At 36.4% G+C, this 112,354-nt stretch overlaps 2 protein-coding genes and 1 long non-coding RNA gene across 21 annotated transcripts; all 3 read left to right on the forward strand.

The window, feature by feature from the left end:
- Positions 1-6,013: 6,013 nt before the first annotated feature.
- Positions 6,014-10,647, forward strand: LOC113099684 (E3 ubiquitin-protein ligase TRIM39-like). 5 transcript variants are annotated; one of them, XM_026264604.1, is made up of 9 exons: positions 6,024-6,146; positions 6,584-6,606; positions 6,710-6,793; positions 7,165-7,718; positions 7,831-7,926; positions 9,312-9,545; positions 9,625-9,763; positions 9,856-9,891; positions 10,028-10,647. In XM_026264604.1, exons 3-9 carry the CDS (start codon positions 6,730-6,732, stop codon positions 10,573-10,575), a joined length of 1,671 nt encoding a protein of 556 aa, XP_026120389.1. In that variant the 5' UTR covers positions 6,024-6,146; positions 6,584-6,606; positions 6,710-6,729; the 3' UTR covers positions 10,576-10,647. The 5 variants fall into 5 exon arrangements, with proteins under 5 accessions (XP_026120390.1, XP_026120387.1, XP_026120391.1 ...); XM_026264605.1 differs by lacking the exon at positions 6,584-6,606 and having other exon boundaries at positions 6,014-6,146; positions 6,718-6,793; XM_026264602.1 differs by lacking the exon at positions 6,584-6,606 and having other exon boundaries at positions 6,019-6,146.
- Positions 10,648-40,674: 30,027 nt separating this feature from the next.
- LOC113099681 (E3 ubiquitin-protein ligase TRIM39-like) lies at positions 40,675-109,719 on the forward strand. Of its 15 annotated transcripts, none has more exons than XM_026264590.1 (9): positions 40,675-40,808; positions 41,250-41,272; positions 41,376-41,459; positions 107,037-107,590; positions 107,703-107,798; positions 108,129-108,356; positions 108,436-108,574; positions 108,667-108,702; positions 108,839-109,719. In XM_026264590.1, the coding sequence occupies exons 3-9, from the start codon at positions 41,396-41,398 to the stop codon at positions 109,384-109,386; spliced, it is 1,665 nt and encodes a 554-aa protein (XP_026120375.1). In that variant the 5' UTR covers positions 40,675-40,808; positions 41,250-41,272; positions 41,376-41,395; the 3' UTR covers positions 109,387-109,719. The 15 variants fall into 15 exon arrangements, with proteins under 15 accessions (XP_026120375.1, XP_026120373.1, XP_026120366.1 ...); XM_026264582.1 differs by lacking the exons at positions 107,037-107,590; positions 107,703-107,798; positions 108,129-108,356; ... (1 more) ...; positions 108,667-108,702; positions 108,839-109,719 and adding exons at positions 41,802-42,355; positions 42,468-42,563; positions 44,130-44,363; ... (1 more) ...; positions 44,674-44,709; positions 44,846-45,458 and having other exon boundaries at positions 40,689-40,808; XM_026264580.1 differs by lacking the exons at positions 40,675-40,808; positions 41,250-41,272; positions 41,376-41,459; ... (4 more) ...; positions 108,667-108,702; positions 108,839-109,719 and adding exons at positions 66,467-66,589; positions 67,065-67,087; positions 67,191-67,274; ... (4 more) ...; positions 69,287-69,322; positions 69,459-70,108.
- Positions 77,711-78,660, forward strand: LOC113099682 (uncharacterized). The gene is made up of 5 exons (XR_003289500.1): positions 77,711-77,804; positions 77,908-77,955; positions 78,194-78,267; positions 78,346-78,394; positions 78,523-78,660. It is a non-coding gene; the product is annotated as an uncharacterized LOC113099682 (long non-coding RNA).
- Positions 109,720-112,354: the final 2,635 nt, after the last annotated feature.

Here is a 112,354-nt window from a genome sequence, read left to right on the forward strand (position 1 = left end):
TACTTTTAATGAACTGACCTCAGCAGTAATGGATCTCTCATCAGGACGGGCACCAGGGATTGATGGACTTCCTGCCGAATTTTATAAATGTTTTTGGACTATTATTGGTCCTGATTTTTTTGAAGTTGCTCAGAAATGTATAAGTGAAGGATGTTTAACAAGAAGTTGTCAGCGTGCTATTTTTACATTGCTTCCAAAGAAGGGAGATTTGACGCTACTAAAAAATTGGAGACCTGTAGCTATCCTATGTTCAGAATATAAAAATCTCTCTAAGTGTGTTGCTAAAAGGTTAAATGATGTACTGCATGAAATGATTCACAAGGATCAGTCATATTGTGTAAGGGGCAGATCTATTGCAGATCATTTACATTTGATGCGGGATCTGTATGACTATGCTTTTTACAACAATGTTGATGTTGGGTTTTTGTCAATGGACCAAGAAAAAGCCTTTGACAGAGTTGATCATATTTTTCTTTTTGAGACTCTGAAGGCTTTTGGATTTGGAGAAAAAATTATTTCATGTATAAAATTGCTTTATAATGAGGCAACTTGCTTGATAAAAATCGGTGGCGGTCTCAGTGTCCCCATAAAGGTTCAGAGGGGTATTAGACAAGGTTGCCCTATCTCAGGGCAGCTTTATAGCATTGCTTTTGAACCGTTACTCTGTAAATTAAGAAGAGAATTAAAGGGGCTGCAAATCAGAGAAATAGATTTTTCCCAGTGTATTAAAACGTCTGCATATGCGGATGATCTTACAGTCTTAATAAGAGGCAATCAAGATGTTGATGTTGTCAAAATCGTTTAAAAACATATGAAAAAGCATCCTCTGCAAAAGTCAATTGGGGCAAAAGTGTGGCAGTGTGGTGTGGACAATAATGGTCCCATCCTTCCTGGAGAGCTGAAATGGGGAAGAGAAGGTTTTAAATATTTAGGGGTGTTTTTAGGATCTGAAGATTATAGAAAACAGAATTGGGAGGGACTAGTGGAGAAAACATGTGCTCGGTTGTCTCGATGGAAATGGTTGCTCCTTCAGTTATCCTATAGGGGTAGAGTTTTGGTCTGTAATAATCTCATTGCTGCTACTTTATGGCATAAAATTATGATTTTAGAACCTCCAGAAGAAGAACTGATAATGGACATTCAGAAAAAACGAGTTGATTTTTTTTGGTCTGGGTATCAGTGGCTAAAAGCACCAGTACTTTATCTCCCCAGGACGGAGGGAGGTCAAGGACTCATTGACATCAGATCTAGAATCGAAGCTTTCAGACTTCAGACAGCACAAAGACTCTTGTATGGTGAAGAAGTGAGCTGGCGTGTGGTAGCCCATGGCCTCCTGAGAAGAGCAGGTAAAATGGGTTCTGATCATCAACTGTTCTTAATGGACATCAATAAGCTGGATTTAACTGGTTTGTCTTCATTCTACAAGTCAATGTTGAGAGGGTGGACTCTTTTAAACGTTTGCAGAGATCTAAACGGTGAACAGAGTCAGTGGTTATTGGAAGAACCCTTGATCTTTAACCCAAAAATCAATGTGGATGTTCTAAAATCAACGTCTGTAAGGAATGCTTTATGGTCTGCAAATATTGTAAAAATTAGAGACTTAATGACTGATGATGGATGGATCTCTGCAGATACTCTGGCTACCAAGCTTGGAATAAGATCAGTCCGAGTTGTGCAAAGGCTGTTGAACCATCTCTATGAGAGCATGCCGTGGACTACAGAGACTCTTTATTTTTACACAAAGAAGAAAATGCTGGCTCTTCTTTCGCAGAACTGGATATTACAGCTGTGACTGGTTTGTGGCAAGAAAGTGAAGGTGGTATTCTATCCTTTAAGACACCTAAACTTGGACGTTTCAGAGATATTGGGAAAAAAGCTACTTATATTTGTTATGCGTAAAAGTTCTTCATTGTTGTGCACTTGAGACTGTAAAAGAGACCAAATGGACAGAATTTTTTGGATAAGACTCTTCCCCGAAAGGTAGCTGGAGGACCATGTATAAGCCCCCCATTGAAGAAAGGTCTGGAGACCTGCAGTGGCGTGTTGTACATGGTATTATAGCTACAAACAGACACGGAGCACATTTTGATCCACTAGCGGGGATAGGGTGTCCTTTCTGTGAACAGCAGGAGACAGTTTTTCATTTGTTTGCTGACTGTAGCAGGTTATTGCCTCTCTTTCAAATTCCTGGAGGTGGTGTCAGACATTAGGAGAAGTTTTCACACTTGAGTTTTATATCTATGGACCTAAATACAAACGTAGCAAGAGGGAGATTTATCATTTACTCAATTTTATTTCCGGACAAGCAAAGTTAGCTGTTTGGCTCTCTCGTGAAAGTAAAATAGTTGGTGTGGGACAAACTGATGTGGTACTGATTTATGAGGGTTTGATGAAGTCAAGGTTAAGAATAGAATCTGAATATTATCGACTGAATGAGAATATTGAAGATTTTAAGTTTAAGTGGGCTATAAATAACTGTATTTGTGATGTTGACTGCAATGGCAATTTACAAATTCATGTATAAATATATATGATGACAATGGTAGGAAAAAGGGTTATGGGTATTTGATATTTGTTTTTCTTTGTTGGTTAAATAATTGATTGAAGATTGTTTTAAAATTTGTGTAATAAAAGCTGTTCAAAGGTCTCTCTCTCTCTTTCTCTCTCTCTTTCTCTCTCTCTCTCTCCCTACCGTTTTGTGCATGGTTTTATTTACTTGTTTTTGACATACCTGACCGAGCTACAATCTTTCCAGTGATTAACTGTATATTCACTCGTGCTTTATCAGCTCGCGCACCTCAGCTGTACATTGTCCTTGTACCTTCGTATAATTCGTTTTTTTAATTTAATATTAAAATCTGAAAAATGAAAAACAGTAACGCCCCTCTCCGCTGATTGGTCAACCGAACATTACAACATAATAATAGTCCTAAAAACATAATGAGAGTCCTACCTTCTACGGATTCTTAACGTGTTTATTTCTTTACATTTTCTCTTTCTCTTCATTGAACAGCCAGGCCCGGGTTTCCCAAAAGCTTCGTAAGTCTAAGAAGTTCGTAAAAACGATCGTACGACTGATCTTAATATTACGGTCTTTTTCCCAAAAGCTTCTTAACTTAAGTAGCACTTGAAAATCATCGTAGATCTACGAGTGCTCTGGAGTAATCTTGAAGCCCTAAGTGCATCGAAGACAGATTTATGTGATCACAGGACAATCTGCAGATTACAACTTTAACTTGATTCAAGTGCAATGTGATTATAATCAGGGCTTGAAAACGAAAAAAAATTAAATTGGTTCACTCCGAGCAGAATCGATATTTTAACGTTTCTGTTCTGCGTTCCTCTGATATTATTACCGTTCCGAAACCGGTTCGGGAGGAAGAAATACCGGTTAATAACCTTATTTAAAAAAAAAACAATATTATTTGCCTAATAATAATTGAATAATAATAATAAAGTATAGAGTTTTCCTTACTCAAAAAAAGGAAAAAATAGAGATCTTACGCTTACAGTTTACAGCTTGCATCAGATTTTGTCCAAATGTAAGCTAGGCCTAGCTACTTAAAAAAAAAAAAAAAAAAATCTATCAACCCTTTCTATCAAGTATTTTAAGACATTCAGCATCAAATGTTTCCATGTTCCCGATGTATCTGGATGCTAAAATGTTATTTAATATAAAGAATATAGAATAATAGTAAATAATAAGTAACGCTGTATATGCGTCAGACAGTTGGACTCCAAATTTCATTCAATAATTATTTTGAGGTTAATAGCAAATGAAAACTGTTCAGCTTCTGGGAAATTTGTGAAGCTTCGCTAGGCTAATTTTAGTTATTTTAGAAAAGAACAATAATTACAAATATAAGAAGCTATAGCAATATTAACGACAAACCAAAACTGATTAATTTAGACTAAAACGAAACTGAAACCAACATTGGGTTTCTCATTCGACACCAAATCAAAGTTTCAGTAGGCCTATTCCCGATGTATTTGAATAACAAATGATTATTAAAAAAAAAAAAAAAATAGCCTAATGTTTGTAAACCTTTTGTGTCTGCATTAGGCCTATGTCTATTTTCTCTAAAAAACTTATATAGGGACTACTACAAATTTCTCTTTCTCTCTAGGCTATATATATATATATAAACCACGCAGGAAAACCTTTTAAAATATTTTATACATATTTTAAATACAGAAAATAGTAAGAAATGTGTATATATATATATATATATATATATATATATATATATATATATATATATATATATATTAGTGCTGTCAAAATTAGCGCGTTAACGCATTCGATTAATTTGAAATATTTAACGCGTTAAAAAAAAAACGCAATTAACGGGGTTGCAGTTTTTTTTTTATTTCCAGTTGTGGCCTATGTGTGTTCAACGTGCAAAGAAATATGAATAAGACCAAGGAAGGACTTTTAGACGGAAAGTTTCAGTATAAAACTCTGCCGGATTACTCTTCAGTCTGCCACAAGAAACATTATGACTGTATGACTGTAACAGTGCGTAAATCAGACCTTTCTGTAACGCTAAGGTTAATAAGCTTAAACGAAATTAACGAAATAATTGTGTAGCGGAGTATTTTTTGTACACAGTGCCTCGAACTTTCAATCACTCCTGTACGCGTGCATCACTGTCCTCCTCAGCTGCAGCAACTTGCGCTCTCTCTCTTCATCAAGCTTTAAAACAAAAAGGGGACAAAAAGATCATATTGTCTTTGTGCATAGGCTATAGATTAATTAGATAAATGAATATCTAAATTTGTGCCTTGCCGTCTACGGTATTTTTTTAGAACTTAGAAAAAAGATGCTGCAGCCAATGAGCAGCCAGCGGGGGCTGCAGGACGACTCAACCTCCGCGGACAGTTTTTAATGTTTATCAGACAATAAATACTCAAGATTTTGCTTTAGTATAACTCACAACGAGTTTCACACACCTTCTCTGGCCACGTTGAGTTGTTGACACTTAACAGTGGGAAAAGCGACACATGCGCTATTCACTTGTATAACTTAAGGGTGAATGGGTAATGGAGTTTCTGCTCTGGGTGGGATGAATTAGGAAGCTTGCATTGTGAAGGGCGCTCTGAAAATCGGCAGTGCAGGTAAAAGATTAAAACCTCTATTAAAACAGATGTCCAAATGAGCGTACCGGTACGCTACAAGCACGTTCTGGGCGCATGGAGAGGTGGCGGTACGCTCAAGAGCTATATTTGGAAGTGGCGGTACTGAGTACCTGTGCGTACCGGCCCACTTAAAGCACTGGCAATGACTATACTTTGGAATTTTTTTGCAGTCCACTTAGAATTCAACATGGAAATCATTTTTGTTTTTGGCATTGATTGTTTTGAAATTCAAATGGTACTTACATGCCTGTGTTTTTATTTCTGTAATAAATATGGCTTTCAAGCCAACAGTTAATTTGGAGGATATTGATGGTTTATTGCAGGTATGTTGTTTACATGAGAAAATCTGTGTTACAAGTTAAAAAAAATTCCAATAAACAATCATATTTTGAATTTAAATAGTTTCTTTGTCTTGAGTTTACATTAATTATTTACATTTTACATTTACATATCCAAAAAGTTTCAGTCTTTTAATCGCGATTAATCGTAAATAATAAATATAATAAATATGCACCTGTATATCCTGCACACCCAGACTATGCCACTGAGGAGACAGATGTGTACTTTAGATACTGTTATCATGATCATTACCACCTTAAAGCTTTCCTTGCAGAAGAATAGCATAATCCTAATGATTATTAATGTACTTATTCATACGTACGCTTATCCATGCATACGTTATCCAGCCATTTATCCACATGTATGTTATCCAGACACAAAGTAAAAAAATGCAAAAAGTTCACCTCTTCTGGCATAACTTATTGCCTAACAGTGCTTATTTAAATGCTGTTTAAATATTGAATGTGGAAAGCATGCGAATTCTGACCCATTTGGCTTTCCATAGAACACACCCTGAGCAGCTCTGACATCACTGTAGTTCAGTGAGAGATTCAGAGAAAGTGAAACTAACTTGATCAACAACATGGACGCCAGAAACCATCGAACTCTTTAAACAACAGAATATTGAGTCGTTCAGAGACCCTTGTGAACACATCTGATACTCACAGGTAAGTGATAGAAATATAAGAGAGATTGTCCTGAACAGGTTTCTAATGACAGTGGTCTGGTTTAGTAGGGTTTATGTCAGACTGGAATGAGTTGAACAGAAGCAGGGTTAAGCGTGTCAAATACTCAGATACTTTAGATGTTTACTGCACTGAAATGATATCAGAATTGTATTAACAGTATGTCATTAGATTGAACAAAGTTTGGTGTTTCTGTCATTTTGACACGCGACATAAAGACAAACAGATAAAACAGGAAGTAAATGACCAGCAGACAAACTGAACACAAACCTGCTTCACTGCAGCTGAAAATCACTTTAACATTACACAAGAACTTATGATCATTTAATATATTTTGTGGAAAGATTCATCTAATTTTGGATAAGGAGATATATATGTTTGTTGGAAAATATAAAGCTTGTACTTTGTACTTTGTACAGCAGGTCATAGTTCAGATTGCTCAGTAAGTTTACGAGTCTCTCACTTTGTTTCAAACGAATGATTGTGTTTCCATCACTATCAGTTCTCACATTTTAACCAGTTAAACTATCATTTTACTTTAAAAGGCTTTAAGAGGGAAAGAACAATGGCAGAATCTTCACTAACAGCAAGAAAAACCAGGAGACAGAGTTTTGAACATGATCGTCCATGTAAGTCAATAACCCAGAAAAACACTTTGACTTTGACTTTTCTTTTATAATATTGAAAATGTACAGTTCAGGAATGTAAAGCAGATTAAATATTTTCAGCTTAACAAGAATAATTATTGTACATATATTTATGTAATTAGGTAAGTGGTTATGTAATGAGCTTCACATTTAGGTTCTGATCAGCTTGTCTGGGTTCATTTTACAATAATAACCAGCTGACTGTACATGATCTCTTTATATCTGAGTTTCTTCAGCACTCTTTGTCTCTAAACACTCTTTACATTCAACCAGCTTCATGAGGTGCATCATGGGATTCTTCATAAACAGTATTGAAGGAGTTCACACTAATCCTAAATAATGTCTCTTTCCAGCAATGTCATCCTCCATGAGTTCACTGTCTGAGGAGATTCAGTGCTCTGTATGTCTGGATGTGTTCACTGATCCAGTCTCGACTCCATGTGGACACAACTTCTGCAAGATCTGTCTGAATAAGTGCTGGGACAACAGCCAGACCTGCAGCTGTCCATACTGTAAAGAAACATTCAAGCAAAGACCTGATCTCAAGATTAATACCACACTCCGAGAGCTCGTAGATCACTGTAAGAAGAAAAGTCCTGAGAAAACAACTGAAGTTCTGTGTGACATCTGTGAGGAAAGAAAGCTGAAAGCGCTGAAGTCGTGTCTGGTGTGTCAGAGCTCTTACTGTGAAACTCACCTGGAGCCTCATTTGAGAGTGACACGTTTGAAGAAACACAAACTGATGGATCCTGTGAGTAATCTGGAGGACTATATATGTCAAAAACACGAGAGACCTCTGGATCTGTTCTGTAGAGATGATCAGACATGTGTGTGTTCAATCTGCTCTGTGAAAGACCACAAGAACCACAACACTGTTCCTATAGAAGAGGAGAGTCAAGAGAAGAAGGTAGACGTTATTATTCTTTTAAAGGACTGATATCATGAGGAATCAGATTTTATTTCATATTGTGAGTTTAATCTGTGTTATGATAAATGTGTCTGTGTTGTTCTCTCTATAGACTGAACTGATGAAGACACAGAAAGACGTGCAGCTGATGATCCAGAACAGAATCAAGAAGATTCAAGACATCAAACACTCAGCAGAAGTCAGAAAAGTGAGTTTAAAATAATAGAATAAAAGTAGATAGTTAAGTTTGTGGGAAGACTTTTAGGTTTGAAAAGGCCTAGCCAGAATGTTTAAGTAGTTTTAAGAAACTTAAAATTTGAGATCTTTCAGTTTAAAGTAGTTTGAAAGGGAAGTCGTGGCCTAATGGTTAGAGAGTCAGACTCCCAATCGAAAGGTTGTGAGTTCGAGTCCTGGGCCGGCAGGAATTGTGGGTGGGGGGAGTGCATGTACAGTTCTCTCTCCACCTTCAATACCACGACTGAGGTGCCCTTGAGCAAGGCATCGAACCCTGAACTGCTCCCCGGGCAATCAAAAAAATAAATAGATAATAGACATATAAATAATGATTACTAATGAAGTTACTATCATTTCGTTAACATGTTTCCAGCATTATTATCATGTCACTAGCATGTCATTAGCATGATTAGCACGTTGTTAGCATGTCACTAGCATGTTTCAAGCATGATAAGAAAGTGACTAGCATGTCATTAGCAAATTTCCAGCATGATTAGCAAGCAACTAGCATGTTGTTAGCATGTCATTAGCATGATTAGCAAGTGATTAAGATGTATGTAGCATGTTGTTAGCATGTTTAATAAGTGACTAGCATGTTATTAGCATGATTAGCAAAGTTACTAACATATTTTTAGTATGATTAGCAAGTGACTAGCTTGTCATTAGCATTATTAACAAGTGATTAGCATGTTATAAACATGTTGTTAACATGACTAGCAAGTGACTAGCATTTCATTGGCATGATTAACAAGTGACTAGAATGTAATTAGCATGATAAGCAAGTGAATAGCATGTTGTTAGCATGATTGTCAAGTGACTAACATGTTGATAGCATGACTAGCAAAGTGATTAGCATAATGTTAACATGACTAACAACTGACTAGCATGCATTCTCAGTAGAGAGTTTTTAAGCTTTGCTATGGCAGTAGACAGCTAAAATACACCTTAAGTTTTATTGTATAAAATTTTCACCCCCTCAATGAAAGTCTATGGGATTTTAGGTAGTTTTAATAGTCTGGTTTATGAAATCCATAAACCATCCATAAGACCAGTCTGAAGCTCTGACCCGAGTTTGCCGGTTTTAGCTTGAAAGCTCTAGGAGGAGATACATTTTAAAATTTAGTCTCAGAAGAAGAAGAGGATTTCAGTAAGATCAACTTACTTTTTCAATAAATAATAAATTTCCAGGGCTTGTTCTGCTCTCGTCCAGGGTGCAGAGTGAAGTTTAATTCTTCATTTGAGGGATTCTGAAAACACATGTAGCCTATGTATGTGAACAAAAATGTATGAGCAATAGTTACACAGATTCTTCTGTTAGCAAACACTGCTAATAATGTGTTGCCTGTCCTGGTTGAGCAGAGAAACACAGAGAAGGAGAAAGCAGTCCGTGTGGAGCTCTTGACTGATCTCATCCGCTCCATTGAGAGACATCAGACTGAACTGCTGGAGATGATGGAGGAGCAGCAGAAAGCAGCAGAGAAACAGGAGCAAGAGCTGATTGAAGAGCTGGAGCAGGAGATCACTGAGCTAAAGATGAGAAACACTGAGCTGGAGCAGCTCTCACACACTGAAGATCACCTCCACCTCCTACAGGTCAGTCAACATGATCTCTCTGATCAATCATAATGCAGGATATGACATGCTGAAGGATTTCTCCTCTCTCCTGCTGTAGATTCACTCATCCCTGTGCAGCTCTAGAAACACCAGGAACTGGCCTGAGATCAGTATGAAGACTCATGAGAGTCTGGAGACTCTGAGGAGAGCTCTGACTCAACTGAAGGACACTATAGATGAGAAACTCACACTAACTGGTACATCAATACACACTGATCAGATAGAAACATGATAGTGTACTCTGTTCTTTAAATATAAGCTTCAGATCTGATTGTTTTCTTGTCATGTGTCTCTACAGAGCTGAAGTGGATGCAGCAGTATGCAGGTACAGTGTGCTGTCTGCACTACACTAGTTTACATTCATACACTCACTGCTTCATTACTGCACTACAATCTGATTCAACACGGGGTTAACTAAAAACATCAGCATCACAGAATATCTGTATTCTCTGTTTTCTCAGTGGATGTGACTCTGGATCCTGATACAGCTCATCCTAATCTCATTCTGTCTGATGATGGAAAACAAGTGAGATGTGGAGACATTAGACAGAAACTCCCAGACAAACCAGAGAGATTTGATTACTGTGTCTATGTCTTGGGAAAGGAGGGATTCTCATCTGGGAGATTTTATTTTGAGGTGCAGGTGAAGGGAAAGACTGATTGGGATTTAGGAGTGGCCAGAGAATCCATTAACAGGAAGGGACAGATCACACTGAGTCCCAGTGATGGATACTGGACTGTGATTCTGAGGAATGGAGATGAATATGAAGCCTGTGAGGATCGTCCTGTCTCTCTGTCTCTGAGAGTGAAGCCGCAGCGGATCGGTGTGTTTGTGGATTATGAGGAGGGTCTGGTCTCCTTTTATGATGTGGAGTCCAGCTCTCATATCTACTCTTTCACTGCTCAGTCTTTCACTGAAAAACTCTATCCATTATTTAGCCCATTCCTTAATGATGGAGGTAAAAACTCAAGTCCACTGATCATCACACCTGTCAGTTATAATAAATGAATTTACTCAGTTATCAGATGAAAATGAAAGATTAAAATAATACATTTTGTAATAAAAAACCTGGAAACATTATGTGCTGCTATTTCTTATCATTTGCTTTTCAGTTTTTAAAATCTAAATGATCTTATCACATATTTTTTATGTATATATAATTCTTGTTCAGTAAATGATATTTTGTTCAACTTTTCATAAATATTCCTGCTATTTTTCTTCCTGATAATGTGAAATTGCCATCTGTGCAAAGTTGGTGCAATAAAATAATGTAATAGTTAACAATCACTTGTTTACATAGATAGAAAGATAGATAGATAGATAGATAGATAGATAGATAGATAGATAGATAGATAGATAGATAGATAGATAGAAAGAAAGAAAGATAGATAGATTGATAGATAGATACATAGATAGATAGATAGATAGATACATAGATAGATAGATAGATAGAAAGATAGATAGATAGATAGATCTATGTACCATAATTCTTAACTGTAGCATTTGTTATAATAAGACTAGTCTCTAAATCATTACCAGGACAGTAATATATACTTTTATATATATAGCTACACATAATATTCAAATAAAACAAGCACTGCTTTATTTTGAGAATAGTTGTATTTAGCAGAGCATTCAAAAAAAGTAAAGGTGGTCATGAGTAGTTTAAAGGGGGGGTGAAATGCTCGTTTTCACTCAATATCCTGTTAATCTTGAGTACCTATAGAGTAGTACTGCATCCTTCATAACTCCAAAAAGTCTTTAGTTTTATTATATTTATAAGAGAAAGATAGTCTGTACCGATTTTTCCCGAAAAAACACGAGCGCCTAGAGGCGTGACGTGTGGGCGGAGCTAAAGAATCACGAGCGCCAGTAGGCTTTTGGGTTGAGAGCGTTTGGAAGCTGTGACACAGATCCAGAGGCTGAAATTTAACAAGAGCAGCATCAGCAAGGACGTCTCTATGTGGTATGTACTGAAACTGTATATATTTGCTCAGCGGTTTTGAAAAATGACTAAGTTCCACTTTGTCGTCTTTTTTTTTTTTTTTTTTTTTAAGGTGTACATGTGGAAAGTGCAGTTTGATAACAACATCGCATGTTGTTTACTTGATGTGCTTACACGCCGATAGCTAAGTTAATAACACAGAGATATTTGAAGCAGTTTTACTCACCGCCTGCGGTTCCAACACACGATCGTGACCCTTTTTCGTTGGGACTGCATTATCCTTAAGAAATAAACGATGTGCAAATCCAGCGTCAAACTGGGCCTTGTTTGTAAAACAAGCATCTTCGAAATGCAGGGAACAAACACAAACACTTGCACAACTCCGTTGATGCTCTGTAAAAATAAACTCCATCCACTGGTCCCTTAATGCTGTTTTTTTTTTTTTTTTTTGGTAATCTGTGCAGGGTTGTCTTGCCCTGGCAACCAAAAACACACTCCTTTTGTGACATTTGGCGACGCTCTCGCTCTGATCAGTGAAGTCTGTTGTGCTCTCATTGCTCTGCTATACGGGAGCGCGCTCTTCCAGCAGAAGTGCCTCAGGACCCATATAAGGAAATTCCGCTCCATCTAACGTCACACAGAGCCATACTCGAAAAAAACTTTCCGAAACTTGTGACAAACCTGAAGCTTCAAACGTACAACTTAATTTTTGAAACTTTGTCCATGTTTAGCATGGGAATCCAACTCTTTAACAGTGTAAAAACTCAGTATGCATGAAATAGTATTTCACCCTCCCTTTAAAAAGATTTTAATAAATGTGCTGATTCAAGACCGTTTTCTCCTCTTTTTTAGATACTGTTCGACTTTCTCCATCACATTTTAAAGAGTCTGTCACATATTTGACCATCAGCTTCACGATAGGAATGGCTCTGGTAATCTTATCACACTTCTGGAGGGTTGTACTTGCTAGTTTTGGTTATTGGGGGTTATATCCCCGACAGGGCAGGACTTTCAGTCCCCTAAATGACTTTAACCCTGAGCACCAGTTCAAAATATTACTCTGAGGTATTTAGAGGACAAAAATGTCAGTGTGAATAAAACTTTCATTAAAAATTGGAAGTTTTGGAGCACAGAAATAAGTTTGGACTCATTTTAACGAAGAACCTTAGGAAAAAAAAGTTAAAGTGAAACAGAAATGTTATAGAGGTTTTAGCTTATGAAAACATTTTTATACCAAAAACATTTTATAAAACATGTTAAACTAATATCTTAAACTGATATCTTTAAAAAATGAGCTTTCAGGATTTGTTTAGGTGCAGTTCCTAACTTTGTCCATTAGATGTCAGCAAAGCTCAAGACTATTTTTTGTCATATTAGTGAATTGATTAATGGTTGTGGAGTAATTAAATGCACAATGTCTATTACAATAACACACACAGTGTATGTAATGTGTGTGTGTACGCTATATATATGTATATCATAACAAACCATACATCAATGGAAATGTGATTTATTCAGCTTTCAGATGATGTATAGATCTCAATTTGGACTGGTTTTGTGCTCCAGGGTCACATTTGCATTTATTTTTTCAGCCTGAGAGAACTCTGAAAAGACAAATGACAATAATGATTGTAACATGGAGTCAGAGACGTTTGGATCCATTTGCAGTATTTTATTCGAATGGTCAGACAGGCAGTAATCAGCAAACAGTGTCAAGTATGTGATGGGATCTCCAGAAACAGAAACAATATCAGACAGAGAATCACGGGCGGTATACACAATCCACGGTAATACACGGAAAGAACAGACACAGGGAAACCGCTTGGAAATGTCAGACGAGGCTAAACAAGACTTCACAATGTGTGAGAATCCAAACACAGTATATAAAGAGGAGAGGTAATGGGGAACACCTGGTGGTGATTAACCTAAAGCATAGGAATATGGGGAATGGGGTTCAAGGGCAGTCCAGCTGACAACCGTGACTTTGTGTCCATGATAAGGCAGGTAGAAAGTTCACACATGGCCTTCATAGCCGTCACAGGACAGACAGTGAGTTCACAGACGGGTACAACTGACACCTCTGGAGGTTCTTGTGCAGTTTCAGCTGACACCTCTGGAAACACAGTAGGTGCCGCTGTCTCAGGAGTCTCTGTCGTGGTATATGCAGCACAAACACTTCATAAAGCCATCCCCAATGTGGGAAGCACTACAGACAGGGGAAAAAAGTTCAGGAACAGGAGGGCTAGAGTCAATCAGTTTCGGGATAGTGACGAGACTCTGGACGGTCAGCTGGGACACCTCTAGTCTGATGTTCAGAAGGAGGTGGACATCATCAGTCAGGTGCTGCATCAGTATCAGTTGTATTCACCGGATGCTCCACATTTTATTATGGGTGATTTTAACAAATGTTCTCTGGAGGGAGTTTTAAATTTCCACCAATTTCCAGAGACTGTCCTACACACCATCAAAAAATACTTGACTTATGTTATGGGTCGATACCAGATGCATATAGATCCTTTTCCAGAGCCCAAATGGTTGTGCAGACCATAATGTAGTCTCTTTGCAACCATTATCCAGTGTTGTTTGTTTGTATTTTTTTTTTTTTTTTTTTAAATATAAGTAATGTAATGTTGTTGTTTTTTAGAAAAATATGGGTTTTGAACAACTTTGTAAACCAGCGAGCACTTGTAATCGCCTTCGGACACCGTTACGATCGCAGCTCCATATGTTTCGCTGTGGTTATATTTAAGATGCTGTAGATCAGGACCAGTTTAATAGTTTAAGAGGAAAGAATAAAAAAGATGCAGCAGTTTAATAGATATCATCAGCTGAAGGACAACAGAAACGTCAAAGAGCTCATTTGTGGTCTGATGTGCACATGTCTGTGAGCTACTTTCAGTCTGAAAAATAGTCCAACAGTGAACTGACTGATGGAATTAAAGAACAGAATCATATTTCACTTCACTGTTCATAATAAAGGCAATCAAAGTTATTTTAACTAAACATTGCAGAAATAGTAGGCTACTTGTTTGCACAGTGTGTATCTGACTCTTAACCAATCATCTTCCTTTGCAGGTTTGGTCATATCTTCCTTTCTATAACCTTCAATGCATCAGAACCAACTGAAGCCACACTGACATGTTTCTAGCACTGACTAACAATAATGAAGATTAATAAGTAGAGTGGTGTGAAGAAGTGTTCCTGATTTCTTAATTTTTTGCATGTTTGCCACACTTTAATGTTTCAGATCATCAAACAAATTTAAATAAAAGTCAAAGACAACACGAGTAAAAACACCATGCAATTTTTAATTGAAGGTTTTTATTATTAAGCGGAAAAAAATCCAAAACTACATGGTCCTGTGTGAAGAAGTGTTTGCTCCTCTGTTAAAACTGTGGTTTATCACACCTGAGTTCAGTTTCTCTGGCCACACTCAGACCTGATTACTGTCACACCTGTTCACAATCAACAAATCTCTGAAATAGGATCTGCCTGACAAAGTGAAGTACACCAAAAGATGCTCAAAAGCTAGAAATCATGCCTAGAGCCAAAGAAATTCAGAAACAAATGAGAAAGAAAGTTATTGAGATCTATCAGTATGTAAAAGGTTATAAAGCCATTTCTAAAGATTTGGGACTCCAGCGAACCACAGTGAGAGCAGTTATTCACAAATGGAGCTGCTCCACTGCAGCGACTTAAACTGTAATGATGCGCTTTGCTGTAATAATGCAATGCCACTCAAATAATGCAGAAACACTCAAGCAAGAAAACATGTGCAAAGAGTGCGTGTGTTTGTACTGTTGCAGAATGAGAGGAACAGTAGTAATGTACTGCTAGATTCACTTTCGCCAGAGAGTCATGTATGCTTAAGGCTGAAAATATATGATGCTTATAATGAATGACCCATAATTTTTTTTTTTTTTTTTTTTACGATTTAGTTTTAATCCAAATGCGTGTGCTAAGTTATTGAACATCAAAGATCACACAACAGAAGGGCGCGAGACTCTTTTCCTTGTTTGTTTTTTTCTTTGAATTTAGAAGGGTTTTCTGGTGTCTTTTTTGAAGTTGTTGATTCCATGTGTGTAGATTTCTTTTCATGCACTGGGAAAGTTCTGTATAAATGTTGTGTAATTAATTTTAACAAAAAAATGTTAAATGAGAGAACTGATACTCCATGGCGTGCTTTGTTTAAGCTGAATATGGATAAGAAGCCTGAGTAGAGAGCACTATATAAACCACCGTTGACCAAAAAAACAGGTGATTTGCAGTGGAGAATTCTTCACGGTGCTGTCGCTGTCAATGCTTTTACTTCAATTATAAATCCTGAGATTGATGTGGGTTGTCCTTTTTGCACGGAGAGAGAGACCATCTTTCATACATTTGTGAATTGTGCTAGATTGGAATCTTTATTTTTGTGTTTAGGCAGTATTTTTAAGAATTGTAATGAATCTTTTTCTATGGTGCTATTTATTTTTGGTTGTAAATATGTAAGGAAGAAAAGGGTTATTTGTCAATTGCTGAATTTTATTTTAGGCCAGGCAAAACTGGCCATCTATGTAAGTAGAAAGAAAAAGATGGAACAAAATTTGGAACCGAATGTGGTTACATTGTTTTCAAACATGGTACAAGCAAGAATACTGATAGATTTTAGATACTATAAACATATGGATGATCTTGCTGCTTTTGAGGAAATTTGGTGTTACAATGAAGCTCTGTTTTCGAAGGTGATTTGGTTTTTACACGTTTGTGAGTTTTATTTTTTTATTATTTTATTTTTATATATAAATGAATATTGTAATTTAATTGTGTGGTAAATTATATTTGTAATAAAGGATGTTAAAATTCTCTCTCTCTCTTCCGGTGAGGGTGATGTCCATCGTGTGTGGTGGATAGTATTCTTTCCTTTCCTTTCTTTTTTACCCTTCTTTTTCTTTGATTTAGTTTCTCTTTATTGTTTCTTTCCCCCTACGTTAATTGTTAAAAAAAAAAAAAAAAAAAAAAAAAAAAAAAATCGCACCGAGTGTCGGTATGGTGTCTGTTCCGGTGCAAGGAACGGCCTTCTTCGTGATGGCTGCAGGTGTGTGCCGGAAGCAGGTGTAACGGTTGAAGGTTTGTTGGTGGCGGTAGGACAAAAGATTGGGTTTGATAACATCATCTCTGGCTCGCGAATGAACAAAGCGGTCGTAGTATTTTTGAAAGCTGAAGCGTTGTGGATGGGTTGTGGATGAAGGAAGCTTTTGTTCCGGTTTCACCGCTGTCTGGCCCAGCTACTAAAATAAATCACCATTTCAAATGATCCGCCGTTTGTTTCAAACGATGTAATAATAAAATAAGTTATGCGATTTGGGAAAATTGCAAGCCCCATGAGATCGATTCCATTGGGGTGCAAAAATTAGGCGCTAAAGCATGTATTGTCTTTTCGACGTAAATTTTTATGTTCTTAAGCGCCCAAGATCGATCCTTAGAAGTTTCTTTTCGAGTCAAACACGAAGATAATTCGTACATGGAGTACGCGAGCACAGAGAGCTTGAAATGTTACGATTGTGGAGTTGTCGGACATAAACGCGACTCGTGTCCGCATAAAGTGCGCGATGAACATCTGCCTTTAACTATTGCATCTAGAGCTGAAGAATCAAATGGAGAACTTCAAGCGACTGAAAGGAATAAAGACACTGCGCAGATTGATAGAGTGGCGGAGGAGGTGAAGGAACAAGATGAGGTGAGTGGATTTGTTTCTAAAACTGTGAGTGATGACCAGCCTGGATGCAGTTATACTGTTGGAAAGCGCTAGTGCTCGTGGTGCTACGGATAAGATGGTGAATGAATGCAGTGTAGAGGATGTGATACAACACTCTCTAGTGACTCAAAATGTTCAGAGGAGGATGTAGGAGATGAAATGGATGATTTATCTCAGAGCACTGAAGATAGTGAGAGAGAGGAACAGTGGTCTGAGATGGAAAGAGAAAGTGATTTGTACACTGTTGAACAAATTTATAGTTTTTCGATGAAACAAAAGGGAAAGCAGGAGTAGAAATTGGTGACTTTTTTCCTGATCTTGAGAAAAATGAGTAATTGTACTGAGCTCTCTCAACAGAAAAGGTTTCGGCTTAAGAATCACATCACATCTGCTAGACAAAAAATTAAAACGTTTGGAAAGGAGCAATTAACGAAGAGGAAAGTTAAAGACTCATGATGGGTTTTAATTTTTCTTTATTGCTTTCTTTCCTCTCTCTTTCTGATGGAGATCTTACGAGTAGGATCACTAAATGTGGGATATGAAAAAACGTGTATTTCTTTCTGAGATCATTAATTTGAAAGAGTTAAATGTTATCTTCTTGCAAGAAACTCCCAGTAACTTAGACAATGAAGTTGAAGGGAGAACACTTTCTTAGTCATGGGAATAATCTAAGTGCAGGGCTGGGAATTTATTTTGCTCCTTCTCTCAATTTCAATATTTTGTGGAAAAATGAATTGGGACCTGGAAGACTCTTGATTGTTAGAGCTGAAATACATAATATGAATTTTACTTTTGTGAACATTTATGCTCCAAATTTAGTCATTGAGAGAATAAGGCTCTTTTCTAAGTTAGAACAGTTTTTAAGACGACAACATGATGGAGATTTTGTTGTTTTCGGTGGAGACTGGAACTGCACTTTAGATTTCGTTTTCGATAGGAATGGGGAAGAACCACATCAAGTGTCTGACACTTGTCTTGCTAGATTGGTAAATAATTTTCACTTATCAGATGTATGGAGAGAAAACAATCCTTTAGTTAAACAGTACTCTTGGGTGAGTTTTAGTAATGACACACTTTCTGCTCGTTTAGACAGGTTTTATCTCATAATATGAGGAACAGGAGCCTGAATTCAACGATTACTCCTGTCTCTTCTTCAGAACACAAACTAATCACAGGTGAATGTAGTCTCATAACAAAAACCTATAAGAGTTCTTATTGGCATTTTAATGTTAAATTGTTAGAAGACACATTCTTTTGTGAAAATTGTAAGAATTTTTGGGAAGTTTGGAAGACTGAGAAAGGAAGATATGATAATATTATTCAGTGGTGGGAGATTGGGGAAGTGTTTATTAAGGAGTATTGCCAACAATATTCTTCTCACTCTACCCTGTTTTTGAAGAAATTATTAAAGAGTTTGGAGAAAGAACTTAAGATTATTGAAGGGAATATGATTGTAAACGCTTCTCCTAAATTGACTGAAAAGAAAAACTGTTTGAATTCAATCCTTGATGAAAAAGTCAAAGGAGAACTTATAAAAATATAGTTTTTTAACAAAAAGAGACATAGATGCTCCTACATCCTTCTTTTTTGATTTAGAACGGAAGACTAAACATGGAAAAAAGAAGTTGTTTTTAAAAGATAAGGATGGACACCTTGTTTCAGACACGGAAAGGATGCGTAGGCACTAGGCATGCAGTGGATTTTTATACTGAATTATATTCTGCTGAGTCCTTAAATGAACAATGTAGACATCAACTTTTACAAGATCTTCCTGAGCTATCTATAGAAAAAAAAACAACTTTTGGAAGCACAACTTACTTTTAATGAACTGACCTCAGCACGGATCTCTCATCAGGACGGGCACCAGGGATTGATGGACTTCCTGCCGAATTTTATGAATGTTTTGGACTATTATTGGTCCTGATTTTTTTGAAGTTGCTCAGAAATGTATAAGTGAAGGATGTTTAACAAGAAGTTGTCAGCGTGCTATTTTTACATTGCTTCCAAAGAAGGGAGATTTGACGCTACTAAAAAATTGGAGACCTGTAGCTATCCTATGTTCAGAATATAAAAATCTCTCTAAGTGTGTTGCTAAAAGGTTAAATGATGTACTGCATGAAATGATTCACAAGGATCAGTCATATTGTGTAAGGGGCAGATCTATTGCAGATCATTTACATTTGATGCGGGATCTGTATGACTATGCTTTTTACAACAATGTTGATGTTGGGTTTTTGTCAATGGACCAAGAAAAAGCCTTTGACAGAGTTGATCATATTTTTCTTTTTGAGACTCTGAAGGCTTTTGGATTTGGAGAAAAAATTATTTCATGTTTAAAACTGCTTTATAATGAGGCAACTTGATAAAAATCGGTGGCGGTCTCAGTGTCCCCATAAAGGTTCAGAGGGGTATTAGACAAGGTTGGCCTATCTCAGGGCAGCTTTATAGCATTGCTTTTGAACCGTTACTCTGTAAATTAAGAAGAGAATTAAAGGGACTGCAAATCAGAGAAATAGATTTTTCCCAGTGTATTAAAATATCTGCATATGCGGATGATCTTACAGTCTTAATAAGAGGCAATCAAGATGTTGATGTTGTCAAAAATCGTTTAAAAACATATGAAAAAGCATCCTCTGCAAAAGTCAATTGGGGCAAAAGTGTGGCAGTATGGTGTGGACAATAATGGTCCCATCCTTCCTGGAGAGCTGAAATGGGGAAGAGAAGGTTTTAAATATTTAGGGGTGTTTTTAGGATCTGAAGATTATAGAAAACAGAATTGGGAGGGACTAGTGGAGAAAACATGTGCTCGGTTGTCTCGATGGAAATGGTTGCTCCTTCAGTTATCCTATAGGGGTAGAGTTTTGGTCTGTAATAATCTCATTGCTGCTACTTTATGGCATAAAATGATGATTTTAGAACCTCCAGAAGAAGAACTGATAATGGACATTCAGAAAAAACGAGTTGATTTTGTTTGGTCTGGGTATCACTGGCTAAAAGCACCAGTACTTTATCTCCCCAGGACGGAGGGAGGTCAAGGACTCATTGACATCAGATCTAGAATCAAAGCTTTCAGACTTCAGACAGCACAAAGACTCTTGTATGGTGAAGAAGTGAAATGGCGTGTGGTAGCCCATGGCCTCCTGAGAAGAGCAGGTAAAATGGGTTATGACCATCAACTGTTCTTAATGGACATCAATAAGCTGGATTTAACTGGTTTGTCTTCATTCTACAAGTCAATGTTGAGAGGGTGGACTCTTTTAAACGTTTGCAGAGATCTAAAATGCTGGTGGACTACAGAGACTCTTTTTTTTTTACACAAAGAAGAAAATGCTGGCTCTTCTTTCCCAGAACTGGATATTACAGCTGTGACTGGTTTGTGGCAAGAAAGTGAAGGTGGTATTCTATCCTTTAAGACACCTCAACTTGGACGTTTCAGAGACATTGGGGAAAACGCTACTTATATTTGTTATGCGTAAAAGTTCTTCATTGTTGTGCACCTGAGACTGTAAAAGAGACTAAATGGACAGATTTATTTTGGATAAGACTCTTCCCCGAAAGGTAGCTGGAGGACCATGTACAAGCCCCCCATTGAAGAAAGGTCTGGAGACCTGCAGTGGCGTGTTGTACATGGTATTATAGCTACAAACAGACACGGAGCACATTTTGATCCACTAGCGGGGATAGGGTGTCCTTTCTGTGAACAGCAGGAGACAGTTTTTCATTTGTTTGCTGACTGTAGCAGGTTATTGCCTCTCTTTCAAATTCCTGGAGGTGGTGTCAGACATTAGGAGAAGTTTTCACACTTGAGTTTTATATCTATGGACCTAAATACAAACGTAGCAACAAGGAGATTTATCATTTTCTCAATTTTATTTTCGGACAAGCAAAGTTAGCTGTTTGGCTCTCTCGTGAAAGTAAAATAGTTGGTGTGGGACAAACTGATGTGGTACTGATTTATGAGGGTTTGATGAAGTCAAGGTTAAGAATAGAATCTGAATATTATCGACTGAATGAGAATATTGAAGATTTTAAGTTTAAGTGGGCTATAAATAACTGTATTTGTGATGTTGACTGCAATGGCAATTTACAAATTCATGTATAATTATATATGATGATAATGGTTGGAAAAAGGGTTATGGGTATTTGATATTTGTTTTTCTTTGTTGGTTAAATAATTGATTGAAGATTGTTTTAAAATTTGTGTAATAAAAGCTGTTCATAGGTCTCTCTCTCTCTCTCTCTTTCTTTCTCTCTCTCTCCCTACCGTTTTGTGCATGGTTTTATTTACTTGTTTTTCCTGACCGAACTACAATCTTTCCAGTGATTAACTGTATATTCACTCGTGCTTTATCAGCTCGCGCACCTCAGCTGTACATTGTCCTTGTACCTTCATATAATTCGTTTTTTTAATTTAATATTAAAATCTGAAAAATGAAAAACAGTAACGCCCCTCTCCGCTGATTGGTCAACCGAACATTACAACATAATAATAGTCCTAAAAACATAATGAGAGTCCTACCTTCTACGGATTCTTAACGTGTTTATTTCTTTACATTTTCTCTTTCTCTTCATTGAACAGCCAGGCCCGGGTTTCCCAAAAGTTTCGTAAGTCTAAGAAGTTCGTAAAAACGATCGTACGACTGATCTTAATATTACGGTCTTTTTCCCAAAAGCTTCTTAACTGAAGTAGCACTTAACATCGTAGATCTACGAGTGCTCTGGAGTAATCATAAAGCCCTAAGTGCATCGAAGACAGATTTCTGTGATCACAGGACAATCTGCAGATTACACCTTTGACTTGATTCAAGTGCAATGTGATTATAATTAGGGCTTGAAAACTTTTTGAAAAAAAATTAAATTGGTTCACTCCGAGCAGAATCGATATTTTAACGTTTCTGTTCTGCGTTCCTCTGATATTATTACCGTTCCGAAACCGGTTCGGGAGGAAGAAATACCGGTTAATAACCTTATTTTAAAAAAACAATATTATTTGCCTATACTTTGCCTAATAATAATTTAATAATAATAATAAAGTATAGAGTTTTCCTTACTCAAAAAAAAAAAGGAAAAAATAGAGATCTAACGCTTACAGTTTACAGCTTGCATCAGATTTTGTCTAAATGTAAGCTAGGCCTAGCTACTTAAAAAAAAAAAAAAAATCTATCAACACTCTGTCTATCAAGTATTTTAAGACATTCAGCATCAAATGTTTCCATGTTCCCGATGTATCTGGATGCTAAAATGTTATTTAATATAAAGAATATAGAATAATAGTAAATAATAAGTAACGCTGTATATGCGTCTGACAGTTGGACTCCAAATTTCATTCAATTATTATTTTGAGGTTAATAGCAAATGAAAACTGTTCAGCTTCTGGGAAATTTGTTAGGCTAATTTTAGTTTTTTTTAGAAAAGAACAAGAATTACAAATATAAGAAGCTATAGCAATATTAACGACAAACCAAAACTGATTAATTTAGACTAAAAAGAAACTGAAACCAACATTGGGTTTCTCATTCGACACAAAATCAAAGTTTCCGTATTCCCGATGTATTTGAATAACAAATGATTATTAAAAGAAAAATAGCCTAATGTTTGTAAACCTTTTGTGTCTGCATTAGGCCTATGTCTATTTTCTCTAAAAAACTTATATAGGGACTACTACAAATTTCTCTTTCTCTCTAGGCTATATATATATATATAAACCATGCAGGAAAACATTTTAAAATATTTATACATATTTTAAATACAGAAAATAGTAAGAAATGTAAATATATACATATTAGGCTATAGTATAGCCTAATGAATTATATAATAATAATAAACCTGGATTTATTTAATGTTCAAAGGAAAATTAGCATAAACTGCTTAAGAATGCCTTCTTCAAACATTAAACGAAAAAAATAAAAGATAAAAATCCTCTAACAAAATAGACCTATTTTAAATATTTAGCAAAATAAATAATTAAAAATAAACGGAATTAAAAAATATATATATTGTAGAATAGTCTGAGCAGGAATAGCATGTCGTTCATTGATGAGGGCTTCAGATGAATTCATCTCTGCGCATTTATGCGACCGTAATTACTGAAAGCCCTCTCCAATGGTGCGCTGGGAGCTGGAATGGAGAGTAACCTACATGGCGTGTTACTTTGCTTCATCTCGGAAACTCTTGATATCGCCTTTTCCACCTCTGGATCTCTCGCTATCTCGGAATGGAATTACACGTCGCTGTCCATGGTTTCATCAGCATCCTCTCATTCCGCAAAGTCTATTTTATTTTATTTTAGTCTATTATAAATAAAGGTTTATTTGTTTTTAGTAATCTTATTTTGCTAGATATTTCCACTTTGCGGGAGTCCCGCAAATAACTTTATTTCCCCGCAACCCGCACACAATAATATCCCGCGTCCGCATTCACCGATCAAATATTGTCCCGCGACGCACTCGGTTGCGCTGGGTCCCGCAGGAATGCAGGTCTCTGAGTGTTGAATGCACATGCACCAATGGCTGGAAAAAAAAGGCCCTTTTTGCGCTGCGTCATCAGGCCCAATTTGGTCTTAATCCGGCCCTGAAGGTGGTGCATTGCCATTGAGACTTGACTGTTCACAGCTGAGCAGACATTTCACTCGCTGCTTCAGAGTCACATTTGCGTATGATGTAGGCTACTGCTGGAATTCGTGATTGGTTGACAGCAAATGTCAAATATTAAACGGAACGATAAAATAACGTTATTAACCGGTTTATGTCCATTTCAAATTTTCGATTCTGTTCGGAACTAAAAAAAAATAATTTCGTTCGTTTACGGTTTTCGTTCCTTGAACCGGTTCAGAGCCCTGATTATAATATAAGGATTTGATTGTGTTTTATTGCACACTTTATAACTCGTTTTCTTTGCTTTTTTAATTACTGTATAAATTACTTAATTAAAAAAGGAAGGTAAATTAGAAATACACATTTAAATTAAATGACTGAAAAAAAAAGACTATATAACTCAACAATAACTTGTTGAAGTGCACGAATCCCAGCTATGTATTGGACCCAGAAATAACGTATCACTCTCTCTCTCTCTCTCTCTCTCTCTCTCTCTATACTGTATATAAATGAATAAATGTAAGTAAATTTATGCATATAGCAGATGCTTTTATCCAAAGCGACTTACAGTGCATTAGGGCTAACATTTTTCCCTAACATAATATATAAGTATGCAAAGTATATTGTATATTATTATGCAAATTATAATATTGTACACTATAATATAATATTGTTTTATGGTTATTATATCCAAGTTGTCTGTCTGGAACAGAGCATTAGGTTAACGTCAATAAATAATTGTATTCTACAATAAAGAGTCAATCTATAATGTGACATTTCAGCACTTGACAAACGGACAGCGACTCCTGAGCAGCACTTAAAGCACAGCTACGTGCGACTGTGTTAAGTGCATTGTTAGGAAACACACGTGAAACAATAACGAACGATTATAAAATTACTCGTAGAAAAGGCTCTTCAGATCTAAAATCAATAGTTATTGAGAAACGCAGCCCAGATTAAAGAATGGCTTGACAGAAACCGCACTGAGGCAGAGACTGAAAAGCTTTCTTTTGTGTAAGCATACATTTTGCAACCTACCAGTGAAACATTTAGTTTATCTCGTAAATATTAATTTAATTTGCACCTGAACTCACAACTACCTACTAACCAGCCTAGGCCGGGTTTCTCGATAACGATTGATCTCAGCGATTAAGAGCGTTTTCTCGAATAACCCCAATAACGCTCATTCTTAACGCGCTAAGAAGACTCGAAAGAAATATCTTACCAAAGTTGTTAATGTTCCTAAGTGTGTTCCCCGAAGTGTCCCTTAGGAGGCTTCTTAACACGCTGTCTCTTACGCCCGACGTCACAAGAGCGCTGTCCCGAGTGAAGGTGCTGAATTAGTTGGCATCGATTGCTCATGAATCAATTTTCCACTTCACGCGATGGTGCAATACAGCGTTAAGAAAGACAACACGTTCTATGCAAATGATACATTCCTCAAATTATAACAGTAACATTTATTTTAACATCGTTTAAGTTATCAGTAGAATATAGACTTTACATTTAATGATCAAATGGTCAGTAATGTTCACACGATATGTTGTGACGGTTAGACGAACCGGGGATCCCTCGCTAATCATCCACCCTCATTATCCCGTTGTGCCACTTGTGCCGCTTCTTGACATGGGTTTAACGACTTATAAAATTATATAATACACTTTTATATTAATGTATTGATTGCAATTTGTTTATGCCATTAACTTAATGCTGCGTTCCAGACAGACAATGGGATATGATACAATATTATATTATAGTATTATAGTGTACAATATTGTACTTTATATAATAATATATAATACACTTTAAATACTTTATATACTTGTACATTATGTCAGGTAAAAATGTTAGCCTGAATGCACTGTAAGTCGCTTTGAAAAAAAAAAAAAAAAAAAAAAAAAAAAAACTATTCACTGACCAATTATTATAGACAGCCACTTGATTTTATTCCTGAATTAATGAATCAAGCACTTTGAACGAACAGATTGAATAAACACCTTTATTAACACAATGAAATACCGCCACCTAGTGGTGATATTACTTTCATAATTCAAGTTCCATTTTCATTTAATTTCAAAATTTAATTTTGTTCACATTTCTATATTAAAATATTAATTTATATATATATATATATATATATATATATATATATATATATATATATATATATATATATATATATTCATGTTGTTTAAAACATTAATATTATTTCATTATACATTTGTAATTGCTATGTAAATCCACGTATAGCCGTCTGATCGGCATTAAACTGTAAATACATATATAAAAGCATCTTCAGACGCAGGTTCCATATCTCTGAATACTGATTTAATTGGTAACAGCCCATTTTCATATTATTCTAATGTTTTTGATGTAAGAATGTAACATTAAAGATGGTAAAAAAAAAAAAAAGGTAAAAAACAACAACTGAAAATCAAGTGCCCTTTATGGGAAAGTTAACTTCTGACACTGATCTATGGTTTATTGTTCGAAGTGATATTTCAGGCTTTGGATATGTTCTAATAACTCAAAGGAGCTTAACTTTAAATCATGACTTCGAATTCACATTTCACTAAATTCAATCACAGAAACGAGCACTCTGACGAACCATTAGTCCTGTGCTAGTATAATAACAACATATGTTATCCCACTACAACAAGTGCTCTATGAATAAAACCCAAAATAGAAAAATAATAAATAATAGATGTGCTAACTTTTCATATCTGTATTTTTATTTAATTTCCTCCATAGTTCAAAATGCATCATATTGTCTAAAACAAAAGTTATGACTACATGTTCACATAAATTTATAGCTGCTGCTACATTCTCCCCGCGGTGCACTCGTGCAGCTTTGCCAGACAGATTTTGATTTATAATAAAACAGGCGTGTGCCAAAAGACCAAAAGGCTATGTCTCTCCTTCTTTAATCTGGCTGTTTGATTAAGAGGATTAAAGAGATTAATATAGTAGAAATAAACACGTTAAGTAGAAGCGTAGGACTCTTATGTTTTTAGTACTTTTATTATGTTGTAATGTTCGGTTGACCAATTCATTCCCGCTCACGTGTAGAGATCGAATATTCAAGTTGTTTATTTGTTTTCTTTCCCTGAACGTAAAAAAGAAAAAAAAAATGAAGCCCAAGTCTTTTGTTTTGTTTGGACGAATGAAAAACGAAAAATGTGCACGAAGGTACACGGTCCGGTAGAAAAATAGAAATACACATCTAAATTAAATGACTGAAGTAGGCCCGGTTCCCCAATAACGCTCACTCTTAGCGCGCTAAGAAGACCTCGAAAGATATATCTTACCAAAGTTGTTTATGTTCCTGTGTTCCCCGTAGTGTCCCTTAGGAAGCTTCTTAACACGCTGCCTCTTACGTCATACGTCACAAGAGCGCTGTCCAAAGTGAAGGTGCTGAATTAGTTGGCATCGATTGCTCATGAATCGATTTTCCACTTCACGCGAAGGTGCAATACAGTGTTAAGAAAGACAACACGTTCTATGCAAATGAAACATTCCTCAAATTATTACAGTAACATTTATTTAACATAGTTTCAGTTATCAGTAGAATATAGACTATAAATTAAATTATAAAATGGTCAGTAATATTTTCACACCACATATATTTTAGCTAGCTAATCCACTGCAATGTATTTAGCTATAACTATCAGTATAACAAGTTACCAAAGCAGCTGTCTGTTTTGCTAGTTTATTTTTCAATAGTGTCTGTAATTATCAAAAACAAAAGTATTCACATCAGTGTTTGTTTTCTTCCTAAATTAATCTGACTTTTGAACGAATTGGATGAATGAACGCTAGAAGTGTCTAACTCATTAAAACAGTGAAACGCATACTGGCGGTTTCAATACTTCATTTCTTTCTTTTGATAATCTCTACTATGTTAGAATTTTATGAATGATGATTATACACAAATGTCATAATGTTATGAGGTGTATAATCTCTTAACATGTTTTTATAACAGATTCGAGGTAGAAAAGTCAGCAGAGAGAGAGAATGAGCAGGTGATCAGGTAAAGAAGATGCCATTAATCAATAAAATTAAATAGGAAACAGTATAGAAAAACAGAAGCTTTGTAAAGTTAGGTTTTACATTCCTGCCTTTCTCCATCACAGTGAGGAACAGGGAGAAGACAACAGACAGCAGATCTTTCAGACAAACGGGTGAGAAAACAGAGAAATGTTCAAAAATGTTTGATCATCAGATTATTATACATCTTTAAAACTATGCTGTGATTTTTCTGTGAGTTTTATTAAATGAGGATTACTTGGTCAATTAAAATATAATTTTAAATAGAGAATTTTAAATAGATATTAAGAACAGATTGTATACAGTGTGGTTTAATAATTTGTTCGTTTTTGGTGTTTTAGTTGTATGTCTTAGTGGTTTTGTTCTTATATGAGATGATTCAGATCCAATGTGAAAGTAGCAGCAGATGAAACCAATCAAAAGAAGGACGGGAGAACATCTGATCAGGTAACGACACACAAACACTAATGAAAAGTTCATTCAGTCAATAAAACTGGCTAAAACTGTAATATGTGTACATCACAGTGAGGGACAGGGTGAGGACAATAGTCAAACAGCAGTTTCAGATGAGCAGGTAAGAATAAAACATTTCTGATAGGGAACAGTTTTTGATATGACAAACTAAATGTACAATTTTCTTTACTGTACACAATATACTATGGAGCTATTTGGTGTGTAACAGTGTTGTAACGTCCGTTTCAGAATGAGCCTAATGTTAGAGACAAACTGAGCACAGAAAACAGAGACAGAGAAGATTCAGAAATCATCTCTTGCTTAAATCCTGCACATCCTGATCCCAAGTTTATAAAAGTACAGACGAGAGCAAACTATGTGCTACACTTTCAGAAAAAATGGTTTCAGATATTCCTATGCATGCATTACTGTACCACATTAAAAGGGGTTTTATGCTTTTATTGTGCAAAAGTCCTCTCAAAGAAGACAATGCTTGTCTCTAAGATGGATCCTGTCTTTGTGAGTACTGGTTTTAGAAACTGGAAAAAGGCAGTTGAAAAGTTTACAGCCCATGCTAAAAGCCAATCCCACTGCCATGCAACAACTGTGTATGCTCAGGAAACAAACAGCATTGCATCACAGCTTTCCTCAGTTGTTTCTAAATGTCAAACAGTAATGCTCCTAGTGCTCCACCGCCGATGGCTTGCACCAACAATTTCTCAAAGGCCAGATCTTACTGGGTCTTGTGTTGGCAGGAGCTGTGACTGGAGAATTGAAGTGTTTGAATGCTTCTCTCCAAAGAAAGACACGGACTATCTCTGGCATGAAAGCTGTCATTTCTTGTGTTCAGTCTGTCTTGAAAGACAAAAGAGATGGAGATGCCTTTCAAAGTCTTTTTGAGCAAGCAAATGTGATTGTGGATTCTCTAAATCTAGAGTCTATCAAAGTCCCAAAACCAAGGTGACTTCCTAAGCGTTTTAGCACAGATGCAAGCACATACAAGCCAAAAACTGCAACAGAGTATTACAGAGTTGAGTTTTATCAGGTGCTTGATGTGGTTTTCATCAGGAAGATCTGCTGACCTTACAGAAACTAGAGGACACTCTGCTCACTGGACAAACTGATTCAGTGTGTTGTGAGTATCCTGAGATCAGTTCAGTTACCAATGTTTAGGCATAACTACCAATTTGGATCCAGTTTGGAGGCAGCAAACATTCTTAAAGGTTTGTCAGTGGAAGTCCGTGGCCTTTTCAGTGAAGTGGAAACTCTGGTCAGGTTGCTTCTGGTTGTGTGTCAGGAATCAGGACAGCATTTAGTAAAATTGAAAATCAATTGGGAAATCTTTAGGATAAGCAATGCACACGGATTATATAAAACTATACTGTCAGTACATCATAGTGAAATGAAATTGTTAATGAAAAGTCTATTCAGTGACTAACATGGAGTGTCCAAATATATTCACAGTTACAATTTAAATAAAATAATACAGTGATAATATATGCTAATTTTAATCTGAGCACATATGAATTTACTGGTAATAGTTAATCAACACATCTCTAAAGAAGAAGAATCACTAGATTAGACCTCATTTCTGAAAACTAGATACTTGTATGATCAGCAGATGTCTATTATTTCAGAGTTCAGGTTTTGTTTTGTTCATGTCATACAGCTGCTTATTACAAGAGCAGTGTCTTGTAGGCTACGCTACATGTTCAGATTAATAGTCTATATATTGATAAATAATTAATACGTTTATACATATGATTAGGTCTGGTCTACCCAGACACATTTTAATGTTCAAGTGTTATGTCTATTAAAATAAGTCTGTAACTATATAGTAGTCTACTTTTCATGTGTTGATATCTACAGAACTGAAGCCTTATGATCACAGTCGTAGAAGCTAATGCTTGGAAATTATGTTTAAAGTTTTCAAGTCCATCATTATTAGTAGCACGCAAACACCCAATAATCACCTTCGTGCTTTGTTACAAAGTTTTAGCCTTCTGTCAATTTTATGATAAAATACAAACAATAAACGTCTATTTTACGATTTTTAATTTGTAGTGAGATAATTCGTTCAGTAGCTGCATATGAATCAGTGATATTGTCCTCTTTAATATTTGCATCACGAAATAAACATGAATATTTTAATGTATGTTGAAAAAAAATCTGAACAATTTAATACAAATTTCTCATGAATCGATCAAAGTTAGTTCAAAAAAGCAGTGGTGGACGAAGTACACAAGTCAAGTACTTGAGTAAAAGTACAGATACGTATAATAAAATATTACTCCAGTAAAAGTAAAAGTACTCCTTTTTCAATTTTACTCAAGTGAAAGAACAAAAGTACTCAATTTTGTATGTACTTAAGTAAAAAAGTACTGAAAGATAGATGTTTGCAATTTTATATAGGCTAATTTAATTTTATATTAACACATTTTTTTTTATAATCCTACTGTTCAAAATACCTGGGATTTTTTCCAAAATAACCACTATATGGAGTCAAGATATATTTTTGTTGTTGATATGGACTACACTGATGAGAGTAATGTTCACTGTGAAGCTTACACTGTGATGAACCTGAGAGAAAACAGAGATGACCATCTGATCTTCACCAGTAACAACAAAGTATTTTAAAGTTTGTTGTTTTACAGAACATCACAGTTATATATGACATGATAATAAGGCCTGAAGTTAGGAAGAACATCTTAAGGAAAATATAATTATATTTTCTTAATGATTTTTTTCCTTCTCAAACCTTGTCTGTGGTGTAAAAACACCCCTGGCCAAACGATAATTCTTTGATAAGAATCTTTTTTTCAGTATTCATGGGTGACTTTTTTGTGTGAATTACATTTTTACATTTTAGGGTATTGATGTTTGTCAATTATATGAAATATGTAATCCGGAAAGGACAAAAGAAATAATCATGAATGAACCCCTAAAAGTTTGGTTACAAAAAACCCTAAAGGGTTCTTTTGATTGATAGAACCTTTTAGGGGTTCCAAATACATAGCGCCTGATTGAACCTTTTAAGGTTGTGTATATAGAACCTGTTCTTCTAAGAGTGTTCCTGCAGACTGAGCTCGTGCGTCATCTTCACGCCAGTTATTCAGCCAATAAAGTGTAGCCTATGTATTTCAAACAATACCTATGGCTTATGTACATCAACAAACAGGGGTAGTTTATGGGGGCATGGGGAGAGGTAAGCCCCCAATATTCAAATCCATCAGTTATCCAATATTTCAACATGAAAATCACAGTAGATCAAATGAAAAATATGCAGATTACATTTATTTTGTAACAATCATTTTGTTCCTTATCAAATATGAGTTTGTCATAATAAATCAGACAAAAATACTCCCCCTCCATTGAACCGATTGGTAACGCCCAACCAATGAGTAACACTGGTAGCACTTTCCTAAAAACAAGGCGAGTGGTGTTTGAATGAGAGGGGTAACATTAGTGCCAAAAATGAAGAGAAACGCTGCACAGTGGTCTATATTTATCTGCTGGTCAGAGAGGGAATCAAAAAATAAATAAAGCATGAACTGAGAATGAGGTATGAGAATATTGTGTAATAGCTAAGTACACACCACATATATTTTAGCTAGCTAATCCATTGCAATGTATTTAGCTGTAACTATCAGTATAACAAGTTACCAAAGCAGCTGTCTGTTTTAGTTTATTTTTCAATAGTGTCTGTAATTATCAATGACTAAAGTATTCACATCAGTGTTTGTTTTCTTCCTAAATTAATCTGACTTTTGAACGAATTGCATGAATGAATGATATAAGTGTTTAACTCATTAAAACAGTGAAACGCTGTCGTATACTGGGAATTCAATACTTCATTTCTTCTTTTGATAATCAGATTATTATACATCTTTAAAAGTATGCTGTGATTTTTATGAGTTTTATTTAATGAGGATTACTTGGTCAATTAAAATAGATTTTTAAATAGAGAATTTTAAATAGATATTAAGAACAGATTGTATACAGTGCGGTTTAATAATTTGTTAGTTTTTGGTGTTTTAGTTGTATGTCTTAGTGGTTTTGTTCTTATATGAGATGATTCAGATCCAATGTGAAAGTAGCAGCAGATGAAACCAATCAAAAGAAGGACGGGAGAACATCTGATCAGGTAACGACACACAAACACTAATGAAAAGTTCATTCAGTCAATAAAACTGGCTAAAACTGTAATATGTGTACATCACAGTGAGGGACAGGGTGAGGACAATAGTCAAACAGCAGTTTCAGATGAGCAGGTAAGAATAAAACATTTCTGATAGGGAACAGTTTTTGATATGACAAACTAAATGTACAATTTTCTTTACTGTACACAATATACTAGGGAGCTATTTGGTGTGTAACAGTGTTGTAACGTCCGTTTCAGAATGAGCCTAATGTTAGAGACAAACTGAGCTCAGAAAACAGAGACAGAGAAGATTCAGAAATCATCACTTGCTTAAATCCTGCACATCCTGATCCCAAGTTTATAAAAGTACAGACGAGAGCAAACTATGTGCTACACTTTCAGCAAAAATGGTTTCAGATGTTCCTATGAATGCATTACAGTACCACATTAAAAGGGGTTTTATGCTTTTATTGTGCAAAAATCCTCTCAAAGAAGACAATGCTTGTCTCTAAGATGGATCCTGTCTTTGTGAGTACTGGTTTTAGAAACTGGAAAAAGGCAGTTGAAAAGTTTACAGCCCATGCTAAAAGCCAATCCCACTGCCATGCAACAACTGTGTATGCTCAGGAAACTGCCATTCCTTGTGTTCAGTCTGTCTTGAAAGACAAAAGAGATGAAGATGCCTTTCAAAGTGTTTTTGAGCAAGCAAATGTGATTGTGGATTCTCTAAATCTAGAGTCTATCAAAGTCCCAGAACCAAGGCGACTTCCTAAGCGTTTTAGCACAGATGCAAGCACATACAAGCCAAAAACTGCAACAGAGTATTACAGAGTTGAGTTTTATCAGGTGCTTGATGTGGTTTTCATCAGGAAGATCTGCTGACCTTACAGAAACTAGAGGACACTCTGCTCACTGGACAAACTGATTCAGTGTGTTGTGAGTATCCTGAGATCAGTTCAGTTACCAATGTTTAGGCATAACTACCAATTTGGATCCAGTTTGGAGGCAGCAAACATTCTTAAAGGTTTGTCAGTGGAAGTCCGTGTTCTGTGCCTTTGAGTAAGTGGTGTATCTAAATTTCATCTTTACACGGATTATATAAAACTATACTGTCAGTACATCATAGTGAAATTAAATTGTTATATGTTTCTTTTCAAAACTGTGGAAATAGATTTTTAAAAATAAGCTTTAAATAGGTATTTTCCTTATAATGTGGCTCTCTCTAGTGGACAACATTAATATCACAGCTTTTAGCCTCATGTCATCAGATAGGGTCTAGGCTTTGATAATAAAATAAACTGCATAAATATAAAATATAATAATACAGTGATAATATATGCTAATATTAATCTGAACTTACTGGTAATAGTTAATCAACACATATCTAAAGAAGAAAAAAAATCACTAGACTTCATTTCTGAAAACGAGATAATTGTATGATCAGCAGATGTCTATTATTTCAGAGTTCAGGTTTTTTTTTGTTCATGTCATACAGCTGTTTATTACAAGAGCAGTTTCTTGTAGGCTACGCTACATGTTCAGATTAATAGTCTATATATTGATAAATAATTAATATGTTTATACATATGATTAGGTCTGGTCTACCCAGACACATTTTAATGTTCAAGTGTTATGTCTATTAAAATAAGTCTGTAACTATATAGTAGTCTACTTTTCATGTGTTGATATCTACAGAACTGAAGCCTTATGATCACAGTCGTAGAAGCTAATGCTTAGAAATTATGTTTAAAGTTTTCAAGTCCATCATTATTAGTAGCACGCAAGCCACCCAATAATCACCTTCGTGCTTTGTTACAAAGTTTTAACCTTCTGTCAATTTTATGATAAAATACAAACAATAAACGTCTATTTTACGATTTTTAATTTGTAGTGAGATAATTCGTTCAGTAGCTGCATATGAATCAGTGATATTGTCCTCTTTAATATTTGCATCACGAAATAAACATGAATATTTTAATGTATGTTGAAAAAAATCTGAACAATTTAATACAAATTTCTCATGAATCGATCAAAGTTAGTTCAAAAAAGCAGTGGTGGACGAAGTACACAAGTCAAGTACTTGAGTAAAAGTACAGATACGTATAATAAAATATTACTCCAGTAAAAGTAAAAGTACTCCTTTTTCAATTTTACTCAAGTGAAAGAACAAAAGTACTCAATTTTGTATGTACTTAAGTAAAAAAGTACTGAAAGATAGATGTTTGCAATTTTATATAGGCTAATTTAATTTTATATTAACACATTTTTTTTTATAATCCTACTGTTCAAAATACCTGGGATTTTTTCCAAAATAACCACTATATGGAGTCAAGATATATTTTTGTTGTTGATATGGACTACGCTGATGAGAGTAATGTTCACTGTGAAGCTTACACTGTGATGAACCTGAGAGAAAACAGAGATGACCATCTGATCTTCACCAGTAACAACAAAGTATTTTAAAGTTTGTTGTTTTACAGAACATCACAGTTATATATGACATGATAATAAGGCCTGAAGTTAGGAAGAACATCTTAAGGAAAATATAATTATATTTTCTTAATGATTTTTTTCCTTCTCAAACCTTGTCTGTGGTGTAAAAACACCCCTGGCCAAACGATAATTCTTTGATAATTATTGTAGTTACCATGTTCTGAACATCACATCCTTTCTTTTCTCCCCAGATGTAATCTATATATCTATATATCTTCTATATATCTATATCTATCTATCTATCTATCTATCTATCTATATATATATATATATATATATATATATATATATAGGTGGTTGAATAAAAATATTTGGACATTATTTATAAAAATTACCTCAAGTTAGCACCAGCAAGCTTGTTAGCTAGACATTTAGAATCAGCTACAATATTTACTTATTTTCAGTACCATTCTGAATAAACATTCATGTCTGTCTAACGTTACTCGTCTAAAAAAAAAAGCCTCAAGTCCAAATATTCATTTATCACCAATTAACTGTTTGACAAACACTTCCTGCTTCGAGATCTGAATTTAAAAAAAAATCTCAAACATGCTCAGTAGTCCCAATGTTAATCAACCGAATCGCGAACAGGCTCCGAAGTCCTGATCTGAATCAACCGAGTCGCGAACAGGCTCCGAAGTCCTGATCTGAATCAACCGAATCGCGAACAGGCTCCGAAGTCCTGATCTGAATCAACCGAGTTGCGAACAGGCTCCGAAGTCCTGATCTGAATCAACCGAGTCGCGAACAGGCTCCGAAGTGCCGATCTGAATCAACCGAGTCACGAACAGGCTCCGAAGTCCTGATCTGAATCAACCGAGTCGCGAACAGGCTCCGAAGTGCCGATCGGAATCAACCGAGTCGCGAACAGGCTCCGAAGTGCCGATCGGAATCAACCGAGTCGCGAACAGGCTCCGAAGTGCCGATCTGAATCAACCGAGTCACGAACAGGCTCCGAAGTGCCGATCGGAATCAACAGAGTCGCGAACAGGCTCCGAAGTGCCGATCTGAATCAACCGAGTCACGAACAGGCTCCGAAGTCCTGATCTGAATCAACCGAGTCGCGAACAGGCTCCGAAGTGCCGATCGGAATCAACCGAGTCGCGAACAGGCTCCGAAGTGCCGATCTGAATCAACCGAGTCACGAACAGGCTCCGAAGTCCTGATCTGAATCAACCGAGTCGCGAACATGCTCCGAAGTGCCGATCGGAATCAACCGAGTCGCGAACAGGCTCCGAAGTCCAGAAGTCCCGATCTGAATCAACCGAGTCGCGAACATGCTCCGAAGTGCCGATCTGAATCAACGGAGTCGCGAACAGGCTCCGAATTGCCGATCTGAAAACTTCGACCAAAGAATGTAAAAAATAATTCTATTACTCTAATAACTCTAACTATACAACTCTATGAAAGACTCAGATCACGTATCTAAAAATAAATCGCTATAGTAAAAGAGAAATAATAAGAGGAGTGAAGTTTCCTACGGCTCTGCTGTGTTTGGTCCTCACGCGCGTCTGACGCTCCGCGGCGCGTCTCCGCCCCTCACACACGGGTTTACAGCGCTAAATTAATCATCTTTGCTAATTATTATACATTTACTTCATTGTCAGCTTCAGGTACTTCATTTATTATTGTTCAATGAACTGTTTCAAACAAAAAAAGGTTGTATTTCAGTAATAATTTTAAATCAAAATAAAATATATAAAATAAATAATAAAAAATATGATTTTCAGTTAGTACAATAATTAATCCTAAATTCCGACATTAATAACTTACTTTTAGCAACATCAGACGCACGCACTCATAAGATCTCCCGGTTCTTCTGTAGACTCACACTAAACGGTTGATTTGAATCAGTGAGTGGTCGACTCCAGAACAGCTGCAATCGGATCATTGCGATTCGCGATCCGATTTAAAAGTTTATTTTGAAAAGACTCAGTTCGTTCATGAATCAGACACCGCTTCTGCGTGTCGGAGCACGTGATATATTATAGGGAGTAACGATATGTTTTATGAAATGTAGTGAAGTTAAAAGTACGATCTTATGCTTTGGAATGTAGTGAAGTAAAAGTAAAAGTTACTCAAAATAAAACTACTCCAGTAAAGTACAGATACTTGAAAAATGTACTTAAGTACAGTAACGAAGTAAAGCTACTCCGTTACTGTCCACCACTGCAAAAAAGTTAAAAGAATTATGGATGCCACAGACTTTTTTTTAAACTTCAGAATATAACTTAATTTTATTATCGTAATTACAACTTTATTCTTAAAATATTATGACGTTAATCTTATTTACTCGGTTATTTTTCGGCGTGGCACAAAAATGCTGCCTTATATGCTATTGAATGCAAACTCAATTATAGCACAGCAGCCAAAGAACAAACTAAAAAAAAAAAAAAAAAAAAAAAAAAAAACACAAACAAAAAGGAAAAATAGAGGCTGGATATTTGTCTTCTGAGTCAATGTTGCTAAAATGAATTTGAGGGACTTGCCATCTCCTCATTGTACGTGCCTTTAGAGAGAAATGCATCTTTAGGATTACATAATGAAAGTGTTTTTGTTTGTTGAGTTATTTCGTTTTAAAATAGTAATAGTAAAAAATTAAAAAAAATTAAAACACAAAAGGCATTCTATAGATATATTTATCATTTCGGTGAAGCGCTTCTCCTCAAGACCAAGAAGACAGAAGGTGCATCCTGGGCCTGCAAAGTGCATCATATAATAACTATAAATTAATAATATTGATAATGTTTATCGTCTGGCTGACTACGGTCTTGTATTAATTTTTTCTAAATTCCTGTCAAACGTGCTCAAACTGACAGTCACCACCATAAGCTACTATTGAAAGACTCTTCACTGTAGTACACGATCGTTTATTGACGTTAACCTATTACTGTGTTCCAGACAGACAACTTGAATATAATACCTATAATACAATACAATATTATATTATAGTGTATAATATTATACTTTACATAATAAATATACTTTAAATATGTATATATTATGTTAGGTAAAAAAATGTTACCCTGTATGCACTGTAAATCGCTTTGGATAAAAGCGTCTGCTAATTGCATACTTTTATTAAAATGTATTTATGTATATACAGTAGGCTATAGAGAAAGAGAGAGATGTTATTTCCAGGTCCAATACTTAGCTGGTTTTCATGCACTTCAGCAAGTCATTGCAATATTTTCGCCCCAGACTTTGAAACATTTCCTACATTACTTATTTTATTCTTTTTTTCAGTAATTTAATTTAAATGTGTATTTCTATTCTTTCTGCCCTTTTTAATTTAATTTATCAATTAATAAAAAAAATTAAGAAAACGAGTCATAAAGTTTACAATAAAGCACAATCAAATCTTTATATTATAATCACATTGCACTTGGATCAAGTTAAAGGTGTAATCTGCTGAGTGTTCTTAAGATGCACTCATACGATGTGTTTTATGATTACTCCAGAGCACTCGTAGATCTACGATGATTTTCAAGTGCTACTTAAGTTAAGATGCTTTTGGGAAACAGACCGTAACATTAAGATCAGTCGTACGATCGTCTTTACGAACTTCTTAGGCTTACGAAACTTTTGAGAAACTCAACCCTGATTGTTTTCCTTATTTTACAAAAGCATAAGGTTTAGTTGATATTGTGAGTGCACACAAATACAAGTAGATCATTTGCAGTTCCGAATGATGCATATGCTACTCCTACATTTATGAGCAAATATGACGTCGTAATTTTTTATTTTTTTATTTTTACTGTCATTAAAAAATATGCCATGTCCTGCAAAGTGCTCACTCTCCGCACAAACGATTGGATATGTGCCTAACAGCGCTCATTTATCTAGGTTAAATGTTTAAATTAATGCTGTGGAATGCATGAAGTGTATTATGTCTGTTTATTTTAGGCAAGTTGTGTTGGTTTGAGAAGAATACAATTGATCAAACATAATGCTCAACTCACTGTCTGCTGTTTGCTCGTTCCTTTAATAAATAAACAAAAACTTGAATTTACCAAAACACAAAACTTTACAAATATATTTCTAAATTAATTTAATCAATAAACAAAATAAATACTAGATTAGATTAGATTGAACTTTATTGTCAGTGCACATAAAAGTACAAGGCAAAGAAATGCAGTTAGCATCTAACCAGAAGTGCAATAAACAGAATATACAGTGTCTACAATATGTAACAAATGTACAATAAATATACAAATAAGGCAGTATTATGGACATAATTTACAGATTTGACATACTATCAGCATGATATACAGATAGGTGTACTATGAACATACTATACAGATGGATTATGTAAAAGTGTATGTACACTATAGGCAGAAACTATGAACATATGAACATCATTTACTATAGTGCAGTGGACAGTAAAGTGCATAGAAAATATTTCATTGTGCAAATGGATTACTCATTATTCTGGATGAACAGACGGCAGTGCAAGTAATAACAATTTAACTGTTTTTTGTTTGTTTGTTTGTTTGTTTGTAAATCAGATGTAGTGATGAGGAGGGGTGAGGAGTCTGTGTGTGTGTGTGTGTGGGGGGGGGGGTGTTGAGGGGTGTCAGAGGGCAGAGTTCAGCAAGGAGACAGCTGTAGGGAAAAAGCTGTTCCTGTGTCAGAGCAGGAAGTGTTGTCCCTGTGATGCGTTGGGCAGTTTTCACCACCCTCTGCAGTGCCTTGCGGTCAGCCACTGAGCAGTTCCCATACCAGACTGTGATGTAACTGGTCAGGATGCTCTCGATCGCACACCAGTAGAAGTTCACCAGGATGGCTGAAGACAGCTGGTTCTTCTTCAGTGTCCTGAGGAAGAAGAGGCGCTGGTGAGCCTTCTTGACCAGACTGGAGGTGTTTGTGGTCCAGGACAGGTCCTCCGAAATGGTGGTTCCCAGGAACTTGAAGCTGGAGACACATTCAACAACCATCCCGTTAATGTGGATGGGATTGTGCGTGCTTCCTTTCTTCTTCCTGAAGTCTACAATGAGCTCCTTTGTCTTGCTGGTGTTGAGGAGCAGGTTATTGTCAGCGCACCATGTGGGCAGGTGCTGTACCTCCTCCCTGTAGGCGTCTAATCATTGTCTCTGATGAGGCCAATCACCGTGGTGTCATCTGCAAACTTGATGATGGAGTTGGATCCATGCACAGGCTTGCAGTCGTGGGTGTAAAAGGAGTAGAGGAATGGGCTCAGCACACAGCCCTGTGGTACGCCAGTGTTAAGTGTGATCATAAGATGTTGGACAAGGGCTGGGCCCATGCAGGGCTCTATTGGTTACCTTGATTTAATTAGAAGTCCCCCCCCTGCTCGGAATGCTTCCAAACTGCCCGGGCCCATATGCACCTGAATGTCCTGCACACTCAGACTATGCCACTGGGGAGACAGATGTGTACTTTAGGTACTGTTATCATGATCATTACAACCTTAAAGCTTTCCTTGGGGAAGAATTGGACAATCCAAATGATTATTAATGTACCTATCATACGTACGCTTATCCATGCATACGTTATCCAGACATTTATCCACACGTATGTTATCAAGACACAAAGTTTAAAAAAATGCAAAAAGTTCACCTCTTATCACCTAACAGTGCTCATTTAAATGCTGTTTAAATATTGAATGTGGAAAGCATGTGAATTCTGAACCATTTGGCTTTCCATAGAACACACCCTGAGCAGCTCTGACATCACTGTAGTTCAGTGAGAGACTCCGAGAAAGTGAAACTAACTTGATCAACAACATGGACGCCTGAAACCATCGAACTCTTTAAACAACAGAATATTGAGTCGTTCAGAGACCCTTGTGAACACATCTGATACTCACAGGTAAGTGATAGAAATATAAGAGAGATTGTCCTGAACAGGTTTCTAATGGCAGTGGTCTGGTTTAGTAGGGTTTATGTCAGACTGGAATGAGTTGAACAGAAGCAGGTTTAAGCGTGTCAAATACTCAGATACTTTAGATGTTTACTGCGCTGAAATGATATCAGAATTATATTAACAGTATGTCATTAGATCGGACAAAGTTTGGTGTTTCTGTCATTTTGTCACCCGACATAAAGACAAACAGATAAAACAGGAAGTAAATGACCTGCAGACAAACTGAACACAAACCTGCTTCACTGCAGCTGAAAATCACTTTTACATTACACAATAACTTATGATCATACACTATAGTTTGTGGAAAGATTCATCTAATTTTGGATAAGGAGATATATATGTTTGTTGGAAAATATAAAGCTTGTACTTTGTACTTTCTTTAAACAGCAGGTCATAGTTCAGATTGCTCAGTAAGTTTACGAGTCTCTCACTTTGTTTCAAACGAATGATTGTGTTTCCATCACTATCAGTTCTCACATTTTAACCAGTTAAACTATCATTTTTCTTTAAAAGGCTTTAAGAGGGAAAAAACAATGGCAGAATCTTCACTAACAGCAAGAAAAACCAGGAGACAGAGTATTGAACATGATCGTCCATGTAAGTCAATAACCCAGAAAAACACTTTGACTTTTCTTTTATAATTTTGAATATGTACAGTTCAGGAATGTAATGCAGATCAAATAATATAATCTTAACAATAATAATTATTGTGCATATGTATTTATGAGCTTCACATTTAGGTTCTGATCAGCTTGTCTGTGTTCATTTTACAATAATAACCAGCTGACTGTACATGATCTCTTTATATTTGAGTTTCTTCAGCACTCTTTGTCTCTAAACACTCTTTACATTCAACCAGCTTCACGAGGTGCATCATGGGATTCTTCATAAACAGTATTGAAGGAGTTCACACTAATCCTAAATAATGTCTCTTTCCAGTCATGTTATCCTCCATGAGTTCACTGTCTGAGGAGATTCAGTGCTCTGTATGTCTGGATGTGTTCACTGATCCAGTCACGACTCCATGTGGACACAACTTCTGCAAGATCTGTCTGAATAAGTGCTGGGACAACAGCCAGACCTGCAGCTGTCCATACTGTAAAGAAACATTCAAGCAAAGACCTGATCTCAAGATTAATACCACACTCCGAGAGCTCGTAGATCACTGTAAGAAGAAAAGTCCTGAGAAAACAACTGAAGTTCTGTGTGACATCTGTGAGGAAAGAAAGCTGAAAGCGCTGAAGTCGTGTCTGGTGTGTCAGAGCTCTTACTGTGAAACTCACCTGGAGCCTCATTTGAGAGTGACACGTTTGAAGAAACACAAACTGATGGATCCTGTGAGTAATCTGGAGGACTATATATGTCAGAAACACGAGAGACCTCTGGATCTGTTCTGTAGAGATGATCAGACATGTGTGTGTTCAGTCTGCTCTGTGAAAGACCACAAGAACCACAACACTGTTCCTATAGAAGAGGAGAGTCAAGAGAAGAAGGTAGACGTTATTATTCTGTTAAAGGACTGATATCATGAGGAATCAGATTTTATTTCATATTGTGAGTTTAATCTGTGTTATGATAAATGTGTCTGTGTTGTTCTCTCTATAGACTGAACTGATGAAGACACAGAAAGACGTGCAGCTGATGATCCAGAACAGAATCAAGAAGATTCAAGACATCAAACACTCAGCAGAAGTCAGAAAAGTGAGTTTAACATAATAGAATAAAAGTAGATAGTTAAGTTTGTGGAAAGAATTTTGGGTAAGTTTTAAGAAACTTAAAATTTGAGATCTTCCAGTATAAAGTAGTTTGAAAGGGAAGTCGTGGCCTAATGGTTAGAGAGTCAGACTCCCAATCGAAAGGTTGTGAGTTCGAGTCCCGGGCCGGCAGGAATTGGGTCACCATAATGTCACGTCACGTTCACAATAAAACCTATCAAAAAAAAAAATAGATAATAGACATATAAATAATGATTACTAATGAAGTTACTATCATTTCATTAACATGTTTCCAGCATTATTATCATGTCATTAGCATGATTAGCACGTTGTTAGCATGTTTCAAGCATTGATAAGAAAGTGACTAGCATGTCATTAGCAAATTTCCAGCATGATTAGCAAGCAATTGGCATGTTGTTAGCATGATTAGCAAGTGATTAAGATGTATGTAGCATGTTGTTAGCATGTTTAATAAGTGACTAGCATGTTATTAGCATGATTAGCAAAGTGACTAACATATTTTCAGTATGATTAGCAAGTGACTAGCTTGTAATTAGCATTATTAGCAAGTGATTAGCATGTTATAAACATGTTGTTAACATGATAAGCAAGTGGCTAGCATGTTGTGAGCATGTTTAGCAAGGAACTAGCATGCTGCTAGCATGACTAGCATGTTGCTAGCATTATCAGCAAAGTGACTAGCATGTTGTTAGCATGACTAACAAGTGGCTAGCTTGTTGTTAGCATGACTAGCAAGTGACTAGCATTTCATTGGCATGATTAACAAGTGACTAGAATGTAATTAGCATGATAAGCAAGTGAATAGCATGTTGTTAGCACGATTGTCAAGTGACTAACATGTTGATAGCATGACTAGCAAAGTGATTAGCATAATGTTAACATGACTAACAAGTGACTAGCATGCATTCTCAGTAGAGAGTTTTTAAGCTTTGCTATGGCAGTAGACAGCTAAAATACACCTTAAGTTTTATTGTATAAAATGTTCATCCCCTCAATGAAAGTCTATGGGATTTTAGGTAGTTTTGATAGTCTGGTTTATGAAATCCATAAACCATCCATAAGACCAGTCTGAAGCTCTGACCCGAGTTTGCCGGTTTTAGCTTGAAAGCTCTAGGAGGAGATACATTTTAAAATTTAGTCTCAGAAGAAGAAGAGGATTTCAGTAAGATCAACTTACTTTTTCAATAAATAATGAATGTAAATATTTTTATTACAACAAACTTCAATTTTGAGAAAATAAAGAAGCTAGAACTGACAGACATAACAATAACAAAATAAACAAACAATCAAACGAATGACAGATGACTATCAGACTAAAATATACAGCAACAGCCAATAAAACAAGAACTAAAATGTCCAGGGCTTGTTTTGCTCTCGTCCAGGGTGCAGAGTGAAGTTTAATTCTTCATTTGAGGGATTCTGAAAACACATGTAGCCTATGTATGTGAACAAAAATGTGTGAGCAATAGTTACACAGATTCTTCTGTTAGCAAACACTGCTAATAATGTGTTGCCTGTCCTGGTTGAGCAGATAAACACAGAGAAGGAGAAAGCAGTCCGTGTGGAGCTCTTCACTGATCTCATCCGCTCCATTGAGAGACATCAGACTGAACTGCTGGAGATGATGGAGGAGCAGCAGAAAGCAGCAGAGAAACAGGAGCAAGAGCTGATTGAAGAGCTGGAGCAGGAGATCACTGAGCTAAAGATGAGAAACACTGAGCTGGAGCAGCTCTCACACACTGAAGATCACCTCCACCTCCTACAGGTCAGTCAACATGATCTCTCTGATCAATCATAATGCAGGATATGACATGCTGAAGGATTTCTCCTCTCTCCTGCTGTAGATTCACTCATCCCTGTGCAGCTCTAGAAACACCAGGAACTGGCCTGAGATCAGTATGAAGACTCATGAGAGTCTGGAGACTCTGAGGAGAGCTCTGACTCAACTGAAGGACACTATAGATGAGAAACTCACACTAACTGGTACATCAATACACACTGATCAGATATAAACATGATAGTGTACTCTGTTCTTTAAATATAAGCTTCAGATCTGATTGTTTTCTTGTCATTAGTCTCTACAGAGCTGAAGTGGATGCAGCAGTATGCAGGTACAGTGTGCTGTCTGCACTACACTAGTTTACATTCATACACTCACTGCTTCATTACTGCACTACAATCTGATTAAACACTGGGTTAACTAAAAACATCAGCATCACAGAATATCTGTATTCTCTGTTTTCTCAGTGGATGTGACTCTGGATCCTGATACAGCTCATCCTGATCTCATTCTGTCTGATGATGGAAAACAAGTGAGACATGGAGACATTAGACAGAAACTCCCAGACAAACCAGAGAGATTTGATCCATGTGTCTATGTCTTGGGAAAGGAGGGATTCTCCTCAGGGAGATTTTATTTTGAGGTGCAGGTGAAGGGAAAGACTGAATGGGATTTAGGAGTGGCCAGAGAATCCATTAACAGGAAGGGACAGATCACACTGAGTCCCAGTGATGGATACTGGACTGTGATTCTGATGAATGGAGATGAATATGAAGCCTGTGAGGATCGTCTCGTCTCTCTGTCTCTGAGAGTGAAGCCGCAGCGGGTCGGTGTGTTTGTGGATTATGAGGAGGGTCTGGTCTCCTTTTATGATGTGGAGTCCAGCTCTCATATCTACTCTTTCACTGCTCAGTCTTTCACTGAAAAACTCTATCCATTATTTAACCCATGCCTTAATGATGGAGATAAAAACTCTAGTCCACTGATCATCACACCTGTCAGTTATAATAAATGAATTTACTCAGTTATCAAATGAAAGATTAAAATAATGCATTTATAATTAAAAATCTGGAAACATTATGTGCTGCTATTTTTTTATCATTTGCTTATCAGTTTTTAAAATCTAAATGATCTTATCACATATTTTTTTTTATGTATATATAATTCTTGTTCAGTAAATAACAATTTGTTCAACTTTTCATAAATATTTTTGCTATCTTTATACCTGACAATGTGAAATTGCCATCTGTGCAAAGTTGGTGCAATAAAATAACGTCATAGTTAACAATTACTTGTTTACACCGATAGATAGATAGATAGATAGATAGATAGATCTCCTGTGTATTTTATATTATTTAGTCACTTATAGGCTGTAGTTTGACAGAATTGTTCTAATTCAACATCGCGGAAGTCAATCTAACTTAACATTTTTTTTATTGATATTGTTTATTTCCTACTTCTTAAGTTCATGAGGCTCTTGATGATTTAATCTGTGTCATCTTTTGGAATATCTGAAGCATGTACCATAAATCTTAACTGTAGCATTTGTTGTAATAAGACTAGTCTCTTAATCATTACCAGGACTGTAATATATATATATATATATATATTATATTAGATATAATAGTTATAATAATAGTATAACAGTAGAATAGTTGTATTTAGCAGAGCATTCAAAAAAAGTAAAGGTGGTCATGAGTAGTTTAAAAAGAGTTTAATAAATGTGCTGTTCAGATACTGTTCGACTTTCTCCATCACATTTTAAAGTGTCTGTCACATATTTGACCATCAGCTTCACGATAGGAATGGCTCTGGTAATCTTATCACACTTCTGGAGGGCTGTACTTGCTAGTTTTGGTTATTGAGGGTTATATCCCCGACAGGGCAGGACTTTCAGTCTCCTAAATGGCTTTAACCCTGAGCAACAGTTCAAAATATTTATTTGTTAGGTATTTAGACGACAAAAATGTCAGTGTCAAAAATGCTTTCATTAAAAACAGGAAGTTTTGGAGCACAGAAATAAGTTTGGCCTCATTTTTAAGGAAGAACCTTGGCAGTTCATTGTTTAACTGAAAAAAAAAAAAAGTTAAAGTGAAACAGAAATCTTATAGAGGTTTTAGCTTATGAAAAAATTATTTATAAAAAATATATTTTATTAAACACGTTAAACTTATATCTTAAACTGATATCTTAAAAAATGAGCTTTCAGGATTTGTTTAGGTGCAGTTCCTAACTTTGTCCATCAGATGTCAGCAAAGCTCAAGACTATTTTTTGTCATATTAGTGAATTGATTAATGGTTGTGGAGTAATTAAATGCACAATGTCTATTACAATAACACACACAGTGTATGTAATGTGTGTGTGTACACTATATATATGTATACACACGTGCACAAACTCAGACTTACCTCATTTATCATATAAAGTCCAGCACAGCAGGATCATCATGTAACAGGTTCGGCAAGGCTAGGATTTCTCAGAAGATAATAAAAGAAAAAAAGAACAAAACAACATTTCAGTTATTTCAATGTCAAATAAATAAATACTTACATCGTGCTGCTCTGTGAACCCTTTGAGATTTTAAGAGAACTGGTGTAAGTTATACTGGATGCTCTGAGGAGACAAAATGATTTTTAAAAATGTAATTACTCGAAAATTAGGCTAATATCTTACTAGATAACCTCAGTTACATGTAACATGGATGTGTAACTATTCAAAATAAATTAAACAACAACAAATAGTTCAGAAAAGAAACTTTTACAATAACCCTTTTTAATAATTTGAGTTCCTCCAGGAACCTCTGGAGCTCTTTGAGTTCTCGTGTAATGAAGGAGTGACTCCAGAAGCTCAGAACTGGAAACAAAGTGCTTCAAACATCCAAAGAGTTCTTACATGAACTGCAAAGACTAGAATGGTTCCTCCAGGAACAATATGATGAGAAAAAGAGCTTCGAGGCACTTAAAATAAATGATTAAGTTCCTCCAGCACTCAAAAGAATTTCTGAGGCACCATTGTTCTTTCATCTTTTCAGCGAACTATGGTCATTTCCAAGTTAATGATCATTTTTACGTAATAAAAAATCATTAGATTAAGTAAAGATCATTTTCCATGAAGATATTTAGTAAATTTCCTACTGTAAATATAACAAAGCTTATTTTTTGATTAGTAATATGCATCGCTAAGAATTCATTTGGACAACTTTAGAGATGATTTTCTCAATATTTAGATTTTTTGCTCCCTTGGATTCCAGATTTTCAAAGAGTTGTATCTCAACCTAATATTGTCATATCATAAAAAACCATACATCAATGGAAAGATGATTTATTCAGCTTTGAGATGATGTAAAGATCTCAATTTGGACTGGTTTTGTGCTCCAGGGTCACTTTTTTTTCAGTCTGAAAAATAGTCCAACAGTGAACTGACTGAAGGAATTAAAGTACAGAATCATATTTCACTTCACTGTTCATAATAAAGGCAATCAAAGTTATTTTAACTAAACATTGCAGAAATAGTAGGCTACATGTTTGCACAGTGTGTATCTGACTCTTAACCAATCATCTTCCTTTGCAGGTTTGGTCATATCTTCCTTTCTATAACCTTAGAATGCATCAGAACAAGCCACACTGACATGTTTCTAGCACTGACTAACAATAATGAAGATTAAAAAGTGTTCCTGATTTCTTTTTTTCTTTTTTTCTTTTTGCATGTTTGCCACACTTTAATGTTTCAGATCATCAAACAAATTTAAATATAAGTCAAAGACAACACGAGTAAACACACCATGCAGTTTTTAAATGAAGGTTTTTATTATTAAGCGGAATAAATCCAAAACTACATGGTCCTGTGTGAAGAAGTGTTTGCTCCTCTGTTAAAACTGTGGTTTATCACACCTGAGTTCAGTTTCTCTGGCCACACTCAGACCTGATTACTGTCACACCTGTTCACAATCAACAAATCTCTGAAATAGGATCTGCCTGACAAAGTGAAGTAGACCAAAAGATGCTCAAAAGCTAGAAATCATGCCTAGAGCCAAAGAAATTCAGAAACAAATGAGAAAGAAAGTAATTGAGATCTATCAGTCTGTAAAAGGTTATAAAGCCATTTCTAAAGATTTGGGACTCCAGCGAACCACAGTGAGAGCAGTTATTCACAAATGGAGCTGCTCCACTGCAGCGACTTAAACTGTAATGATGCGCTTTGCTGTAATAATGCAATGCCACTCAAATAATGCAGAAACACTCAAGCAAGAAAACATGTGCAAAGAGTGCGTGTGTTTGTACTGTTGCAGAATGAGAGGAACAGTAGTAATGTACTGCTAGATTCACTTTCGCCAGAGAGTCATGTATGCTTAAGGCTGAAAATATATGATGCTTATAATGAATGACCCATAATTTTTTTTTTTTTTTTTTTTTTTTTTTTTACGATTTAGTTTTAATCCTAATGCGTGTGCTAAGTTATTGAACATCAAAGATCACACAACAGAAGGGCGCGAGACTCTTTTCCTTGTTTGTTTTTTTCTTTGAATTTAGAAGGGTTTTCTGGTGTCTTTTTTGAAGTTGTTGATTCCATGTGTGTAGATTTCTTTTCATGCACTGGGAAAGTTCTGTATAAATGTTGTGTAATTAATTTTAACAAAAAAATGTTAAATGAGAGAACTGATACTCCATGGCGTGCTTTGTTTAAGCTGAATATGGATAAGAAGCCTGAGTAGAGAGCACTATATAAACCACCGTTGACCAAAAAAACAGGTGATTTGCAGTGGAGAATTCTTCACGGTGCTGTCGCTGTCAATGCTTTTACTTCAATTATAAATCCTGAGATTGATGTGGGTTGTCCTTTTTGCACGGAGAGAGAGACCATCTTTCATACATTTGTGAATTGTGCTAGATTGGAATCTTTATTTTTGTGTTTAGGCAGTATTTTTAAGAATTGTAATGAATCTTTTTCTATGGTGCTATTTATTTTTGGTTGTAAATATGTAAGGAAGAAAAGGTTTATTTGTCAATTGCTGAATTTTATTTTAGGCCAGGCAAAACTGGCCATCTATGTAAGTAGAAAGAAAAAGATGGAACAAAATTTGGAACCGAATGTGGTTACATTGTTTTCAAACATGGTACAAGCAAGAATACTGATAGATTTTAGATACTATAAACATATGGATGATCTTGCTGCTTTTGAGGAAATTTGGTGTTACAATGAAGCTCTGTTTTCGAAGGTGATTTGGTTTTTACACGTTTGTGAGTTTTATTTTTATTTTTTTTTATTATTATTTTTTATATATAAATGAATATTGTAATTTAATTGTGTGGTAAATTATATTTGTAAGAAAGGATGTTAAAATTCTCTCTCTCTCTTCCGGTGAGGGTGAGGTCCATCGTGTGTGGTGGATAGCATTCTTTCCTTTCCTTTCTTTTTTACCCTTCTTTTTCTTTGATTTAGTTTCTCTTTATTGTTTCTTTCCCCCTACGTTAATTGTTAAAAACCGAGTGTCGGTATGGTGTCTGTTCCGGTGCAAGGAACGGCCTTCTTCGTGATGGCTGCAGGTGTGTGCCGGAAGCAGGTGTAACGGTTGAAGGTTTGTTGGTGGCGGTAGGACAAAAGATTGGGTTTGATAACATCATCTCTGGCTCGCGAATGAACAAAGCGGTCGTAGTATTTTTGAAAGCTGAAGCGTTAGTCAATATTTTGACTGTGGATGGGTTGTGGATGAAGGAAGCTTTTGTTCCGGTTTCACCGCTGTCTGGCCCAGCTACTAAAATAAATCACAATTTCAAATGTCCCGCCGTTTGTTTCAAACGATGTAATAATAAAAGAAGTTATGCGATATGGGAAAATTGCAAGCCCCATGAGATCGATTCCATTGGGGTGCAAAAATTCGGCGCTAAAGCATGTATTGTCTTTTCGACGTAAATTTGTATGTTCTTAAGCGCCCAAGATCGAACCTTAGAAGTTTCTTTTCGAGTCAAACTCGAAGATAATTCGTACATGGTGTACGCGAGCACAGAGAGCTTGAAATGTTACGATTGTGGAGTTGTCGGACATAAACGCGACTCGTGTCCGCATAAAGTGCACGATGAACATCTGCCTTTAACTATTGCATCTAGAGCTGAAGAATCAAATGGAGAACTTCAAGCGACTGAAAGGAATAAAGACACTGCGCAGATTGATAGAGTGGCGGAGGAGGTGAAGGAACAAGATGAGGTGAGTGGATTTGTTTCTAAAACTGTGAGTGATGACCAGCCTGGATGCAGTTATACTGTTGGAAAGCCTGCTAGTGCTCGTGGTGCTACGGATAAGATGGTGAATGAATGCAGTGTAGAGGATGTGATACAACACTCTCTAGTGACTCAAAATGTTCAGAGGAGGATGTAGGAGATGAAATGGATGGTTTATCTCAGAGTACTGAAGATAGTGAGACAGAGGAACAGTGGTCTGAGACGGAAAGAGAAAGTGATTTGTACACTGTTGAACAAATTTATAGTTTTTAAAATGAGTAATTGTACTGAGCTCTCTCAACAGAAAAGGTTTCGGCTTAAGAATCACATCACATCTGCTAGACAAAAAAATAAAACGTTTGGAAAGGAGCAATTAACGAAGGGGAAAGTTAAAGACTCATGATGGGTTTTAATTTTTCTTTATTGCTTTCTTTCCTCTCTCTTTCTGATGGAGATCTTACGAGTAGGATCACTAAATGTGGGATATGAAAAAACGTGTATTTCTTTCTGAGATCATTAATTTGAACGAGTTAAATGTTATCTTCTTGCAAGAAACTCCCAGTAACTTAGACAATGAAGTTGAAGGGAGAACACTTTCTTAGTCATGGGAATAATCTAAGTGCAGGGCTGGGAATTTATTTTGCTCCTTCTCTCAATTTCAATATTTTGGGGAAAAATGAATTGGAACCTGGAAGACTCTTGATTGTTAGAGCTGAAATACATAATATGAATTTTACTTTTGTGAACATTTATGCTCCAAATTTAGTCATTGAGAGAATAAGGCTCTTTTCTAAATTAGAAAAGTTTTTAAGACGACAACATGATGGAGATTTTGTTGTTTTCGGTGGAGACTGGAACTGCACTTTAGATTTCGTTTTCGATAGGAATGGGGAAGAACCACATCAAGTGTCAGACACTTGTCTTGCTAGATTGGTAAATAATTTTCACTTATCAGATGTATGGAGAGAAAACAATCCTTTAGTTAAACAGTACTCTTGAGTGAGTTTTAGTAATGACACACTTTCTGCTCGTTTAGACAGGTTTTATCTATCTCATAATATGAGGAACAGGAGCCTGAATTCAACGATTACTCCTGTCTCTTCTTCAGAACACAAACTAATCACAGTTGAATGTAGTCTCATAACAAAAACCTATAAGAGTTCTTATTGGCATTTTAATGTTAAATTGTTAGAAGACACATTCTTTTGTGAAAATTGTAAGAATTTTTGGGAAGTTTGGAAGACTGAGAAAGGAAGATATGATAATATTATTCAGTGGTGGGAGATTGGGGAAAGTGTTTATTAAGGAGTATTGCCAACAATATTCTTCTCACTCTACCCTGTTTTGAAGAAAACATTAGAGAGTTTGGAGAAAGAACTTAAGATTATTGAAGGGAATATGATTGTAAACGCTTCTCCTAAATTGAAGGATATGTGGACTGAAAAGAAAAACTGTTTGAATTCAATCCTTGATGAAAAAGTCAAAGGAGAACTTATAAAAAATAGTTTTTTAACAAAAAGAGACATAGATGCTCCTACATCCTTCTTTTTTGATTTAGAACGGAAGACTAAACATGGAAAAAAGAAGTTGTTTTTAAAAGATAAGGATGGACACCTTGTTTCAGACACGGAAAGGATGCGTAGGCACTAGGCATGCAGTGGATTTTTATACTGAATTATATTCTGCTGAGTCCTTAAATGAACAATGTAGACATCAACTTTGACAAGATCTTCCTGAGCTATCTATAGAGAAAAAAACAACTTTTGGAAGCACAACTTACTTTTAATGAACTGACCTCAGCAGTAATGGATCTCTCATCAGGACGGGCACCAGGGATTGATGGACTTCCTGCCGAATTTTATGAATGTTTTGGACTATTATTGGTCCTGATTTTTTTGAAGTTGCTCAGAAATGTATAAGTGAAGGATGTTTAACAAGAAGTTGTCAGCGTGCTATTTTAACATTGCTTCCAAAGAAGGGAGATTTGACGCTACTAAAAAATTGGAGACCTGTAGCTATCCTATGTTCAGAATATAAAAATCTCTCTAAGTGTGTTGCTAAAAGGTTAAATGATGTACTGCATGAAATGATTCACAAGGATCAGTCATATTGTGTAAGGGGCAGATCTATTGCAGATCATTTACATTTGATGCGGGATCTGTATGACTATGCTTTTTACAACAATGTTGATGTTGGGTTTTTGTCAATGGACCAAGAAAAAGCCTTTGACAGAGTTGATCATATTTTTCTTTTTGAGACTCTGAAGGCTTTTGGATTTGGAGAAAAAATTATTTCATGTTTAAAATTGCTTTATAATGAGGCAACTTGCTTGATAAAAATCGGTGGCGGTCTCAGTGTCCCCATAAAGGTTCAGAGGGGTATTAGACAAGGTTGGCCTATCTCAGGGCAGCTTTATAGCATTGCTTTTGAACCGTTACTCTGTAAATTAAGAAGAGAATTAAAGGGACTGCAAATCAGAGAAATAGATTTTTCCCAGTGTATTAAAATGTCTGCATATGCGGATGATCTTACAGTCTTAATAAGAGGCAATCAAGATGTTGATGTTGTCAAAAATCATTTTAAAAACCTATGAAAAAGCATCCTCTGCAAAAGTCAATTGAGGCAAAAGTGTGGCAGTATGGTGTGGACAATAATGGTCCCATCCTTCCTGGAGAGCTGAAATGGGGAAGAGAAGGTTTTTAATATTTAGGGGTGTTTTTAGGATCTGAAGATTATAGAAAACAGAATTGGGAGGGACTAGTGGAGAAAACATGTGCTCGGTTGTCTCGATGGAAATGGATGCTCCTTCAGTTATCCTATAGGGGTAGAGTTTTGGTCTGTAATAATCTCATTGCTGCTACTTTATGGCATAAAATGATGATTTTAGAACCTCCAGAAGAAGAACTGATAATGGACATTCAGAAAAAACGAGTTGATTTTGTTTGGTCTGGGTATCACTGGCTAAAAGCACCAGTACTTTATCTCCCCAGGACGGAGGGAGGTCAAGGACTCATTGACATCAGATCTAGAATCAAAGCTTTCAGACTTCAGACAGCACAAAGACTCTTGTATGGTGAAGAAGTGAGCTGGCGTGTGGTAGCCCATGGCCTCCTGAGAAGAGCAGGTAAAATGGGTTATGACCATCAACTGTTCTTAATGGACATCAATAAGCTGGATTTAACTGGTTTGTCTTCATTCTACAAGTCAATGTTGAGAGGGTGGACTCTTTTAAACGTTTGCAGAGATCTAAAATGCTGGTGGACTACAGAGACTCTTTTTTTTTACACAAAGAAGAAAATGCTGGCTCTTCTTTCCCAGAACTGGATATTACAGCTGTGACTGGTTTGTGGCAAGAAAGTGAAGGTGGTATTCTATCCTTTAAGACACCTCAACTTGGACGTTTCAGAGACATTGGGAAAAAAAGCTACTTATATTTGTTATGCGTAAAAGTTCTTAATTGTTGTGCACCTGAGACTGTAAAAGAGACTAAATGGACAGATTTTTTTGGATAAGACTCTTCCCCGAAAGGTAGCTGGAGGACCATGTACAAGCCCCCCATTGAAGAAAGGTCTGGAGACCTGCAGTGGCGTGTTGTACATGGTATTATAGCTACAAACAGACACGGAGCACATTTTGATCCACTAGCGGGGATAGGGTGTCCTTTCTGTGAACAGCAGGAGACAGTTTTTCATTTGTTTGCTGACTGTAGCAGGTTATTGCCTCTCTTTCAAATTCCTGGAGGTGGTGTCAGACATTAGGAGAAGTTTTCACACTTGAGTTTTATATCTATGGACCTAAATACAAACGTAGCAAGAGGGAGATTTATCATTTACTCAATTTTATTTTCGGACAAGCAAAGTTAGCTGTTTGGCTCTCTCGTGAAAGTAAAATAGTTGGTGTGGGACAAACTGATGTGGTACTGATTTATGAGGGTTTGATGAAGTCAAGGTTAAGAATAGAATCTGAATATTATCGACTGAATGAGAATATTGAAGATTTTAAGTTTAAGTGGGCTATAAATAACTGTATTTGTGATGTTGACTGCAATGGCAATTTACAAATTCATGTATAAATATATATGATGACAATGGTAGGAAAAAGGGTTATGGGTATTTGATATTTGTTTTTCTTTGTTGGTTAAATAATTGATTGAAGATTGTTTTAAAATTTGTGTAATAAAAGCTGTTCAAAGGTCTCTTTCTCTCTCTCTCTCTCTCTCTCTCTCTCTCTTTCTCTCTCTCTCTCTCTCTCTCTCTCTCTCTCTCTCTTTCTCTCTCTCTCTCTCTCTCTCTCTCTCTCTCTCTTTCTCTCTCTCTCTTCCTCCCTCTCCCTACCGTTTTGTGCATGGTTTTATTCACTTGTTTCTGATATACCCAACCGAGCTACAATCTTTCCAGTGATTAACTGTATATTCACTCGTGCTTTATCAGCTCGCGCACCTCAGCTGTACATTGTCCTTGTACCTTCATATAATTCGGTTTTTTTTTTTTAATATTAAAATCTGAAAAATGAAAAAACAGTAACGCCCCTCTCCGCTGATTGGTCAACCGAACATTACAACATAATAATAGTCCTAAAAACATAATGAGAGTCCTACCTTCTACGGATTCTTAACGTGTTTATTTCTTTACATTTTCTCTTTCTCTTCATTGAACAGCCAGGCCCGGGTTTCCCAAAAGCTTCGTAAGTCTAAGAAGTTCGTAAAAACGATCGTACGACTGATCTTAATATTACGGTCTTTTTCCCAAAAGCTTCTTAACTTAAGTAGCACTTGAAAATCATCGTAGATCTACGAGTGCTCTGGAGTAATCTTGAAGCCCTAAGTGCATCGAAGACAGATTTCTGTGATCACAGGACAATCTGCAGATTACACCTTTAACTTGATTCAAGTGCAATGTGATTATAATTAGGGCTTGAAAACGAAAAAAAAAATTAAATTGGTTCACTCCGAGCAGAATCGATATTTTAACGTTTCTGTTCTGCGTTCCTCTGATATTATTACCGTTCCGAAACCGGTTCGGGAGGAAGAAATACCGGTTAATAACCTTATTTAAAAAAAAAACAATATTATTTGCCTATACTTTGCCTAATAATAATTTAATAATAATAATAAAGTATAGAGTTTTCCTTACTCAAAAAAAGGGAAAAAATTGAGATCTAACGCTTACAGTTTACAGCTTGCATCAGATTTTGTCCAAATGTAAGCTAGGCCTAGCTACTTAAAAAAAAAAAAAAAAAAAAAAAAAACTCTATCAACACTTTCTATCAAGTATTCTAAGACATTCAGCATCAAATGTTTCCATGTTCCCGATGTATCTGGATGCTAAAATGTTATTTAATATAAAGAATATAGAATAATAGTAAATAATAAGTAACGCTGTATATGCGTCCGACAGTTGGACTCCAAATTTCATTCAATAATTATTTTGAGGTTAATAGCAAATGAAAACTGTTCAGCTTCTGGGAAATTTGTGAAGCTCCGCTAGGCTAATTTTAGTTATTTTAGAAAAGAACAAGAATTACAAATATAAGAAGCTACCTATAGCAATATTAACAACAAACCAAAACTAATTAATTTACACTAAAACGAAACTGAAACCAACGTTGGGTTTCTCATTCCACACCAAATCAAAGTTTCCGTATTCCCGATGTATTTGAATAACAAATGATTATTTAAAAAAAAAAAATAGCCTAATGTTTGTAAACCTTTTGTGTTTGCATTAGGCCTATGTCTATTTTCTCTAAAAAACTTATATAGGGATTACTACAAATTTCTCTTTCTCTCTAGGCTATATATATATATATATATAAACCATGCAGGAAAACCTTTTAAAATATTTTATACATATTTTAAATACAGAAAATAGTAAGAAATGTGTGTGTATATATATATATATATATATATATATATATATATATATATATATATATATATATTAGGCTATAGTATAGCCTAATGAATTATATAATAATAATAATAATAATAAACCTGGATTTATTTCATGTTCAAAGGAAAATTAGCCTAAACTGCTTAAGAATGCCTTCTTCAAACATTAAACGAAAAAAATAAAAATCCTCTAACAAAATAGACCCATTTTAAATATTTAGCAAAATAAATAATTTGAATGCACATGCACCAATGGCTGGAAAAAATAGGCCCTTTTTGCGCTGCGTCATCAGGCCCAATTTGGTCTTAATCCGGCCCTGAAGGCGGTGCATTGCCATTGAGACTTGACTGTTCACAGCTGAGCAGACATTTCACTCGCTGCTTCAGAGTCACATTTGCGTATGATGTAGGCTACTGCTGGAATTCTTGATTGGTTGACAGCAAATGTCAAATATTAAACAGAAAAAGGAAGGTAAATTAGAAATACACATTTAAATTAAATGACTGAAAAAAAGACTATATAACTCAACAATAACTTGTTGAAGTGCACGAATCCCAGCTATGTATTGGACCCAGAAATAACGTATCACTCTCTCTCTCTCTCTCTCTCTCTCTCTCTCTCTCTCGCTATACTGTATATAAATGAATAAATGTTAGTAAATTTATGCATATAGCAGATGCTTTTATCCAAAGCAACTTACAGTGCATTAGGGCTAACATTTTGTCCCTAACATAATATATAAGTATGCAAAGTATATTGTATATTATTATGTAAATTATAATATTGTACACTATAATATAATATTGTTTTATGGTTATTATATCCAAGTTGTCTGTCTGGAACGCAGTATTAGGTTAACGTCAATAAATAATTGTATTCTACAATGAAGAATCATTCTATAAAGTGACATTTCAGCACTTGACAAACGGACAGCGACTCCTGAGCAGCACTTAAAGCACAGCTACGTGCGACTGTGTTAAGTGCATTGTTAGGAAACACACGTGAAACAATAAAGAACGATTGTAAAATTACTCGTAGAAAACGCTCTTCAGATCTAAAATCAATAGTTATTGAGAAACGCAGCCCAGATTAAAGAATGGCTTGACAGAAACCGCACTGAGGCAGAGACTGAAAAGCTTTCTTTTGTGTAAGCATACATTTTGCAACCTACCAGTGAAACATTTAGTTTATCTCGTAAATATTAATTTAATTTGCACCTGAACTCACAACTACCTACTAACCAGCCTAGGCCGGGTTTCTCGATAACGATTGATCTCAGCGATTAAGAGCGTTTTCTCGAATAACCCCAATAACGCTCATTCTTAACGCGCTAAGAAGACTCGAAAGAAATATCTTACCAAAGTTGTTAATGTTCCTAAGTGTGTTCCCCGAAGTGTCCCTTAGGAAGCTTCTTAACACGCTGTCTCTTACGCCCGACGTCACAAGAGCGCTGTCCCGAGTGAAGGTGCTGAATTAGTTGGCATCGATTGCTCATGAATCGATTTTCCACTTCACGCGATGGTGCAATACAGCGTTAAGAAAGACAACACGTTCTATGCGAATGAAACATTCCTCAAATTATTACAGTAACATTTATTTAACATAGTTTCAGTTATCAGTAGAATATAGACTATAAATTAAACTATAAAATGGTCAGTAATATTTTCACACCACATATATTTTAGCTAGCTAATCCATTGCAATGTATTTAGCTATAACTATCAGTATAACAAGTTACCAAAGCAGCTGTCTGTTTTGCTAGTTTATTTTTCAATAGTGTCTGTAATTATCAAAAACAAAAGTATTCACATCAGTGTTTGTTTTCTTCCTAAATTAATCTGACTTTTGAACGAATTGCATGAATGAACGATAGAAGTGTCTAACTCATTAAAACAGTGAAACGCTGTCGTATACTGGCGGTTTCAATACTTAATTTCTTTCTTTTGATAATCTCTACTATGTTAGAATTTTATGAATGATGATTATACACAAATGTCATAATGTTATGAGGTGTATAATCTCTTAACATGTTTTAATAACAGATTCGAGGTAAATGTAGCAGCAGGGTAGAAAAGTCAGCAGAGAGAGAGAATGAGCAGGTGATCAGGTAAAGAAGATGCCATTAATCAATAAAATAAAATAGGAAACAGTATAGAAAAACAGCAGCTTTGTAAAGTTAGGTTTTACATTCCTGTTTTTCTCCATCACAGTGAGGAACAGGGAGAAGACAACAGACAGCAGCTCTTTCAGACAAACGGGTAAGAAAACAGAGAAATGTTCAAAAATGTTTGATCATCAGATTATTATACATCTTTAAAAGTATGCTGTGATTTTTATGAGTTTTATTTAATGAGGATTACTTGGTCAATTAAAATATAATTTTAAATAGAGAATTTTAAATAGATATTAAGAACAGATTGCATACAGTGCGGTTTAATAATTTGTTAGTTTTTGGTGTTTTAGTTGTATGTCTTAGTGGTTTTGTTCTTATATGAGATGATTCAGATCCAATGTGAAAGTAGCAGCAGATTAAACCAATCAAAAGAAGGACGGGAAGAACATCTGATCAGGTAATGACACACAAACACTAATGAAAAGTTCATTCAGTCAATAAAACTGGCTAAAACTGTAATATGTGTACATCACAGTGAGGGACAGGGTGAGGACAATAGTCAAACAGCAGTTTCAGATGAGCAGGTAAGAATAAAACATTTCTGATAGGGAACAGTTTTTGATGTGACAAACTAAATGTACAATTTTCTTTACTGTACACAATATACTAGGGAGCTATTTGGTGTGTAACAGTGTTGTAACGTCCATTTCAGAATGAGCCTAATGTTAGAGACAAACTGAGCACAGAAAACAGAGACAGAGAAGATTCAGAAATCATCAATTGCTTAAATCCTGCACATCCTGATCCCAAGTTTATAAAAGTACAGACGAGAGCAAACTATGTGCTACATTTTCAGCAAAAATGGTTTCAGATGTTCCTATGAATGCATTACTGTACCACATTAAAAGGGGTCTTGTGTTGGCAGGAGCTGTGATTGGAGAATTGAAGTGTTTGAATGCTTCTCTCCAAAGAAAGACACAGACTATCTCTTGCATGAAAGCTGCCATTCCTTGTGTTCAGTCTGTCTTGAAAGACAAAAGAGATGAAGTTGCCTTTCAAAGTCTTTTTGAGCAAGCAAATATGATTGTGGATTCTCTAAATCTAGAGTCTATCAAAGTCCCAGAACCAAGGCGACTTCCTAAGCGTTTTAGCACAGATCCAAGCACATACAAGCCAAAAACTGCAACAGAGTATTACAGAGTTGAGTTTTATCAGGTGCTTGATTTGGTTTTCATCAGGAAGATCTGCTGACCTTACAGAAACTAGAGGACACTCTGCGCACTGGACAAACTGATTCAGTGTGTTGTGAGTATCCTGAGATCAGTTCAGTTACCAATGTTTAGGCATAACTACCAATTTGGATCCAGTTTGGAGGCAGCAAACATTCTTAAAGGTTTGTCAGTGGAAGTCCGTGTTCTGTGCCTTTGAGTAAGTGGTGTATCTAAATTTCATCTTTACACGGATTATATAAAACTATACTGTCAGTACATCATAGTGAAATTAAATTGTTATATGTTTCTTTTCAAAACTGTGGAAATAGATTTTTAAAAATAAGCTTTAAATAGGTATTTTCCTTATAATGTGGCTCTCTCTAGTGGACAACATTAATATCACAGCTTTTAGCCTCATGTCATCAGATAGGGTCTAGGCTTTGATAAAATAAACTGCATAAATATAAAATATAATAATACAGTGATAATATATGCTAATATTAATCTGAACTTACTGGTAATAGTTAATCAACACATATCTAAAGAAGAAAAAAAATCACTAGACTTCATTTCTGAAAACGAGATAATTGTATGATCAGCAGATGTCTATTATTTCAGAGTTCAGGTTTTGTTTTGTTCATGTCATACAGCTGCTTATTACAAGAGCAGTTTCTTGTAGGCTACGCTACATGTTCAGATTAATAGTCTATATATTGATAAATAATTAATATGTTTATACATTTGCCTATTTGAAAATGTTTTGAATCTGGTCTACCCAGACACATTTTAATGTTCAAGTGTTATGTCTATTAAAATAAGTCTGTAACTATATAGTAGTCTACTTTTCATGTGTTGATATCTACAGAACTGAAGCCTTATGATCACAGTCGTAGAAGCTAATGCTTAGAAATTATGTTTAAAGTTTTCAAGTCCATCATTATTAGTAGCACGCAAGCACCCAATAATCACCTTCGTGCTTTGTTACAAAGTTTTAACCTTCTGTCAATTTTATGATAAAATACAAACAATAAACGTCTATTTTACGATTTTTAATTTGTAGTGAGATAATTCGTTCAGTAGCTCCATATGAATCAGTGATATTGTCCTCTTTAATATTTGCATCACGAAATAAACATGAATATTTTAATGTATGTTGAAAAAATCTGAACAATTTAATACAAATTTCTCATGAATCGATCAAAGTTAGTTCAAAAAAGCAGTGGTGGACGAAGTACACAAGTCAAGTACTTGAGTAAAAGTACAGATACATATAATAAAATATTACTCCAGTAAAAGTAAAAGTACTCCTTTTTCAATTTTACTCAAGTGAAAGTACAAAAGTACTCAATTTTGTATGTACTTAAGTAAAAAAGTACTGAAAGATAGATGTTTGCAATTTTATATAGGCTAATTTAATTTTATATTAACACATTTTTTTTTATAATCCTACTGTTCAAAATACCTGGAATTTTTTCCAAAATAACCACTATATGGAGTCAAGATATATTTTTGTTGTTGATATGGACTACACTGATGAGAGTAATGTTCACTGTGAAGCTTACACTGTGATGAACCTGAGAGAAAACAGAGATGACCATCTGATCTTCACCAGTAACAACAAAGTATTTTAAAGTTTGTGGTTTTACAGAACACCACAGTTATATATGACAAGATAATAAGGCCTGAAGTTAGGAAGAACATCTTAAGGAAAATATAATTATATTTTCTTAATGATTTTTTTCCTTCTCAAACCTTGTCTGTGGTGTAAAAACACCCCTGGCCAAACGATAATTCTTTGATAATTATTGTAGTTACCATGTTCTGAACATCACATCCTTTCTTTTCTCCCCAGATGTAATCTATATATCTATATATCTTCTATATATCTATATCTATCTATCTATCTATCTATCTATCTATCTATCTATCTATATATATATATATATAGGTGGTTGAATAAAATATTTGGACATTATTTATAAAAATTACCTCAAGTTAGCACCAGCAAGCCTGCTAGACATTTAGAATCAGCTACAATATTTACTTATTTTCAGTACCATTCTGAATAAACATTCATGTCTGTCTAACGTTACTCGTCTAAAAAAAAAAAGCCTCAAGTCCAAATATTCATTTATCACCAATTAACTGTTTGACAAACACTTCCTGCTTCGAGATCTGAATTTAAAAAAAATCTCAAACATGCTCCGTAGTCCCAATGTTAATCAACCGAATCGCGAACAGGCTCCGAAGTCCTGATCTGAATCAACCGAGTCGCGAACAGGCTCCGAAGTGCCGATCTGAATCAACCGAGTCACGAACAGGCTCCGAAGTCCTGATCTGAATCAACCGAGTCGCGAACATGCTCCGAAGTGCCGATCTGAATCAACCGAGTCACGAACAGGCTCCGAAGTCCTGATCTGAATCAACCGAGTCGCGAACAGGCTCCGAAGTGCCGATCGGAATCAACCGAGTCGCGAACAGGCTCCGAAGTGCCGATCTGAATCAACCGAGTCACGAACAGGCTCCGAAGTCCTGATCTGAATCAACCGAGTCGCGAACATGCTCCGAAGTGCCGATCGGAATCAACCGAGTCATGAACAGGCTCCGAAGTGCCGATCGGAATCAACCGAGTCGCGAACAGGCTCCGAAGTCCAGAAGTCCCGATCTGAATCAACCGAGTCGCGAACATGCTCCGAAGTGCCGATCTGAATCAACGGAGTCGCGAACAGGCTCCGAATTGCCGATCTGAAAACTTCGACCAAAGAATGTAAAAAATAATTCTATTACTCTAATAACTCTAACTATACAACTCTATGAAAGACTCAGATCACGTATCTAAAAATAAATCGCTATAGTAAAAGAGAAATAATAAGAGGAGTGAAGTTTCCTACGGCTCTGCTGTGTTTGGTCCTCACACGCGTCTGACGCTCCGCGGCGCGTCTCCGCCCCTCACACACGGGTTTACAGCGCTAAATTAATCATCTTTGCTAATTATTATACATTTACTTCATTGTCAGCTTCAGGTACTTCATTTATTATTGTTAAATGAACTGTTTCAAACAAAAAAAGGTTGTATTTCAGTAATAATTTTAAATTATCAAAATAAAATATATAAAATAAATAATAAAAAATATGATTTTCAGTTAGTACAATAATTAATCCTAAATTCCGACATTAATAACTTACTTTTAGCAACATCAGACGCACGCACTCATAAGATCTCCCGGTTCTTCTGTAGACTCACACTAAACGGTTGATTTGAATCAGTGAGTGGTCGACTCCAGAACAGCTGCAATCGGATCATTGCGATTCGCGATCCGATTTAAAAGTTTATTTTGAAAAGACTCAGTTCGTTCATGATGAATCAGACACCGCTTCTGCGTGTCGGAGCACGTGATATATTATAGGGAGTAACGATATGTTTTATGAAATGTAGTGAAGTTAAAAGTACGATCTTATGCTTTGGAATGTAGTGAAGTAAAAGTAAAAGTTACTCAAAATAAAACTACTCCAGTAAAGTACAGATACTTGAAAAATGTACTTAAGTACAGTAACGAAGTAAAGCTACTCCGTTACTGTCCACCACTGCAAAAAAAGTTAAAAGAATTATGGATGCCACAGACTTTTTTTTAAACTTCAGAATATAACTTAATTTTATTATCGTAATTACAACTTTATTCTTAAAATATTATGACGTTAATCTTATTTACTCGGTTATTTTTCGGCGTGGCACAAAAATGCTGCCTTATATGCTATTGAATGCAAACACAATTATAGCACAGCAGCCAAAGAACAAACTAAAAAAAAAAAAAAACACAAACAAAAAGGAAAAATAGAGGCTGGATATTTGTCTTCTGAGTCAATGTTGCTAAAATGAATTTGACGAACTTGCCATCTCCTCATTGTACGTGCCTTTAGAGAGAAATGCATCTTTAGGATTACATAATGAAAGTGTTTTTGTTTGTTGAGTTATTTCGTTTTAAAATAGTAATAGTAAAAAATTAAAAAAAAATTAAAACACAAAAGGCATTCTATAGATATATTTATCATTTCGGTGAAGCGCTTCTCCTCAAGACCAAGAAGACAGAAGGTGCATCCTGGGCCTGCAAAGTGCATCATATAATAACTATAAATTAATAATATTGATAATGTTCATCGTCTGGCTGACTACGGTCTTGTATTAATTTTTTCTAAATTCCTGTCAAACGTGCTCAAACTGACAGTCACCACCATAAGCTACTATTGAAAGACTCTTCACTGTAGTACACGATCGTTTATTGACGTTAACCTAATACTGTGTTCCAGACAGACAACTTGAATATAATACCTATAATCAGGGGCGTCGCACCCGTGGGGGATGTGGGGGTTTTAACACCCACACTTTTCCCGGTGAGAGGGTTCGACACCCGCACATTTTCTGCAGTTTCCCGCAGTTTTGCACAAACGCCTTACTACAGTCGTTCCTCCGTTTCTCTGACCGCTCTGTGTCTGCGCTCGCCGCGGCTGCCTCCTCCCCCGGCTCCTCCCTCTCAAACTTGACACCGGCTTTGAGTGTGACCGGCTGATGATTGGCTGTTCTGCCTTAAGTCCCGCCTCTCTTGGGGTGTTATCTGTCAGCTCGTGCTGAGGAGGCGGGAACTTATGGTTATTTACATCTCCCTTTTCCAGGTACTTTGAATGAGTGTTTATGCTTTAGAGGTTTTTTAAATAAGCTTGATATGTGTTTGGGAAGATGTTCTGTTAATCGTTTTGTTGACATGTCGAGTGTTTTCGGTATTATATTTCGTTTTTTAGACTAATGCTAATTGCTATTATTGGGATATTGTTTGCATACCTGTTGAAGAACTATGAAATAAAAGTGTATATTATTTTAATGTTTTAAAACAGTAAATTGTTACATTATTTATACCACCAGAGAAAAAGCTTTGTGTGGGCGTTTTTTTCTCCCCTTTTCTGATTTTGCGGGGGGTTTTTTTAAATGTAGGATTATTTTTTTCCCAGCCAAGCGCTGCAAGCCGGAAAACCCGCACAAGTGCCAGAGAACTTTAATAAATAAACAAAAACTTGAATTTACCAAAACACAAAACTTTACAAACATATTTCTAAATTAATTTAATCAATAAACAAAAATAAATACTAGATTAGATTAGATTGAACTTTATTGTCAGTGCACATAAAAGTACAAGGCAAAGAAATGCAGTTAGCATCTAACCAGAAGTGCAATAAACAGTATATACAGTGTCTACAATATGTTACAAATGTACAATAAATATACAAATAAGGCAGTATTATGGACATAATTTACAGATTTGACATACTATCAGCATGATATACAGATAGGTGTACTATGAACATACTATACAGATGGATTATGTAAAAGTGTATGTACACTATAGGCAGAAACTATGAACATATGAACATCATTTACACTAGTGCAATGGACAGTAAAGTGCATAGAAAATATTTCAGTGTGCAAATGGATTACTCATTATTCTGGATGAACAGACGGCAGTGCAAGTAATAACAATTTAACTGTTTTTTGTTTGTTTGTTTGTTTGTTTGTAAATCAGATGTAGTGATGAGGAGGGGTGAGGAGTCTGTGTGTGTGTGTGTGTGTGGGGGGGGGGGGTGTTGAGGGGTGTCAGAGGGCAGAGTTCAGCAAGGAGACAGCTGTAGGGAAAAAGCTGTTCCTGTGTCAGAGCAGGAAGTGTTGTCCCTGTGATGCGTTGGGCAGTTTTCACCACCCTCTGCATTGCCTTGTAGTCAGCCACTGAGCAGTTCCCATACCAGACTGTGATGTAACTGGTCAGGATGCTCTCGATCGCACACCAGTAGAAGTTCACCAGGATGGCTGAAGACAGCTGGTTCTTCTCCAGTGTCCTGAGGAAGAAGAGGCGCTGGTGAGCCTTCTTGACCAGGCTGGAGGTGTTTGTGGTCCAGGACAGGTCCTCCGAAATGGTGGTTCCCAGGAACTTGAAGCTGGAGACACATTCAACAACCATCCCGTTAGTGTGGATGGGGTCGTGCGTACCTCCTTTCTTCTTCCTGAAGTCCACAATGAGCTCCTTTGTCTTGCTGGTGTTGAGGAGCAGGTTATTGTCAGCGCACCATGTGGGCAGGTGCTGTACCTCCTCCCTGTAGGCGTCTAATCATTGTCTCTGATGAGGCTAATCACCGTGGTGTCATCTGCAAACTTGATGATGGAGTTGGATCCATGCACAGGCTTGCAGTCGTGGGTGTAGAGGGAGTTGAGGATTGGGCTCAGCACACAGCCCTGTGGTACTCCGGTGTTAAGTGTGATCATAAGATGTAGGACAAGGGCCGGGCCCATGCAGGGGAGACAGATGTGTACTTTAGGTACTGTTATCATGATCATTACAACCTTAAAGCCTTCCTTGGGGAAGAATTGAACAATCCAAATGATTATTAATGTACCTATCATACGTACGCTTATCCATGCATACGTTATCCAGACATTTATCCACACGTATGTTATCAAGACACAAAGTTAAAAAAATGCAAAAAGTTCACCTCTTATCACCTAACAGTGCTCATTTAAATGCTGTTTAAATATTGAATGTGGAAAGCATGCGAATTCTGACCCATTTGGCTTTCCATAGAACACACCCTGAGCAGCTCTGACATCACTGTAGTTCAGTGAGAGACTCCGAGAAAGTGAAACTTACTTGATCAACAACATGGACGCCAGAAACCATCGAACTCTTTAAACAACTGAATATTGAGTCGTTCAGAGACCCTTGTGAACACATCTGATACTCACAGGTAAGTGATAGAAATATAAGAGAGATTGTCTTGAACAGGTTTCTAATGACGGTGGTCTGGTTTAGTAGGGTTTATGTCAGACTGGAATGAGTTGAGCAGAAGCAGGTTTAAGCGTGTCAAATACTCAGATACTTTAGATGTTTACTGCACTGAAATGATATCAGAATTGTATTAACAGTATGTCATTAGACTGAACAAAGTTTGGTGTTTCTGTCATTTTGTCACGCGACATAAAGACAAACAGATAAAACAGGAAGTAAATGACCTGCAGACAAACTGAACACAAACCTGCTTCACTGCAGCTGAAAATCACTTTTACATTACACAATAACTTATGATCATATACTATAGTTTGTGGAAAGATTAATCTAATTTTTGATAAGGAGATATATATATATATATATATATATATATATATATATATATATGTTTGTTGGAAAATATAAAGCTTGTACTTTGTACTTTCTTTAAACAGCAGGTCATAGTTCAGATTGCTCAGTAAGTTTACGAGTCTCTCACTTTGTTTCAAACGAATGATTGTGTTTCCATCACTATCAGTTCTCACATTTTAACCAGTTAAACTATCATTTTTCATTAAAAGGTTTTAAGAGGGAAAGAACAATGGCCGAATCTTCACTAACAGCAAGAAAAACCAGAACACGGAGTATCGACAGTTTACCTCCATGTAAGTCAATAACCCAGAAAAACACTTTGACTTTGACTTTTCTTTTATAATATTGAATATGTACAGTTCAGGAATGTAAAGCAGATCAAATAATTTCAGCTTAAAAAGAATAATTCTCGTACATATATTTATTTATTTATTTAGGTGAGTGGTTATGTTATGAGCTTCACATTTAGGTTCTGATCAGCTTGTCTGGGTTCATTTTACAATAATAACCAGCTGACTGTACATGATCTCTTTATATCTGAGTTTCTTCAGCACTCTTTGTCTCTAAACACTCTTTACATTCAACCAGCTGCATGAGGTGCATCATGGGATTCTTCATAAACAGTATTGAAGGAGTTCACACTAATCCTAAATAATGTCTCTTTCCAGTCATGTCATCCTCCATGAGTTCACTGTCTGAGGAGATTCAGTGCTCTGTGTGTCTGGATGTGTTCACTGATCCAGTCTCGACTCCATGTGGACACAACTTCTGCAAGATCTGTCTGAATAAGTGCTGGGACAACAGCCAGACCTGCAGCTGTCCATACTGTAAAGAAACATTCAAGCAAAGACCTGATCTCAAGATTAATACCACACTCCGAGAGCTCGTAGATCACTGTAAGAAGAAAAGTCCTGAGAAAACAACTGAAGTTCTGTGTGACTTCTGTGAGGAAAGAAAGCTGAAAGCGCTGAAGTCGTGTCTGGTGTGTCAGAGCTCTTACTGTGAAACTCACCTGGAGCCTCATTTGAGAGTGACACGTTTGAAGAAACACAAACTGATGGATCCTGTGAGTAATCTGGAGGACTATATATGTCAGAAACACGAGAGACCTCTGGATCTGTTCTGTAGAGATGATCAGACATGTGTGTGTTCAATCTGCTCTGTGAAAGACCACAAGAACCACAACACTGTTCCTATAGAAGAGGAGAGTCAAGAGAAGAAGGTAGACGTTATTATTCTTTTAAAGGACTGATATCATGAGGAATCAGATTTTATTTCATATTGTGAGTTTAATCTGTGTTATGATAAATGTGTCTGTGTTGTTCTCTCTATAGACTGAACTGATGAAGACACAGAAAGACGTGCAGCTGATGATCCAGAACAGAATCAAGAAGATTCAAGACATCAAACACTCAGCAGAAGTCAGAAAAGTGAGTTTAAAATAATTTGAACTTCAATGAACTTCAGTGTTTAGAGACATTGAGAAGACATAACAATAACAAAATAAACAAACAATCAAAGGAATGACAGATGACTCTCAGACTAAAATATTCAGCAACAGCCAATAAAACAAGAAGTAAAATGTCCAGGGCTTGTTCTGCTCTCGTCCAGGGTGCAGAGTGAAGTTTAATTCTTCATTTGAGGGATTCTGAAAACACATGTAGCCTATGTATGTGGAACAAAAATGTATGAGCAATAGTTACACAGATTCTTCTGTTAGCAAACACTGCTAATAATGTGTTGCCTGTCCTGGTTGAGCAGAGAAACACAGAGAAGGAGAAAGCAGTCCGTGTGGAGCTCTTCACTGATCTCATCCGCTCCATTGAGAGACATCAGACTGAACTGCTGGAGATGATGGAGGAGCAGCAGAAAGCAGCAGAGAAACAGGAGCAAGAGCTGATTGAAGAGCTGGAGCAGGAGATCACTGAGCTAAAGATGAGAAACACTGAGCTGGAGCAGCTCTCACACACTGAAGATCACCTCCACCTCCTACAGGTCAGTCAACATGATCTCTCTGATCAATCATAATGCAGGATATGACATGCTGAAGGATTTCTCCTCTCTCCTGCTGTAGATTCACTCATCCCTGTGCAGCTCTAGAAACACCAGGAACTGGCCTGAGATCAGTATGAAGACTCATGAGAGTCTGGAGACTCTGAGGAGAGCTCTGACTCAACTGAAGGACACTATAGATGAGAAACTCACACTAACTGGTACATCAATACACACTGATCAGATAGAAACATGATAGTGTACTCTGTTCTTTAAATATAAGCTTAAGATCTGATTGTTTTCTTGTCATTAGTCTCTACAGAGCTGAAGTGGATGCAGCAGTATGCAGGTACAGTGTGCTGTCTGCACTACACTAGTTTACATTCATACACTCACTGCTTCATTACTGCACTACAATCTGATTAAACACTGGGTTAACTAAAAACATCAGCATCACAGAATATCTGTATTCTCTGTTTTCTCAGTGGATGTGACTCTGGATCCTGATACAGCTCATCCTGATCTCATTCTGTCTGATGATGGAAAACAAGTGAGACATGGAGACATTAGACAGAAACTCCCAGACAAACCAGAGAGATTTGATCCATGTCCCTGTGTCCTGGGAAAGGAGGGATTCTCCTCAGGGAGATTTTATTTTGAGGTGCAGGTGAAGGGAAAGACTGAATGGGTTTTAGGAGTGGCCAGAGAATCCATTAACAGGAAGGGTTGGATCACACTGAGACCCAGTGATGGATACTGGACTGTGATTCTGAGGAATGGAGATAAATATGAAGCCGGTGCTGGTCCTCGTGTCTCTCTGTCTCTGAGAGTGAAGCCGCAGCGGGTCGGTGTGTTTGTGGATTATGAGGAGGGTCTGGTCTCCTTTTATGATGTGGAGTCCAGCTCTCATATCTACTCTTTCACTGCTCAGTCTTTCACTGAAAAACTCTATCCATATTTTAGCCCATTCCTTAATAATGGAGGTAAAAACTCAAGTCCACTGATCATCACACCTGTCAGTTATAATAAATGAATTTACTCAATTATCAAATGCAAGATTCAAATAATGAATTAAAAATTAATTGTTAAATGTTAAATTATTTGTAATATGCCAATAAAACATCAACAGATTTTCTCCAGGTCTTTATCAATTAATTAAAATTATACAAAACAACAAATGTTTACCACGTATTCTTTTTTTGTTAAGTCACGTTAAAAAAATTATCGGTTGTGGTTTTTGGGGTTATTTAAAAAAAAAAATGGTTGCTTGTTAGGAAAACCTGAGAATCAAATTAGTTTCTTTACATTTCTGGTCGCTGTTTTTGGAGATATTTAGAGGACACAAATGGCAGTGTCAAAAAAAGCTTTCATTAAAACTTGGAAGTTTTGGAGCACAGAAATAAGTTTGGCCTCATTTTAAGGAAGAACCTTGGCAGTTCATTGTTGAGCTGAAAAAAAAAAAGTTAAAGTGAAACAGAAATGTTATAGAAGTTTTAGTTTATGACAACATTTTTATACTAGAAAATATTTTATAAAACATGTTAAACTTATCTTAAACTGATATCTTCAAAAATTAGCTTTCAGTATTTGTTTAGGTGCAGTATCTAACTTTGTCCATTAGATGTCAGCAAAGCTCAAGACTATTTTTTGTCATATTAGTGAATTGATTAATGGTTGTGGAGTAATTAAATGCACAATGTCTATTACAATAACACACACAGTGTATGTAATGTGTGTGTGTACACTATATATATGTATACACACGTGCACAAACTCAGACTTATCACTAAAAAGGCAGATAAAAGCGCAATCTGGAGAAAAAAAAAACTTTTACAATAACCCTTTTTAATAATTTGAGTTCCTCCAGGAACCTCTGGAGCACTTTGAGTTCTCGTGTAATGAAAGAGTGACTCCAGAAGCTCAGAACTGGAAACAAAGTGCTTCAAACATCCAAAGAGTTCTTACATCAACTGCAAAGACTATAATGTTTCCTCCAGGAACAATATGATGAGAAAAAGAGCTTCGAGGCACTTAAAATAAATGATTAAGTTCCTCCAGCACTCAAAAGGATTTCTGAGGCACCTTCAGTTTTTAGAGTATTGTTCTTTCATCTTTTCAGTGAACTATGGTCAGTTATTTTCAAGTTAATGATCATTTTTACGTAATAAAAAATCATAAGGATATTAAGTAACGATCATGTTCCATGAAGATATTTAGTAAATGTCCTACTGTAAATATATCAAAACTTATTTTTGATTAGTAATATGCATCGCTAAGAATTCATTTGAACAACTTTAAAGATGATTTTCTCAATATTTCGATTTTTTTTGCTCCCTCAGATTCCAGATTTTCAAAGAGTTGTATCTCAACCTAATATTATCATATCATAACAAACCATACACCAATGAAAAGATGATTTATTCAGCTTTCAGATGATGCACAGATCTCAATTTGGACTGGTTTTGTGCTCCAGGGTCACATTTGCATTTATTTTTTCAGCCTGAGAGAACTCTGAAAAGACAAATGACAATAATGATTGTAACATGGAGTCAGAGACGTTCGGATCCATTTGCAGTATTTTATTAGAATGGTCAGACAGGCAGTAATCAGCAAACAGTGTCAAGTATGTGATGGGATATCCAGAAACAGAAACAATATCAGACAGAGAATCACGGGCGGTATACACAATCCACGGTAATACACGGAAAGAACAGACACAGGGAAACCGCTTGGAAATGTCAGACGGGGCTAAACAAGACTTCACAATGTGTGAGAATCCAAACACAGTATATAAAGAGGAGAGGTAATGGGGAACACCTGGTGGTGATTAACCTAAAGCATAGGAATATGGGGAATGGGGTTCAAGGGCAGTCCAGCTGACAATCGTGACTTTGTGTCCATGATAAGGCAGGTAGAAAGTTCACACATGGCCTTCATAGCCGTGACAGGACAGACAGTGAGTTCACAGACGGGTACAACTGACACCTCTGGAGGTTCTTCTGCAGTATCAGCTGCCATCTCTGGAAACACAGTAGGTGCCGCTGTCTCAGGAGTCTCTGTCGTGGTGTATGCAGCACAAACACTTCATAAAGCCATCCCCAATGTGGGAAGCACTACAGACAGGGGAAAAAAGTTCAGGAACAGGAGGGCTAGAGTCAATCAGTTTCGGGATAGTGACGAGACTCTGGACGGTCAGCTGGGACACCTCTAGTCTGATGTTCAGAAGGAGGTGGACATCATCAGTCAGGTGCTGCATCAGTATCAGTTGTATTCACCGGATGCTCTCCATTTTATTACGTGTGATTTTAACAAATGTTCTATGGAGGGAGTTTTACATTTCCAGCAATATATTGACTCTCCTTCAGCAATCAAAAAATACTTGACTTATGTTATGAGTCGATACCAGATGCATATAGATCCTTTTCCAGAGCCCAAATGGTTGTGCAGACCATAATATAGAGTCTATAATTTTGCCAATTAGGAAACCTGGTAAAGATCCTCATAATCCAAGTAGTTACAGGCCTATAGCTTTAACTTCGCAGGTGGGTAAGACTATGGAGAAAATGGTAAACGATAGGTTAAATTACTGGGTTGAGTCAAAGGGGTTATTGCAGAGCTACCAGAGTGGTTTTAGAAGAGGTAGAGGTACAATGGATCCAATAGTATGTTTGGAAGATGGTATAAGAAGAGCTCAAGTAAATGGAGAAGCAGTGGTGGTAGTATTCTTCGATATTGAAAAAGCGTACGACATGTTGTGGACGAACGGATTGTTGATCAGGTTGCAGCAGATGGGGATTGGTGGTAGAATGCTCCAGTGGATAAAAGCTTTTTTGGCTGAAAGAAGTCTAAGGGTTAAAATAAACGGAGAATTAAGTAATGAATATATAGTTGAGAATGGTACTCCGCAGGGGAGTATTGTAAGCCCTATATTGTTTGATATAATAATAATAATAATAATAATAATAATAATAGATCAGATATTCAAAAATGTGAAGGGGCCTGATGGAGTAGCTTTGTTTGCTGATGATGGTGCCATGTGGAAGAAAGGGAGGAATGTGGAATTCATAGTAAAGGAAATTCAGAGAGCAGTAAATGAAGTTCAGAAATGGGCAGTTCAATGGGGATTTAGGATATCAGCAGAGAAAACAAAAGTTATGTTCTTTTCTAAGGGGAGTATAAGACCGGAATTTAAGATTAGCTTGTCAGGGAAAGATCTGGAAAGACTAGAGCTTTTTAAGTACTTGGGTGTATGGTTTGACAAGAAGTTGACATGGGCCTTCCATATCCAGAAGATTGTTGATAAATGTAGGAAAATTCTAAATGTGATGAGGTGCTTGTGTGGGGTTGAGTGGGGTGCGTCTGGTGCAGCTTTGAGAACAATTTACACTGGTTTAATGAGGTCAGTATTCGATTATGGGAGTGTAGCATATGGATCAGCCTCCAAGTCATTGTTACATAAACTGGATGTAATGCAAAACCAAGCCTTGAGAATTTGCAGTGGAGCAGTCAAGTCCTCTCCGGTGGCAGCCATCCAAGTGGAGGTGGGGGAGATGCCCTTGAATTTAAGAAGAGATCAACTGGCCTTAGTGTACTGGGCTAATCTTAAAGGTCATAGAGAGGATCATATTGCTCACATAACCCTAAGAAATTGTCAAGAGCGATTAAATAAAAAAGTAAAAGGCTTTGGGTGGGGTATTGAACAAAAAGTTGAGTGTATGGGTTTAAGTGCTCTTAATATCTGTATGACAGTACCATACTCTACAGTTCCCCCGTGGACTTTTGAGGAATTAAAAGTGGACTTAGGGCTGCTGGAGGAAAAGCAGGTATGTGGAGTAGATAAGGGGATAGTTAATAGATATATAACAGAAAACTACAGAAATGACAGGATTATTTTTACAGATGCATCTAAAAGAGTGCATGTGTTTGTATTATTGAATAATGAGAGGAACAGTATTAATGTACTGCCGAGCGCATTACACACAAGCTGCTGGATTCACTTTCGCCAGAAACTCATGTATGCTTAAGGTTGAAAATATATGATGTTTATAATGAATGACCCATAATTTGTATTTTTACGATTTAGTTTTAATCCAAATGCGTGTGCTAAGTGAGTGAACATCAAAGATCACACAACAGAAGTGCGTTCTCTCTCTCTCTCTCTCTCTCTCTCTCTCTCTCTCTCTCTTCCGGTGAGGGTGAGGTCCATCGTGTGTGGTGGCGTTGGAGAGCGTTCTTTCCTTTCCTTTCCTTTTTTATCTTTCTTTTTCTTTGATTTAGTTTCTCTTTTTTGTTTCTTTTCCCCTACGTTAATTGTTAAAAAAAAAAAAATCGCACCGAGTGTCGGTATGGCGTCTGTTCCGGTGCAAGGAACGGCCTTCTTCGGGATGGCTGCAGGTGTGTGCCGGAAGCAGGTGTAACGGTTGAAGGTTTGTTGGTGGCGGTAGGACAAAAGATTGGGTTTGATAACATCATCTCTGGCTCTGAGATAGATAAAAACATATGAAAAAGCATCCTCTGCAAAAGTCAATTGGGGCAAAAGTGTGGCAGTATGGTGTGGACAATAATGGTCCCATCCTTCCTGGAGAGCTGAAATGGGGAAGAGAAGGTTTTAAATATTTAGGGGTGTTTTTAGGATCTGAAGATTATAGAAAACAGAATTGGGAGGGACTAGTGGAGAAAACATGTGCTCGGTTGTCTCGATGGAAATGGTTGCTCCTTCAGTTATCCTATAGGGGTAGAGTTTTGGTCTGTAATAATCTCATTGCTGCTACTTTATGGCATAAAATTATGATTTTAGAACCTCCAGAAGAAGAACTGATAATGGACATTCAGAAAAAACTAGTTGATTTTTTTTGGTCGGGGTATCACTGGCTAAAAGCACCAGTACTTTATCTCCCCAGGACGGAGGGAGGTCAAGGACTCATTGACATCAGATCTAGAATCGAAGCTTTCAGACTTCAGACAGCACAAAGACTCTGGTATGGTGAAGAAGTGAGCTGGCGTGTGGTAGCCAAGGTAAAATGGGTTATGATCTTCAACTGTTCTTAATGGACATCAATAAGCTGGATTTAACTGGTTTGTCTTCATTCTACAAGTCAATGTTGAGAGGGTGGACTCTTTTAAACGTTTGCAGAGATCTAAACGGTGAACAGAGTCAGTGGTTATTGGAAGAACCCTTGATCTTTAACCCAAAAATCAATGTGGATGTTCCAAAATCAACGTCTGTAAGGAATGCTTTATGGTCTGCAAATATTGTAAAAATTAGAGACTTAATGACTGATGATGGATGGATCTCGGCAGATACTCTGGCTACCAAGCTTGGAATAAGATCAGTCCGAGTTGTGCAAAGGCTGTTGAACCATCTCTATGAGAGCATGCCGTGGACTACAGAGACTCTTTATTTTTACACAAAGAAGAAAATGCTTCTTTCCCAGAACTGGATATTACAGCTGCGACTGGTTTGTGGCAAGAGAGTGAAGGTGGTATTCTATCCTTTAAGACACCTCAACTTGGACGTTTCAGAGACATTGGGAAAAAAGCTACTTATATTTGTTATGCGTAAAAGTTCTTCATTGTTGTGCACCTGAGACTGTAAAAGAGACCAAATGGACAGAATTTTTTGGATAAGACTCTTCCCCGAAAGGTAGCTGGAGGACCATGTACAAGCCCCCCATTGAAGAAAGGTCTGGAGACCTGCAGTGGCGTGTTGTACATGGTATTATAGCTACAAACAGACACGGAGCACATTTTGATCCACTAGTGGGGATAGGGTGTCCTTTCTATGAACAGCAGGAGACAGTTTTTCATTTGTTTGCTGACTGTAGCAGGTTATTGCCTCTCTTTCAAATTCCTGGAGGTGGTGTCAGACATTAGGAGAAGTTTTCACACTTGAGTTTTATATCTATGGACCTAAATACAAACGTAGCAAGAGGGAGATTTATCATTTACTCAATTTTATTTTCGGACAAGCAAAGTTAGCTGTTTGGCTCTCTCGTGAAAGTAAAATAGTTGGTGTGGGACAAACTGATGTGGTACTGATTTATGAGGGTTTGATGAAGTCAAGGTTAAGAATAGAATTTGAATATTATCGACTGAATGAGAATATTGAAGATTTTAAGTTTAAGTGGGCAATAAATAACTGTATTTGTGATGTTGACTGCAATGGTAATTTACAAATCTCTTCCTCCCTCCCTACCGTTTTGTGCATGGTTTTATTAACTTGTTTTTGACATACCCGACCGAACTACAATCTTTCCAGTGATTAACTGTATATTCACTCGTGCTTTATCAGCTCGCGCACCTCAGCTGTACATTGTCCTTGTACCTTCATATAATTCGTTTTTTTGCATGTTTTTTTTTTTGCGTGATTTCACATAGAGCAAGCTGTTACTACACAGAGCCGTTGTTAATAGAGAAGATGCGCAAATCACGTTAATTTTCAGCGTTTATTGGCCCATCTTCTCAGTTAACAACGGCTCTGTGTAGTAACAGCTGCTCTATGTGAAATCACGCACCTGATGGAATTAACCGCTGATTAGAAAACCGGCTTTACTGACGAGATGCGCATAACGATCGGCCGATCGTGATCGGAGCACCCCTACTTCTTAGCACGCTGCCTCTTACGTCCGACGTCACAAGAGCGCTGTCCAAAGTGAAGGTGCTGAATTAGTTGGCATCGATTGCTCATGAATCGATTTTCCATTTCACGCGAAGGTGCAATACAGCGTTAAAATGGACAGCACGTTGTATGCAAATGAAACATTCCTCAAATTATTACAGTAACATTGTTTAAGTTATCAGTAGAATATAGACTATAAATTAAACTATAAAATGGTCAGTAATATTTTCACACCACATATATTTTAGCTAATCCATTGCAATGTATTTAGCTATAACTATCAGTATAACAAGTTACCAAAGCAGCTGTCTGTTTTGCTAGTTTATTTTTCAAAAGTGTCTGTAATTATCAATGACAAAAGTATTCACATCAGTGTTTGTTTTCTTCCTAAATTAATCTGGGCCCGGTTCCCCTATAACGCTCACTCTTAGCGCGCTAAGAAGACCTCGAAAGATATATCTTACCAAAGTTGTTAATGTTCCTAAGTGTGTTCCCCGAAGTGTCCCTTAGGAAGCTTCTTAGCACGCTGCCTCTTACGTCCGACGTCACAAGAGCGCTGTCCAAAGTGAAGGTGCTGAATTAGTTGACATCGATTGCTCATGAATCGATTTTCCACTTCACGCGAAGGTGCAATACAGCGTTAAGAAACACAACACGTTCTATGCAAATGAAACATTCCTCAAATTATTACAGTAACATTTATTTAACATAGTTTCAGTTATCAGTAGAATATAGACTATAAATTAAATTATAAAATGGTCAGTAATATTTTCACACCACATATATTTTAGCTAGCTAATCCATTGCAATGTATTTAGCTATAACTATCAGTATAACAAGTTACCAAAGCAGCTGTCTGTTTTGCTAGTTTATTTTTCAATAGTGTCTGTAATTATCAAAAACAAAAGTATTCACATCAGTGTTTGTTTTCTTCCTAAATTAATCTGACTTTTGAACGAATTGCATGAATGAACGCTAGAAGTGTCTAACTCATTAAAACAGTGAAACGCTGCCACCTACTGGCGGTTTCAATACTTAATTTCTTTCTTTTGATAATCTCTACTATGTTAGAATTTTATGAATGATGATTATACACAAATGTCATAATGTTATGAGGTGTATAATCTCTTAACATGTTTTAATAACAGATTCGAGGTAAATGTAGCAGCAGGGTAGAAAAGTCAGCAGAGAGAGAGGATGAGCAGGTGATCAGGTAAAGAAGATGCCATTAATCAATAAAATACAATAGGAAACAGTATAGAAAAACAGCAGCTTTGTAAAGTTAGGTTTTACATTCCTGCCTTTCTCCATCACAGTGAGGAACAGGGAGAAGACAACAGACAGCAGCTCTTTCAGACAAACGGGTAAGAAAACAGAGAAATGTTCAAAAATGTTTGATCATCAGATTATTATACATCTTTAAAAGTATGCTGTGATTTTTATGAGTTTTATTTAATGAGGATTACTTGGTCAATTAAAATATAATTTTAAATAGAGAATTTTAAATAGATATTAAGAACAGATTGTATACAGCGCGGTTTAATAATATGTTCGTTTTTGGTGTTTTAGTTGTATGTCTTAGTGGTTTTGTTCTTATATCAGATGATTCAGATCCAATGTGAAAGTAGCAGCAGATGAAACCAATCAAAAGAAGGACGGGAAGAACATCTGATCAGGTAATGACATACAAACACTAATGAAAAGTTCATTCAGTCAATAAAACTGGCTAAAACTGTAATATGTGTACATCACAGTGAGGGACAGGGTGAGGACAATAGTCAAACAGCAGTTTCAGATGAGCAGGTAAGAATAAAACATCTCTGATAGGGAACAGTTTTTGATATGACAAACTAAATGTACAATTTTCTTTACTGTACACAATATACTAGGGAGCTATTTGGTGTGTAACAGTGTTGTAACGTCCGTTTCAGAATGAACCTAATGTTAGAGACAAACTGAGCACAGAAAACAGAGACAGAGAAGATTCAGAAATCATCACTTGCTTAAATCCTGCACATCCTGATCCCAAGTTTATAAAAGTACAGACGAGAGCAAACTATGTGCTACACTTTCAGCAAAAATGGTTTCAGATTTTCCTATGAATGCATTACAGTACCACATTAAAAGGGGTCTTGTGTTGGCAGGAGCTGTGACTGGAGAATTGAAGTGTTTGAATGCTTCTCTGCAAAGACACAGACTATCTCTGGCATGAAAGCTGCCATTTCTTGTGTTCAGTCTGTCTTGAAAGACCAAAGAGATGAAGATGCCTTTCAAAGTCTTTTTGAGCAAGCAAATGTGATTGTGGATTCTCTAAATCTAGAGCCTATCAAAGTCCCAGAACCAAGGCGACTTCCTAAGCGTTTTAGCACAGATGCAAGCACATACAAGCCAAAAACTGCAACAGAGTATTACAGAGTTGAGTTTTATCAGGTGCTTGATGTGGTTTTCATCAGGAAGATCTGCTGACCTTACAGAAACTAGAGGACACTCTGCTCACTGGACAAACTGATTCAGTGTGTTGTGAGTATCCTGAGATCAGTTCAGTTACCAATGTTTAGGCATAACTACCAATTTGGATCCAGTTTGGAGGCAGCAAACATTCTTAAAGGTTTGTCAGTGGAAGTCCGTGGCCTTTTCAGTGAAGTGGAAACTCTGGTCAGGTTGCTTCTGGTTGTGTGTTAGGAATCAAGAAAAACTAAGACAGCATTTAGTAAAATTGAAAATCAATTGGGAAATCTTTAGGATAAGCAATGCACATGGATTATATAAAACTATACTGTCAGTACATCATAGTGAAATGAAATTGTTAATGAAAAGTCTATTCAGTGACTAACATGGAGTGTCCAAATATATTCACAGTTACAATTTAAATAAAATAATACAGTGATAATATATGCTAATTTTAATCTGAGCACATATGAATTTACTGGTAATAGTTAATCAACACATCTCTAAAGAAAGAAATCACTAGATTAGACCTCATTTCTGAAAACTAGATAATTGTATGATCAGCAGATGTCTATTATTTCAGAGTTCAGGTTTTGTTTTGTTCATGTCATACAGCTGCTTATTACAAGAGCAGTGTCTTGTAGGCTACACTACATGTTCAGATTAATAGTCTATATATTGATAAATAATTAATACGTTTATACATTTGCCTATTTGAAAATGTTTTGAATCTGGTCTACCCAGACACATTTTAATGTTCAAGTGTTATGTCTATTAAAATAAGTCTGTAACTATATAGTAGTCTACTTTTCATGTGTTGATATCTACAGAACTGAAGCCTTATGATCACAGTCGTAGAAGCTAATGTTTGGAAATTATGTTTAAAGTTTTCAAGTCCATCATTATTAGTAGCACGCAAACACCCAATAATCACCTTCGTGCTTTGATACAGAGTTTTAGCCTTCTGTCAATTTTATGATAAAATACAAACAATAAACGTCTATTTTTTTTACGATTTTTAATTTGTAGTGAGATAATTCGTTCAGTAGCTGCATATGAATCAGTGATATTGTCCTCTTTAATATTTGCATCACGAAATAAACATGAATATTTTAATGAATGTTGAAAAAAATCTGAACAATTTAATACAAATTTCTCATGAATCGATCAAAGTTAGTTCAAAAAAGCAGTGGTGGACGAAGTACACAAGTCAAGTACTTGAGTAAAAGTACAGATACGTATAATAAAATATAACTCCAGTAAAAGTACTCCTTTTTCAATTTTACTCAAGTGAAAGTACAAAAGTACTCAATTTTGTATGTACTTAAGTAAAAAAGTACTGAAAGATAGATGTTTGCAATTTTATATAGGATAATTTAATTTTATATTAACACATTTTTTTTTTATAATCCTACTGTTCAAAATACCTGGGATTTTTTCCAAAATAACCACTATATGGAGTCAAGATATATTTTTGTTGTTGATATGGACTACGCTGATGAGAGTAATGTTCACTGTGAAGCTTACACTGTGATGAACCTGAGAGAAAACAGAGATGACCATCTGATCTTCACCAGTAACAACAAAGTATTTTAAAGTTTGTGGTTTTACAGAACACCACAGTTATATATGACAAGATAATAAGGCCTGAAGTTAGGAAGAACATCTTAAGGAAAATATAATTATATTTTCTTAATGATTTTTTTCCTTCTCAAACCTTGTCTGTGGTGTAAAAACACCCCTGGCCAAACGATAATTCTTTGATAATTACTGTAGTTACCATGTTCTGAACATCACATCCTTTCTTTTCTCCCCTATCTATCTATCTATCTATCTATCTATCTATCTATCTATATATATATATATATATATATATATATATATATATATATGTGGTTGAATAAAAATATTTGGACATTATTTATAAAATTACCTCAAGTTAGCACCAGCAAGCCTGCTAGACATTTAGAATCAGCTACAATATTTACTTATTTTCAGTACCATTCTGAATAAACATTCATGTCTGTCTAACGTTACTCGTCTAAAAAAAAAAGCCTCAAGTCCAAATATTTATTTATCACCAATTAACTGTTTGACAAACACTTCCTGCTTCGAGATCTGAATTTAAAAAAAATCTCAAACATGCTCAGTAGTCCCAATGTTAATCAACCGAATCGCGAACAGGCTCCGAAGTCCCGATCTGAATCAACCGAATCGCGAACAGGCTCCGAAGTCCTGATCTGAATCAACGGAGTCGCGAACAGGCTCCGAATTGCCGATCTGAAAATTTCGACCAAAGAATGTAAAAAATAATTCTATTTCTCTAATAACTCTAACTATACAACTATATGAAAGACTCAGATCACGTATCTAAAAATAAATCGCTATAGTAAAAGAGAAATAATAAGAGGAGTGAAGTTTCCTACCGTTCTGCTGTGTTTGGTCCTCACGCGCGTCTGACGCTCCGCGGCGCGTCTCCGCCCCTCACACGCGCGTTTACAGCGCTAAATTAATCATCTTTGCTAATTATTATACATTTACTTCATTGTCAGCTTCAGGTACTTCATTTATTATTGTTCAATGAACTGTTTCAAACAAAAAAAGGTTGTATTTCAGTAATAATTCTAAATTATCAAAATAAAATATATAAAATAAATAATAAAAAATATGATTTTCAGTTAGTACAATAATTAATCCTAAATTCCGACATTAATAACTTACTTTTAGCAACATCAGACGCACGCACTCATAAAATCTCCCGGTTCTTCTGTAGACTCACACTAAACGGTTCATTTGAATCAGTGAGTGGTCGACTCCAGAACAGCTGCAATCGGATCATTGCGATTCGCGATCCGATCTAAAAGTTTATTTTGAAAAGACTCAGTTCGTTCATGAATCAGACACCGCTTCTGCGTGTCGGAGCACGTGATATATTATAGGGAGTAACGATATGTTTTATGAAATGTAGTGAAGTTAAAAGTACGATCTTATGCTTTGGAATGTAGTGAAGTAAAAGTAAAAGTTACTTAAAATAAAACTACTCCAGTAAAGTACAGATACTTGAAAAATGTACTTAAGTACAGTAATGAAGTAAAGCTACTCCATCACTGTCCACCACTGCAAAAAAGTTAAAAGAATTATGGATGCCACAGACTTTTTTTAAACTTCAGAATATAACATAATTTTATTATCGTAATTACAACTTTTAATTAAAATATTATGACGTTAATCTTATTTACTCGGTTATTTTTCGGCGTGGCACAAAAATGCTGCCTTATATGCTATTGAATGCAAACACAATTTTAACACAGTAGCCAAAGAACAAACTTAAAAAAAATAAAACAAAAAAGCAAAAAACAAAAAAAAACACAAACAAAAAGGAAAAATAGAGGCGGGATATTTGTCTTCTGAGTCAATGTTGCTAAAATGAATTTGACGAACTTGCCATCTCCTCATTGTACGTGCCTTTAGAGAGAAATGCATCTTTAGGATTACATAATGAAAGTGTTTTTGTTTGTTGAGTTATTTCGTTTTAAAATAGTAATAGTAAAAAATAAAAAAAAATTAAAACACAAAAGGCATTCTATAGATATATTTATCATTTCGGTGAAGCGCTTCTCCTCAAGACCAAGAAGACAGAAGGTGCATCCTGGGCCTGCAAAGTGCATCATATAATAACTATTAATTAATAATATTGATAATGTTCTTCGTCTGGCTGACTACGGTCTTGTATTAATTTTTTCTAAATTCCTGTCAAACGTGCACAAACTGACAGTCACCACCATAAGCTACTATTGAAAGACTCTTCACTGTAGTACACGATCGTTTATTGACGTTAACCTAATACTGTGTTCCAGACAGACAACTTGAATATAATACCTATAATACAATACAATATTATATTATAGTGTATAATATTATACTTTACATAATAAATATACTTTAAATATGTATATATTATGTTAGGTAAAAAAATGTTACCCTGTATGCACTGTAAGTCGCTTTGGATAAAAGCGTCTGCTAATTGCATACTTTTATTAAAATGTATTTATGTATATACAGTAGGTTATAGAGAAAGAGAGAGATGTTATTTCCAGGTCCAATACTTAGCTGGTTTTCATGCACTTCAGCAAGTCATTGCAATATTTTACCGCCAGTCTTTGAAACATTTCCTACATTACTTATTTTATTCTTTTTTTCAGTCATTTAATTTAAATGTGTATTTCTATTCTTTCTGCCCTTTTTAATTTAATTTATCAATTAATAAAAAAAATTAAGAAAACGAGTCATAAAGTTTACAATAAAGCACAATCAAATCCTTATATTATAATCACATTGCACTTGGATCAAGTTAAAGGTGTAATCTGCCGATTGTTCTTACGATGCACTCATACGATGTGTTTTATGATTACTCCAGAGCACTCGTAGATCTACGATGATTTTCAAGTGCTACTTAAGTTAAGATGCTTTTGGGAAACAGACCGAATATTAAGATCAGTCGTACGATCGTCTTTACGAACTTCTTAGGCTTACGAAACTTTTGGGAAACTCAAACCTGATTGTTTTCCTTATTTTACAAAAGCATAAGGTTTAGTTAATATTGTGAGTGCACACAAATACAAGTAGATCATTTGCAGTTCCGAATGATGCATATGCTACTCCTACATTTATGAGCAAATGTGACGTCGTAATTTTTTATTTTTTTATTTTTACTGTCATTAAAAAATAAAAAAAATAAATGCAAGCTGACGCCTCCATGTCCTGCAAAGTGCTCACTCTCCGCACAAACGATTGGATATGTGCCTAACAGCGCTCATTTATCTAGGTTAAATGTATAAATTAATGCTGCTGTACAATGCATGAAGTGTATTATGTCTGTTTATTTTAGGCAAGTCGGGTTGGTTTGAGAAGAATACAATTGATCAAATATAATGCTCAACTCACTGTCTGCTGTTTGCTCGTTCCTTTAATAAATAAACAAAAACTTGAATTTACCAAACACAAAACTTTACAAACATATTTCTAAATTAATTTAATCAATAAACAAAAATAAATACTAGATTAGATTAGATTAAACTTTATTGTCATTGCACATAAGGTACAAGGCAAAGAAATGCAGTTAGCATCTAACCAGAAGTGCAATAAACAGTATATACAGTGTCTACAATATGTTACAAATGTACAATAAATATACAAATAAGGCAGTATTATGGACATAATTTACAGATTTTAAATACTATCAGCATGATATACAGATAGGTGTACTATGAACATACTATACAGATGGATTATGTAAAAGTGTATGTACACTATAGGCAGAAACTATGAACATCATTTACTATAGTGCAGTGGACAGTAAAGTGCATAGAAAATATTTCAGAGTGCAAATGGATTACTCATTATTCTGGATGAACAGACAGTAGTAAAAGTAATAAGTGTCCTGTGTTATTTTTTTTTTTTTTTTATTTTTTTTTTTGCTTGTTTGTAAATCAGATGTAGTGATGAGGAGTCTCTGTGTGTGGGGGGGAGGGGTTGGGGGTTGTTGGTTGTTGGGGGGTGTCAGAGGGCAGAGTTCAGCAAGGAGACAGCTGAGAGCTCGACGTAGACAGTGTTTAGACAGTGTTTCCTCTGGATGTCCTCAAGAGCAGGAAGTGATGTCCCTGTGATGCGTTTGGCAGTTTTCACCACCCTCTGCAGTGCCTTGCGGTCAGCCACTGAGCAGTCCCCATACCAGACTGTGATGTAACTGGTCAGGATGCTCTCGATCGCACACCAGTAGAAGTTCACCAGGATGGCTGAAGACAGCTGGTTCTTCTTCAGTGTCCTGAGGAAGAAGAGGCGCTGGTGAGCCTTCTTGACCAGGCTGGAGGTGTTTGTAGTCCAGGACAGGTCCTCAGAGATGGTGGTTCCCAGGAACTTGAAGCTGGAGACACGTTCAACAACCGTCTCGCTAATGTGGATGTTATCCTGTGTGCTTCCTTTCTTCTTCCTGAAGTCTACAATGAGTTCCTTTGTCTTGCTGGTGTTAAGGGGCAGGTTGTTGTCAGCACAGCATGTGGGCAGGTGCTGTACCTCCTCCCTGTAGACATCTCATCATTGTCTCTGATGAGGCCAATCACCGTGGTGTCATCTGCAAACTTGATGATGGAGTTGGATCCATGCACAGGCTTGCAGTCGTGGGTGTAAAGGGAGTAGAGGAATGGGCTCAGCACACAGCCCTGTGGTACTCCGGTGTTAAGTGTGATCATAAGATGTAGGACAAGGGCTGGGCCCATGCAGGGCTCTATTGGTTCCCTTGTTTTAGTTAGAAGTTCCCCCCTGCTTCGGAATGCCTCCAGGCCCATATGCACCTGAATATCCTGCACACTCAGACTATGCCACTGGGGAGACCGATGTGTACTTTAGGTACTGTTATCATGATCATTACAACCTTAAAGCCTTCCTTGGGGAAGAATAGGACAATCCAAATGATTATTAATGTACCTATCATACGTACACTTATCCATGCGTATGTTATCCAGACATTTATCTACACGTACGTTATCCAGACACAGAGTTAAAAAAAATCACAAATTTCACCTCTTCTGGCACAACTTACTGCCTAACAGTGCTTATTTAAATGCTGTTTAAATATTGAATGTGGAAAGCATGCGAATTCTGACCCATTTGGTTTTCCATAGAACACACCCTGAGCAGCTCTGACATCACTGTAGTTCAGTGAGAGACTAAGAGAAAGTGAAACTTACTTGATCAACAACATGGACGCCTGAAACCATCGGACTCTTTAAACAACTGAATATTGAGTCGTTCAGAGACCCTTGTGAACACATCTGATACTCACAGGTAAGTGATAGAAATACAAGAGAGATTGTCCTGAACAGGTTTCTAATGGCTGTGGTCTGGTTTAGTAGGGTTTATGTCAGACTGGAATGAGTTGAACAGAAGCAGGTTTAAGCGTGTCAAATACGCAGATACTTTAGATGTTTACTGCACTGAAATGATATCAGAATTGTATTAACAGTATGTCATTAGATTGAACAAAGTTTGGTGTTTCTGTCATTTTGTTACGCGACATAAAGACAAACAGATAAAACAGGAAGTAAATGACCTGCAGACAAACTGAACACAAACCTGCTTCACTGCAGCTGAAAATCACTTTTACATTACACAATAACTTATGATCATTTAATATATTTTGTGGAAAGATTCATCTAATTTTGGATAAGGAGATATATATGTTTGTTGGAAAATATAAAGCTTGTACTTTGTACTTTCTTTAAACAGCAGGTCATAGTTCAGATTGCTCAGTAAGTTTACGAGTCTCTCACTTTGTTTCAAACGAATGATTGTGTTTCCATCACTATCAGTTCTCACATTTTAACCAGTTAAACTATCATTTTTCTTTAAAAGGTTTTAAGAGGGAAAGAACAATGGCCGAATCTTCACTAACAGCAAGAAAAACCAGGAGACAGAGTATTGAACATGATCGTCCATGTAAGTCAATAACCCAGAAAAACACTTTGAGTTGTCTTTTATAATATTGAATTTGTCTCTAAACACTCTTTACATTCAACCAGCTTCATGAGGTGCATCATGGGATTCTTCATAAACAGTATTGAAGGAGTTCACACTAATCCTAAATAATGTCTCTTTCCAGTAATGTCATCCTCCATGAGTTCACTGTCTGAGGAGATTCAGTGCTCTGTATGTCTGGATGTGTTCACTGATCCAGTCTCGACTCCATGTGGACACAACTTCTGCAAGATCTGTCTGAATAAGTGCTGGGACAACAGCCAGACCTGCAGCTGTCCATACTGTAAAGAAACATTCAAGCAAAGACCTGATCTCAAGATTAATACCACACTCCGAGAGCTCGTAGACCACTATAAGAAGAAAAGTCCTGAGGAAACAACTGAAGTTCTGTGTGACATCTGTGAGGAAAGAAAGCTGAAAGCGCTGAAGTCGTGTCTGGTGTGTCAGAGCTCTTACTATGAAACTCACCTGGAGCCTCATTTGAGAGTGGCAGGTTTGAAGAAACACAAACTGATGGATCCTGTGAGTAATCTGGAGGACTATATATGTCAGAAACACGAGAGACCTCTGGATCTGTTCTGTAGAGATGATCAGACATGTGTGTGTTCAATCTGCTCTGTGAAAGACCACAAGAACCACAACACTGTTCCTATAGAAGAGGAGAGTCAAGAGAAGAAGGTAGACGTTATTATTCTTTTAAAGGACTGATATCATGAGGAATCAGATTTTATTTCATATTGTGAGTTTAATGTGTGTTATGATAAATGTGTCTGTGTTGTTCTCTCTATAGACTGAACTGATGAAGACACAGAAAGACGTGCAGCTGATGATCCAGAACAGAATCAAGAAGATTCAAGACATCAAACACTCAGCAGAAGTCAGAAAAGTGAGTTTAAAATAATAGAATAAAAGTAGATAGTTAAGTTTGTGGAAAGACTTTTAGGTTTGAAAAGGCCTAGCCAGAATGTTTAAGTAGTTTTAAGAAACTTAAAATTTGAGATCTTTCAGTTTAAAGTAGTTTGAAAGGGAAGTCGTAGCCTAGAGAGTCAGAGAGCCGGACTCCCAATCGAAGGGTTGTGAGTTCGAGTCTCGGGCCGGCAGGAATTGTGGGTGGGGGGAGTGCATGAACAGTTCTCTCTCCACCTTCAATACCACGACTGAGGTGCCCTTGAGCAAGGCATCGAACCCTGAACTGCTCCCCGGGTGCCGCAGCACACACACTTCGGATGGGTTAAATGCAGAGCAAAAATTCTGAGTATGGGTCACCATACTTGGCTGAATGTCACAAGTTTTGAAGGCAATAAAACCTATCAAAAAAATAAATAGATAATAGACATATAAATAATGATTACTAATGAAGTTACTATCATTTCATTAACATGTTTCCAGCATTATTATCATGTCATTAGCATGATTAGCACGTTGTTAGCATGTCACTAGCATGTTTCAAGCATGATAAGAAAGTGACTAGCATGTCATTAGCAAATTTCCAGCATGATTAGCAAGCAACTAGCATGTTGTTAGCATGTCATTAGCATGATTAGCAAGTGATTAAGATGTATGTAGCATGTTGTTAGCATGTTTAATAAGTGACTAGCATGTTATTAGCATGATTAGCAAAGTTACTAACATATTTTTAGTATGATTAGCAAGTGACTAGCTTGTCATTAGCATTATTAACAAGTGATTAGCATGTTATAAACATGTTGTTAACATGATAAGCAAGTGGCTAGCATGTTGTTAGCATGTTTAGCAAGGAACTAGCATGCTGCTAGCATGACTAGCATGTTGCTAGCATGATCAGCAAAGTGACTAGCATGTTGTTAGCATGACTAACAAGTGGCTAGCTTGTTGTTAGCATGACTAGCAAGTGACTAGCATTTCATTGGCATGATTAACAAGTGACTAGAATGCAATTAGCATGATAAGTAAGTGAATAGCATGTTGTTAGCATGATTGTCAAGTGACTAACATGTTGCTAGCATGACTAGCAAAGTGATTAGCATAATGTTAACATGACTAACAAGTGACTAGCATGTCATTAACATGATTAACAAGTGACTAGCATGTATTCTCAGTAGAGAGTTTTTAAGCGTTGCTATGGCAGTAGACAGCTAAAATGCACCTTAAGTTTTATTGTATAAAATGTTCATCCCCTCAATGAAAGTCTATGGGATTTTAGGTAGTTTTGATAGTCTGGTTTATGAAATCCATAAACTGTCCATAAGACCAGTCTGAAGCTCTGACCCGAGTTTGCCGGTTTTAGCTTGAAAGCTCTAGGAGGAGATACATTTTAAAATTTAGTCTCAGAAGAAGAAGAGGATTTCAGTAAGATCAACTTACTTTTTCAATGAATAATGAATGTACATGTTTTTATTACAACAAACTTCAATTTTGAGAAAATAAAGAGGCAAGAACCGACAGACATAACAATAACAAAATAAACAAACAATCAAACGAATGACAGATGACTATCAGACTAAAATATACAGCAACAGCCAATAAAACAAGAACTAAAATGTAAAGGGCTTGTTCTGCTCTCGTCCAGGGTGCAGAGTGAAGTTTAATTCTTCATTTGAGGGATTCTGAAAAGACATGTAGCCTATGTATGTGAACAAATATGTATGAGCAATAGTTACACAGATTCTTCTGTTAGCAAACACTGCTAATAATGTGTTGCCTGTCCTGGTTGAGCAGAGAAACACAGAGAAGGAGAAAGCAGTCCGTGTGGAGCTCTTCACTGATCTCATCCGCTCCATTGAGAGACATCAGACTGAACTGCTGGAGATGATGGAGGAGCAGCAGAAAGCAGCAGAGAAACAGGAGCAAGAGCTGATTGAAGAGCTGGAGCAGGAGATCACTGAGCTAAAGATGAGAAACACTGAGCTGGAGCAGCTCTCACACACTGAAGATCACCTCCACCTCCTACAGGTCAGTCAACATGATCTCTCTGATCAATCATAATGCAGGATATGACATGCTGAAGGATTTCTCCTCTCTCCTGCTGTAGATTCACTCATCCCTGTGCAGCTCTACAAACACCAGGAACTGGTCTGAGATCAGTATGAAGACTCATGAGAGTCTGGAGACTCTGAGGAGAGCTCTGACTCAACTGAAGGACACTATAGATGAGAAACTCACACTAACTGGTACATCAATACACACTGATCAGATAGAAACATGATAGTGTACTCTGTTCTTTAAATATAAGCTTCAGATCTGATTGTTTTCTTGTCATGTGTCTCTACAGAGCTGAAGTGGATGCAGCAGTATGCAGGTACAGTGTGCTGTCTGCACTACACTAGTTTACATTCATACACTCACTGCTTCATTACTGCACTACAATCTGATTAAACACGGGGTTAACTAAAAACATCAGCATCACAGAATATCTGTATTCTCTGTTTTCTCAGTGGATGTGACTCTGGATCCTGATACAGCTCATCCTAAACTCATTCTGTCTGATGATGGAAAACAAGTGAGACATGGAGACATTAGACAGAAACTCCCAGACAAACCAGAGAGATTTGATACATGTGTAAATGTCTTGGGAAAGGAGGGATTCTCCTCGGGGAGATTTTATTTTGAGGTGCAGGTGAAGGGAAAGACTGAATGGGATTTAGGAGTGGCCAGAGAATCCATTAACAGGAAGGGACCGATCACAGTGAGACCCAGAGATGGATACTGGACTGTGTGGCTGAGGAATGGAGATGAATATGAAGCCTGTGATGATCCTCTCATCTCTCTGTCTCTGAGAGTGAAGCCGCAGCGGGTCGGTGTGTTTGTGGATTATGAGGAGGGTCTGGTCTCCTTTTATGATGTGGAGTCCAGCTCTCATATCTACTCTTTCACTGCTCAGTCTTTCACTGAAAAACTCTATCCATTTTTTGGACCATCCTTAAACTATGGAGGTAAAAACTCAAGTCCACTGATCATCACACCTGTCAGTTATAATAAATGAATTTACTCAGTTATCAAATGAAAGATAAAAATCTGGAAACATTATGTGCTGCTATTTTTTTATCATTTGCTTTAGTTTTTTTAAATCCAAAAGTTTGTATCACATATTTTTAATGTAAATATAATGCTTGTTCAGTAAATTATTATTTGTTCAACTTTTCATAAATATTCCTGAAATTTTTCTCCCTGACAAAGTGAAATTGACAAAAAAAACAAAACTGTGATAATGTCTGTAGAACTGAGATGCTGTGATCTTTCTGTTATAAGGAGTGAGACAGAAGAACACAATACACAATAAATATCACATAACATCACACGAAGGTCATTTATTTCATATTATTATACTCAATATTTTCATATTATTCTATAGCTTTTGTTTACCACATGTAAATCTGAAAATAATTAGGACAAATCCATTGTCAATGTTTACCACGTGTTTTACACGAATTTGGGCTTCTTTTTTTGTTAAGTCGTGTTAAAAAAATCATTGGTTATGGTTTTGGGATTATTTAAAAAAAAACATGGAAAACCTGAGAATCAACTTCGTTTTTATTTACATTTCTGGTCACTGTTTTTGGAGGTATTTAGAGGACACAAATGTCAGTGTCAAAAAAAACTTTCATTAAAAATTGGAAGTTTTGAAGCACAGAAATAAGTTCGGCCTCATTTAAAGGACAAACTTTGGCAGTTCATTGTTGAGCTGAAAAAAAAAAAAGTTAAATTGAAACAGAAATGTTATAGAGTTTTTAGTTCATGACAACATTTTTATAATAGAAATATTTTATAAAACATGTTAAACTTATCTTAAACTGATATCTTCAAAAGCTTTCAGGATTTGTTTAGGTGCAGTTCCTAACATTTTCCGTTAGATGTCAGCAAAGCTCAAGACTATTTTTTGTCATATTAGTGAATTGATTAATGGTTGTGGAGTAATTAAATGCACAATGTCTATTACAATAACACACACAGTGTATGTAATGTGTGTGTGTACACTCAGACTTCCCTCATTTATCATATAAAGTCCTAAAACTATTCACCTTGAAATGATTTAACATTTCAATAAAACTATTTTTAGTTATTGCGGTATTTAAGTTATACAACAAAATATATGTAAAATCCAACAAAGGCAGATAAAAGCACAATCTGGAGAAAAAAGAATAACTTTTACAATAACCCTTTTTAATAATTTGAGTTCCTCCAGGAACCTCTGGAGCTCTTTGAGTTCTCGTGTAATGAAGGAGTGACTCCAGAAGCTCAGAACTGGAAACAAAGTGCTTCAAACATCCAAAGAGTTCTTACATGAACTGCAAAGACTAGAATGGTTCCTCCAGGAACAATATGATGAGAAAAAGAGCTTCGAGGCACTTAAAATAAATGATTAAGTTCCTCCAGCACTCAAAAGGATTTCTGAGGCACCTTTAGTTTTTAGAGTATTGTTCTTTTCATCTTTTCAGCGAACTATGGTCATTTCCAAGTTAATGATCATTTTTACGTAATAAAAAATCATTAGATTATTAAGTAAAGATCATTTTCCATGAAGATATTTAGTAAATTTCCTACTGTAAATATAACAAAGCTTATTTTTTGATTAGTAATATGCATTGCTAAGAATTCATTTGGACAACTTTAGAGATGATTTTCTCAATATTTAGATTTTTTGCTCCCTTGGATTCCAGATTTTCTTAGAGTTATATCTCAACCTAATATTGTCATATCATAAAAAACCATACATCAATGGAAATATGATTTATTCAGCTTTGAGATGATGTAAAGATCTCAATTTGGACTGGTTTTGTGCTCCAGGGTCACTTTTTTTTTCAGTCTGAAAAATAGTCCAACAGTGAACTGACTGATGGAATTAAAGTACAGAATCATATTTCACTTCACTGTTCATAATAAAGGCAATCAAAGTTATTTTAACTAAACATTGCAGAAATAGTAGGCTACTTGTTTGCACAGTGTGTATCTGACTCTTAACCAATCATCTTCCTTTGCAGGTTTGGTCATATCTTCCTTTCTATAACCTTCGAATGCATCAGAACAAGCCACACTGACATGTTTCTAGCACTGACTAACAATAATGAAGATTAAAAAGTGTTCCTGATTTCTTTTTTTCTTTTTTCTTTTGCATGTTTGCCACACTTTAATGTTTCAGATCATCAAACAAATTTAAATATAAGTCAAAGACAACACGAGTAAACACACCATGCAGTTTTTAAATGAAGGTTTTTATTATTAAGCGGAATAAATGCAAAACTACATGGTCCTGTGTGAAGAAGTGTTTGCTCCTCTGTTAAAACTGTGGTTTATCACACCTGAGTTCAGTTTCTCTGGCCACACTCAGACCTGATTACTGTCACACCTGTTCACAATCAACAAATCTCTGAAATAGGACCTGCCTGACAAAGTGAAGTACACCAAAAGATGCTCAAAAGCTAGAAATCATGCCTAAATTCAAATGAATTCTGAAACAAATGAGCAAGAAAGTAATTGAGATCTATCAGTCTGTAAAAGGATATAAAGCCATTTCTAATGATTTGGGACTCCAGCGAACCACAGTGAGAGCAGTTATTCACAAATGGAGCTGCTCCACTGCAGCGACTTAAACTGTAATGATGCACTTTGCTGTAATAATGCAATGCCACTCAAATAATGCAGAAACACTCAAGCAAGAAAACATGTGCAAAGAGTGCGTGTGTTTGTACTGTTGCAGAATGAGAGGAACAGTAGTAATGTACTGCTAGATTCACTTTCGCCAGAGAGTCATGTATGCTTAAGGCTGAAAATATATGATGCTTTTAATGAATGACCCATAATTTTTTTTTTTTACTATTTAGTTTTAATCCAAATGCGTGTGCTAAGTTATTGAACATCAAAGATCACACAACAGAAGGGCGCGAGACTCTTTTCCTTGTTTGTTTTTTCTTTGAATTTAGAAGGGTTTTCTGGTGTCTTTTTTGAAGTTGTTGATTCCATGTGTGTAGATTTCTTTTCATGCACTGGGAAAGTTCTGTATAAATGTTGTGTAATTAATTTTAACAAAAAAATGTTAAATGAGAGAACTGATACTCCATGGCATGCTTTTTTTAAGTTGAATATGGATAAGAAGCCTGAGTAGAGAGCACTATATAAACCACCGTTGACCAAAAAAACAGGTGATTTGCAGTGGAGAATTCTTCTCGGTGCTGTCGCTGTCAATGCTTTTACTTCAATTATAAATCCTGAGATTGATGTGGGTTGTCCTTTTTGCACGGAGAGAGAGACCATCTTTCATACATTTGTGAATTGTGCTAGATTGGAATCTTTATTTTTGTGTTTAGGCAGTATTTTTAAGAATTGTAATGAATCTTTTTCTATGGTGCTATTTATTTTTGGTTGTAAATATGTAAGGAAGAAAAGGTTTATTTGTCAATTGCTGAATTTTATTTTAGGCCAGGCAAAACTGGCCATCTATGTAAGTAGAAAGAAAAAGATGGAACAAAATTTGGAACCGAATGTGGTTACATTGTTTTCAAACATGGTACAAGCAAGAATACTGATAGATTTTAGATACTATAAACATATGGATGATCTTGCTGCTTTTGAGGAAATTTGGTGTTACAATGAAGCTCTGTGCTCTGTTTTCGAAGGTGATTTGGTTTTTACACGTTTGTGAGTTTTATTTTTATTTTTTTTATTATTTTATTTTTATATATAAATGAATATTGTAATTTAATTGCGTGGTAAATTATATTTGTAATAAAGGATGTTAAAATTCTCTCTCTCTCTTCCGGTGAGGGTGAGGTCCATCGTGTGTGGTGGATAGCATTCTTTCCTTTCCTTTCTTTTTTACCCTTCTTTTTCTTTGATTTAGTTTCTCTTTATTGTTTCTTTCCCCCTACGTTAATTGTTAAAAAAAAAAAAAAAAAATCGCACCGAGTGTCGGTATGGTGTCTGTTCCGGTGCAAGGAACGGCCTTCTTCGTGATGGCTGCAGGTGTGTGCCGGAAGCAGGTGTAACGGTTGAAGGTTTGTTGTTGGCGGTAGGACATAAGATTGGGTTTGATAACATCATCTCTGGCTCGCGAATGAACAAAGCGGTCGTAGTATTTTTGAAAGCTGAAGCGTTAGTCAATATTTTGACTGTGGATGGGTTGTGGGTGAAGGAAGCTTTTGTTCCGGTTTCACCACAGCTACTAAAATAAATCACCATTTCAAATGTCCCGCCGTTTGTTTCAAACGATGTAATAATAAAAGAAGTTATGCGATATGGGAAAATTGCAAGCCCCATGAGATCGATTCCATTGGGGTGCAAAAATTCGGCGCTAAAGCATGTATTGTCTTTTCGACGTAAATTTTTATGTTCTTAAGCGCCCAAGATCGAACCTTAGAAGTTTCTTTTCGAGTCAAACTTGAAGATAATTCGTACATGGTGTACGGGAGCACAGAGAGCTTGAAATGTTACGATTGTGGAGTTGTCGGACATAAACGCGACTCGTGTCCGCATAAAGTGCGCGATGAACATCTGCCTTTAACTATTGCATCTAGAGCTGAAGAATCAAATGGAGAACTTCAAGCGACTGAAAGGAATAAAGACACTGCGCAGATTGATAGAGTGACGGAGGAGGTGAAGGAACAAGATGAGGTGAGTGGATTTGTTTCTAAAACTGTGAGTGATGACCAGCCTGGATGCAGTTATACTGTTGGAAAGCGCTAGTGCTCGTGGTGCTACGGATAAGATGGTGAATGAATGCAGTGTAGAGGATGTGATACAACACTCTCTAGTGACTCAAAATGTTCAGAGGAGGATGTAGGAGATGAAATGGATGGTTTATCTCAGAGTACTGAAGATAGTGAGACAGAGGAACAGTGATCTGAGATGGAAAGAGAAAGTGATTTGTACACTGTTGAACAAATTTATAGTTTTCTCGATGAATCAAAAGGGAAAGCAGGAGTAGAAATTGGTGACTTTTTTCCTGATCTTGATAAAAATGAGTAATTGTACTGAGCTCTCTCAACAGAAAAGGTTTCGGCTTAAGAAACACATCACATAGACAAAAAAATTAAAACGTTTGGAAAGGAGCAATTAACGAAGGGGAAAGTTAAAGACTCATGATGGGTCTTAATTTTTCTTTATTGCTTTCTTTCCTCTCTCTTTCTGATGGAGATCTTACGAGTAGGATCACTAAACGTGAATGGGATGAGGGATATTAAAAAACGTGTATTTCTTTCTGAGATTATTAATTTGAACGAGTTAAATGTTATCTTCTTGCAAGAAACTCCCAGTAACTTAGACAATGAAGTTGAAGGGAGAACACTTTCTTAGTCATGGGAATAATCTAAGTGCAGGGCTGGGAATTTTATTTGCTCCTTCTCTCAATTTCAATATTTTGTGGAAAAATGAATTGGGACCTGGAAGACTCTTGATTGTTAGAGCTGAAATACATATGAATTTTACTTTTGTGAACATTTATGCTCCAAATTTAGTCATTGAGAGAATAAGGCTCTTTTCTAAATTAGAACAGTTTTTAAGACGACAACATGATGGAGATTTTGTTGTTTTCGGTGGAGACTGGAACTGCACTTTAGATTTCGTTTTCGATAGGAATGGGGAAGAACCACATCAAGTGTCAGACACTTGTCTTGCTAGATTGGTAAATAATTTTCACTTATCAGATGTATGGAGAGAAAACAATCCTTTAGTTAAACAGTACTCTTGGGTGAGTTTTAGTAATGACACACTTTCTGCTCGTTTAGACAGGTTTTATCTATCTCATAATATGAGGAACAGGAGCCTGAATTCAACGATTACTCCTGTCTCTTCTTCAGAACACAAACTAATCACAGGTGAATGTAGTCTCATAACAAAAACCTATAAGAGTTCTTATTGGCATTTTAATGTTAAATTGTTGGAAGACACATTCTTTTGTGAAAATTTTCAGAATTGTTGGGAAGTTTGGAAGACTGAGAAAGGAAGATATGACAATATTATTCAGTGGTGGGAGATTGGGAAAGTGTTTATTAAGGAGTATTGCCAACAATATTCTTCTCACTCTACCCTGTGTTTGAAGAAAACATTAGAGAGTTTGGAGAAAGAACTTAAGATTATTGAAGGGAATATGATTGTAAACGCTTCTCCTCATTTGAAGGATATGTGGACTGAAAAGAAAAACTGTTTGAATTCAATCCTTGATGAAAAAGTCAAAGGAGAACTTATAAAAAATAGTTTTTTAACAAAAAGAGACATAGATGCTCCTACATCCATTTTTTTTGATTTAGAACGGAAGACTAAACATGGAAAAAAGAAGTTGTTTTTAAAAGATAAGAATGGACACCTTGTTTCAGACACGGAAAGGATGTGTAGGCACTAGGCATGCAGTGGATTTTTATACTGAATTATATTCTGCTGAGTCCTTAAATGAACAATGTAGACATCAACTTTTACAAGATCTTCCTGAGCTATCTATAGAGAAAAACAACTTTTGGAAGCACAACTTACTTTTAATGAACTGACCTCAGCAGTAATGGATCTCTCATCAGGACGGGCACCAGGGATTGATGGACTTCCTGCCAAATTTTATAAATGTTTTTGGACTATTATTGGTCCTGATTTTTTTGAAGTTGCTCAGAAATGTATAAGTGAAGGATGTTTAACAAGAAGTTGTCAGCGTGCTATTTTAACATTGCTTCCAAAGAAGGGAGATTTGACGCTACTAAAAAATTGGAGACCTGTAGCTATCCTATGTTCAGAATATAAAATTCTCTCTAAGTGTGTTGCTAAAAGGTTAAATGATGTACTGCATGAAATGATTCACAAGGATCAGTCATATTGTGTAAGGGGCAGATCTATTGCAGATCATTTACATTTGATGCGGGATCTGTATGACTATGCTTTTTACAACAATGTTGATGTTGGGTTTTTGTCAATGGACCAAGAAAAAACCTTTGACAGAGTTGATCATATTTTTCTTTTTGAGACTCTGAAGGCTTTTGGATTTGGAGAAAAAATTATTTCATGTATAAAATTGCTTTATAATGAGGCAACTTGATAAAAATCGGTGGCGGTCTCAGTGTCCCCATAAAGGTTCAGAGGGGTATTAGACAAGGTTGCCCTATCTCAGGGCAGCTTTATAGCATTGCTTTTGAACCGTTACTCTGTAAATTAAGAAGAGAATTAAAGGGACTGCAAATCAGAGAAATAGATTTTTCCCAGTGTATTAAAATGTCTGCATATGCGGATGATCTTACAGTCTTAATAAGAGGCAATCAAGATGTTGATGTTGTCAAAAATCATTTAAAAACATATGAAAAAGCATCCTCTGCGAAAGTCAATTGGGGCAAAAGTGTGGCAGTATGGTGTGGACAATAATGGTCCCATCCTTCCTGGAGAGCTGAAATGGGGAAGAGAAGGTTTTAAATATTTAGGGGTGTTTTTAGGATCTGAAGATTATAGAAAACAGAATTGGGAGGGACTAGTGGAGAAAACATGTGCTCGGTTGTCTCGATGGAAATGGATGCTCCTTCAGTTATCCTATAGGGGTAGAGTTTTGGTCTGTAATAATCTCATTGCTGCTACTTTATGGCATAAAATGATGATTTTAGAACCTCCAGAAGAAGAACTGATAATGGACATTCAGAAAAAACGAGTTGATTTTTTTTGGTCCGGGTATCACTGGCTAAAAGCACCAGTACTTTATCTCCCCAGGACGGAGGGAGGTCAAGGACTCATTGACATCAGATCTAGAATCAAAGCTTTCAGACTTCAGACAGCACAAAGACTCTTGTATGGTGAAGAAGTGAGCTGGCGTGTGGTAGCCCATGGCCTCCTGAGAAGAGCAGGTAAAATGGGTTCTGATCATCAACTGTTCTTAATGGACATCAATAAGCTGGATTTAACTGGTTTGTCTTCATTCTACAAGTCAATGTTGAGAGGGTGGACTCTTTTAAACGTTTGCAGAGATCTAAACGGTGAACAGAGTCAGTGGTTATTGGAAGAACCCTTGATCTTTAACCCAAAAATCAATGTGGATGTTCCAAAATCAACGTCTGTAAGGAATGCTTTACGGTCTGCAAATATTGTAAAAAATTAGAGACTTAATGACTGATGATGGATGGATCTCGGCAGATACTCTGGCTACCAAGTTTGGAATAAGATCAGTCCGAGTTGTGCAAAGGCTGTTGAACCATCTCTATGAGAGCATGCCGTGGACTACAGAGACTCTTTATTTTTACACAAAGAAGAAAATGCTGGCTCTTCTTTCCCAGATCTGGATATTACAGCTGTGACTGGTTTGTGGCAAGAAAGTGAAGGTGGTATTCTATCCTTTAAGACACCTCAACTTGGACGTTTCAGAGACATTGGGAAAAAAAGCTACTTATATTTGTTATGCGTAAAAGTTCTTAATTGTTGTGCACCTGAGACTGTAAAAGAGACTAAATGGACAGATTTTTTTGGATAAGACTCTTCCCCGAAAGGTAGCTGGAGGACCATGTACAAGCCCCCCATTGAAGAAAGGTCTGGAGACCTGCAGTGGCGTGTTGTACATGGTATTATAGCTACAAACAGACACGGAGCACATTTTGATCCACTAGCGGGGATAGGGTGTCCTTTCTGTGAACAGCAGGAGACAGTTTTTCATTTGTTTGCTGACTGTAGCAGGTTATTGCCTCTCTTTCAAATTCCTGGAGGTGGTGTCAGACATTAGGAGAAGTTTTCACACTTGAGTTTTATATCTATGGACCTAAATACAAACGTAGCAAGAGGGAGATTTATCATTTAATCAATTTTATTTTCGGACAAGCAAAGTTAGCTGTTTGGCTCTCTCGTGAAAGTAAAATAGTTGGTGTGGGACAAACTGATGTGGTACTGATTTATGAGGGTTTGATGAAGTCAAGGTTAAGAATAGAATCTGAATATTATCGACTGAATGAGAATTTTGAAGATTTTAAGTTTAAGTGGGCTATAAATAACTGTATTTGTGATGTTGACTGCAATGGCAATTTACAAATTCATGTATAATTATATATGATGATAATGGTTGTAAAAAGGGTTATGGGTATTTGATATAATATTTTTCTTTGTTGGTTAAATAATTGATTGAAGATTGTTTTAAAATTTGTGTAATAAAAGCTGTTCAAAGGTCTCTTTCTCTCTCTCTCTCTCTCTCTCTCTCTTTCTCTCTCTCTCTCTCTCTCTCTCTCTCTCTTTCTCTCTCTCTCTCTCTCTCTCTCTATCTCTCTCTCTCTCTCTCTCTTCCTCCCTCCCTACCGTTTTGTGCATGGTTTTATTTACTTGTTTTTGACACACCTGACCGAGCTACAATCTTTCCAGTGATTAACTGTATATTCACTCGTGCTTTATCAGCTCGCGCACCTCAGCTATACATTGTCCTTGTACCTTCATATAATTCGTTTTTTTAATTTAATATTAAAATCTGAAAAATGAAAAACAGTAACGCCCCTCTCCGCTGATTGGTCAACCGAACATTACAACGTAATAATAGTCCTAAAAACATAGAGTCCTACCTTCTACGGATTCTTAACGTGTTTATTTCTTTACATTTTCTCTTTCTCTTCATTGAACAGCCAGGCCCGGGTTTCCCAAAAGTTTCGTAAGTCTAAGAAGTTCGTAAAAACGATCGTACGACTGATCTTAATATTACGGTCTTTTTCCCAAAAGCTTCTTAACTTAAGTAGCACTTGAAAATCATCGTAGATCTACGAGTGCTCTGGAGTAATCTTGAAACCCTAAGTGCATCGAAGACAGATTTCTGTGATCACAGGACAATCTGCAGATTACACCTTTAACTTGATTCAAGTGCAATGTGATTATAATCAGGGCTTGAAAACGAAAAAAAATTAAATTGGTTCACTCCGAGCAGAATCGATATTTTAACGTTTCTGTTCTGCGTTCCTCTGATATTATTACTGTTCCGAAACCGGTTCGGGAGGAAGAAATACCGGTTAATAACCTTATTTTCAAAAAACAATATTATTTGCCTATACTTTGCCTAATAATAATTTAATAATAATAATAAAGTATAGAGTTTTCCTTACTCAAAAAAAGGAAAAAATAGAGATCTAACGCTTACAGTTTACAGCTTGCATCAGATTTTGTCCAAATGTGAGCTAGGCCTAGCTATCAACACTTTCTATCAAGTATTCTAAGACATTTGGCATCAAATGTTTCCATGTTCCCAATGTATCTGGATGCTAAAATGTTATTTAATATAAAGAATATAGAATAATAGTAAATAATAAGTAACGCTGTATATGCGTCCGACAGTTGGACTCCAAATTTCATTCAATAATTATTTTGAGGTTAATAGCAAATGAAAACTGTTCAGCTTCTGGGAAATTTGTGAAGCTCCGCTAGGCTAATTTTAGTTATTTTAGAAAAGAACAAAAATTACAAATTTAAGAAGCTAAAGCAATATTAACGACAAACCAAAACTGATTAATTTAGACTAAAACGAAACTGAAACCAACGTTGGGTTTCTCATTCGACACCAAATCAAAGTTTCCGTATTCCCGATGTATTTGAATAACAAATGATTATTAAAAGAAAAATAGCCTAATGTTTGTAAACCTTTTGTGTTTGCATTAGGCCTATGTCTATTTTCTCTAAAAAACTTATATAGGGACTACTACAAATTTCTCTCTCTCTCTAGGCTATATATATATATATATATATATATATATACATATTAGGCTATAGTATAGCCTAATGAATTATATAATAATAATAAACCTGGATTTATTTCATGTTCAAAGGAAAATTAGCCTAAACTGCTTAAGAATGCCTTCTTCAAACATTAAACGAAAAAAATAAAAAATAAAAATCCTCTAACAAAATAGACCCATTTTAAATATTTAGCAAAATAAATAATTAAAAATAAACGGAATTAAAAATATATATATTGTAGAATAGTCTGAGCAGGAATACGTATGTCGTTCATTGATGAGGGCTTCAGATGAATTAATCTCTGCGCATTTATGCGACCGTAATTACTGAAAGGCCTCTCCAATGGTGCGCTGGGAGCTGGAATGGAGAGTAACCTACATGGCGTGTTACTTTGCTTCATCTCGGAAACTCTTGATATCGCCTTTTCCACCTCTGGATCTCTCGCTATCTCGGAATGGAATTACACGTCGCTGTCCATGGTTTCATCAGCATCCTCCCATTCCGCAAAGTCTATTTTATTTTATTTTAGTCTATTATAAATAAAGGTTTATCTGATTTTAGTAATCTTATTTTGCTAGATATTTCCACTTTGCGGGAGTCCCGCAAATAACTTTATTTTCCCGCAACCCGCACACAATAATATCCCGCGTCCGCATTCACCGATCAAATATTGTCCCGCGACGCACTCGGTTGCGCTGGGTCCCGCAGGAATGCAGGTCTCTGAGTGTTGAATGCACATGCACCAATGGGTAAAAAAATAGGCCCTTTTTGCGCTGCGTCATCAGGCCCAATTTGGTCTTAATCCGGCCCTGAAGGTGCAAGACTTGACTGTTCACAGCTGAGCAGACATTTCACTCCCTGGCTTCAGCGTCACATTTGCGTATGATGTAGGCTACTGCTGGAATTCGTGATTGGTTGACAGCAAATGTGAAATATTAAACGGAATGATAAAATAACGTTATTAACCGGTTTATGTCCATTTCAAATTTTCGATTCGGTTCGGAACTAAAAAAAAATAATTTCGTTTCTGTTTCTGGTTCTGTTCCTGTCAAAATTTCGTTCATTTCGGGTTTTCATTTTCGTTCCTTGAACCAGTTCAGAGCCCTGATTATAAGGATTTGATTGTGTTTTATTGCACACTTTATAACTCGTTTTCTTTGCTTTTTTAATTAATGTATAAATTACTTAATTAAAAAAGGAAGGGAAAATAGAAATACACATTTAAATTAAATGACTGAAAAAAAAGACTATGGTGGGAGTGGGGGGTAGGGGTATATGTCAATAACTTGTTGAAGTGCAAGAATCCCAGCTATGTATTGGACCCAGAAATAACATATCTCTCTCTCTCTCTCTCTATACTGTTAATACATGAATAAATGTAAGTAAATTTATGCATATAGCAGATGATTTTATCCAAAGCGACTTACAGTGCATTAGGGCTAACATTTTTTACCTAACATAATATATAAGTATATAAAGTATTCAAAGTATAATATATATTATTATATAAAGTATAATATTGAGTTTTTTACACTGTTAAAGAGTTGGATTCCCATGCTAAACATGGACAAAGTTTCAAAAATTAAGCTGTACGTATGAAGGAGTATTTCTGTTCCAAAAATACTCCTTCCAGTTTGTCACAAGTTTCAGAAAGTTTTTTTCGAGTATGGCTCTGTGTGACGTTAGATGGAGCGGAATTTCCCTTATATGGGTCCTGAGGCACTACTGCCGGAAGAGCGCGCTCCCGTATAGCAGAGCACTGAGAACACAACAGACTTCACAGATCAGAGCGAGAGCGTCACGAAATGTCACAAAAGGAGTGTGTTTTTGGTTGCCAGGGCAAGACAACCCTGCACAGATTACCAAAAAACAGCATTAAGGGACCAGTGCACTGTAAACCCTGATAAGTTCACAGAACTCAAAAAATATTTTGTAACAGATTACACAAAAACATTTAAGTGATGTTTTTAAATGTTTTAAGTTTACATAAACTTAAAAAATTTAATTCCAGTTGCCTTAAATTATCTCAGAGTTATCTTAAATAAATATATTTCTGAACTTATAATTAGGGAGTAATTCACTCATAATTGTATCTATTTTTCAACTCCTATAATGTGGGAAATACACTCAAAATTAGGCTTTTGCTGTCCATCCTCAGTCTAACCACAGGCTCTACTCTTCACCACAACGGTAACACTACAAATCCAACATAACATAAACCTTTGTAAAATCTAATATAACACAACATTTATGTATTAACTTATGTCCCTCTATGTTAATCTTGTGTAAAAACACACAAAATAACACTTAATTTCTAAATTTATTTTCCTTGTTTTCTGATGCAAAGCATGCTGGGAACTAGAAAACACAATCATTTTAAGTTCACCTCACTACAACAAATTTTTGAGTTAACAGAACTTATTTAAATTAAGTCCAATGAACTTTCGTTATTATTTGAGTGCAATTAACTAATTTCATTTGATTAATTTCACTGTTCGGTTTTACAGTGTGGATGGAGATTATTTTTACAGAGCATCAATGGAGTTGTGCAAGTGTTTGTGTTTGTTCCCTGCATTTGGAAGATGCTTGTTTTACAAACATGGCCCAGTTTGACGACGGATTTGCATATCGTTTATTTCTTAAGGATGATGCAATCCCAACGAAAAAGGGTCACGATCGTGTGTTGGAACCGCATGGTGAGTAAAACTGCTTCAAATATCTCTGCCTCCTTGTTAGTGCGTCCGCCTCTCATGCCGGAGACCCGGGTTCGAGCCCCGCTCGGAGCGAGTCATTGCTGCTGCTGCTCTCGTTCAGTTTCAGCCTTGGGATCTGATTCTGGATCATAAACATACGTTATTGTTTCACGTGCGTTTCCCAACATTGCACGTAAAGCAGTCGCACGTGGCTGTGCTTTAAGTGCTGCTTAGGAGTCGCTGTCCGTTCGTCAAGTGCTGAAATGTCACATTATAGTTTCAAAAACTTCAAAAGAGTATTTGTTCCCGTGCATATTTGGACTAGTCATTCTTTAAATAAAACCATGATTGGACATAATGATTTTTAACACTTACCTTTGAATTAGCTCAAGTGTGGCACTGGCTGACTCTTGGTACTCAATATTAAAAACACAAAAGCAACCAAAAAGCACAGGAGTACTGTGTCCAAGTTATGTAAAAAAAAAAAAAAAAAGCCTCCTCATCAGTATTTATGAAAGTATTTATGACTTTGAAAAGATGATGTAGACGGTACCTCACTATTAATGCACAGATCTATAGGAGGTAGTTGACCAGTCACACCCAGTTTGTGGAGACTAGACTGCTGCACCGGACCTTCCCAGACAGTAAGCAGTTTCGGCCCAGAACCGGCCCACATTTGGCCCGCATGCATTTCACGCAGGCCAGATGTGGTGCCGGTTCTGGGCGAAATTGCTTGCTGTCTGGGTTGCTGCTTATGCTTCCAAGATATATGAGTGGTGAATGATGTTCTCACTCTAAAATATTTCAAGCAGCCTTGAACTGGACAGCAAACTTTTCTACAATCTCTAATAAGAATTTCGCAAGTGGAAGCACAGCTCTGAAAAATTCCAAGCAACAAATGCACACCCTAGGACCTGACAGTGGAGGTTCGCCTGTGGATGCCTATGTATATTTTACAGTTATTTACCTTAGAAAATACAGCAAGGGTTAACAGTGTGGTCTATGAACACACTATACAGATGGATTATGTAAAAGTTTATGTACATTATAGGCAGAACTATGAACATATGAACATCATTTACGCTAGAGCAATATTTACTGTTAATAACAAGTTTACTGTTTTTTTGTTTGTTTGTTTGTATGTTCTTTTGTAAATCAGATGTAGTGATGAACGTGTAGCTCCACGTAGACAGCGTTTCTCTAGATGTCCTCAATAGCAGGAAGTGGTGTCGCTGTGATGCGTTGGGCAGTTTTCACCACCCTCTGCAGTGCCTTGCGGTCAGCCACTGAGCAGTTCCCATACCAGACTGTGATGCAACTGGTCAGGATGCTCTCGATCGCACACAAGCGCAGCATGTGGGCAGGTGCTGTACCTCCTCCCTGTTGGCGTCTAATCATTGTTTCTGATGAGGCTAATCACCGTGGTGTCATCTGCAAACTTGATGATGGAGTTGGATCCATGCACAGGCTTGCAGTCCTGGGTGTAAAGGGAGTAGAGGAATGGGCTCAGCACACAGCCCTGTGGTACTCCAGTGTTAAGTGTGATCATAAGATGTAGGACAAGGGCCGGGCCCATGCAGGGCTCTATTGGTTCCCTTGTTTTAATTAGAAGTTCCCCCCTGCTCGGAATGCCTCCAAACTGCCCGGGCCCATATGCACCTGTATATCCTGCACAACCAGAATATGCCACTGGGGAGACCGATGTGTAGTTTAGGTACTTTAGGTACTGTTATCATGATCATTACCACCTTAAAGCTTTCCTTGGGGAAGAATAGGAAAATCCAAATGATTATTAATGTACTTATTCATACGTACGCTTATCCATGCGTATGTTATCCAGACATTTATCTACACGTACGTTATCCAGACACAAAGTTAAAAAAAATAACAAATTTCACCTCTTCTGGCATAACTTACTGCCTAACAGTGCTTATTTAAATGCTGTTTAAATATTGAAAGTGGAAAGCGTGCGAATTCTGACCCATTTGGCTTTCCATAGAACACACCCTGAGCAGCTCTGACATCACTGTTTTCAGTGAGAGACTCCGAGAAAGTGAAACTAACTTGATCAACAACATGGACGCCAGAAACCATCGAACTCTTTAAACAACTGAATATTGAGTCGTTCAGAGACCCTTGTGAACACATCTGATACTCACAGGTAAGTGATAGAAATTTAAGATAGATTGTCTTGAACAGGTTTCTAATGACAGTGGTCTGGTTTAGTAGGGTTTATGTCAGACTGGAATGAGTTGAACAGAAGCAGGGTTAAGCGTGTCAAATACTCAGATACTTTAGATGTTTACTGAACTGAAATGATATCAGAATTGTATGAACAGTATGTCATTAGATTGAACAAAGTTTGGTGTTTCTGTCATTTTGACACGCGACATAAAGACAAACAGATAAAACAGGAAGTAAATGACCTGCAGACAAACTGAACACAAACCTGCTTCACTGCAGCTGAAAATCACTTTAACATTACACAATAACTTATGATCATTTAATATATTTTGTGGAAAAATTAATCTAATTTTTGATAAGGAGATTCATATGTTTGTTGGAAAATATAAAGCTTGTACTTTGTACAACAGGTCATAGTTCAGATTGCTCAGTAAGTTTACGAGTCTCTTACTTTGTTTCAAACGAATGATTGTGTTTCCATCACTATCAGTTCTCACATTTTAACCAGTTAAACTATCATTTTTCTTTAAAAGGCTTTAAGAGGGAAAGAACAATGGCAGAATCTTCACTAACAGCAAGAAAAACCAGGAGACAGAGTATTGACAATTATCCTCCATGTAAGTCAATAACCCAGAAAAACACTTTGACTTTGACTTTTCTTTTATAATTTTGAATATGTACAGTTCAGGAATGTAATGCAGATCAAAAAATATAATCTTAACAATAATAATTATTGTACATATGTATTTATGAGCTTCACATTTAGGTTCTGATCATCTTGTCTGGGTTCATTTTACAATAATAACCAGCTGACTGTACATGATCTCTTTATATTTGAGTTTCTTCAGCACTCTTTGTCTCTAAACACTCTTTACATTCAACCAGCTTCATGATGTGCATCATGGGATTCTTCATAAACAGTATTGAAGGAGTTCACACTAATCCTAAATAATGTCTCTTTCCAGCAATGTCATCCTCCATGAGTTCACTGTCTGAGGAGATTCAGTGCTCTGTATGTCTGGATGTGTTCACTGATCCAGTCACGACTCCATGTGGACACAACTTCTGCAAGATCTGTCTGAATAAGTGCTGGGACAACAGCCAGACCTGCAGCTGTCCATACTGTAAAGAAACATTCAAGCAAAGACCTGATCTCAAGATTAATACCACACTCCGAGAGCTCGTAGACCACTATAAGAAGAAAAGTCCTGAGAAAACAACTGAAGTTCTGTGTGACTTCTGTGAGGAAAGAAAGCTGAAAGCGCTGAAGTCGTGTCTGGTGTGTCAGAGCTCTTACTGTGAAACTCACCTGGAGCCTCATTTGAGAGTGACACGTTTGAAGAAACACAAACTGATGGATCCTGTGAGTAATCTGGAGGACTATATATGTCAGAAACACGAGAGACCTCTGGATCTGTTCTGTAGAGATGATCAGACATGTGTGTGTTCATTCTGCACCGAGACAGACCACAAGAACCACAACACTGTTCCTATAGAAGAGGAGACTCAAGAGAAGAAGGTAGACGTTATTATTCTTTTAAAGGACTGATATCATGAGGAATCAGATTTTATTTCATATTGTGAGTTTGATCTGTGTTATGATAAATGTGTCTGTGTTGTTCTCTCTATAGACTGAACTGATGAAGACTCAGAAAGACGTGCAGCTGATGATCCAGAACAGAATCAAGAAGATTCAAGACATCAAACACTCAGCAGAAGTCAGAAAAGTGAGTTTAAAATAATTTGGACTTCAATAAACTTCAGTGTTTAGAAACATTGAGAAGACATAACAATAACAAAATAAACAAACAATCAAACGAATGACAGATGACTATCAGACTAAAATATACAGCAAAAGCCAATAAAACAAGAACTAAAATGTCCAGGGCTTGTTCTGCTCTCGTCCAGGGTGCAGAGTGAAGTTTAATTCTTCATTTGAGGGATTCTGAAAACACATGTAGCCTATGTATGTGAACAAAAATGTGTGAGCAATAGTTACACAGATTCTTCTGTTAGCAAACACTGCTAATAATGTGTTGCCTGTCCTGGTTGAGCAGAGAAACACAGAGAAGGAGAAAGCAGTCCGTGTGGAGCTCTTGACTGATCTCATCCGCTCCATTGAGAGACATCAGACTGAACTGCTGGAGATGATGGAGGAGCAGCAGAAAGCAGCAGAGAAACAGGAGCAAGAGCTGATTGAAGAGCTGGAGCAGGAGATCACTGAGCTAAAGATGAGAAACACTGAGCTGGAGCAGCTCTCACACACTGAAGATCACCTCCTACAGGTCAGTCAACATGATCTCTCTGATCAATCATAATGCAGGATATGACATGCTGAAGGATTTCTCCTCTCTCCTGCTGTAGATTCACTCATCCCTGTGCAGCTCTACAAACACCAGGAACTGGCCTGAGATCAGTATGAAGACTCATGAGAGTCTGGAGACTCTGAGGAGAGCTCTGACTCAACTGAAGGACACTATAGATGAGAAACTCACACTAACTGGTACATCAATACACACTGATCAGATAGAAACATGATAGTGTACTCTGTTCTTTAAATATAAGCTTCAGATCTGATTGTTTTCTTGTCATTAGTCTCTACAGAGCTGAAGTGGATGCAGCAGTATGCAGGTACAGTGTGCTGTCTGCACTACACTAGTTTACATTCATACACTCACTGCTTCATTACTGCACTACAATCTGATTCAACACTGGGTTAACTAAAAACATCAGCATCACAGAATATCTGTATTCTCTGTTTTCTCAGTGGATGTGACTCTGGATCCTGATACAGCTCATCCATATCTCATTCTGTCTGATGATGGAAAACAAGTGAGACATGGAGACATTAGACAGAAACTCCCAGACAAACCAGAGAGATTTGATACATGTGTAATTGTCTTGGGAAAGGAGGGATTCTCCTCAGGGAGATTTTATTTTGAGGTGCAGGTGAAGGGAAAGACTGACTGGACTTTAGGAGTGGTCAGAGAATCCATTAACAGGAAGGGACCGATCACACTGAGACCCAGAGATGGATACTGGACTGTGGTTCTGAGGAATGGAAATGAATATAAAGCCAGTGAGGATCGTCCTGTCTCTCTGTCTCTGAGAGTGAAGCCGCAGCGGGTCGGTGTGTTTGTGGATTATGACGAGGGTCTGGTCTCCTTTTATGATGTGGAGTCCAGCTCTCATATCTACTCTTTCACTGCTCAGTCTTTCACTGAAAAACTCTATCCATTATTTAGCCCATCCTTAAACTATGGAGGTAAAAACTCAAGCCCACTGATCATCACACCTGTCAGTTATAATAAATGAATTTACACAGTTATCAAATGAAAGATTAAAATAATGAATTTATAATAAAAAATCTGGAAACATTATGTGCTGCTATTTTTTTATCATTTGCTTTAGTTTTTTTAAATCCAAAAGATTGTATCACATATTTTTAATGTAAATATAATGCTTGTTCAGTAAATTGTTTTTTGTTCAACTTTTCATAAATATTCCTGAAATTTTTCTCCCTGACAAAGTGAAATTGCCAAAACAACAAAACTCTGATAATGTCTGTAGAACTGAGATGGCTGTGATCTTTCTGTTATAAGGAGTGAGACAGCAGAACACAATACACAATAAATATCACATAACATCACAAACAGAGGTCAGGATACATTTATTTATATTATTATACACAATATTTTCATATTATTATATAGATTGTTTTACATGTACATTTGAAAATAATTAGGACATATCCTTTGCCAATGTTAAAATTATTTTTAATATGCCAATAGAACATACAACAGATTTTCTCCAGGTGTTTATCAGTTTATTAAAATTTAGCAAAACGACAAATGTTTACTTTCACAACAAATTTTTACCACGTATTTTACGTGACTTTGGGCTTCTCCTTTGTTAAGTCGTGTAAATTAAAAAAAAACATGGTTGCTTGTTAGGAGAACCTGAGAATCAACTTGGTTTCTTTACACTTCTGTTTGCTGGTTTTCTCGATATATTGCTGTACAGAAGGCTATATACAGAAAGGCATCATCAGTTGTGAGTGTCGTGTTGCTCTCTCTGAGTTCACTGGGGCTCAGTACAAACCAGGGCCCAGTTCCCCAAAACGTTCTTATCACTAAGTAGTTCTAAACCAATTCCTTAACCTCTCTCATAACATTATGGCACAATTCCCGGCACGTTCAGTGAAAGTGACGTGACATTCAGCCAAGTATGGTGACCCATACTCAGAATTCGTGCTCTGCAATTAACCCAACTCTCTCTGCATTTAACCCATCCGAAGTGCACACGCAGTGAACACACACACACACACACACACACGGAGCAGTGGGCAGCCATTTATGCTGCAGCGCCCGGGGAGCAGTTGGGGGTTCGATGCCTCAAGTATATCTAAGTATATAAGTATATCTTCTGTAAGTCACACTTCCGTAAGGTTGGTCTGGAGCATTCGTAAGCTCTCTCTTAGCGTTGTTTGAGCTTAAGACGCTACTGTACAGCAGTCTTTAGAAATCAGCGCAGTGCAGTACAAGTCAAACTATGGTATGTTGACAATGTTGTGGCTCAACAATGATTTTATGTTATGGACATTTTAAGACTAATAATAAAATATGTTTGCAATGGATACAGGCCTATTTATAAGGTTGACTTTATGTGGTATCAGAACTAATATGGTGATAATTAGCCTAGGCTATTTCGTAATGTCAAAGTCTTTAAATTGGCAATCACTTTTGATAATTAAAATCTGAGCGCAGAGGCAGCGTGTTATTAAGCTTCCTAAGGGACACTTCATGGAACACAATTAGGAACATAAACAACTTTGGTAAGTCTCGATCTTTCAAGTCTTCTTAGTGCACTAAGAGTATGCGTTATCGGGGAACCAGGCCCTGAACAATTTAATACAAACAAATTTCTTATGAATCGATCAATCAGAGTTAGTTCAAAAAAGTCAAAAGAATGATGGATACCACAGACTTTTTTAACTTCACAATATAACATAATTTTATTATCGTAATTTTGACTTTATTCTTAAAATATTATGACGTTAATCTTACTTATTCTGTTATTTTTCAGCGTGGCACAAAAATGCTGCCTTATATGCTATTGAATGCAAACACAAGTTTAGCAAAGCGGCCCACAAACAAACAATAAATAAATAAATAAATAAACAAACAAACAAACAAAATAAAATAGAAGCGGGATGTTTGTCTTCTGAGTCAATGTTGCTAAAATGAATTTGATGAACTTGCCATTTCCTCATTGTACGTGCTTTTAGAGAGAAATGCATCTTTAGGATTACATAATGAAATAGTTTTTGTTTGTTGAGTAATTTCGTTTTAAAATAGTAATAGTCAAAAACAAAAAGTATTCTATAGATATGTTTATCATGTCGGTGAAGCACTCCTGCTCAAGACCAAAAGGAAAGAAATCGCATCCTGGGCCGGTTTCCTGATAACGATTAATCTTAGAGCCTTAGAGCGTTTTCAACGAGTAATTTTACGATTGTTTGTTATTGTTTCATGTGCGTTTCCCAAAAATGCACTTAACACAGTTGTAACTAACTTTAAGAAAAGAGTAAATAAGTAATTACTTTTGAACTTTTTTTTATTAGTCTCCTCTGTTAATGTAATGAATCCTTTATTTCCGACTCTATAGTGGAACGTTAATTTCGCATCTAGGAAGGTGGGACTGGCAAGTGAGACGGACACACGGAAGAAAGAAGGAAATCTCATGTCGCTCTAAAACACTCTGAAATTGTAAAGTTCTAAAGAAAAGGAGGGGATAATAAAGCACCTAGCTAGAACGGGAACAAGGTATTGTGTTTAGTTTGTTTATTGTTTATGTGCATTAATATGTAGGTTAATTTATTCGACTTGAAGAAGTGTTTAAATGTGTATCACTTGTTATGTGAAGTTATGTAAACATAAGCTTTTCAGCATTGTTAATACTGATTGAGGTAACGTCATAAAAAGGGTTTTATAAATGGCTATTTGTAATGTTGTTTTTTGTATATATATATATATATATATATATATATATATATATATATAAACTGTTTAATGTGGCCTTAAGCTAATGAGTTAATTGATGTTATTTATCTTTCCTGTAGCTCTTACGGTGTTTCAAGAAGAAACGGGTGTAAGAAAATAAAAGCTTTTTGAAATATCTGTACGCTTCACCATTGTCTGGCTGGGGTTTAGCTACAACAGTCGCACGTAGCCATGCTACTTAGGAGTTGCTGTCTGTTTGTCAAGTGCTGAAATGTCACATT

This window comes from Carassius auratus, unplaced genomic scaffold, assembly GCF_003368295.1.
Source record: "Carassius auratus strain Wakin unplaced genomic scaffold, ASM336829v1 scaf_tig00217011, whole genome shotgun sequence".
Taxonomy (NCBI): domain Eukaryota; kingdom Metazoa; phylum Chordata; class Actinopteri; order Cypriniformes; family Cyprinidae; genus Carassius; species Carassius auratus.

Coding starts and splice junctions, on each gene's coding strand:
- LOC113099684 (XM_026264605.1), top strand. CDS start 6,730: ATGGCAGAATCTTCACTAACAGCAAGAAAAACCAGGAGACAGAGTTTT. Junction 7,719..7,830: donor AGGAGAGTCAAGAGAAGAAG/GTAGACGTTATT, acceptor TTCTCTCTATAG/ACTGAACTGATGAAGACACA. Junction 9,546..9,624: donor ATCACCTCCACCTCCTACAG/GTCAGTCAACAT, acceptor CTCCTGCTGTAG/ATTCACTCATCCCTGTGCAG.
- LOC113099681 (XM_026264581.1), top strand. CDS start 41,396: ATGGCAGAATCTTCACTAACAGCAAGAAAAACCAGGAGACAGAGTATT. Junction 42,564..44,129: donor ACTCAGCAGAAGTCAGAAAA/GTGAGTTTAACA, acceptor CTGGTTGAGCAG/ATAAACACAGAGAAGGAGAA. Junction 44,364..44,442: donor ATCACCTCCACCTCCTACAG/GTCAGTCAACAT, acceptor CTCCTGCTGTAG/ATTCACTCATCCCTGTGCAG.